The sequence below is a fragment of the Syngnathus acus genome, chromosome 13, assembly GCF_901709675.1.
Source record: "Syngnathus acus chromosome 13, fSynAcu1.2, whole genome shotgun sequence".
Classification (NCBI taxonomy): Eukaryota; Metazoa; Chordata; class Actinopteri; order Syngnathiformes; family Syngnathidae; genus Syngnathus; species Syngnathus acus.
Genome location: NC_051098.1, coordinates 10,708,614 through 10,819,261, shown reverse-complemented (window position 1 = coordinate 10,819,261; position 110,648 = coordinate 10,708,614). Strand labels below are relative to the sequence as shown.

Sequence of the window (110,648 nt, the reverse complement as noted above, 5' to 3'; positions counted from 1 at the left end):
ATCAGACGTATGTCAAGAAGCCCCCAAATGCATTTATGTTGTTCATGAAGGAACATCGACAAGCAGTTAGGCACCATTCTCACCTAAGAAACAGTGCAGATATAAACAAGATCCTCGGAAGAATGGTAAGTGCAACAGCTCACATGAAGTTCATCATTGGCGATAAAGTGCAGTGGATACAAAAACACATATAAATATTATTTTTGGCCATAATTCCAAAAAGATGTGTTTGACGTCAATATAAAACTACGTATCACCAAAAGAAACTGCGGAAATTCATTTGGGATAATCAGAGGCATTTTAAATCATGTAGTTAGAAACTCATGCGCTATAAAATGTACATTTCTACGCTAATATTTTATTGTCTATACATAGTGGCATTTGCTACCTCAGGAAGAGAAAGCCAAATATTACGAGCTGGCTGACAAAGTGAAGCGACTTCACTCCCAGCAGCATCCAGACTGGTCCTGGAGGCACAACTATGTAAGTGGGACTTTTTGCTATTTCCTATAAATTAAATTGATTAATATTTCTTGTTTTTTGTTTTTTTTAGGGCAAAAAGGAGGAGGGTGATCATATGGAGGCAGATGCCAACAGTGTGCAGGGTAAGAAATGTGTGTTGAATTAATTATATATGAAAACAAAAGCGAATAAGCCATATTTTGGTATCTATAGCAGCCCTGGTGCCAGAAGTCGAGGAAGGAAGTGGACAAGCCGAGACAGATTTTGAGGACGACCCCGACTCCTTGTCGCTGAGTTCAACAACAGTTGAACTCTCCTTGGAAGAGCACATTTCCCAAATATATCTTAAACAACCATCCGGCTTGAATCAGATGATTAGCCACCCTCCGTCTCGATCGCCCAAGCATTCTTCGTCAAGGTTCCTTCCGGACTGTTGATATTTTTGGATGGACTTTAATTGTGCACATTGTTCCTTTAGCAAGCATAGGGAGGATTCCGATGCAATGGAAGACAACAGACTGACTGACTTGCAGCACGTAGAAAATCTGGCCTCTGAACTTTCTCCGATAATTTTTTAAAATATATATATGCACAGTTGAAAGTCTTCAATTGTTATACATGATTAAGAATCTTGCAGATGGAATGTGTTGTTTATTTTCGATCCTCTTTTAAACGCTGGGAGGGAAGACAGACTGTTCTGACATGTTGGCATTACATTAATGCACTTAAGTTCAGAAGTGTTTGGGCAATGACGGTGCTTCTAGACTTGAGCCTTTCAATGCCTAAACAATGTGATTTAAAAAAAGTAATCTTTCAGTTTTGAATTAGGAAGAAATATGGCATTTACCCCTGCAGATTGAATTGATTGTGTAAATTTGAAATAGGTTTGAATTTTTCAGGCAGTTTATGTTCAAACTCTTGGAGGCTTTTCTCATGTACTGCTAACAAATACAAGTAGAGAATCCACAAAAATGGAAGAATTGGCAACCTGCTATCTAACTTGAGCTGATTTTTGTAAATATGACTTCCTAATGGTGCAAGTTCAAATAATTAGTATTTTAAATTCTTCACGACCTACAAAATGTCTTAAAATTTGTGCGGAATAATATGGAGCAGTGTATTTTTAAGTTTTTTAATTCCTGAAAATAAATAAATCACTTTATATACTAATGGTTGATGGCTTGATAAATTTTGCTCAGTTTCATTTGCATGCACTATTTAGGAAAAAAAAAAGTTGCCTATTATTTCCGATTTCTGACCGCCTCCAGAAAAATGCCGATACCGTCTCAGCCCCGGACATGCAGAGGCAAAACACGGCTGAAGAACAACCCAACAAAGCGCCTGTCTGGCTCAACTGTGATTACTCTTCTTTGCATCTGAGGCCTGGATAAAGCAATGAAAAGCAATCCTCAACTGTTGACTTGGACAATCATTTATTAATTATACTCTGTGAGATGAATAGAATCTTCGGTTTCTGAGCAACCGGGAAAGCTGAACTACTAAGAACTCTCACCTAATGTTCAATGAACCCTTTCATATGATCAAAACACTGTACGATAAGTTTTTCTGTCTTAATTGCAAGTCTTCTTGGGATTGACCAGGTAAGAGGTCCTTGATGGTTCCTTCACTTCTCCTGCATCTGCAAAAATAAGCAAAACTCTCCGTATCCTGATTCTGGCCCCACAATTACAATAGATGTGACTGTAGTGACTCCTAGTGGTAAAATGGTTGAAGAACCAAATCTAAAGTACACAGAAACCATTTTGAAGAGTCACATGGCAGAGAAGAAGGGTTTGGTATCATCCACATCCACTCACCTTGATTTAAGTTAATTAGCATGTATTGGTGGTCCTTGGGATACAAATATTGACTGACTTTAAATGTGCTAGTGTTGGCTATTTTGATATGGCGTGTTAAAACTTACGTGCAAATTAAGTTTAAGTCATCAGCATAGAAATGAAACTCCTCTGCAGACCAAGGATCCTTTTTTTTAACAATCCAATCTTTTAGAAAGACTGAGTAATAAAGCAACAAGCTGTCAAGCCTTATTGCTGGAGGAGGCCCTCACTGTTTCAGGGAACTCCCAAAACTGAAGCACCATGTTCTGCATCGTGTAAATCATCATGCAAAGTTGATCATTCACATAATCATGTAAAGTGATGCGTCAAATTCATCATGGTGCAAGGTGATGCCCTAAAGCATCCCAAAAGTCACATAAAAGACCAAATCTGTTTTGATGTCTCTGACATCACAGCTGTGTCAGCGTGTGTAGAATGTACAGCGTGCTCTACAATGTGTGATACAGAGAGCATCCAAACGTTAAACAAGTCATATGAACAATACAAGTCCAGAAAAGTAAACGTCCATCACCATTGTGTCAATATATATAAGCAAGGTACGTATGTTACATTGGGAATGACCTGAGTAAGTACCTCAAGAAATTTTGCCAGCATTTTCTTATGTGGCCTGTCTCGGCGCTACGGATGAAAACTAGCTTTGTTGCTATAATCTGGCATGAATTTGTATTTATACTGATGTTCAACATTCCTATTCAAATAAATAAATGAATAAATCAAAATTGTTCTCAATAGAACAAATTGTTCAATTTGTCAGTTAGCTTACCCAATTCGCCGAGTATGTAATATTAACATTTGCTGACATAATAATAAATTGAATCATCTCAAACGAACTTCAGTCAACTATAATATAAATGATGATATTATTGTTTGTTATTGCCAACAGAAAATCATCTCCCTCTCAATATGTGTCACAAGAGCCAAATAATCCCTGGCATTGTCTTCAGGTGTTGGAATAAATTTTATAACTGCTGAAATATCACACAAGCACTGACCATGAATGATCTAAAGCTTTTAATTGTATATAACAAATTGGGTTGTCTTTTTTTTTTCTTTTTTACAGCGACAAGGACATGTCAGGTTTTACCACCAACCGTTTACCTCCAAACAACGCTCTACCATCTCGAACTACGACCCAAGTTTACAACACAAACCCTCGGCCAGTAGGCCCGAGCAGAGGTTTTAATAGCTTTATTCCTATCCAAAATAGTTATGTACCTCTACAGAACAGTTTTCTGCAGCCAAATCCATTAATGGCTCCGCCAAGCATGCATTTTGTGCCAATGAGCCCTCAGAATATTCAACCTCTTCCACAGAACATTGAGACTCGTCCACACATTCCTGGACAGGTACAATTACGCAGTTTTAAGAGACTTGGATGGAGGAAGGAAAATTATCCCACTTGCAGTTTTGTTATTGTTCCATTAAAACAGTTGCATTTCTCTCTGTATGTTTCTAGACGAATTTTGTACCAGAGGTTATGTTGCCTAATGGCATGAAAATGTGTCCTGTTGGATTACTGTAAGTAATGCAGATTTACATTCCCACGACTGAAATATTATAACTAAACATGTCTATTTTGTGAATTTGCGAAGGAATGGAGAGTTGTTGTACAAAGTCACAACTGCGAACTTTACTGCTCCTCCGCCACCCACCGTCACCAAGCCAAAGTAAGATCTTGCTATTACATTTGCTGTTTTACTGCTTGGTGCAAATATCTTTTCCCAAAAAGAATATTTTGTTTTAAATATTACAGTATTATCACGTTACCGAACCAACTTTGATATATGGCTCTTTAACCTACTGGGAGGGAAGAAATGTGGCCCCTTAGGATTTGTATTTTGAATACCCCTGCTCTAAAGTATAAAGCCCTTTTTTTTTTAACCCAGAACACCAGCTGTGTGTGTTACTTTATATTCCAGAATGAGAGGAAAACAATGGCCAGCTTTGTGTGTTACTTTACATTACAGAATGAATACATCTAAAAAAAACTATTAAAAGGTGTTTAGGTTATATATTTTTGGATCATTAACCATTATTTAGGTTTGTCCGTGAATAAAAACATGGAGCTTCTCTTGACGGGTGGCAGAATATTTCTTTGTTTTTTTTTTAGCTTTTTGTATTTGTGGAAGTAGAACATCCTGACTTTTTCTCATAATGACATCACAAACTGAAATTGGTATGTTCTATTTTAGGAAGAAACCAAAAAAAGTAGACGACCAGTATACAGAGCAAACATACGTCAAAAAGCCACTAAATGCCTTCATGTTGTTCTCAAAAGAACATCGGCAAGGAGTGAAGGACAGGTCTGCCTCAACCAATATTGCTGTTATAAATGAAACCTTAGGAAAGATGGTAAGTGTTACACAAATATGCTATGTTTTTGAAATAGTAATAAGATTTAGCATTTAAATCAGGGGTGGCCACACTTTTTGTTTGCCTTCGAAGCTACTTTTTAAATGACCACCTACGCAATTTGTTTATATATAAAATCGTTTCCTCACCCACTTTTAAGGTCAGGTGGTCTACCAGAATTTTCAGGCTCTGTTTTCTAAATATCAGTCACTTGCTTGTCTTTCCATGACTGTCCATCTTGCTCCTTCTTCTTTTTGGGCTTCTCTTGCCTGAGGCAATCACTAAGCAGATCATCCCTGGTGGCCATCATGTTGTGTCCTCCTGGATAGTGCCCGACTCTCACTAGTCTGCAGCCTGCCTCTTTCCGCTCCTCAGGATGCTGGACTTTGGGTGGAACCCTCCATGCATCGCAAGGAGCTTTCTTGTCTCTATATCAGTGGCCAGGGTACCATGCCGGCGGCATATCTGATTACTGGCAGGGTGCATATAGGAGGTGTTAATGGCCTGGATCTTATTCTTGCCGTTCAGCTAACCATTGCCTCACCCTCTTTAGTTATTTGGCTGTGGCTGCCTGGTCATGGTTGCTATTTTCTTGTTTAACTCCAAGGTACTGGTAGCTGCACATCTGTTATGCTGCCCGCAGATAGTTCAGTCCCTTCGCTTGGGAATATTAGGCACCCCTGATTTAAATGGACTTAAAATGTACTCATTTGTGTGTATGACCGTCGAGTTAATAAATGTCATTCTCAGATGTATGGGTTATGCTGGAATTGTGTGTTAATTGTAAAATGTGTTCAACACCAGTGGCATTTGCTACCAGAGGAGGAAAAAGCCAAGTTCTATGAGCTGGCTGAAAAAGAGAAGCAACTGCACTCTCAACAGCATCCAGACTGGTCCTGTCGTCACAACTACGTGGGTTTGACTCATTTGCATACATCAACATTGTTTATAGATTTACATGTGTTTTTCTCCCCAACGATAGGGCAAGAAAAGGTACAATAAAAGAATTCGAGACTTAACCACTGGCAGTGTGCAGGGTAAGGCAATATTTATTATGTAATTAAATGTGACTGAATCTGCCAAGAGAATATACAAAAGGAATTTATGCTAAAGGTTGACATTAAATTGATGGGATAAGAAATGTGTCAAAATGTCAATGTGCATTTATTGAAGGTGTAACCAAAACATTTGATGTACTTTTACTGTCATAGTGAACCTTTTCTGTTTTCTATTTAATGTTTCCCCTGAATATTTAATACCTGCAGCAACATCGACGTCTGAGCTTCAGGAAGAACCAGGAGCGGTAGACAGTGAGGATGAAGACAGCCCTGCTTCCTTGTCAGTGGATTCAACAACTTCTTCGGAACAAAAAACTCCACCGTAAATGCAAGATTGTTGCAGCAAGTACCTCACTCACATTTTTTTTTTTATTCTTGTAAAGTATTTCTGCTGTTTAATCATAGATCGTTGATGTATAGTGATAACTTGTCAGCCATAAATTGTAGAAACCAAAGTTTTATTTTTGTATGAAAAAAGGCTTGCTACAATAGTATTCATTTATATATTGACAAATCACATTAAATGATTTATTCACAAAGTTTCCAGACTAATTCACATTCATGACACTCAACAATTTTGCATATCATTCACTGGATTAACTATATTTACAAACGGATATGAGTATTAAACTAGGAAGAAATTAGATTTTGTGCATTGATCCATTGCGCAACCTCATCCATATCAAAAGGAATCCACACACACAAAAAAAAAGCTAAAACACAAAACCACAAATCTGTTTGGTGGGCACAGGAACAAAGAACAGATGAGTCCCTGAGCCACCGAGTACTTCAAAACGATTTATCTATTTGTAAAATCATGCACGACGAAAGAAGCTGAGTGTGTGCCCTACTTTTTCAAACATCGTGTCGCAGACACGAGTTCCGATTTTTCACTGCATTTGCACAAAGTGCAAAGCAAAGTCATTGGTTGTGTTTTGAGTTGCAAAGGCCTTTTTCATCTTCAGAGTTAGTGACACTGACAAAACAGAGTATGGCGACAATTGCAACAACATCAGCTAATATTTTCCCAAGACACCCTTCATTCACATGGTGACATTACAAAAAGCGACAACTGACACACAACACCATGATGTGGGGCAACTGTTGCATACCAATGACGATATTATCCGTCCGATTTTCTTTTTTTTTGCGATTGGTCAAAACAAAAATCTGGGTAGGCTTGCAGACACAAATTGCTGCATCGACCAATCAGCTGGAAGTTTTTGTACCTGTATGTCGCACCGTTCCCGCGCAGATCACAGTAGAGCAGTACGAGAACTCTTTGAGTGAGTCACTATCAATCCAGAGCACAAAGAAAAAGAACAGAGGGAAATGAAAGCTCACTGAACCACCTAAAGGACAAAAGACAAAAGCACAAGTGAGAAACAGAACAGCAACAACAAACAAATCAGACAGAACATGATGTACTACAATGTGTGGACTCCTCAAAATTACATTTTGGACTGCAACCATTATTTCTGAGCTTAATGTACCACATGCTCAGGTGATCACGCTATGCTGTCTTCACAAGTAAAAATGTCTGCTACTCTTCCTGCTCATCTTGCATTTCAGTCTCTTGGTTGCTTGCATAGTCAAAACTGATCGTCCAGACAACCTGTTGAGACAGAACCAAATCAATCAAGTCTGACTCATTTCACCTAAGGTGAAAGATAAGCAGGCTTTAATGCTTTAGCTTTTGTACATTCCCACCAAAGACTCTCCGAGATATTTTAATTGAGTCACAGAATTATTTTCAATCGTGGGAAAAACAACAATCTGTCTCTCTTAGCATCGAAATGACAGCAATGCCTGAGATTTAATACCAAATGGATCCAACCATCCCCATTTTACCAGTTGCAGGAACCTTTTGACCCCAGCCAACAACAAAAAATATTTGAAAGTGGCACATCATACTTATGTAAAGAATTGTAGCATCATGTGCATGATGTCTCAAAGTACACACGAAAGGCCATCACTGCTTTGAAGTCTTTGACGGCATTTTGAGTTTGACAGTGTTGGATATCAGTGGCTATTCCAGGGACAGTCTCTGCAATACAACAGCAGATGGATTTGGAGGCAAAAAAGGCAAGCTCATCTGACAGTTGAAAGAACGTACCAAACGTTTACTGGGAACTACTTGAGTAAGTACTGTTAACATTCATAAGCCATTATACATTGAATTGAAAATTCCCATCCATGTATTAAATGGATGACATGAATACTTTAACTCATTATCAGTCATTATACTTTGAAATGTGTCAAATGTGACAGATGTTTATCAATGCAGTTTCAATGTCTCATTTAAAAGTCTTGAGTTTCGTCATCTCCAAATAGTTCCCTCATTACTGAATTCCTGTAATAGTCTTAATGTTGGCAATTATCTGAAACAATAAAGCGACACTAAAACAAACCACCAAATGTTATAAATGTCTGTGATTACCCAACGGTTTCAAATAACAAGAAGAATCCTTTTGAATGGAACATTTGGGGGAGAGGTCGTGTGTGAAGGCAAAGTGGTTAAGATTAGCTTTGCTTTCACCCAAAAATTGTCTGATCATCAAAAGCATATCTCTATATCAAAGTAAAATAAAATGTTGCTTTTAATGCTATATTTATACATCAGCCAGTTTCATTTTTACAGTCTCATCTGAGGTGTAGGTTTTAAGTTAGTGTTTGTATTTCAGAGCTCATACACAAACTATAATTTGATATTTTTGCTGTGAAAGTTGATCTGACATAATAATTATGATCAAAGGATATAAAATATATGCCCTTATCGCAAATTTGGGAACATTTCAATAGAAGAAATCATTTTAAAAAGCAGAAAACACTACAGAGTTGCAATGTTTGCATTACGACTTACCTGCCTTAGATGTCGACTATTTCCAGTTTACAATGTAGCTCAACTGTGATGGCTTTTTTTAATTTTAGCTTGTTTATTCATTGCAGTGTCACAGTATTGGAACAATTGAATCTAAATGATTTGATTCTATTTGAAAATACTTTGACGTTAGAGATCTGTTCGTTTTACGGCAAGTGATACAAACAGTGGGCAATATGGATTATTTTTGGGAGGACAGTAGTATAGTAGGGCCAAACTGTCTACAATAAAGACCTTATGATAGATGTGAAAGAATGAGATGTGCCAGCAATGTCTGTGATGGTGCTAAAGAAGCCTTTTTGAATGACATCCAAGCCGCTCTTAGTGACACAACAAATGGTACATGTTGCGATTTGATTGCACCGAGACGTCCGTGTAAATTATTGTCAGTCAACAAATTATACATAAACATCAGTTTCATTCATCCATGCATGACATGTCAGAAGTGAAAATTGTAGAGGATTGTCACGATCCAATCGCAACTTCACGTGAATGTCAAAGGAGCTTTTAACAAAAGAGTGCATATTTTGATTTCACAGGGATATGGAAATGCCTGGTTTCACGTCAAAATGTCTTCCTCAAAATGCTGCTCAACCGTCACGACCTGATGGGCCAAGGTACAACACCAACCCTCAGGCAGTAAGCAGCCAGCGCAGGGACTATAATGGCTTTGTTCCTATACAAAACAGTTATATGCAGCCAACTCCGGTGATGGCTGCTCCCAGCATGCACTTTGTACCAATGACTCACCAGAATCTCCAGCCGCTTCCCCAGACTATTGAGACACTTTCCCATATACATGGCCAGGTAAGCGAACAAGACGTTGATTGGTGGAGAACACAATGAATCAATCAATGAATCAGTCAATCAATCAATCTTTTTAGGATATGCGCTTAATGCACAAGGCAGACTCAACGTGCATCAAATGGCCAAAAGCAATTCAAATCTATGACATAATTGTAAAGACCTTTTCAAATACAAAACAGAAAGAAGGCAATCACATACTCATCTCCGTACATGTCCAGGACATACGTGAGCATAAATCACACGTACATATGATTGACTCAAAACCAGGAAAGTTTTTAAGTTTGTGAAAGTGGTCACGGATGTTGTCAGGCTGTTTGAAAGAAATGCCATGGGTATTGGCGGAGAACGCTACCTCCATTGCCTAATGTTTCTAAGAAAGAAGAATAGCCTCAATAAATGATTAGACAGCAATTGTCACTTGATTGAAATGTTCTTTGTGGAGCATTGAAATGTTCTTGCATAATTGATGAGAATGTCGGATTTAGCATGTGAAGCTTTATAAAGCCAAGAGGAGATTAGGAAATCAATTCCTGTTTTGACAGGTAACCAGTGCAGTGATTAGAGAACGTGTGGTGCGTTTGCAATTTCTTTACGACAGTGAGAATACCTGTAGTTGCATTTTGCATATCCGAGCGGACTTCGGGCAGTAGGCGGGGGACACCCAACTGGTTGCCAGCCAATCGCAGGGCACAACCATTCTGCTCTCACATTCACAGCTACGAGCAATTGGCCCACCATGCATGTTTTTGGAATGTGAGAAGAAACCAGAGTACCCGGAGTAAAACCATGCAGGCACGGGGAGAACGTGCAAACTCCACACAGGAAGGCCAGTGAGCAAAATTGTTAGAATATCTGAAATCAAAATGTCCATCCATCCATTATCTGCGCAGGCACGGGGAGAACATGCAAACTGGTAGGCCTACCAGTAGTTGGTGTTGACAAAGCAGGCTTCATCAAAAGTTGTTGCAAAATGAGCAACTTCTGTCCTTTGGGAATGTCGCTGTTACAAATGCTGAGCTGGGCTGCTATGATATCACGGCGATTTCTGCTTTCTGGGTTTAATTGACTCTATTTACAGTTCAGATTTCTTCTCGGTGCCTCCTTATCCTTCTCGTGTACGTCACTACGGGGTGCCGCCGCAGTTGAATTAAACGCTGATTCAGAACAAGTTGCTGATTAAATTGTATTCCTAAACGTTACATGAAGCACTGTTGTCTTCAATTTAATTCTTTACACTCTTCACACTGTTTGCCTTGAGCCTTTCTCTGGGGTTCAATTTATGTATTGTTTAGATTTCATTTTTTGGTGTTCCATACAACATTTTTATTTCATGAATAAATCATAAAATAAACATATAAAATACTGTAGTTATGTTGTTATTATTAATAATGTATCACACTTGTTGACATAAAGACACGGATCATGTTAATGATTCGTCTCACGACCAGCGGTGACTTAAAAAAGGAAGGAAAACCTTCCTAGCTATGCGACACTTGTGGGAATCTCTGTAAGTTTAAAATTCCAAATGATAACTTAATTATATAATGTTCCTAGGAAATTATAATATACTTTAACTATTGAGCTATTATTAGAAAAGGGCTGAGAGCTAATCATACAGTCCTGATTGCTGCTTTACAATGCAGCTTGTTTGGTTGTAGTCATGAACATTTTGTTCAAATGAACAAATCTTTTTAAGTAAATGCACGTCATTAACTTATTCATTCCTTTGTGTGGTCAGTTGAGCTCAGCCTCAGCATGCTGTCCAGGTGCTGAACTTTTTGCTTTTTGTGTCCTACTGGTGAATCTCCATAGACTGACTCAGAGAGTTGACACCGAAGTGAATATGACTCGTGATTCATTCACCTTGAGTCATTCCGACGTTGACTACTCGTGGGGGATACTCTTCAACAACAGACACATATACGCTCCATCCTCATCGTCTTAACAAACTACACATAATGAGAAGAAAAGAGACAATTGTTAACTTGTGTGGGCAACACACAACCAAGGGAGTCTGTCAAGGCATGTGAGTGATTCATGACACGTTCAATGAATGAACTGCAGATTAGGGTTCAGTTCCCGTCAACGGCAGAACTGTTGCTTAGGACGTGATTCATGTTCACTGAAAATAGCGCCGTGTCACTGGCTCGTGCACGCAGGGCAGACGACTTGTTTGAGGTTCAATAACTGTACAGCTAAAAGTAATGTTGTCTTGCTAACATCCAAGAAGCAAGTAGGACTAGTGTTCTGCGTGAAGGAATTTGAGTTCCACTTATAAGCAGTGTTACTTTAATTAGTGCAGAAGGGGGACATGCTGAATTTACATTCGACATTGTGACAATTATACACTATAATAAGTTTGGGGTCACCCAGATAATTAAGTGTATTCCATGAAAAGTAACATAATTGCATAAAGGGTTTTCTAATCATGCATTAGCCTTCTAACACAATTAACAAAAACATTGGACTATTAGAACACTGGAGGGATGGTTGATGGAAATTGACCTTTTTACACTTATGTAGACGTTTGCAGCTTGAAGAGTCATTTACCACATTAACAATACATAGTGTATTCCTGATTAATATTAACCCCATTGAACATATAGCGATTTTATTTTAAAGATAGACATTTCTAAGTGACCCCAAAATTACGAACGGTAGTTTACATTTTGACAATACATATTTGGAAAACATATTTTATAAGGACTTAATTGACTTTTTTTACATTCATGTCTTATCTGTTGCACCTTCAGACCAATTTTGTACCAGAGGTGCTGCTCCCTAATGGGATGAATATGCGTCCTGTCGGATTACTGTAAGTACCGAGCAGTATTGAAATGGCCCGCTAGACAAACGTTTAATTAATCTCTGTGGCTATGTCTTTGTTTAGGAATGGTGAGCTTTTATACAAAGTTACAGCTCCTCCTAACATTGCTGCTCCCCTTCCTGCCAACATTCCCAAGATAAAGTAAGAGCATTTTACAAACAATAGTAGGAAATAAAAAAGCTATTTTTATAAATGAATCTCAATGCATTTTTTGTACCATGAGTTAGTTTAACAAATCAACATTTACAAGCCCGTAGAGTGAAACCTGCATCTTTCTATTGTTGCAAAATCACCACTTATTTTATAGACGTAAACAATTAAGCTTTTTTTTTTTTTTTTTTAAATAGCAACATGACGCATTTTTTAAAATGCAATTCTAAATAAGTTTGACATACCGGCTGAACAAATTTTTTACGCTTACTTAATATTCTACGTTCCATGTGGAAACTTGGTAAGCCTCAGTGCACATCTGAAAAATCGAAAAATACATGACCCACCCAAAAGAGGTCCACTTATTGAGAATTTTGTGTTTGTCTAAAATCATAAGTATTCTTCATGTCAGATGACTGACACTCCAATTCTATATTTCAGGAAGAAAACTAAAAAAGCGGAGGACCAAGTTACAGAGCAAACATATGTTAAGAAGCCTCTAAATGCCTTCATGTTGTTCTCGAAGGAACATAGACAAGCAGTCAAGGCCAAGTCGGCCTCAACGAATATAGCTGTTATAAACGAGACTTTAGGAAAGATGGTAAGTGCGAACAAATGCTTACATTTGTTCTGATTGTTGATCTCAGCATGCGTGGAAAGTATCCCTGTTTGACATTTCTTTCTGTGCTTCACTCTAAATGTATCATTTATTTAACTGCAGTGGCATTTGCTTCCCGATAAAGAGAAGGCCAAGTACTATGGGCAAGCTGAGGAAGAGAGAAGACTTCACGCTCAACAGCATCCGGACTGGTCCTGTCGCCACAACTATGTAAGTGTGACTCTAGGGTGGAATGAAACATTGACCCCGCTTATGATATGATATATAATCATTTGCTTTTTTGCAGGGAAAAAAGAGATACAATAAAAGAATCAGGGACTAAGATGCTGGCTCCTGAAGTGGAGAAAAACAAAAAACGTGGACCGTGTTGAACTGGCCTCGTTACGGACGTCATCAAGCACACGCGCGTCTGTCACAGCCAATCCGGAAAATGTACAAATATTGATCATTTGCAACCATACATAGACCATTATTGTATCCATCAGAATAGGTGACAAATGTTTTGTGTTGTAATGCAATGAGTAAAACGCAATGAATAGCTTCATAAAGAAGATGACTTTAGGGCCATGTTTGTATTTATTAACCATGATTACGTGAGACTGAGCTACTTGTGCAGGAAGTAGCTCATCAATTTATAGGAACTATTTATTAACTGGCGAATAACCGGGAATTTAGGTAGGATTTTTGCTTTCCTCTGTTACTGGAAACGAAGGTAAATAAAGCTGGAAACGAAGGTAAATAAAGCTGATCGACTGTCCTATTGATTTCTTGTCTCGGACGTCTCGGAGATCACAGAGCTGATGCAACAGGAGCATCAGCTAGATTGATGGGGATGAGTTTAATACGTGTGTGTGCTTGCTTGCGCGTGTGCTGATACATTTCACTTACACATGTTAGATAAGCAATGCTACATTTTTAATATATGCTTCCTTTATTGCAGTGATTCACTACTGGTTTGTCTGAAGCAAATTTTGGGTAAGGCGTTGATTTTGGGTGGGTTGCAGACAGGTAATGAAAAAAAATAATTGGGTAGGTGGTTGATAGGAATATCCTCGAGCTCTTTTTTCCCCATTCAATTAAAAAAACATCAATACTCCCAAATGTATTTTCAATACAGCATATAATATTTCATGCCTTTTACTAGTTTTGTAATTGTTTTGAATTTCATGTTCTTTAAACGTGCATCGCGCCTATAAGACAATCGAAAAATGTTGGTAGCAGTGGAAAACCTCAAACGTATATTGAATTTTTGCAACGCGCAACTTGGATCCTACATTACCAGACCGCGCTTTTTATCTTCAGGTTCCACCAACATTACACAAAACGACCACTAGAGGGTAGTATAGTCTAAAGCATGTCGACAACTTTGTCTTTGCGGTTTGACATTCTTCAATAAGTGCACATTTAAAAACTTTGCGCTGCTTCTGCAAGGCCAAGGGCCCCCTCTGTTGTTTAATATGGTTATTACAAAGTGTCCACTGCATAATTGTACCAATATGTAAATAAGGATACTGAAGCGGCATTGACTCAAAAGTTTTTCGTGTGTCAGCAAGCAATGGCCTTAACGTATTTGTCAGTATTTTTAAAATGAATAATACATACAAATAATGTAATTGTGCAGCATACACTGTTAGAATTATAGTGGCGCACAAATATTTCCTCGAAAATTGATTTTGGGAGAAGTTACAGTCCAACTCTCAAACTAAACTTGAGTTCATTTCTCCCTTGATGCACTCGACTCTATAATTAACACATTTGAAAAGGAGTGGGGATTTTCGCTTCTATACATACAATAATAAAATTCTCTCAAAATACGATGAGAACAAATGTGTTTATTCGCCGAGACAAATATCTTGTTGTTGTTTAAAGCGCTCTCAAACACTGTCAATAACCCATTAAAATGTTTATTTAAATGTCCATTTTATTTTTTTATTCGCCTATTGGCGCTTATTCCAGTTACAATCCGGTCGCGTTTATTTCAGGTGCAATAAAAGAAACATTTGTTTTAGTTGGGACTGTCGTCAAAATCAGGGCATTCATGTTTTATTAACGCTAAAGCGAGCTTTTAAGGCTTTGGGGATGTTTTTGTTTTGTCAGCATTTATTGTTTGTTATGCTTGTCGGTTCCAAGTTGATGCAGTTCACAATTATGTGAGTATTTTAAAGGTTGTTCAGAGCTAATTAATTGTCACTTACCTTTGCTGTTGCAGACATGGAGGAACACGCTCCTGAATTGTTTTAATAACAAATATAAATATGTATTTTTTTTCTAACTCAGGTGAAACCATCTTTCATAATTACCCACAGATAAGTGATTCAAGATTTTCAACCGAAGCGTCTCGAAGTGGAATTTATGATTGTCACAATTTCCAGCACAAAAACTCTCCCGCTCTGTGTTATTGCACAATTAAATGTTTGTAATCTTTAATAACTAAACCATAATGGAGAGTGATTAATGTGACTTTTGAAAGGGTCAGCCCACTCGAGAGAGCGGTTGGCTGCAGCCGTGCATGAAAAAAAAAAAAGGACATTGTCTTAATTTATAATGCCTATTTGCACAAAAGAACGCAATTCATTACGCTGAAGAAAATATAGTAGAGATGCCCACTGTCTGGTTCATGAAACCTTAAAGCAGGAGCAACAACGGGACATTTTTTACAGCGTGCAAAATCTCCGTGGCTGTGTGAGGGAGAAAAAAAGTGACACAGCCCATCCACGATACGTCAGGTCATCTCTAAAGTGATCAATCGGACAAAAAGTTTGTCTGGCACGTGCAGCCGGCAGACCTCGGAGGCTTGTGCGCATGTGCGAAGGTGTCCGGATTGACAATGCTGGAGAGATAGCGTGTCTGGGATCGAGAAAAAAAAAGCGCACAGTAGAGAGGGGAAAACGGGAAAAAAGAAGAAAAGGGGATCGGAGAAAAAAATTCAAACAAACCCACACCGAGAGACTGGCACCATGAGATCCAAAGGCAGGGCACGGAAACTGGCCACAAGTAGGTGTAACATCCCTTTTTCTCTACTTTTAAAACATCTGATCTCCGCTGTTATCAATATCTGCACTTGAAATTTAATTTATTCCCGAGAGACGTTCGGACATCTATTAAATCATAAACTGGGTTATCGCGGGATTAAAAATCCACGAGTCAAAAATTGGAACGCTGTCACGCACGAAGTCTGTTGTAAAAAGTTGAGCGAGAAGCGATGGAGGAACTTTGCAAGTCCTGGCTGCATGTAGTGGGCGCTCTCGTGTAACCCAGTGGAGGTGAAAAATCCCCCGTGCGTGGGCAGAGCCATTGACGCACACTGGTGCACAGTGCTGCGTTCGGCTGCGTTCGGCTGCAGGTCACTTCGCAACATTTGGGAGCTGCGTGGAGACTGGTTGCATGGCAAAAATAAATAAGAAGGTTTTTATTTTCGTTGTTTTTTTTGAGTCCCTTATACATGGTAAATGATCTTGTAGCAACTTCGGATCTTGCATGTGAACGGTTTCGGGGTCTTATCCGTGAATAATGTTAAATTGTATAACCGAGTTAAAATGGCAAACTTAATGTCTTTATAGTTGCGCGGCTGTGTTGTTTACTTTTGGCCTGTCTGACTGGATTTGTTTAAAACGCACGTTTTGAAGACATTATGAAATGACAATAATTCGATACATGATTTGAAACCTCCTGACATTAAAGCTATTAATTACTACCACAAAATAGCGGGGAAATAGTGTATGCAGTGCGTTTTATGATTGATAGTGATATTTTTGCATTGCACTACTTAAATAAATCCTCATTGATTTCCCCCTCCCCCAAGTTTTGAATTTGATCAAAAAATAATAATTTTCAATGTAACATTTTATTTTACATTTTAATATACATTATCAAGGCCTTAACATTTATGGTAGCTATCGTGATTTTTTTAATTTTTTTTATTGTTGCCTGTGTAAAGTCACTGGGTTCAAATAACACAAATACACATGTATATTTTTTCTCCTGAAAAAACAACTACATTTTCAAAATATAACAAGATGGCTCTCAAACGAATGGGCACACCCAAGGGCATTAAAGCTAAATTATAGTTTCTTATACAACAAAACAAAATATATTTAACTTTTGTAAATAAATAAAAAATACCACACATTTTCAACAAATGACAGAAATTTCCTTTTGCAGCATCTCACATATTTATTATCAGACATTTTCACAATACGTACTATACAAAATATTAAACACAGTCACAAAGTGGCGTCAGAAATAAATTGCTCATGTAATATAGTTTCAGCCACGAACTCTTTTGGGAAACGTCTGCTTAGATTTAAAGGCGACTAATTTACGAGATTTACATTCTCAGCAATCACAAAGGGAGAATGTTGTGCATCCCCAGAGGAGCGGGCCCGCAGTGGCCCCTATAGCCAGGTCTGCGCAGTGTCAACAGTGAATATTTAAATTCCCAGACCTCTCATAAGGGCTCTGCTGGTAAATGCGTTCAGTGTGTGTGTGTGTGTGTGTTAAAACGGCCATGTATGGTTGTGTGTTTAACGAAGGAGGTGGTAAACGTAAGAGAGATTGATGGAGGCTGACTGATGAGTGCGCGCGTCCAGATGGAATGTGGTGCGCCACAAAAACGCGCCTTAGGTTTCCAATTAAATATAGCCAAAATCTGCAGGCCGCACCCCGCAGTGACTTGTGGACTTGGGTAGAAGGAGAAAGTAGCTTGGTAGGAGACCGTGTTAAAGGTCCACTTCCCAGATTTGAATGCCAACATGCACATCCCGGTAAATACACTGCATATTAATTAACGGGTGGTTTGGGTACTGAATGACTCTCATGACGTATGTTTTGACCGCAGTGAATGGCAACAAGTTGCAACTCCAATTAAATTTATTTGCATTACATCCGTTTCAACACACGCATATCTTCAGGAATGTGGGCGTTTGATCAGATGCTCACAGCGGTGGTCAATTTTTGGAGCGTTTGGAAGAAAGAGAAAGGTCTGTCTTTCAGTTTGGCTCACAAGTGCGTCGTCCTGCTCGCGTTGTGCAATGGGCCGTGCATCTCCCTCATTAAAATGGTTAATAGATGGGCCCATTTAAAAGGTGAGGGGGGGGGGGGGGGGGGGGGGGGAGCAGGCCTGCGCCACGGAAGTGAAATAGAGTGCTCATTTAACAGGCTGCGTTCGTGTCCCATCGTGCGCGCTTGCGTGCGTGCGTCTGTGTTCTGCCTGGTGCCAAATTCTAAATGCTCATTGTTCTCTAACTGCTCAAGTAATGACGGGTCAACAATCACTGCGTCCTGTACATTATGGTAGTTACTTTAAAACTTGATATATGCAAGTAATTTGTCATGCAGCAAAGAATTGTTCTTCTTTCCTTGCTACTTAGCACGTCGCAGGAAATAATTATACAAACACAATAGCGAGAATGGCAAAATCAAATAAACCGGGATTAGAAAGTCACACATGTGTGTTTGTGTGTTGATGTGTGCCTTAAAGGGGCGTGGCCTGATGATCTGGAGTCAGCCAGGTTAGCTGTTTACAACTCAGCATCTTTTCCTTGCAAGTGTTTTCATTTTGTCTGGCACTTTGCTCCGTCAATTAAACAGCTGAAGGTGCAGCGGCAACTGTTACTCTTATTTTTGTTTTAGTATGTAAGTCCAAGAAATATTAAGAACATTGAAAAACAACCCCTTCCCTGACAGGCCCGTATTGTATAAATGTCTGAATGTGTCATCCATCATCACCCCGCCTGTCTGACATGTCCTTTGGGTTTCATTCTCACTTCTTGCAGAAATCTGATGTTAATGAGTCATTTCAGTGTATCAACAGGGAAGTAAAAAGGTTAGGGGGTTGTTTACGCAACCGTGTCCCGTTTGAATGGAGCTCCTTGTCCAAGTCAAGTCTCAAGGGCAACTTTTGGCCCTTTTAGTCTTTCTCTCGGGTTAGAAGGAAAGGGCCCACAGCAACTGTAGATTGCATTTATCAGAAGTGTAATATGTTAAATTGGTATGTTTTTGTTGTTGTTTGGGGGAGGGGGGGGGGGGTCATTTTCAACAACCCAGACAAGGCAGTGTGGGAACACCAAGGGAAGGATGATGGGAGGGGTGTAATGTAGCGACATGTCAAGCCTGGGAACCAATGTGTGTTTATCATTTGGGAAATCGTACCAACGTAGAACAATGAGTGAGCGTTACTCCTTCGAAATAAAAAAAAGGCGATTATGCTTTCGTGTCCCTCCTAAAGGTCGCCGAGTTAAAGATAGGGAGTTCATACAAAAAAAGCTTGCAGTCTGTCTGCACTCCCAGTTTAACCTAATACGGTGCCAAGGCTGAAATCGTTATCAGCACTAAAGATAAGTCATCAAATACTTGACGCGCAACCATTTTCCTCATCACAAATTGCTATGAGACAAATATATGGCATTTTTGCTGATTTGAAATGCTTCCCTCACATCCATTTGAGGAGTTTTAATATCAAAAGAGTGCTGATGTTGCAGTCTGCTGAGTTCATTAATGAGTAGTGTGAAGTTAGCCCTCCCTTAACTTGTTGGAACATTTTATACATAAATCAATTAGAGAAGGTGGTAAAAGCACAAATCTCCATTCATGAATTAATTCACTCTCATGTATTAAACTCTTAGACTGAACTGTGACCCTAACAAGTGTAAAAGAAAAAAAAATACCAGAGCTCAGATGCTGTCACCGAGTTAGAGAAACATTCCTATTGTTTTGTTTGTTTAATTAAGTAGCACGCGTTTGCCTGCGGATCTTGCCAACTATTTCATTCCGTTCATTGAGAGTTGACAGAAAGAATGGGCCCTTTCCTCATGATTCACTGGAAAGGGAACATTCCCATAAACAGGAATTATCCAACAATCGCTTTACTAACGTGGTGATAACAGCATGTTCCAGTCCTGCTTTGGGATCTCCCCAGTTTCGATCTTCCTGGCCTGAAGCCTAAAATACGCGAGAGTAGGAGTGGGAGATAGTCGGCTTTGATTAAGAGGGACCAAACGATGTGCTGTCACATTAGTAGCTGACTGCAGTGAATGCATCCATGTGTTTGTGTGATTACTGTACACCTTTCAGTAGTGACATGGCCAATCTACTCGCAAAACTCATTAAGAAGTGACCTCTCACCCTTTCAAGACAGGAGCGATGAAGGGGAGGAGATTTGATCAAAGCTCGGGCCTTCCTGTTGACATCTGGACTGGGCTGCAGCATATGCATGCACCTGATGGGATGTGATAGCGACTGCCTGGTAGACATTGAAATACTAATACAGTCATAGTTGCAGTGGGAACTTTCTTGGGATGTTTATTTACTCAGTTGCAGATGGGAGAAGAAGTCCAGCGTGGGAAAGCAAACACATTTTCGGAGTAATATTAAATGATAATACCTGTAGATGACAGTTTTTGTAAAATAAAATGAAAGTTAGTGGCTCATGCACAACTCATCATCACAAATCGTGGTTTTTTTTTAAAAGAAGACCCCGATTCTTGCCTTTAAGGAGTCTCTTTTGATGATGCCGGTTTGCGCTCATGTAAACGTGTTATTGGTCAACCAAGGTCAGAGCAGAGGAAAGAATGCGGCCGAAGAAAGGAATGCAAGGCTGATTAGCGCTTCTTACCTGTAAGTGAACTGGACGTGTCGGCATGTGATGAGACCGAGGAAACAAGGGAACAATAGGACAGTAGAGATTCCTTTCCACACCGCATTCCAGCGATCCTGAAGCCAGGGCCCCCCACTCAGAGCTTTGATGAACCCTTCTCGCAGCTTCCTGGGATTGTCGCTCGTCCACAAACAAAAAAACATAAAGCGGCTGGTGAGCAGGGCCCTCCTCAGGATGTCCTGTTTTGATTAGTCTTAGCATCCTAAAAGCACCATCGAAATATTATTCTAACAAGGAGCGAAGCGTAGCCGTGACACATCCACTTCTTTCCACTCTGTGACCCGACGGGGTCACGTGCACTTCATGAGCCAGAAATCAAAGAGGTCCTCCTTACTCAGTGATCTTACCGAGGAAATCGTGAGGAAAACACGGCGATAAAAAGATAGCGAAAGGTTTCAGGTCCTGTCAACAGGTGGGGAAGTTTGTCGGGCCAACACTTTCTAAAGAAGCCTGACAAATGTTGTCACAGTTGAATCTGATATATCAAATAGTTCCCCCCATTAATCTTAAAAATAATATCCAGCTGTGTATAAGTTGAGGCAAAATTTGATATTTGCACGGAAATATAATGATTTGGTGAAAAGGGGATTGTCCATCTGTCGGTTGGCCGGTCAGGCTCTCTGTCTTATTTATTTCCGTCTTTATTGTTTTGTATCAGAATCAGCATTTGTCTCTTCCGCAGTGGCGCAGCTAGAGGGGGTGGGGGGCACTGCCCCAAAATATGCTTGGAACACTTCGTGCCAGGCCAGATAATTGCCTTTTGGGTGTTTTCTGATTTTTGCGTATATTGTTATAAGTATTTTCTAAATCATTCGGGGATTATGAGATATCCTTGGTCACCTCAGGCCAAAAAATTGCAAAAAAAAAAATGTAAGTGAAATTTAAATACCTTTATTAATGTGTATAAAATTTCTGTCTTTACAAATAGAATACTGCTGAGTTTTTTATGGTCAGGATAAATCATTTCTCAATATTATGCTGGTTGTTTACTGCTCTGCATCCCAATGGCGGGTGTTTCTATATTTGGTTTACCTTATTCAGCTATACGGGGGGACGGAGGGGGTCGGGCAAAACATAAGAAACATGAATGAAGTATATGGTGGGTCTGTATCCTCTTTCATCAGTCAACTACATCTTTGCTGTCTCCTGTGGAATCAGGGAGCAGTGAAGCATTGCAGCACAGTTTGTTGTTTTGCTGGAGCCTGAGGGCTTTCGTTTGACAGGAGGGCACCACTTTGTTCACCTCAGTATCCAGAAGAGACCCCTTGGGGTTGAGGCCCGGGATGTCTTTGTCAGGTCTGTGGCAGGACCGGGGCAATGGGGGGGCTCTCACCGCTCACTGGGTCAGTGGACAAGCTAATCGATTTTATCTCCGTTTCACACACGCCGCCAAACCCCGACTGCGCTGATATTCACGTTCAGAGGATTATGCTGCCTCTATCTCCTTTTCTCCGTTTGTTGCTCTTTCTCGCCCACCACATTTCTTGTATTTCTCATCTGTCGTTCCCGCGTACTGTTTTGTCTGCATCTCTTTCACCGACCCCCAACTCGGGGAACGTTTTTAAATTTAGTCTCAACGTTGGTCTCTAAATTGGCACTCCCCATGAGGGAGGCTACACGAGCAAGTGGAGGGCCTCTTGTTTTCTTGACCATTGCTCAAGATGAGACGCTGGAACAAGGGAATGAAAGCTTTGGGAAAGGTCTGGAAACTTCACATTCGTCAGTGTAAGGAGATACCGCGCTGACAGTTAGCAGACAGACCAGCCAAGTACAACACAAGATGGCCATGTCGGTCGACCGCACTCGGTCCAACAGACAGACACAGTGAGACCAGACCAAACAGACCTCTCATCTCATTTTAGAACATGTTGGCTTTTTAGGCCCGCTGGCTGTCTTGCAAGCAGAGAGTTAGTGAAGGATTAGGAGTTACTGTAAGAACTAATTCAGCCGTCAATGTTGAGTAAGTACTGAATGAAGCTTGAATTACACGCAGTGGAGCTCAGATCTCCACCAAGGCCATCCATTCCTAAAGTCAAGTCAAGTAAACATGTCTTATCTTTTGTTTTGTTTAATCTTGTAGGTAGATGCTGATAATGCACGTTACAAAATCTGAAGAAATAATATTACCCTTTACTAAAATGATGGAATGTCAAAAGTTAATAGAAATAAAGGCCCAGCTTTGTAAAAGTGGTGAGCCCTTTAAATTCCACAACTTTAAATTTCTCCCCGTGCTCATTAATATTTCACATTTTAATTGTCGACTTTTCCTCTGCTCAACTTTTACTCTTTTGCTCAATGCACCCGAGACTCTGACCACAGCCTATCCATCAGCGACTGTGGCCAAAATGAATGCGAACCTTCAGAGGTTCTAATACATGTACTATAAGAAAAGATTTATCTGCACCCATAAAAGCATGGCCTACACATGCAATATGTATCCATCTTCTCATGGAATTTGGGATTTCACATATGCAGTATAAAATACATCTTGGGAATATACACATTCAAGATACAAATAGTTACGTGGTGCTGCTATAATTAGTTCCAAGGTGTGGCGTTTGGTTGCGATGGGGTATTGCAGGTATGACTTTCTTTCTACCCAACCATTAATCGCTGACATCTGACAGTTCAATCTAAAAGAGGTCGAGTGGTGCAGCCGACTGGTTAGCATGGCAGATCATTCTCCGGCCTCGGAAGCAGCCAGTCGCATCAACAATCAGTGACAAAAGATGCATAGGCGGGACGGGAAAGTATAAAGAAGAATCCAAGGGTTGGGAAAGATAGATGTTGGAGAAGCAGTGGAGCTCAGGGTGAAAAGTGAAGTAGGAAAAAAGTATGGTAGCATTGGCAGGGAGGCCATTCAGCAACGGGAGGGGGGGTAGTTATTAGCCTGTGGTGTGAGTGACTTAGAACTTTTTTGGTGGTTATTTTCATATACTTTGATTAATAATGGTAAAGACACTTGTACAAAAAATGTTTTTTAATATTTGTTATTTTTACTTTATTTTATTTTTTATTTAATATTTTTTTACACTGTTGTCTTTTGTTTTTTAATATTTTTACTTTTTAAAAAAATATTTTAACATTTTTTTACTTTATCCAATTGTGACTTAAAGGCCTTTTTTCCATCATTAATAAATCATATAAGAATGACCCATATTTAATGAACCAGTGCTAAAAAAATTATGTTCATATAATACAGAACTTGTCCTAAAGAGGAAACTAATGGAGACACAATAGGACCATTGAACGCTTTGACACTTTTTTTGAATTTCACGTTATAGAGTTGGTAGTAGTTGTGATAAAGGCCAAGAAAACATAAAAAACAGTGCTGTGGTACTACTTCGTACGAGTTGTCCATTTTATATTTACCCAACCCCAAGAAAGGAAAACAATCTTTCTTGAGCAGCCATGATTCCATACGTTTTCAAACATGAATCATATTTTTTTCCCCTGCAAATGTTATTTTCACCTTCCCACTGACGTTGTTCCTCTGAGCCTTTTTGCAAATGTTGATGAAAGAACAAATTGACACGGTGGGTGACAGTCTTTGGCCTGAGCGCTGGTAAAACAACCGAGAGGTCTCTCTTTTCTCCCGAGAGGCCAAAAATAGCAGACATACTCGTTTATCCTGTGCTATCTCTCACAGATTCAGATGAACACAAATACATTGCATATTTTTGAGGCTATCCCATCATGAAGGCCACTGAGTGATGATGAGTCATTGTAGGAAGGATGCCCTTTGACCCCATCTTGTCTATATGAATCAGAGTAATAGTCCCTAAAGTCGAATCTCTGCCTTTCGGCGTGTCTGTCAGGGAGTCAGGTTGTTGGTTTGTCTTTTTCTCAGCCCTCATCACATTCACACACCGCTTCATCACAGTCATCCCACTCTGTTTGTTTTAAAAACAAGAAACAAGGGAATATCTCCTTTTCTCATTGCCAAATATTTTAAAAAAAAAATCTGAAGTATGTATTCCCTGGTGACAAACTTCATTGGAACATTAACTTACTGTAGAGTTAATTTTAAGTTAGGTTTATTCAAGAATATGACAATAGGAATGAAGGAGAGGATGTTTGAAGGGATGAATGGATACATTTAACGGTTGCATTTTTTTTTCACAGTATCATTGTTCTGTTTTTGAGATAAAAAGTAAAAGGAAGACAAACAACACCATCTACTGGATTTGGTAGGCCTTTGTCCTCCTGTCTCAAATTTAGCTAGCAATGGCTGTACTGTATGTAATCGTTCATTCCAAACAAATTCTTTCATATTGGATTTGGCATGCGGCACAATTTAGTTTCAAAAGACTGTATAAAAAAAAATGAATCTTGCAATCCTCAGCTCTCCCCTTTTATATTTATTCGTAAATGTGCAGAGTTTTTGATCATCCCCAAATGCACTGTGGATCACAAAACGTTAGTTGAAGAGTCACTTTAAATTTCCCAACACGGTTTTTCCTCCTCGTCGGTGCTACTCCGGTAAAACACAAGCAGCGCTATGCTGAATGACGCTAATAAAATTGTTGTGCGCGCTCTACCGTTTGATCGTCTTCTTAACAAATGGAATTTGTTTGGCCTGATTTGATTATTGAGTCCAGCATAGTTTTGTGGAGGCAGGGGCATATACAATGAAGTAAAATGTTTTGCCAGAACCAGAGGAAACTCTATTAGAGGTGTCTAGGATGGCGGGCCCCGCCGCCTCTGATGAAATGCTTCTCGGGTGTTAATGCAATTCGGATTTTGCTTTGCCTGGAGACTTGTTACCGTTGGGGTTTTAAAGCTGGCTCAGCAAAGCAGAAAAACAAAGTCTGGATTTAAACCATGTAATTAGAATAGTGGAAACTTTGTAGGGAACTTCTTGAAAGATGCTTAGTAATTTTATTTTTTTGTGTTATAAAGATTGTTTATTCAAATTTTAGAGTGCTGATAAACTTTCCTAATTTTAGTCACCATTTCATTTGAGATTGTTGAGGGATAATACAAAAAAATAAGCAAACGCCACAATTGTCCTCAGATTTATACCACAGTGAAAGCAAATCTGTCCCAGCCAACGAAGTGACCCATTACAGCCCCGAGGGGTTTCTGGGACTCAGGGTCACTCTAGCTGTCACATCGCCAGCCAGCCCAGAGCCCCGGCAGATCAAATACAGGTATGATTTATGTCCGCTGTCTCAGCCTTCTCACAGTAGGTCCTCCTACATTCAAACTGTTGGCAAAACCAATGGCAGTGGTAATTTGTCTACTTACGTGTGTAGGAGGTAAAGGTCAAGGGTCACCGCAATGAAAATGACCAGACCTGACTTAATTGTTGTATCTATTGGAAGTTTGAGACAGAATGTCTGTCTGAAGGTCTATCTGTCTATTTGTCCATCTGTCTGACTTCTGTCCTGGCGCCGCGGTGTGTGTCATTGGGTCGAGACCCTCTGGCTGCACACGGCTATTATGGGCACTGATCTGATCCAGCAGGAGCGCAGGGTTCACTGGGGGGGATCTCTCAAGGCCAGATCGTATCATTATCACAACATACAGCCTGGGGGAACCTCATTGACGACCCTTCTGCATTTGCTAAACATGCAGACTTCGAATTTCTGGGTTAAAAAACGGTCTGACGCAATTTGTTGTGATGTTTTGTGCAAAATTTTCAATTGATCCAAAAATGGCAATGACATCATTTTGTGAGCCATTTCCTTCATATGACAAGGTTAAGCCAGTAAATGTTTAGAAAGGCTTCCTGGGTGTGATTACATTTATCATGTATAATTAGGAAGTTCTGTTCTGTCTACACATGATGACCTTTGACCTTGACTGTGACACTTTTAAGCTGGTATTGCCAGACACTCACATATGATGTCCAGGTCATGGTACCCTAAAAAAAACTGGCTTCTGCTCCATCATTGGAACTTTTTATGTTAGGTCAGACTGACAAAGTAAATTATTTTATTCATATGAGTGTTAAGAAAGGGAGTATTCCAAAAATACAAGCCCGACTGTTGTAATTCCAAATTTCCCTTTCTGCCCCTAATCATCATCTCCTTCTGCACATTATTCTGTCATTTTTTTTCTTGTTCTTTCTTTTCACTCATACCCTTTTTTTATGTTATAATTCCCACCTATTATTTCTGTCCCGAGCCCTCATTAGTCATGTCGCTGTCAGCCGCCAGCTGCAGACACACAAGCTCATATACACAACCACACATCTTCCTGCACATGCACAGGTATGGAAGTCATCAAGACAAGGTCAGAGGTCTGTCTCATTACCCAACTCCAGCCAAAACTTTTGCTGTGTTTTATGCAGTGCTATCAGACATAGGGGGAGGGAAATAAGAAAAGGAGGCTAAAAGGGAGTCTGAACAAAAGAATTGTTTCATCAGAAAGAGTGAGTAGAATGTTCTGACAAGTAGATCAAAATCTATAAATTAGCCAAACAGAAGCTCAATGATTCATTCTTGTCCTTCACACTCAATTGACACGTTTCTGTCTTAAACATTCTTTCCGTCTTAAATGCAGACAGACATAAGAGTCTGCAAACTTGCTAAAATGCTGACATGAGATGAAATGCAAAACAGGAGTACATGAACATGTTCAAGTTCTGCTTGGGGGGTCATGTGTGTGCGCAAGGAGTCAGCTGGGAGCAGTCAAGGGGACACTGATGATGTAGACTGACGGGGGACGTAAACACTCGGTAGAATAGTGAAGGGCGCCATTGTCTCCGTCGCTGCCGCGTCACTCATTCTCTGTAATGAAATGATCCGTTTTTGTATGTTCGTTTAATTGCCCAATCAGTCTCCGGGTCTCCTAACCTGTCATATGTCTGTCTTATTACTTCTTAAATATACGCATTTATATTTTTAATGTTTTGGGGCACTTAGCTGATGCTCTTATCCGAAATTTGTACCAGGTGATTTTTATGGGTTTTTCTTTCCCCGCCCAGTCATTTTTTATTTAATTGTTTTCTGTGTGCGTGTTCATGTGTGATGAAAAAAGTCAAGATTTTGCTAATTTAGCATTACAGATATCTGTGTTACCTGCAATGTAACCAAATAGGGCTTATTATATGTTCACACATTGTTTTCAGAGAGTCATTAGTTCACCATTATGTTTTTGTATGGGTGCACGGTGAAAAATTAACGAGCCCACTTTAATATAGTGAGCTGCAGAAGGACGTAAAGGTGTGCGGAGGATATGAGGGTGGAGGTGTCGGGGACAATGATGAGGTGTGTGAGATGAAATGGAGGGAAGTTGGAGAAGGAGGGAAGCAGGGAAAGGGCGAGGTGCCGAGGACATGCTAGATGTGCTTTTGGGAGGTTGTGTCCATGTTTTGCTTACGTTTAGGCTCAAATTCCTGCCCATTTATTTTTACACCTGAAATTTGTACTTCTCTGGTTTTGGATATGCTCTTTTATTATTTTTTTCAAAGATATCAGATGAGATTTCAAATAAAGTATCATTTCCATTAAGGAAACATTTTATGCAAAAGAGAGAGTTGTGGTTACTAACACTTGTCTACTAATAGTGACAAATTACATAATCATATTGTTCTTATATGATTGACAGGTCAATAAAACATTTAAGGAGCATAATTCCAAAACTTGGCCTCCAGTTCACACGTGCACACACACACGCGTGTGTAGCTGAGGTTTGGATGTTTATATAATGGTGAGCCAAACAAACCAGTCTTAAGTGTGAAACGATTCCAAAATAATCTAAACATCCACAGTCCTTTTGGCAAATTGAAATACTTGGCCCTGCTTGTATAATTTGTTAGGGCTGATAATGAAAATATACTTGGCGTACTTTCATTCATAAAAAAATATCTGCAATCTGATGCCACTGCACATGTGAGAGTAACATGCAGTGATATTAATTAATAATTATCTTAATTTAAATTGTATCCATCCGCCAGACCTACAGCAATAAAGGCAAATATTTTCCAGTCAATCATATATAAATCATGATGTCAACAAAACATCCTCAACCTCACAGTGGCTACACTTTATCGTCAAATCAAAACAAATCATATTGTTTAGATATCAGCGTCTAACTTTTTCCTCCCGGTTGGCTGTGCTTTAGCGTTTGTATAAAAACATCATAGAAAGCCACACAATAGTCGAGGAGGGATAGATGTCAGTGGTCAGCGTAGATAAGAATGACAAAGCTCTGCACTAAGCCACATCACCAGCAGGCTTCTCACCTGCTTGTCCATCACACGGGTGCACTCAACCATCACTGAGCGATTGTGTCTGCCCATGCATGTGTGTGCGTGCGCTTGCGTGTGATTGATGCTTTTCGCCTTACGCCAACTCTACGCCCACATCGCCCCCTCTTGTCGCACCACAGTCGGGACTGTCACGGAAACATGAGGCCTTTGGAGATAGCGGCCGCCGTCCTGGCCAGCCTTGGGCTTGCACTGTCTCTTTTTCCTCCCGCTTGAGCCAGTCACTTACGGCTGTGGGAAAAGCAGAGGAGATGAGGCCTTAAAAACAGATCATTGTCCGCCTCCTAGATTAAAGCCAGAGAATGTGAGCATTGTCCACTGAATGGCTAAACCTTCCTGCTGTCACTCAAATGCTGCTCTGAGCGCTACTTCATGTCTAAGAGGCTTATCTGCAGTGAAAGGCCCCTAGCTGCTCTGGGGAGAGAGGACGTAATGAAGCGTGTTTTTTTTCTCTCTCTCTCTGTAGGGAGAAACCTGCTGCTGAGTTTGGTAGCAAGACCGGGGGGGGGGTCTCAAGGGGGTGGATGCGGCCAGTGGGACAGCTGCTGCAGCCACCAAACTCCCTTTTAGCCCAACTGCTCCATCTAACCGACCTTCTCGAAGGAATTGTCATTCATCTCCTCTCTTGCGTACGGGCCCGAAACACGGTGCCATTCTGATGGGGGTGGTCGGACGGGCGCTGGGGGGGCATTGAGTCGGCGTGTATCCAGGGACATGATCAGCGGGCCGCCGATGTGCTCCTTGCTTTGTGCGGCGCTGATTGAGAAGGGGAAAGTTTAAGTGGCGCTCTCATTGAGAGCCCAGCGCGGGCCATGCTGGGAGTGTTTGCAAAGCTCCGAGGCCTCACAGTCGTTTGCTGCTTATTGTAGACATGTATGTAATTACCGACACCGAGTGCAGAAGCAAGAGCTGTTGTTTTGATTGATGTTTGATAGTTAGCGGGATTATGCAAAGCTACTTTTGTATTTATGCGTGGAGATAAAAAAAAATAAAGCCTGTTCATTCATGGTGATTTACTTCCTTGTTTTTGACTTTGCGCTCAAGCTGCTTTCCGCTCATTTTGGAGAAAATGAATACAGATACAGCACTCAATATTTTTTAATAGTGAATATCTGTTTGAGCACAATTAAAATTCTATATCGCTGGCGTCGGGCTGAAACCTCATAAGTCACAATTTCTTGCATTCAATAAGTTATTCCACATTGACATGTGACGATTATTATATTTTTGCATATTATTGAGCAATCTTGAGAGTTGAAAGTTGCTATCTCTCTTTGAGGATGGAAGTGTTAATGGTTGAACAGACAAGCCATTGTTTGTGTATCTTGAAAGTGACAATATTTTGTGACTTGGTTTTGGTTCATCAGCAATATTTGTAATCAGAACATCCTTCCCAAAGAATTTTCTTTACACTAACAGTTGCTTGATTTCTTTGCATGATTTATAGTCTTTTAATTTCACTACATTAAGAACATCAATACTTCTTTACAAGTTGTGATAAAAGGTCATTTACTTTTTTCCAGTCTGTTCAACAATGTTTTGAATTAATTTGTGGGTGTCTAAGTGTACAATCCCAAATCAGAATTGTTTGGCCTTGCTGCTAATTTTCACGTCATTGTATCCTATTGCACTGATAATTGATTGATTCTAATAAGAGTCAGAGTGCAAGCTTTCAGTCGCTTAATATGACCTTTGACCCAGGCATATTGTGCGCTTAGGTCCATTCTGTGATGTGTGGAGAGGTTGAGTGGGCCAGAGAGGCTCAGACTCGACCTGACGAATTGTCTGCTGGAGGGTGATGGAGATGCTAAGTGATGCAGCCCAGCTGTGACGGGTGTCTCCATGGTCCATTTACAGTTCCGAGCTCGTGCTGGGAGATGGTACATTCCGACAAGATGAAGGGATCCTACCCTAATGCCAACATGTTCTTGATTTTGTCAAAATATGAAGGTCAAATTGTAGCAACATTTTTTTGTATATCCCAATGTTGACTTGGAGTATCCCGTGGCGCGCTGTCGTTATTGATGGTCTCGTAGTCCAGAAGGAAAAGCCAGAGATGAGTTCTTTTGGAAGAATAAAAACTGTATTAAGCCTTTGGTTGCATTTCTTTGTGTCATGTTATTCAGATAATATACTTTATCTCAGTTTTAGTCCAGCTTGATGGGACCATAGAAAAAGATGGCAACTATTGCTTCAACTCGGTAGTTCACATCAAACAATGTGTCCAGCAACCAAGAATGATAGGTGTCACAATTGTATAAGAGTGGAGTGGAAGGTTCTTTTTCAGTAAACATTTAAAAGAGTGGAGAAGTGAACAAAAGCATTAAGAAGGACCTGTTTTGTTGGCCCTTTTTTAACCTAAATAGGCGCGGTCTGACCGACCAAGGCCTTGGCTTCAAAGTATTATCCCACGCATGCAATTACCATTTCTATCGACTGGGCAAGAAAGATTATGCTTTTGGGTGTTCTTCTGCATTTCTTCCAGTGGCTTCACTTGGTGAATGTGACACGTTTTGTGTCTCCCACCCCCTATTGAATTTAAAAGTTCTCTATTCTCCGAGCGAGCTGAGGAAAGTCCAACACGAGGCTTGAATAGACACTAAATCTTTCAAGGTTAGGACTTAACCTTCTCCCGCTCTAATTCGTCTTCAAACTTTAGTGTGAAACCAATCAATATCAGATGATTGGTAAACAATGTGTGGTGTCTGATAGGCAGGTATCAAGGGTCCTCAATGGGATTGCAAATGCTTTATGTATCCCCCCCCTTCTGCTCGCTTTTGCTTGAAAGCGCTGTCACAAAAAGTGAAATTACCATTCAGTTGGAATGATTCCATTCATCTTTGTCAGAGCGCCAAGCGCAAGCACGCAAGTCGCTCCCCTCAAATTAATTCCTTGTTTTGCATCAGCTGAATTTGCCCAAATCCAGGAGGATGGCTCTGGCTGCAACCCGCCTTCATTCTTTAATGTTGCAATTCCAGCTGATTTCACAATGCGAGAGGCCCCGGGGCTTCATTTGCCTAATTTACAAAGGAAATAGATATCAAAATAAGTTGTGGAAATAAGATAAATGTCGCTCTGAGAACTCGGTCACTCGGTATGTTTAAAAAAAAAAAACAATTCGCATGAGAAATGTTGTTGATTTGTTGTTTCATGTTGCAAAAAGCTGCAATGCAAACAATCCCAAAGGTGTTCTGCTTTTTAGAAACAAACAGAAATGTAGAACAAAATGTCTGACGCTTGTTGAGGAAATATACACAAAGCCAAGTCACGAAAATTAAGATTTTAAACTCAATACTGTCACCAACTTTTAATCAACCTTATTGGACGTGCAAGCTCTGCACAACAAAGTCGCAATAAAGTAATTTACCAATTCAGGAATGGAATTCTCATCTTACTGTGGGTGAACTGAAACCATCGTGGCAACATAACCATTTGTTCTATCTTTGCCTTTCTTCCACTAAAACCACCTACCCTCTGAGAATGCACAAGTGGGCCAATCAGATTCTTACTAGTGCTCTCTTGGTTGTTTTCTCTTTCTCTCCCTCATGTCGATGTTGCTTCTTAGCACACAGACAGCAGTGATGAGATTTTAAAGAGCGGGTGGCCTCCTCCTTTGCTGTCCTCCCACTGTCAAACTAATGCTAAAAATGGTTGCAAGGCTTTATGGTTAAGCTGCCCGACCACTGATTTGTGATGTTTTTGTTTATGGAGCATGGCTCGTTTTCTTCATCTTATCTGTCAGGAGATGGACAGTGTGTTTGACAGAGTTTATTTAGCTGTTTGCTTTTTCCGTCACAGAGATGGAGGAGGAACGTAGAGAGGCCCAGAGATCCTTTATAATTCTTTCTGCATCTCTGCCAATGTGTAGTTGTGGCCTCTCTGCCCAAAAAGTGTTAGTCGGACTTCTGTGTCATTTATGTCAACGTTACAGCTTTTCAGAGGAGATAGGGGAACCATGGGAGGGAGCTTCTGGAGATAAGTGGGTCAGGCCTGAGAGACACTTCTTCACCCCGGACACCTGCACCTCTCCACAGATGCCCCCTCAAGGATCACTTTGTCCCAGGGTTGCGCCATTGTCAAGTGAAGGGCCCTCCAGATTTTGCTCTGAATACCACTCTGTGCCGGACCAAGAGGACTGGCCCGGAGAGAGACAAAAACAGCAGATTCCAAACCATTCCAAAGCATCCCCCTTCCCTTTGGGAGATAAAGAGGGGAAACTTGGGACTGATTCACTCCTCCACTTTTCATCCTTCTCTCGAGTTCCACAAAATAAGGAGATGAGGAGGAGATGCTGAGGGGTTGAGAGGAATGGTCTTAAAGAATAGTGATTAGCAGGGAGAAGAGAGGTACTCCGTCTACTTTAAGGTCTTCTTCGACTGTGGTCTTTCAGATATGACTTCCAGAAGTTTTACGGGAAAATGTGAGTTGATTAAAGCTATAATACTTGTCTTTTTTGACCACTCTTTTAACTTTTTTGGTGGAGTAAGGATGGAATTTAGTTACACCTTTCATAATTTGAGTGATGAATTCAATAGCACAGGTTTTTTTTTACTATTTTAACTTAAAGATGCTGCATGCTTGTATGTTGTCACAAAATGGGGAATGGCGGACACAATATTTATTTTTTTGTGTTGTTTACTTGTATGTATGTTGTGTACTATGTCTTGTCACCGTGGGATAGTGGGAACGTAATTTCGATTTCTTTGTGTGTCTTGGCATGTGAAGAAATTGACAATAAAGCAGACTTTGACTTTGACTTTGACAAATGCAGGAAAGCAAGGATGCAGAGCTGTGGTTCAGTCAAGAAATATTTCATTTAAATTAAAGGGGGGAAAAAAGCAAACAAGGAAAGATGAAAAAAAAACAGAAGATCAAAAACTCATACTAAAGTAACAAAAACCACTAATAACTCAAACTTGGACATGACTTGGGGAGCATACAAAAACAAAGCACATAGCGCAGATGACAATGACTGCAAAGAAAGGAGAGAACTAAATACAAACTAACTGACATGACAACCTGGAACACCTGGACAAGAATCAGGTGACTGCAGAAGCTGAGTGGGCGGAGATAAGGAGCACAGGTAGGAAGAACAATCATCTACCAAGACATACAAAGAACACCAGGAAAACATGACAAAAGGAAAAACAAACCAAAGGCTGAATCAAAACCAGAGATCATGACATGTAAGTCAAATATGCATTAAAAATACTATTGTAATTTTTTTTTTTACTCACATTTATAAAAATCATTTTTACACCTGTATGAAAAAAATGTTTATCCCATTGTTAATGTGAAATGTATTTTTTCAAAATCTACAACATGCATCTTTCGGCAGATTGTATCTGACCTGAGAGGTCATAGTTTACCCAGAATTGCAAATGTTCACCAAGTCTCTCATTCCTAATCCTGATGTGGCCATCTTGAAATCGTGCCGTTGTGGAGGAGTTGGAAGCGATTAGGGAGAAATATCCGCCGCGTCTCTCTGTAATGTCAGTAATAGGCAGCAGCACATCAAAGTCCTGGCCTGCCAAAATGATCCGGATCAAACTAGCACCCATCTGGAAGCTATAACTGACTTTTCACTCATTTAAACACTCTTAAAACACACTGAACAGACATGGAGCTCCTGTCTCTGCTCACCACTCACAACGAGACATATCAGCACCCTGCATTGTGTCTATGTGTGGAAGACTCTCTGCTGAATCAAAATAGAGGACATGTAAATATTTAAAGAAAATAGTCAGTCTTCACAGGACTGAAATAGTGAGATATTTGGGGTAGTATTTTCCCTCGTGTCAGACGCAAACACAAGTCGGATATGTCTTTAGGGCGTTTTAATTGACTTTGAGCCACTTCCTAAAGTAAACATTTTGTGGTTCAGTGTGCTTTATGACTATTTGGTGAAAGTTGATTACCTTTGTCCATTCTGTGACATTATATGGCCATTTGGTGTGTGTCTGTGTGTGTGTGCAACACGAATGTGAGCATGTGTGGTCTGCATAAGTCACGAAGCAGAGTGAATATTTGTGTTAGGAAGGTGCAAGGTCTTACATTTCACACTCGTGACTGTTAAAAGTTTGCCGGGCAGATAGTATCTCGTGTTAAAGTGCCAGTGATTTAATAGTAAGAATTAAAGCAGGCATGTCAGCAGGCAGTCCAGGCCCCTGCTGCGCCCCAATAGGGAGCAGCCCCTCTCGTCATATCTCCTCCAGACGGCGAGACGTAGGGGCCTCCAGCTCCAGCCCAACAGCCGTTAATATGCTGATGCTGCAAATTTCTGACATGACATAATGTTAAACGGTTCATTAAAATGTCATTTATTTTGCATGAACTATCAGTGTCTTATTGTTTCAAAACTAAATCACTCTCGGAATCCAAGCGCAACATTGTGAATAGACAATTTTGTTTTTTTGTATTGGTCTTTGATTGATTACTTTTACACAATCATTTGCTAACTGCAATAACTTGAATGTTGGCTGCAGACTTGTAAAACAGGTATTTAACTAAGTACTGTTAAAGATTTTATGATTAAAAAGTTGCTGTTTTGGAGCCTCAAAAAATTGTTTAACCCTTTCACCCTTTCCTCTATAAGAGCAAATTATCTTTACCCAAATATTTCCACTCTGAGTTGGTCCACCAACATCAGGGCAACACACAGGATCCTTCATTTCAAGCTGCATAACTAGTTATAAAGAAGAAAATGTGTTTTTAAGCAATGGCGAAGCCGCCTCCCCATCCCCTCCCAGTTGCGGTAGTGAGCGAGCGACCAGTCGGTTGTGTTGTTTCCCATGACTGCAGCTCGTGGTGTCATGATGATGGATGGGAAAGGTTGGTTGGGCCTGCCTCTTGCTCTCCTCCTCCGGGATGTCCCGGGATCTGACAGCCACATTGATGATGCTCTGCCCGCTGGCAACCCCAGAAAAGGCCCTCTTTGCTCTCTCCACTGAGGTGCCGCAACCACAAAGTAGTCATGTTACGTAAGCGTACTCGGGTCACACACGGTCTTTTTTCCTCTCCTATGGCTTTCTGACTCAAATAATCAAAATTCACTTCTGGAATAAAAGTTTAAATAAAAAATATTTAAAAAATATATATATATATTTATAAAATATATATAAAAATAATATCTACAGTATCTGTCTATATATATATATATATATATATATATATATATATATATATATATATATATATATATATATATATATATATATATATATATATATATATATATATATATATATATTCATGTCCTATAATATTTTGTTGAAGGAGAAGTGACCTAGAACCTGTGTTCCACATCTGTCTATTTTATCATTTGGTTATGTTAAATGTTTTTTGTGGCCAGAGGTTATTTGCATCTAAGTGTGGGTAGGGGTCAGACAGTCGTTCACATAGTGAGTGACCATGACCTGAGAGAAACTGTCCAACCCGTTTGTAAACAGGATGTCTTTAACATTGGGAAAATGTTAACAATGACTTTTGTCAGTGCATGGAAGGGGGGGGAGGGAGCAAGATTGAGAGAAGTAGGTTTGGAGGTGATAAAAATTTCAAATAAAACACTTAGCCCCGCTGATAAATCAGCAGCCTCACAGTTTTCTCAGAACTGCCCTTGTACTTTTGTGCCTAAATAACATCCAGGTTAACTTTGTCACATCAGATAAGCGCTGGCTAATGTGATGAAATTTATGGCTTGGCATGGCAACAGTACGAATCCAGCCGTGGATTGTGTGAAGCTTTTTTTTAAGTGCATTCAACTGTCAGCTCTTATTGTGGTGTCAGTTGGGCCTTCTAATTAGTGTCCTCAGCAGGCAGGAAGTGGGCCTGGGCTGGACTAATCTGTCAGTGAGGCCAGTCCATCCTTGCCCCAGCGACTGTTTCCTTAGATAAACCCAGAGCGCTTTATCTAAGAGAGTCGCCACGCACGGGGGGTCTGGGAAGCCCCTGGCGATTTTGTTATTACTTGCTGGATCTACATTTTACACACCCAACGAAGCTGTTTTGAAAATGTGTCCGAGATGCATGAAGGAGCGTTAGGCTGTCGGTATCAGATCGCCGTGGTGACAGGTGTTGATTGAGCATAGGAGGGAGGAAGCATTGCGAAGGACACTTCCTGGCAGACAGTTTTATCAGCAAGGGAGCGGAGGGGTCAAAGAGAGGGTGGATGAGGTTATCACACCCTGGTAGTCAAGTACTGTATGGTACCCTGAGACATGACAACATTGACTTGCTGACCAAGGTAAATGTCTCTTTCATATAAACACTGTTTGAGTTATTGAGATGTGGCTAGACTACCAAAATACAGAAGGACCCCCCCCCCCCCCCCCCACATACTTAAATTTGACTGTTTATTAAGAGTTCACTGACTCTTGAAATATATTGTACAGATAAGATTATCAGGACTCTTTGCCATTACACTTTTAGGAACTGAAAATTCAAAGTTACTTTCCCCATCACAGTGATGTAATCATCACAGCAAAGTAGATCAAGTCTTTTTGTGTTGATTTTTTGTTGTTGTTTTTTTTGTTTTCCCAAACCCATACTATGCCCTTCCCCTTATTGGCACATAATTCGGGACTTGGTTTTCCCTCTTCTTAAGAGTTGTTCCATTTTCACTGCCTGGTGAACCTGTCTGGCTTCCTGTTCTGATTCCCTTCCAATAAATTAAATTAACTATTGCTTATTTTATCGATGACTCAGCTAATCACCCTGCCTCTCGTTTTGTTTCCTACAATATAACAGAAATGCAGCTACAATGTATCAAATTTGCTCATCATCACTTGACGCAGAAAGGGGAAAAAGGAAGAAAATGATGTTTCAACTTCACACACTTTGTCCTTCCCTGGTTCCCCTCCTTTCTTCACCCCCAGCAGAGTCCAATTCCTCCACTTGAGCGCTCAGGGCTAACAGCGGGCTGATTAGTCGCACACCCCCAGCCGCGCTTCGCCGAGGACTCTGCGGCGGGACGACTTCAAATGCACCTCGCTCCGTCCGGCCTAAATAAAACCTGACTGGTCCTAATGGACACGTTTTAATCTCCCTGGGTTATTTGAAGATTTATCCAGTCTTCCTCTGGTCCTGCAGAAACAAATTCCTCTGGCTTTGTTGATTAAACCATTCCCTCTCCACCGTTGCTTATCATCCAACAACGAGCCTCTCTTTTTAATTAAAAGTGAGACACCACAAGTGTGCAATTAACAGCCGGTAATTATAGAGTTGTTTAGAAGTGTAACACTCCACCTTCATTTCAATTATATAATGGACAAGTGGTGCTCTGATCTCCAAATGAGTGAACTCTTGTTGTATTTGTTTAGTGGCAGATTCGGAGGGTTAATTGTAGCCGATGATTGATGTAAGAGCAGAACGAGGGATATGAAAAAGTGCAGCACTCCATCAGCAAATGCAAATGACACCTTCATGTTAATGAGCAGGCGATGGACTGACCTGGCTAGTTTGAGTGTTTCATGTAAGGGGGAAAAAAAAACAAGCATCCGCTCTGCTGCAAACTGATTAGTGCGTTTGAATATGAAAGTTTAATTAAGTGCGTCTAATACAGTTTGTTTTGGGAAATGACACAAAACAGCTAATTGTTTGATACTTCATTTGGATGGCTTTTGATCGCCAAGCAAACGGGAGCGAATTTATCACGCAAGTCTAGAGGCATTGAGCGCTATCCCAAAGGAGGCAGAAGCCGTGGACTTCGTTTAAATCCTTTAACTGATAACTGATGAAAATGGATTTAATGAGCAGTGCAGCCTTTGAGTGAATAAAGCGGAACACTTGTTCAGTTTTAATTACAATTGATTTGCATCTAAGTACATGGCAGTTGCTTTAAAAGTTGTAAGTTTCTTTTACTCAACACAGTTCATCAATATGTGGGAAAAGAGGAGCTCCATTGATTATTTTTTTTTGCTAGCATGAGTGCAAAATGGCAATTATTAATTGCCTGACTTGCTTTAATGTCAGCGGGGGTTTGGTCTATTGTTCCTTGTATTTTACTGATGGATAGTCAATGTTTCAAATGGCTCAGAAGTATTTTAGGGTGATCTAATTATGTGCTTTAATACGCAGTAAATGCTTCAGAAAGAAAGTCGCAAGTTTTTTGTTAAGCTTTGAAGAAAAAAAAAACCCTAAGAAATAAAATAGCTATGAATAAGACAGGACAACATTGTCGAGTTAACATATCAAAGAAACAAAAATAAATTGATTTGATTTAATAAAATTTGATTTAATAAAATAAAAGCAATAAAAAAATAACGGGATGTACGTAGATACTAATTGAAATGACATCTTTGAAAACATTTGTCAAGTCTTGCGTGGCAGCTTTTGCTAAAATTAACACAAAATAGGCAGACCTTAGTAGTAAAGTCAGTTAGTAAAAAAAGTAGTTAAAAAAACAGGGATCGTTTTTTATACTTGGACAACATGTCAATCAGAGAACAAGAAATAATATAGAATCCTCCGACAATACATTATTCACATTGGAAAAGGGAAAAAATAGATTTAGATTCCTTTTTTCTTCTTCCTGAAACACAGAACTCTCACTCCAAGATTTTCAGGGGCTTCAGATCTCACATGTGCTCTCCATCTAATCCGACTCGCTGTTACTGTCATGTTCCTCTTCTTCCATCATTGTCCTTTTGCATCCCTGCCCCAATCTCACTGCCATTTGGCAGCTGTCACTCTCAATTTAGCTCACTCACACACACTAACACACACTCTGACCAGCCTTTCACTCTCCAGCTGAAGCGTTTACTTAAAAACAGAACATGCTTTTTCTTCCACAATAAACAGAAAGTACACTAAAATACTGTTTGGTTGATCCAACTCCTAAATAGAAGGAAATTAACTTTCATAATAAATAACATAAACAGCTTCAGTGCTGTGGGGTGGTTGCGTTGCTCTCTGGCTACGAATGTTAACCTTCAAAAATCATTAAACTATTACATCCTGCTTTGCGAGACAGTTGCTCAGGTCCACATGTTGCCCTGTGGTTTGGAAAGTATCTGCCGCTTTGGACGTTATTGTATGTAACAAGTTCTGTAATAAAGTTAAAGTGGAATTGGTCTGATGCAGCAGTCACCTTAGACAAGAAGCAAGCAGACCCCGGGAGTGGAAAAGTAACTCTCGGACAAAGTCTATTCACATCCACAAATGTTAAATCAATGATGTCAGGTTGGTACTCAGCGGTCAGCTTGTGGCGCTAAAAATAGCCCGTTTATCCTCAGCATACGCAGATCTCATTTTTAATTGAATTAAACTTTTTTTCTTTTTTCAAAACAGAACATCAGACCTGCTGTGTTGAATCTGTATCACACATTTCATCTATGTCTGCTTCAACTCAAACTTCATGATGCAAAGTTGGAGGTTTGTGGTTACTTTTGGTTTATTGCTCATGTTGAGCAATACTGCCAATGCTAACTGCTGGCCTTCCATTGCACTCAGAAATAGGCCCATCGTCTTTTCCGTCCTTCATTGTATAATCTAAAATAATCCATCCCTTATAGTTCCCAACCAAAGGTGGAGTGCAACATAATATTGTGTAACAACAAAATACATACAAAACAAACATATATTTTTCTCATTTACCAGATCATCTGTACACATTTATTTTTATCTTAAGGAGGAAAGCTAATTTGGATGAAATTGGCTAAAATAATGCAAAATAACGCTCAATGAACACAATAAATACGGCCATATTTGGTAACAAAATGGCTCCGTTGTTTTTAAGTATAGCTTTCCGTGTGTTCGTCTATGTGTGTGCGTTGAAGTGATGAGTCTGAGTTTGTCAGATGCCTCAGTTTGGACTTTAAGGCCATTTGTCATTGGTGGGATTCATTACATGTGTCCTTAACCCCCCGCTGCTGGGCAGTGTGATCAGCACTGACCTCCCGTGACAGCCACAGCACCTTCATTATGTCTCAGCAGCCACCCTGTCACTACAGAGACTCTCTAACTGTCTGGGTGACACCCTTGGGTGGGACTCCAATCCCTCATCGGGAAGCCTGCCTGTCTCCGGGCCCGTCACTGTATGCGTTTGTGTGGGCGTTTTATGTTTGCGTGTTTCCATACTCTTTTCATTTTTTTTTTTAATCTTTAAACCATTTGCCATGACATCAAAACTTCAATTGCAAGCCTTTTTCCGCAATATGGTACACAAGGATTTTTTGTTTTAACTGTGGCACCATTGGGTACAATTTCCATTTACAGGCAAAGAATTTCACCATGAATTGATGTAATTATTTTTTAATCAGGACATATTTTAGTATTCTTTCATATTTCTTCTAATGGTTTGATTTCCCAATGGTATCATTTGAGATTACACTCAGTTATGTTATTACTACCCCTCCCCTTATTTTGTAATCAGCAATTATTCAATTATGTCCCATTAGTTGGGGGGGTGTTGCCAGTGTTGCCCGCCCTGGGCATTAGCCCCTGCTCTCTGTCAGGGGTGGACCCCGAGGGCCCCGTGTGATTAGTGTTGCTTCTGCAGAGAGGTGACAGAACCCCTCTTCAAATATTTTGTCTTCATTTTACAGCTTTGAGATGCAATTATGGAGCAGCAGTTCATTACGGCAGCACGCAGGGCTTCATGTTTTATGCATGCCGCCTCATTTAGGCCTTTATTAACGAGCACGCTCTGGCCAGCCTGCCTGCAACCACACCGCGGGCTGCATCGCCGCCGCCGCCACGGCTACTCGTGTGTTTGGAGGTGTGCCGCGCTTGTGAGACGAATGAATAAGAACCAGTGGAAAGTAGAAAAATGAGGTGGAGGTTAAATGGAAAATAAAATCCAAACAAAAGATGGGATTTTAAGAGTGAGGCAAGGCGTGGGTGGTCAGTGAAGTGGTCACTTCACCCACTCTGCCCTCTTCATCTAAGCGGCCCAGCCCGTGACGTGGCTCTATTGCAGAGCGGTCTGGCTTGATGTTAAAGGAGTAGATTGTTAGGGTAGGGCCAGGCGGGGTGACTAACTGCACCTCCCTTAGCAGAAGAAACTCCATCTGCATCCAACATTGAGACAGATGAGGCCAATTTGGCTCCTTAAATTTCTGGGTTGTGATGGATGTGGAGTGGCTGCATACGGAAAAAGCTTTGTGGAAGGGTGCGTGGGGACAGAGGGAGACAGGTGAGAAGGATGTGGGCATTCTGGACAAATAAGAAGAATAAGAGAAGGGAAAAAAGGCTGAATATTTACAATCGCTATTTGTTTTTCTTGAAAATAAAATTCTGGAATGACATGATTTCTGATGGTAGTAAAAATCAAGTGATTTTATGCAACATGTTTTTTATTCGCCTTTGCAGATTTCCACTGAGTCAAAATCAAATATGGAAAAAAAAGTTCTGAAGGGCACACTGCCAAGGTTATAATTTCCTTTTCTGAATGCCTACTTTAGCGATCAATGTGAGGACAACAACACTTGTGCACTTATAGTAAATAATATGATCTGCTTCCGTTGTCCATGTCAAAGGCCCAAATGTAAACAGCTCGGTTGCATCATTCACAAATAGCCGCTGGCATACCCGAGAGAGTCACAATTTATTTGCGTTTGTAACAGTAATTCAATCTCAATATGAATCACTCCTGATAGAGTTAGTTCCTCATATATTCAATGTCATTCATTTGGATTGACCATACTGGAAGTCAATTGCTTTCAACATTTCAAGGGTGAACATGACAAACATTTGCAGGATGCCCCTTGGCATACATTGTAGTTAAAGTTAAGTTCAATTTTACATTAGCAGACATTTATACCAGCTTGTGCCGACCTGCAGAACAGCCTTGCCATCTGTAACAGAGAGCCGCCCCCTCCCTTTTGATAAGATCTCTCATCCTCAGGCCTACATAAATATTTGATCAGGTATAATGGAAATTGTCAAATCAGTCTAATTGTGTAATGTATTATGAAGGCATCAAAGGTAAACAAAGCACATATGCTATCATTTCTTTTAACGACTGGGCCCGGCCGGGGAGGGCTGAGGCTGGTGGTTTGGTACCCAGGGGGGCCTTCCGAAGGGCTAAAGGGGGGGCTGTCAGTAACCACTCTGAATATATGTCCCTTCCTACTCTGCCTGGACCTGCCTCACTCACATTTCATCGAAGGAATCAATTTCTCAAATGTGCACAACTGTGAGCCATAATTATATTAGGGCTTCATGGCACCCGGCCATGGCATGGAAGTGATAAAGGGTGGGAGTCAAGCAAGGGGGAGGAAAAAAAAAGAGATCAATGCTGTTCTGTATTTGTAAAATAACAGTATGATGGAGCAAAGTCGTGAAAGAACAAACTCTCCTTTTTATTTGTGATGTTTCTTTTTCTGGAGAGAACTTTAGGCCTACTGCAGGTGTCTTTTGTTTTATAAATGAAGGATCACACACAGAGGTGACCACATTAGAAACTAAAACTAAGAAAAAATAACATATGTGTTCATTGAATTAATATCATCCATACGATTAATGTAGAAAAATAATCATTTGTTTAAACACCTCAAACCCTTGAAGGAAGTAAATGAAGAACTAAGACAGAGATGGAGATTCCATCCATGGCTTCTTGTCTTTACGTTGCGGCTATCGATTGTGGCTAAAGGGCGCAAACCGTGTTTTGCATTTCCATCTCCGTTTTTATCAACATCCCATTTGTTTGCATCCCATTAAAAATTAATGCATTTTGTTACTCTTTCATATTGATTATGTCAGCGGCTTAGTCACTCTGTAGTACTGAAATTAAATTCACATCATTCTTAAGCGCAAACACACATTTTGTCCCTCTCTCTCTCTTCCGATGCATCTTCTCCTCCGCCGCTTGTCCAAACATACGTCTTTATCAAGTGACTGTTGTCAGACATTAGATAATTAATTGGCCATTTGTCAGGCCGGTGAGGAACATGTTAAAATCCCCCCCCCAACAGCTCCCCAGATAAATCCCAACGTGGACACAGGCGCCTTTGTTGTGTCAGCTTGCCATCGGAGCTGCAGATTTACTATTAAAGGACCCTCATTATTAATCACAACTAATGCTAATTAATTAGGTGTCAATGTGTGCACAGAGGGACCCGCTCTGAGTTTCGGTTTGTTGTGAGACGTTAATTGGTTACTGGGCCCTTAATGAAGTGTTTTCCATTTGGAGTAGTACTTGACTCATTCCAGGCTGAAAAAACAAACAGACTATGTTCATCAATTAAGACTGTGAGATGTTATTCTGGTGTGTGTGTTCGTGTGTGTTTTTCAAAATGTTGGCTTTTGAGAAGGTGCTTACACTGTTTCTTTGTTTTTAAGAAACATGATCAAATTTCATCTTTTTTATTATAAGTAATAATATGAAATAAAAAAATCATAAAATATATGATCATAAAATATCAAAAATAGATCATTTGCAAATAAATGCATGGAGCAAATGCGTATCAAAGTAATGACTGCTCCCTTCAATCTGGTCATGTGATTTCCTCCGAGTCACCCCGATGGACCTGCAAACCTAAAGACTGTCCAACACGGCCCCCATTAAGCACAAAGAGAGTGTTAATTAGGAAGCTTATTGCCTCTCCCGAGGGCAAGCGGGCTCAAAACATTCTCCCCTCCACCCTGCTGAGGGAATGGAGGCACAAAATGATCCACTGTAATTAACAGCGTTTCGTAAATGAACAGCAGCTCCTTTCTGATAGAGCCTCGTTGGAATTGTTTTTATGTTGTTTTGGATTTGGACACAGCGAGTTATTTTTCTGAGCGGTGTAGCCTTTTCCTGAGGGTGTCCGTATTTTTCATAACCGCACATTTAACGGATAATATTTTGAATTTTCTTTTTGAGTTGTTTATTTGATAGGGACAGATTCAAAAACAAACTGTAGCACATTGGATGTTTTTCCAAGCATAGAGATAAAGTCAAGGAAATGATGAAGAGAGCAGGTTCAAAATTGTGATCCTGACTAATGGAGGGAAAAATGTGTGATTATGTTCTGCTAGTTATTTGTACTCACAGGTAACAAATGACATCTACAAATGAACATGAAGGTCCATCCTCATATAGGTCAAGGAGTTCACGTCCATATTTCGAGATCTTAGACCTCATCAGTCAATAGTTGGGCCTGCTTACGTTGATGTCAGATGGGAATTAGCTCCTTACTAAATGTGGATGAAAATATTATTTAAAAAAAAAAAATACATTGTGTTAGTGTATACAGGCATACTGTGAAATAATAAAAAAATAATGCACTATTAAAAAAATCCATAAATGATAGCACCTTAAGTGGCTATGTATGAGAGAAAGGAAATTCAAAAAGGACAGTCCTGAAGGCCCATGTCCACAGGTAGGTTATTTCGCTCTGTAAACATATGTATCCATTTGTCCCGTGGGTGCGTCCCGTCGGCGGTGGCTGGGTCACACCTCCATTAGGGGCTTTGTCAGAGTGATTAATAGCTCTTTCTATCATATTTAATTCACTCCCTGATGATGGCGGCCCTGCTCGTGGCTCGGGGTAATCGTGTGATCTATGAGTGTGCCCAACACCTTGTGGCAGAGGTGAAAATCATTGCGCACATGCAGATAGCAGGGCTCCAAATAACCGTTTTACTTGTTAATAAAAATGTAGGGATTTGACATCAAATGCAAATATTTGACTGTATTAGATAAAAGATATTATACAAATGTGGTTAATTTTTAATCCTTTATAGGGCATATATTGAAGTACTAGCAGGTGCTCCTATAATTTTTTTTAGTGTCAGAAGAAAGAGAAATCATTTATTTATTTTTTTTTGTTTATTATCCAATCTTAAATACATCTGGATCCAGATATATTTTTAGGTAGATGTATAGTCTACTAGTATGGTACCAAGTAGATGTATACATAAGAGTAAATTAAACACACCATGCTTTTCAGTGTGTTTAAAATTTCAATTTTGATAAACAATGTCATCTTGCATTCATAAAACTGAGAACAAGACACACACACACATACAAATGTGCTCATCTACGCTAGAATTTACTAAGCTCTTTGCCTAATCAATCACATGAACCCCCAACTTTCAAAACCCTCAAGTATTTGCCTGCAGCTAATGTTTACCTCGCATACACAAAGATGTTTATGAGTCAAACGTTCTTGTCGAGTCCAGCGAACCAAGGAAATTTCTGGTCTAAATCAAATCTCAATTTGGAGCCTACGATTGGAGGGGGAAATGTCAAGGGAGGAACAGCAATGGGGGGATACAGTTACCTATAAAAGCTCTTGTCCCTCTACCATATGGTAAGCTTCACATCCAGGACCATAACCTTGTTACACACAGTGCGTTGAAAATCATTAGGCTGACTTCTCGAGGTCCGTCGGGTTTCAGACTGGAGAACAATCTTCACCGGTCTTTCTTTTTCAAACAAGCTTAGCCCACATAAAATGTGTTGATAGTTTCACAGATACTTTAGTCTTGCTTCACTTAACCATTGCCTAAACATAGTGAGAGATTTTGTTCAGGTATCCAGTTGGGCTTTTGCAAGTCAAAATCACTTGTGGCGGATCACAGTGATCTTTGCAGTCATTCAGAAGAACAGTTGCTTCATGCTCGCTGAACAAGTAAATGCATTTGTATCTGTGTGCGGATTAAAGGTTCTATGGCTTACCGCACAGTGAGGCGGTGTCACATCAGCAGTCATTCTGGAATGTTCCTGAGCCCAGAGATGGGTTGCTGAGCCTCATTAGCGGAGCCCCTTCACTCTGCAGCTTGTCAACTCACGTTAGGCACAGCTCACCACAGATGCACGCCAGGGAGTGACAGCTTCCTGTGGATCATTTCCGTATTCCAGTGTCTCCTTCTTCCACTACCTTGTTCATTAGAAATCATCAAATCTCTAAGCTGGTCACTTTATATTCGGCTATTTCTTTATCATTTCTTCCCTGAAACTTCAAATTAAACTGGATATCCAATTCTATGTTTGACAGTTGTGCTGTGAAGTGAAATTGACAAAATATAGGTTTTTAAGATGTCAATAATTGAATATGACTTCATAGAACCCAATCAATTTATTTAATAAGACAATATTATACCATACGTTTGTAAAATTAGGCAGTGTGTTTTTCTGATTCCGGCAAGATTGCCTTTGAGGGAACAAAGCGATTTCCAGAAAGGTGTGCCTGGACAAATTAGGCGTGGCAGAATTTCAAAACCAGACCCCAGCCACACAAAAATTCAGAGATAATCCACAACAGATATGTCCGTCGCCAAATTTGTAAACTAAACAACCTGGGCGAACTCTGGCTGGCAACAAGTTACCAGTCAACATATGTATGAGGCGACTAGGCCGAATTATCCAAGCAATGATTCATATTATTTCTTCTCCCTGAGTTTTTTGTGAATTTTTAATTTTCTCTGTATATTATTGAGACAGAAAAACATATTTTTCATCGCTCTATTATGAATACCACCATACTGGAGAAGCCCCGTGTGAGTTCAGAGGTCATTGTCTACGTCCTGTTTCACTATATTCACAATTAACCCCTGCACGCTTCCTTCTGTTTTCACTGTATGACAGAGCTCAAGTTCAGGAAAAGGAAATATAAAACAGTCAGAGCAGTACAATGCCATGTAACTTCTGCTCTCTCGCCCTGGTATCACCCCCATCTCAATGCCATAAACACTTGATCCTGTTTCTCGCATTCCATGCGTACTATTTTTTTAAAAATTGCAAACATACACATTTCACAGCAATATTTTATATATATTTTAAAAAAGTCTTTGTTTTATCTTTGAAACATATACACAGTGATGCAGCAAGGTGAATTAGAAAAACCCAAAGAACAAACAGACATTGGAAATAAACCCACTTTAAATTAAAAAACAATACAACAGCTTTGTTTCAATGTCTGATCTCCTGCTTTAATGTGAAACTTTGTTGTATTGCATAAATTTTCATCTTTGACTGCTCACTATCCTCAAAGCAATTATTTTTGTGTTTCACTTGAGCAGATGATGAAGATGACAAGTATGCTTGCCATCCTGTTGACATCTTAGAAGATACTTGTGGCTCAGATGGAGATCCTGCACAGTCCTCAGGCCCAGCAGAGGATCCAACGTCCCCGTCGCTGTCTGAAGATGAAGTGTCACCTCATAGACCTGCGTCCCTCCATCACCACCAACAACAACCAAACACATTTTTAAGCCAAGACAACCTGACCATTCCGCTGGACTTTGAATTGCAACAGTCAGCTGTTGGAAATGGTGCTGTGGGCATCTGGAGTCGCAGGAGCCTTTATATCGGCGAACGCTTTGGACCGTACCTCGGCGAGCAAACGCCCTCTCTCAAAGACCCCACTCAAGGCTGGCAGGTAAGAAAATAATTCATTCTATATATGTTAGCTGAAATGCATCAGTGTGGATTTGATGGCTTTGGTTACTTCTTTGTTTGATGCAGTTTTTGGTCAAGTGGGATAGATCCCTGCCAAGTGAACGGACATCAGTTGTCCCCCCATTTTACCATGTTCAAATCTAACCCGCGTGCACCGCCATGTGCTTATTTCACTTTTACACACAGTGATGTAGTGTTTGATTGGAATCATTGAAAGTATAGGAGATGAGGTTGTGCTCTTAACTCAATTACAATGAAACACCATAAATTCTTGTTAGAGACCCACTGCGGCTATTGGCAAATCAGACGACAGAGAAAATCGAAGCTAGGGGCACAAGACAAGGTCAAAGGTTAGGTGTGGTGTGTCAGTGTCAGACCGGTTTGGTTTTATTGAGGTGGAGGAAGGGTCTTGGCTTCACCTAGTCTTATGGGATAGATTCTTACCCATTTACAAATGAGGCACGCACACGTAAACACGTAGGCACTCACAAACATTGTGTAGGGCAGCACGGTGGCCAACTGGCTGGCGACCAGCTCAGGGTGTATCCTGCCTGTTGAACAAAGACAGCCATGAGCAGGTCTCGTGAGTGTGTGTGTGTGTGGGGGGGGACGCACCAAAGTTAATCGGGCGCAGGGTGCAGTAGGTGGGCTTGACGCTACAAGAGTTAATTGTCGATGGGGGTGTGAATAAGAGGAAGAGGGGTGTAGAATAGAAAAGTCGAACGGGACATCCACTACAGCAGGTGGCAGTGGTGTTCTCATTGTTAGAGGATGTGCAGCACCCAAGTGTAAGTGTTTTTATTTTTATTTATTTATTTAACACAAAACAGGAGATATGTTGAGTAGTGAACAAACCATTAAGCTATAAAATGGCAAAATATTGTGCAGGGATTAAAAGAAAAGCGGAAAGAGGCAAAGAAAATGTTAATGAGGTTATTTTTTGTTGTAAATACATCTATATTCCTTGTTTTATTTTTAGAATGCATAGGTGTTAATATCACAACTTTATAGACAAATGAGACAATTTATAGTCACGGCAGAGTGTGGACGGGGCGAAAAACAATTTTCTTCTTAAGGCCTATTTCTACTCATGCGTAGACGTGGGCAACAATGGCCACATTGCATCACGAGACATATGATCAAATTAGCTCCAACAAAAATAATCTTTGTCTTCATTAGGGACTTCTAAATATAATTTTTTATTTGCAGTTTGAGACCTCATCTTTTAGTATCTTTCGGGAAACCCTTCAGTTTGCCAATCCAAGCATGACTATAACAATGAAAAAAATATATCATTCCTACTGTGCCCAAATATCATTCCAACAATACTTCTTCTAAATGATCAATTTGATGAATTCTAATCCAGCAATAATTTATGAGGTACTCCAATAATAATAAGCATTTAAAAAGCAGAGAAGCTCGGCCCATAGGTGTGTATGTGAACGCGGGAGATGGCGTTGCGGGGGTGTTGGAGGGAAAGATGGGGCCTTGGTGAGGCAGCACTGTATCACAATGTTTAATTACCATCTTGACAGGGAGCCATAAGTCTTTCCATTAAGTAAATAAGTTGTAAAGAATTTATGATGAAATGCACATTATTCAGAATGGATATTCAGTGATGACATCCCTGCATTAAATATGGTAAATGCTATTAAGGGCTCCAGAACGTCCCACCGCCCCCTCCCTTCTCATGCCCATCGCCTGCCCATTGCCCGCACCCTCCTGCCTGCAGACCGTCAATATGCCAATAAGCCCCTTTGGAAGGTCTGTGAAAACAAAATTGATTTGGCAAATGTGAGTTAAGACAGAGATGTTTGCTTTCATCATCAAATCCAGCATGGTGAGGTGATGTCACCGACCGGGGAACGATAAAGTGGCGCTCCCATCTGGAGCGCTTGATGAAGAGCCTCGAGCGGCTGTAGCTGGTCTTGACAGATCGGGGGAAGTTTGTCACCTGAGAGGCCACAGCTCCTCAACACCATCACCATAAATTTATGGGATTTATTCATAAAGGGGAAGTGTGAGTTATGGGGTCCATGATGCTTTATGAATACAGGAATAGTGACTTATGGCAAAGATAGCCTCAGTAAATAAAAGGCAGCACTGAGGGATCCATTGGACCTCCACTGTGGTAAACACGGCTGGACTGCACACCAATATGTGTGTGTATGATTGTGCGAGGGTCTTCAGTTTTGGGCCATGTAACCCAAATTTGTAGTCACATTACTAAAATAATCAGAGGTGTCAAGTAATTAAGCAAAAATACTTTGTTGTTGTTTTTCAGTAGAAAATGTGTGTATCTGTATCTAAGTAGAGTATTAATTTTTGGGCCTCCTATGTACTTCTACACACACACACACACACACGGCTTTTGATACACATTTGGATGACCATGAGTCCATATTATGCCGTCTCTGTCATCTGACACATTCAAATTCAAACTCACTTTAGGTCAGTTAGCACCAACAATAAGAAAGGGAGCTCGAGCTGAGAGTTATAGAGCACTCAATGAGTCTTTGGCTTCAACCGAAAACCTGTTGGCCCCGTGGGATTTCTGGGCTTTAAAAAAAAAAAATGGGCGCCTCCTGCAGTTGGAGTGATGGGCGGAGCACGTTAGGGGTGCAGGAAGGGATGGGAAGGTAAGGCATGGGCGGGACCGGGCTTCTTAGGCCTTTTGTGCTTCTCTTGAGTTCGAGGCGGAGGCGATAGTTTTGGTGGTGAGGAGGTGGTGAAGGAGATTAGCAGTGATGGTGAATGGGAATAGAGGATTAGGTGGCTGGGCCAGGCCTTTCTTGGCTCTGGCTGGTCTCCTGAACCTTCTGGATGGAGGGAGAAGAGGCAGATGCCTGCTTACACATCCTTCAAACTGCTGTCAACTCAAGTACACGAGTTGATGAATGATCACTCCTGTACTTAGTTGTGCATACCAGTCCATTTTCTCACAGACAACAGCAAGTTAGGAGCCGCACCATTGACCAGGTGGCAGAACTAGACAAACAATATTTGTTTGGTCTGTACTTGATCTGCACAGGTGTAATCACGCTTATGGTTTTGTTTTGTAACCTTTTTTGTTCTTAAACATGCAGTGTTTTATAATCTGTCAAAGTCAGCGGTGCTCTCAGTGATTTGCATGTGTCCTCACAGGATCATACGTGTCTTAGACAGAGTGTGGGAGTAAGGACTTGGGGTGTTTCAAGAGGGCATTTTTTTTGTGCATGGATAAGCCGCTGTCCTGAATGAATGCAGATGTCTGTGGCCGTCTGGATGTCTGTCCCCCTGTGCACTGACGGCCTGTCACCTCTCTCTGTCACGAGGAGAAAGAGCCACTCTCATGCCTCACTAAAAGCCCCTTAATCCCCGAGGCCCAAGCCACATCCCGTCCACTGTCAGAGAAGAAGGTCCTACCCACAGCAGCGCTATTGGGATGAACCTCTCTGTCACTCATGCACCTCTCGGTGAAACCACAGCTTCACGTTTTCTCATGAACACGCACTTTTTATTTTTTTATGCAACTCGAAAGAAAGAAAAAAAACAGGAATGGAGGGATGCTAACATAGCACAGCATGTATATTTATTTTCTTTCTTTTTCTTTCTTTCTTTCTTTCTTTCTTTCTTTCTTTCTTTCTTTCTTTCTTTCTTTCTTTCTTTCTTTCTTTCTTTCTCAATTAAAAACACTATAGGCGTAATCCTGTTTGGGCTAAACTACCGGGCTATCTGAGGCGTCTAACTTGTTGATAGTGAGCGTTCGACCTCTCTTCAACCATGTGGGTCTTCTTTTGTCTAATTGGGTGTCTATGGGGTGTCTGTGAGAGATGAACTGGCCCTTCACTGCAGCCAGATCTTGATTGTCTTGGAGTGATGTCCATTGAAAACCCTAAAGACAAAACAAGATGAGGGTTCATCGTCCTGCCTCTCAGTTAGTTTGGTAATCCCTTTCCTTGGGTTAATCTGTTGTTTGTTGGTGCTGGCGGAGGCCAGTGTGTATCGAGCAGTGGGGGTTATTGACGTTCTAATCTCATGTGGAAAAGGCGAGGACATTTTTTTTTTTCAGACAAAGCACAGTCCTGACTCCAAGCTTCCATTGCGCATGTCTCCCAATATGTCTAAAGTTGTCCTTTTGCAGTTTTAGAAACAAACAACACTATGGTCATTTTTTAATTTCCTGATTTGTCCTAAAAACTACCCTCGTCCTTTATCATCTCCCCCTCATGTCCTCCTCCTTCCTCTCTTTCTCTGTTTGAGTTCCCAGCAGGGAGGGGAAGCTAGGTTAACTAACTGAACAAAGTCAGAGTGAATTGCTAAAGGACAAAGGCGGGCGTGAGTGGGAGCCCGGGAATTCGGAAGGTGTAGCCACCCGCTCAAAGCCAGGTGAAGGAGGCCCTCATCAGGCGTCCGTCGGAGCAGGGCAAAGGTCATAGGACATAGTCGATTTTAAGTGAATGGAAGAGCATATTTGACTGAAGAGGGGAGTTTGGGAGAGAAAAAAAGAGATGAAGTAGGAGCAGCGATTGAATAAATCAGAGGGGGGCATTGTTAATCCCAGTTAATCTGACCTGCCTTGATGAAGACAAAGGTCCTGCTGATGCTTTAGTGGGATCGTCACAACACATGCATACCACATTGTGAACTCAATGGGGGTGCTGATCAGGTTGAAGAGACATCCAAGAAAGGTTCAAAAACATAAGTGTCTAGACAGAAACAAATACACAGGCCAACATTGTGCTAATAAATACCATTGGTGTGAATTATAAATCTGAAATTTAAATCCGCTATCTAAGCAACTTTTTTTTTTACAAACGGTGTCAAATACAGTAATAAAGACACATTACATACACTTGTTACATTCTTGATGACAATATGAGCAAATAGTCAGCTACACTTAATGTTGTCAAATGTAGAAGCGAAATTGAGGGGACCCATAAAAAACGTACAGGAAACCAAGGTGATGAATTCCGTGTGCTGGGTCCATAGATACCTTATCTACGGGGAGCATGATAGGGTAAGGGCCTTCTCTTAAAACACACGACTGATTGTTTCCAAATGTCCACCCAACAGGGAAAGGTTAGAAAGTGCGACAGACTGCTACTCCGGGGCAGAGCTTGCAAGCTTTTTATTAGTCTAATTCAAGGTGAATGGAGAGTGAAAAGCAAGTCAGTCTCAGTTTTGCTGCTCCAGTTGCTTAACTATCACTCAGATCACATTACCAAGCAGTAAATCTAAGTACCAGTTAAGGCAAATGTGTGCTAATACAAATCACTTAAGTCTGTGGTCAGTATTATACAAACAGGTACAGCATACTTTTAGCCTTTGCTCTACTTTGGTAGTGACTTGCAATTTCTATATTTTTGTTTCTTAAGTGCACCTGTGTGTGCGTGTTTTTAGTATGTGGCAGTATCGCCACATTTTGAGAACCACTTTTTTGTTCTGTACCTCTAGTTCAAAGGGCAATAAAACACAAGGATCTGGTTTGAACATTTACAACACTTAAAAAAACACAGACGCAACCACATTTATCACATAAATCCTGTGCCCCATTGCAATTATTCCATATTGCTGCTCCAATTAGAGAAGGTCCAAAACCAGGGGCTTGAAGCTGCCCTGTTCAGGAAGATAGAAAGCAGAGGCCACAGGTGGTAGTAACTTTAGTGAAACTCTACTATGTCATAATACTTTAATTCCGCAAATGTGAAAGGTTGCTGCTCACACTTGTGCTTATGTGGAAAGTAAATATTTGTGAGTGGTCCTTGTCTATTCTTTAGAGATATGACATGGTAATTAGTGTAAATGGTTAAACAGTAAATGACTGATAATAGAAAATTTAAGAAAACAATCACGTCATCACTGGATCAATATAGCTTTGGAGACAAATATAATCAAATTAAAGATGAATGGAACAAGAATTGCTGCCAGTTCATTTAAAGTTATAATATCACAAAAAACGTTATCCATTATATCCCATAAACACCAATCTAAATTCATTCTGAATAATTTATTCTGGGGATTTTCACTTGCGAACAAAATAGCCCAAGTTAATTTTCAAGCCACACTTTTAATGATCTGTATTTTTGTTGTTCAGATGATATTGAATTTTGTTATGTATTGTTTTCTTGTTGTTCATATCTTATCAAGATCGTTAGATTTTGTTTCGACCTGTGCTTCTGAACCTGTCCCCTTGTGTCTTCCAATCAACTCCAGCAGTCACTTGTGTCTTGTCCAAGTGTTCCTCAATGTCTCATCAATTTTCTTGTATTTATTTCCCTGGATTATTTTTGTCTTTTTAAGTGGTCTCCATTTACAAAGCGCTATTGATTTGTAGAAATGCTTGTACACTGTTATCCAAACATAGTCTTCTTCAGAAATAGGAAGTAAGCCATTGTCTTTAATGATTAAGCGAATGATTTACTCTACTTTGTATAAAAGCGGTGTAATTCATAAAGTTGTGAGAGACGCCAGACTTTTTGAGTAATATATTATGTCGAACTAGAAAGCCTCATAAATCATCTGCAAGAGCTCCCTCCAACATGAACAGTACGATACATATGCTACAAGTCAGATTTCATTTGCGTTCTGCCGAGGAGCATTTTTTTGTTTACACTCGCGTTGACTTCGGGAACGTTTGTTCTAAGTATATTACAGACATTTTTGCAACAAATCCTTTTCATACCCATCACTGTTCATTGTTCAAAAATTTAAATCTGAGCAACAATAAAGTGTTACAAATATTGGATTAGACATAGAGCATGCATATGTTTTGAATTATTTTTTTTCCGTGGTAGAGAACATGCATAGTGACTTTGGGTAGCCTGTGATGAGATAGGATTGGTTCGAGTCAGACAACTAAACCAGAGTGATAGATGATGTAGAAGAGAAACAAAGATGGATTGATAGAAGAGAGAAAAACAAAGTGAGTGTGGTGGAATCACCCAAGAAAGTGAGAAAAATATCCAATGTCTTGTCTTGTGTGTGCCAAGGGAGACTCATTTCCCTCTGGAGTATTCCACCCGAATTCGGTAATAGGATTTTCCAGACAGCAAGGTAGACTGTGAACCATCTTGGTTAATGGTTGCTCACAGATCAGGGTTAATGCAGCCCAAAAGCTCCTCCGCTGCATGGGGTGCTATGGGACTCTGTCACTCCCTCCTCGTTGGCCTGCAATGTCAACATTGATCCTTCACAAGGGATTTCTCCCTGCAGAACTCAAAGGGCATTTCTGACATCTTCAACAAACTAATTGTTATCTCCATTCCTGCTAAGCCCTCCAAGTATGTTATGACATTCATTGTAACACAGCGTTTGATCGGTTCTGCTCTCCTCCCAGTTCTCCTCTCTAACCCTGAGTGATACTGGGACCAGGTCCACCCCCCAACTAGGACATACAGCCATAAATCATCTTGCTGGCACAAGACTCTATTTTCAAAGCAGAATTAGGGGCATTTTAGGGACACAAAGGTCTTTGAGACCCTTTGAAAAAAGGGATAACATCTTTTTAATTATTCTGATTAACTGATTTGACAAAGATTACGGTTAAGAGAGCCCATTCTATATTCTTTAGTAAAACAATTAAGACTACATTCCATACATCTAAATTAAATCAAAGTATAGCTGACAGGGCCAACTCCTGGTCGACTCAAAATTGCAGTGAAGTTTTCATCTCACCCAAACATGGAAGGATAAGTTCCAGCTTTTCCACACCCCTGAATACAGAAAATGGATGGCTGATTGCTGGAGAGAGATTTTAGGACCTTGCTCAAGGGCACCATGCTAGTTGTGCTCAGGTGGAAAATTGACCTTGCTTCCACATCTAAGTAGTTGCTCTTGAATCTTGATTCTATATTCCAAAGGCAAGTTCTTACTGATTTAAAATAACTGCCACCCCAAAAGGACTATATTTGGGAACATTAAATGGTTTTGTAGTACCTTGAAAATACTCAAAGTGCTTTCACAATATATCATCCACATACCTGCAAGAAAAGTAAACAGCTCATTGGCAAGTCGGGGAAGAGTATCTTGCAGGATATTATGACGGAACATGAGAGGTAAAAGGGCTTTTCATTTGTGGGCCAATCAAGAGTACCATTTTTCCAAAATATATCTTGTTGCCAAGATGGCCAGGACATGGTTTTACAGTGCAACTTGGTGGTTTCACCCCCGTTGACACGAAGAAGACCCTCGCCAAAGGTGGCCTCCCCTCACCGCTTTACATTCCACATTTCCACCAGTCTCCATCGTCCCAGTGTGTTTGGATGGCCCAGCCATTCTGTCAGTGTGTGAGGGACTGCTGTTTTTCTTACAGGCCAGATCAAGACAAGAGATGGGCCTCAGGGGGCGTGAGGATGTGAAGCTTTTGACATGTCTCGTAAATCTGGGGTGTCCCATCTCCAATGCCCGATCAGTGCACGGCAATGAGAACAGCAATGAGGCGTGAGGATGAACATTCCTCAGCCTGTTCTCACAGACAATCCTCAGGGTTTTGCTTGGAGAATTTTTGTGACTTTTTTTTTCTGACAAGTGATCTGTTTACCTTTCTACTTAAATCAACTCTGATCAATAGACTTCCAAATCCCATTTGGCCTTTGAGATTTGTTTCTGAAAGGTGTCAAAACATCAGTTCATCATTGTATTCAGGGTCCATGAGATGTCTAGGGATATAAGAGTAAGGGATCAACGGATAAACTAGCACCCAGAACAGAGAATGGTTTGAAGCAGTAATAATCTCTGTGGTGATCATTCTCACGTCTGTCAGCTCTCTGATGCAAACTGCTCAAATTTGTCCCAATTGTGTGGTTGTGTTATTCAAGATGCAACCAGCCATTTTGTGTACTGTTTATTCTATTCAGAGTCACAGGAAATCTAGAGCATGTGCTAACTGACTTAAGAGGCAAGATGTGCATTAAACTGATCATCAGGGCATTTTACATCAAATTGGTTTTGTGAAATTGTTTTAAAAAGTCCTTTACCGGTACTCGTTCGTTTATGTTGTTTCCAAAAAATTAGCAACTAATCGTCAATTTATTTTGCAAGCCAGACCATATATTCAAGTTGACCACGGTTGGAAAGAGAAAGGCAACAACTTAAAAGTATCTAAAAATAAAATCCCTAGTGACAGAGCCACCCACAACAAAACAAACCGGTCCTCACTCATCCCATTGTGTCCTTCCTTTTATCCAGCGAGCCACCGAAGCAACGTTAGCTAGATTTTTCACCCAAATGGAAATGCAACCTGTCACTTTACGCAGCCTCCAACCGCTATGTCTGTCCAATCCGTCATCACGCACAGGCAGCCCTGCAAATAGGACTGCCACTCTCACTGTCATGTGAGTAACGGATGTCCCGTTACCACTGGGTGGGGCCAGGCTACACTCAGGTCCACTTTCACCCCTCTTGCCCTTCACCATTTTTTCTCAGTTGTCTTCTCAAGACTCCTCCCCCCCCCCTCCTCTCTCTGATGATACTTTTTATTTATAGCTTATTGTTTGCAATGTATGCTACATCCTCTGAACACACACACATGAACACACGCCATGCATCAATCCCTAATCAAGACTCAAGAGCAGTTTTACAATAGGAGCAGTCCTGGGGTGAAATAAATTGTGTCCTGGATTGGTAACCTAACAGCCATCATAAATAATGTAGACCTATTTGAAGGGGAAGATGGGGCATTAGAAGCTATTTACACTGCAGAAGCTGAGCTATCGATCAGGGGATGTCCCAGAGATAAGAATGGGATGATGTCATGGTTATTTATAGGGCGTCTTGATGGTATGGCCAAAGAGGAGGTTGTAGGATGACAGAAGCCTTTTTGAATTTTTGGCACCAATGAAAATTAGCAGTAGACAAGATGTACAGCTAAAAACTTACACAGCATGAAACACAAATTAATGATGCATACCTAAGGATGCACAATGCCTGTGGTGTGACTGGAGCCTATAAAATGTTGTTAGACAGAATCGCTAAGAGGCAAAACAGTACATCTCTGTCTCTATAAAACATTGGTGCTCCACTGATGCGCTATCAAGTGAGCCAAAGGCCATATTCAATAGGAGACTCGGACAGAATTACCATTCAGGGATCACTTGCCAGGCCAACATAAATACAAATGAGCTGCCGGTCTGTCGGAAGAGTAGCGAGAACTTATACGAGGTTCAGAGTCTAGTTTCCAACTTAAAAACTGAGGATTGTGGAGGAGTGGTTTGCACATATTTTAATTGCTTTTCTAACATAACTGATAAAAGGCACAAATAATACTCAAAAGAACAATGATTTACTTTAAAAATGACTCAAGGGAGTCCATGTTTCATCTACACAAGGTGCAGTAAGGTGTAGAAGGAAACAGGAGTCGGTTTTGGCTGCACTCCACTGTGTTGTTTTGTCACTTGGCCCTGAGCAATAAACATTATTGTGAATATTAGTCCAGAATTTTTGGCAGCTATCCAGATAGCAGTGCAGGCGGGGAAGCTGGTTGGACACAAACACAGCAGCACTGCTGCCATTAGCTCCCCCCACACATCACCACAATACACTTAAAGACTAAAAAGGCACCAAAACAACAAGATGTGTGGAGCCTAAAGTCCTGCCCGGCCCTGATAACAAGTCTCAGCATTTAGAAAATAAGCGTGCACATATGGCTGTTTGATGTTCTCCTCCGCTTATCTCTGCTAACTTCAAATTCTCAGAGAGTTTCTCCTGTGAGATCAAGTTCAGTTGCTAATCTGCTTGCTTTTTTTTTTTTTTTATGAATTCTTATTATTGAAGGGGAGGAAAAAAAAAAACTCACAGCTGTGTTCCTGCACCAGTGGAGTTTCTGGCGGCCTTCTTTTATGCTGCTAATGAGAAAGTAGTGGAGAGGCCATGAAAAGTCATCCGAACTCTGCAGGACTTGTTCAGCTTTGAAACTCTCATTGTTAGCTTATTGCCAACAATTAGTTAGCGGGCTTATACAATTAGTAGATATTTCAATTATATTTTGTAGCAGATCTGGATAAAAGTGTGAATCATGTATTTCCATATGTTGCTCTTAGAGTTCATTTTTGCTGGAAGTCGGACGGCAGAGTAAAAACTGATTGGTGAAGATCAGGGAGTGGCAATTTCTTGTCACAATGTGTAAAACCAAATCACGCATACTCATTTTCTGTCTGTAACAACATTTTCCAAAGCAATATATCATCATTATGACCAGTAGGTTGATACTCTCAAAGGTACTTCTGTATGCATGATACTGATTCTAAAATCTTGGGAACATGCCTTTCCTTGTTTGTTCTTGGACAAGGTACAGACAGTTAGCTAGGAGTCCAGTATTGAAATATATTAGGCTTGTGTTATGACGACTGCTTCTGGATGATGCTACTCACCTGTGCTTCTGTGGCTTGGCACAAGGTCAAGATAACAGAGAAATACAGGGAGTGCAGATAACATTGATAGGGCACCTCTCTTCCTGGGGGGGGGGGGGGGGGGCCTATTCAAGAGGAACGAGGAAACGCATTGCAAACGGGTCACTGCTGGGTCAGTAAAGTCCATGAACTCTCAGCTTTGAGATACAAGTGTGGAGAGGCAGGCAACTCCATCATAGCTTAAATTTGTTTGTTTCGCAGTGATTGTACACTTTTTGGTCTGGTCAGGACAAAGTTGAGGTAAAACGAAGGAGACAAATATCGAGCAGGGTTTTTCCCAAATGTCCAATTAGATTTCTTTGGATCTGTGCTTGACATCTGGAGACATCTAGACATCTGCTATGATGCAATATTAAGAGACACTAATTAGTTTATTTGGTTCCTTAGCATATATTTGAAATGTTGCAGGACCTGGGTTTAAAAATGATTTGATCCCAATATTTCTTATATGATGACTGGTTTTGGAATCAAAAGTGAAATGGTTGTAATCAACAATGCGTTATGACACGTTTTCTTACATGGACCTCAAGCAAAAGCATAAATGTCATGCAGATAGATTTTCACAATATATCAGTTTGTATTGCATTCACACAACCACTAAAATGTGTGCGTCCATTCATGTGTGTACCTAAGGAGGGCCTTTTTTGAGTGAAGATGTTTAAAGTTTTGTTAAGATCTCTTTGACAAAGCCATCACAAAGGTCATGTATCTATAAGTATGTCTTTGACCTTTCACTTATGACCCCTTGGCCAGCCGACAGAACAAAGGGCCGGGTGAAGGGTTACTATGGTAACAGGCCGAGTGGGTCAGTGAAGGGACAGATGGCATATAGATAGTGCAGCGATTGCGTGGCACATTTAAACATGATCTAGTGTGAACGCCCACGTCTCACGCCTACATCCACCTGCTCTTCACTCAGATTAACTTTGCAAGATAGCATTTACTTCGCAATGAGGACATTTGATAAATTACTGTGGAAATCATACCACTCGAAATAAAATCAACAGTGTGCTGGAAAACACTTCATGAGGAAATGAAGATATTGTTGACATTGAAAAAGAATATTTAAATATAGGTCAGCTTTTATAAGGTGAATAAACACTAAAGGTGCTTTTGTTTGCACTTGGCCAAGTCTTTACAGGCAATAGTTTAGTTTTATTTAACCAGTTAACATGCTATCAACATAAAATATATATTTTGACCTTTTGATTTGGTGAGGTTTAATTAGAATTATTTATATGCTCCAGTTGCAAGACCTCAATCACAAAATTATTTATTATTTATTATCATTTGAATCATGTGACTTAATTTGAATTCCAATGCAAATATGTGTGTTGCTCAAAAGAAAAGTCGTCAACTGAGTTCATCAACAATTCTGTAAAACCAAAACTGCCCAATGAGGATGAGTTGCTGCGCTCCCAGGTCTCTGTCTCAGCTTGCCTTCCAGGAGGAGGAGGGAATCTTGGGTTTTGCCCCCCCCCCACCCCACTTCCCCCCTCTTTGTTAGAATACCTCCTATAATAAATCTGGATCTACTAAATAGCCCATGAATAAAGGGATATTTTATCCTTGGTGGCACATGGAAGATTTAGAGGGAAGAAGCAGCGTCGCCTCTTTTTCTGAACAACTACAAAGTGGTCACTCAGCGAGCCTTAAGAGGCATAAAAAGCCTGCGGTAGTTCATTAAATATCCAGAATGAAGATGGGGCTGCTGGGGTGGTGATTTAGAGTAGTCAGGTGCATATATCGCGGCCCCACCTCTTATCCTCCGTTCGTCCCGGGCAAGAAAATAACTGCGCAAGCTGTGCTGTTTATCGTCTGTGTCGTTGAGGACACTGGGAGGAAAGAGAGAAGGAAAAAGTATTTGCAACTTTGTTGCACTTAAAGGAATAAAAGTGCTTCAAAGGTCACTTTAGAGGTGCTTCATTCAGAGCAAATGTTGATTCAGAAAGTATTTGGATGTTTTTCTGTGAACACATGAACTCTTGTGAGGGAATTCTACCTCCCACGCATTCCTGAAAATCAAAAGTTGGCATGTCTGACGGCAGTTTGTTTTGCAACTTAAAGGCATATTTTACATGAAAATATTGGTTGGATGTGACATCTGACCACACATGTTACGCTTTATATTTTATGTGTCCTTAGTGAATGGCACTGTCATCAGATGAATTCCCAAATGAATTGCAACTTGAACCGTCCCGCTATAAATTATCACCATTTTAATGTTATACGTGTTCACACGTGCACGCAAATGGTTTCCTCAACTGCAGACTTGACTTTGATCTTGCAGCACATTATTTTTTACAAGTCTGAGTTTCTCACCTGTGTGACATTTACGGCTAAGCCACTTAAGATGTAGAACATTCAATATTTGATTTCACATTCTGAAGTGTTTTTATGTCTGTGATAGGGCCATGGTTTGCTCAATGCTTTGTGTCCTGTTCAAACATTCACACAGTGCAAGGGAGGGACACCAAAATAGTATTGAGGAACTGTGTGATCAAAAGACAAAAGAGTTTGATAATGCTGTTGGAAAAATGACTAATACTATCTCGTGTCTCGTTGGAAGGGAGAATGATTGCAGAATTGGTCTTGACATTTTTGGATATGACACACACACATATATTTTTATATCTATATAATAATAACTGATAATTGAAGTACCATTTCCAAAACTTGTCACCTGAAATACAAATACCGTATTTTCCGCACTATAAGGCGCACCGGATTATAAGGCGCACCTTCAATGAATGGTCCATTTTAAAACTTTGTCCATATATAAGGCGCATAGAATCAATAACTCAACGTTGCTCAAACGTTAATGCAATCACAATATAGTAACACTCGAAATAGTGAAAACAATAACAATATATCAATAACTCAACGTTGCTCAAACGTTAATATCACACAACACACAAAACAAACACGTAAAGCTTACTTTAATAAGTTAGTCCTTATCCACGAATCCATATTGGTCCATATATAAGGCGCACCGGATTATAAAGCGCACTGTCGGCTTTTGAGAATATTGGAGGTTTTTAGGTGCGCCTTATAGTGCGGAAAATACGGTAGTAAACACACAAAAAAGATTTAGGCTACTGAATAGCGTCAGTGAAGTACAGTTAAATCAATTGATCAATAGACCCTAAACCTCTGCTATAGGTAAACCAATTTGTTTCCTCAAAGCGCCAGTAATCACAAATGAGTTTTTGAATAACCCTGCAAATGAATAACTAATAATTCTGCATCTCATGCCACACCACTCAACAATATTCACATTGGAAATAGTTGGGATGTTCCTGTCGGCATCAACTAATCTTCACAGTGAAGGGCAGAATAAGGTCACGTAAATCCCACTTGAAACTAAAATAACATTGTTGGACTCCCCAAATAAATTCATTTAGCGTCGTATTCATGAATGTCAAGTTTCTTTCTGCTTCTGCAGCAACTCTCACATTTGGTCATTGGTTTTGCCTTCCTCGCTATACCCTTCAGCCACCTCTCGGGTGTCAGTATAACGATATAGGGCCTGATCAGTAGAAGCTGATGTCCTAATAGAGAAGTAATGAGAATAGATCTGCTGGCTGCCGGGCCGTCCTCGCGTCCCACCGTGCCGCTGTGTTCAACCACTTATGAAAGACATGAGGGGGAGAGCGTACGGCGCGCTCCATCCAGCTCTTAGCGCAAAGATAATATTCACTCTTTTATCCACCTCTCCTTGACAAATGGCTGCCATTAATCAGAAGCCTTGTGCGTATGTGTGCACAGACAGAGGTGAATGCTGAGCATGAGCCGCATTCAATATGTGGAGAAGGGAAGACGGCGCACAATCCACTTACAATTTGAATAGAATAGAATCATCTTGAGGATTTGGCTGTAGAAGTGCTAGAAAAAAAATGATGGTGAAGAATAACAGAGACATGTGGGCAGTTGCTTGTGCTCTCAGTAGATATCTTGGCAGTTAGCGAGAAGGCCGGAGAAGGGCTTTTGTGCGAATGAATGTGTCTTAGCCTCGTCCAACTTTATCATGAGGGTAAGTCATTAATCATTGCATTGACAGCATACACACAGAGCGAAAAACAGATACTTGGCTACATGCACACGGGCTTACACCTCCATTGAATTTGTTGTTTTAGCAATGCCATAACGACTGCACACTAAAATGTGAAAAAAAGGCCAAGCACAAAAAAAAGAAAAACATCGTGGGGTGTCTTTTTTGTGTTGTTACTCAGCAGGATGATTATGATTGTGGTTACACTGATGCTGCAATGACTTTGTTTAGTTGCCTTTTTATCCAGGACATTAGCAAATGTAATTTTTTTCCTAGCTCATAAACCATACAGATTTTTTTTTAATGAAATTTTATCTGGTTTGAGATAGACTTACAAGAACCATGTAGGCCTTTACGTCTATCTATCTTTATTTATTTTATTTTTTATTTTTATTTAAATAAATTTGTTTTTTGTTAAAAGGCTTACAATCCTACACAGGCTCGCCCCTATTTGACTTTGGCCAAGTTCTTCCCATTGGCTTCAGCTAGACGTCTGGTCCGAGCCTACTTTTCCACTGTCCTGCCAAATCGCCACCACATCGCCACATTTAAGAGCATCATGTCTAAGCTGTGCCTCGCCAAGCACACATGCCAATGGGTTAACCCAATTCAGATCTAATCTGACAGACATGTTGCCTTGACAGTAAGCAGAGAAACCTCACTGGCTATTTCTGGATGAGTTGCTCATGTTTGGCTTCTTTGTTATCGCAGTTCATTCACAAGCATCTACAGCAGCACACTTCAGCCGAGGTCATTTGGCACAGGCTTCATCTTTTGCGCTGTAGCCAAAAACTGTTGTCATAGTGAATTCTCTTACAATGAGCGCACACGTAACTCACATAATCTCTTGTTTTAAATTTGCCAAATAATTGTATTTCTCTTTTTCTTTTCAAACACAATCTAAATAAAGCAAACACTTTAAAAGGGATGTAGTAATTGTAGCTTCTTCCAATCACGTCAAATGGGAGCTTCAGCTCGCAAAAAAATTTACGACAGTTCTGCAGCAAATGAATAGAAACAACACGCACAAACAATTTTGTCTTTGAATAAAATTCACATACAGGCTGGCACATCTTTTCTTTGTGATGTGTCACGTTGTAGAGTAAGAGCCAGGTTTAGCCATGCAGTCCTGGAAGTGGCCGCTCTCATCTGGCCGTGTGTACATTGCTGCACACATCTTGTTTATAATTTAAGATTTAGCACTCTTCAATAGTCGTCAATATGGCCACTTGTAAAAGCTGTCTGGGACGAGCTGGAGGCTAGCTGGCTTGTTAGGCGCTTGGAATATGTGAGGCAGGTGGTAAAGGGCCAATGTCCATCTGGATCTGATCACCCAACAGTAGTTTCGGCATGCTGGTTCATGCTTGCACATGGTGTCTCGCTTGCGAATGTGTGTCAAACCTTGGGCTTGCGGGCCAGATGTGGCCTCTGTGTACTGTTTTCTTACGTCATCTTAAATTCAATTACTTTTACTCTCTGCCGTCCTCTTGTGGAATCACGTCCCATAAAAAAAAAAATAAAAAATACAGAGCTTTGTGGGCTGTTACTCGTGCTATCTTAGACTGTTTGCTTTAACCTTTTAATTAAGTACCTGTTTGGACCTAACCCTAACCTTTATTTTAGAATCTTCTTTTGCGTCATTGTCTGTATCATCAAATAGTTGGCAGCAGATGATAGAGAAGGCAGGTGGAGAATACCGCAGGCCTGCTCCACCCAGTCAGGTTGCTTAATTGGGAACTCAATGTGACAATGAACACTTAGTATACTATCTTCGTACGTCAAGACGACACACACATGCAGTCTTCCTCTCAGAAGCATCCCCACAACTATGTGGTAAGTGTCATTTGTTTTATTTTTCCACTTTAAGTCTTGTCAATTGATTCTGTCAAAGTCATGTGTTACCCGCCGCATACTACATATTCAGAACCCTTCAAAAATATTGGAATGACAAGGATGGGTGTACTACCGGCCTTTAAAAGCATTTCAAACGAAAAATGTAGTCAGCGGGTCAAAATCTCAAATGTCATTCACTGTTAATTTAAGTCCGTTCCAACATTTTGATTCTCTGTCTTGAGTTGTTGAACACATTTTCTGTCAATTTAAAAATCAAGAAAAACTAAACGGACTTCTGACCCTTTTATCTCAAATGGCTTTTGAGTTCTATTGGAGGGCACTGTAGACTTGTCAATCGAGCTGTGTACGTGTTCATATTTAGACGTTTTAATGAGTGTGATGTCATTTGTCCTCACCTCTAAAAACAATTTAGCAAGGTGGATACAGACAGTCTCTTCGTCTCAGCTCTCGGGACTAGCATGGAATGCAGTTTGAAAAGCATTGTGCTTAATTAATTATAGTTCTTGGTTACCGTCCAAGTTATTATTTTCCTTTCTTGCACTGGCAGAAGTGTACACCGCAGATTTTAAATGGACTCTGTCATCACCTCATTGCTGTAGCAACTATTTCTACACGGCTTAACAAACACCTATACATCGTGTACGCATTGCTCACTTTAAATCACCAGCCTGGAAGTTGAATGGTTTGAGTTGAGTCAGGTGCAGGACGCTATCGAGTAGACTAATATGACAAGCCTCAACGCTACACTACAAAGTGACCAGTCAAGCGACCGGCACTGCGTCTGCACCCTTGTTCGTTTTTGTCAAGTGCATGTTAATGTATTAATGAAATGCAGACAAGAGGGTGGGGGCATCTACATAAATGGCTAATTAAAATAATGAGGAAGGAAAAAGCACGTAGCTTGGTGTCACTATTGATTAATTCATTCATAAAAAACGAGCAGGCGCAGCAGGGGGGGAAGGCCCCTGACGGTCGCCCCCATTTCACAATGTTCTTCTCAGAATTATTCAAAAGAAAAAAGGAGGCTGGCGGGAAACACAGGAGGACAGACAAGTACATGGGAGAGAATAAACTGTCAGTAAAATGCTTTATTAACCTCTCCGGAGAGGTCAAGAAAACAGTGTAAAGTATTCAGAAGCATTGGAATACAGGTAGTGCGGATTCCGTGTCATAGTTGTAAAGTAAATTTGGTTTCATTTTTTTCCTTTTATTGTGACTACAAGCGCTCCAAAAGTGTGACATGCTGAGTCAACATTTTATTGATTTTAAAATTGAACAAAGATGTGTTTTGTGATTGTTTGCTTCATACACAAATGCTGTGTGACATGAAGTTATTTAACATTCTAGCTGTTTCATCACTGCCCTCTCCTGAGGTGACTTTCAGCATTGTTGTCTCCGTGTTCTTGTCAGGTCATTTGTATTTGTCGTCGCTCTTCGAGACAGATTAGATTCCGATTGCTCTCTGAACCTTCTGCCCTTTGCGTCATGTTGGAAACTGACTTCCTTGTCCGCGGCTCCAACATACGAATGGTGAAGCTGCTTTTTTTGCCAATGTACTTTTCTCCAACCTCTAATATTACAGTTTGTCTTGGGTCATGATATCTACCTTCTCGTTTATGAAGCTGTCCTAGAAAATGCAAACAAATCTTTAGTTACAAACCTCTAACTCAAATGGACACCGGTATGCTTTTTAGACATTTCCTGTGCAAATGGTTCACATTCACTCCTCTGCATGTCCCATAGAATCCTTTTCGATGTGTCAGTCTGTATGCAGGCATAGAGACATTCTCTGCTCCCTGCAGAATCAAAGCCCATCAATCATGTTAACATGTTAATTACTGGGATTTATTTTATTCAGCAGAAATAACAATAAGGATCCCATTACAGAGACTGGCCTGAGGGCGTGAGAGTGTGTGTGTGTGTGCATGTGTGTGTGTGTGTGTTCACAAATAAGCTGGGTAAGGTGTTTCGATTTGTACAGCAACCAAGCGCGTTTAATGAAGAAGTGTAAGAAATAATATTCAACTACTATATATCGTAATCACTCTATAAATGTCACTCAAGAGAAGTAATCATTGCACACATCCACATAAAAAAAAATGTGTATTTCAGCATAGCCCCAATCATATATTTAGTCAAGTTGGTGTATTGGCAAAAAAAAACATTGAGGTCGAAGCCTGTCCACAAACAAGATTTCCACTCCACTGCTCACTTTCAGAGTGCAAAAAACTATGATCAAATAATAGATGGTGTTCAGGTTACTTCAACTGACATCTAATGATAGGTTTCACATTGCATGACTAGCGTAGGCGTGGGCCATGTTACACCGCATTTGAAGATTTAGACGTGTACTTCCAGATACTTGTGTGTTGAGAAGGGATGGTGAAGTTAGCGGATATTAAGATGGATTTCGTGGTACTAGCTGATTGTATTCGTCTCTGTGGTCATGTTAGTGTATGAATGTATCACAAGATACTAACTAGATAAACATAAATTAACAGCGTTAAAATTAAAAAAAAAAGGGGAAAAAAAGCTTTTTATGTATGTTTTGCAATGCGACCTTTTCACTTTAAGTTCTCAGCTCATAAAAATGAATAATGACCAAAAGATCTTTCTTCAGTGTTTGGTAATTTTAAATGACACTTTAATGATTTGCCTGTTCACTTTTATTGTCACTTTGTATTTCATATTTATTTTCCACAAGATCAAAGTAAATTGCTCTCATTACACCATCATTGAATGACTTGGAATAATCATTCAGGAGACAATGTTGAGTAAGCGGTGTTAATCCGATCATTTTATTTTATGTAAGAAATTGTGTCAAATTAAATTATAATTTTTTTCTGGATCACCCATAAAAAAAAAGTAGAATATTCCAAAGAAAGGAAAAAAACAATTCTATGCTTTTTTTTGGTTAAAACAACTAAGCAGGCCATTTGAAAGTTCTTTCATTTGTTTTCTTCAATCCCTATAAAGGCATGAAAGTACCGGATGTCAGCGATTCCTTTCGTAACCACTTTTGCTTTCCTGCTTATGTCGTTTGAAAGTACTATCGTCGACAAAGAGATATGTGCGAGGCCGTTTTGATTGTTTCGCCACCTGTGCCCGCCATGTCCACAGATTAGTGCCTCCCACTCCCGACACTCAAATCAAACGCGGCTCGGGTTCCTCAGCTGTCTTTTGTGTCGAGCGTGTTAAGCGATTTTTAAAGTGGCCCTATCCACTTTCTCCTACTGGATGACCGGGCAAATTTCAATTGCCCTCAAACTTTCAAATTGCCATTGATCATCGGAAGCCATCTCATTTTATAGCAGTTTATATCTCAGATAAATGCATATAATATCGCACTCCCCACTTTGCATTTAAGTGGCATCCTATTTGCATAGCGGAGCTCAGTCCTGGGCAAGGTTGGTGTCCCAGAGAGTGCATAAATGGATACTTGCCAAGCAAACTCCCTCCTTGCGCCCATCTTTTACTCGCTCCGAATGTTGATGAGTGTACCCACTCTAAAAGCTCACAAATTCTACTCCTGGTGACAATGGTTAGGTCAGCCTAGATAAAGCATGTCCATTAGAGGCAATCGAGCTGGGAACAGTGACAGACAGGAGGGCAGTACGAAGGGGGGGAGTGGGAAGACTTTGACAAATAAAGGTGGCCATAACTCTGCCTGCCTCCCCTTTGCATGTATTTTCCTTTTGAGTCTGATAAGTGTCTTGGAATCAAATCAGTTTTAATTAGCAGGTCCTAAGTGGTGATTGTCATTAAGGAACTAATTAGCATATCACACATTGGACATATGGTTTAAGGTGGTGCAGCTCTCTTGGGCTAACTTGATGCATTTATTAAAAAGACACCACTTGTTTATGGTTGTGACCTCATTATTGCACACCTTAGTAACAGTCGTCTTTCACCCCCTTTTTTGCCTCTTTGGATTCCCTCACCTTCCTTCCCTGTTCATGGTTAGCATGTGGTTATGTGGTGTTGGAAGCTGATGACTGGCGGTTGGTGGCTGTTCTGCAGGGATTTTGGAGGAATTCATCTGTGACCATGTGGTTGTAATTTGGTCTGATGGCGAAGGCTAGCCTGTTGCGGTGGCATTGCAGAATAATAGTCCTTTTAAAAGAGGACAAGTGGATTATCACAAACGTTGGCCCAGATAATTGATTGTGTAAATATATTAATGGGGAATTTACTTATCAATCACGGGACTGACAAATAGATGAGGGACAACCATTTACTATTTAAATGTTGTTTTTGGACCGTGGGAGGAATTGAAAATACCCGGAGAGAATAACAGAAAGGCATCCACTTAGACATTACACATTGCTGCATTAACACATCTTAATTCAATAATTAATCAATGTGACGTTGGACAAGGCTTGTTCTAAATCTTTTATCTAAAGTGTTTGATCTTGCAGTAGTAGCACTATGGGTAAGATGCCTATTCATCTAACTTCGGGCAAAAGACATAAAAGAGCACACCATAGACTGGTACCCAATTACAAAAAAATACAATTAATAATAATAATAAGCCTTTTACTTAGTCTTGAAGATTTATTTATTTATTCATTCATTCATTCATTTATTTATTTTTAGTATTATTATTAGTATATCTTTTTCAGTCATTCATTCATTCATAGTGTTAACAAAAAAAAAGACTGCAAATGTTTGAATTTTTAGAAACCTAGGCCTGGCTCCTTGTTTCACGGGGTGTTGGTGTGTGTTGATGTGAATTTCCTGTTTTCCTCCTGTGGTTGTATTTTCATTGAATGAGCTGTGAGGTCAGCGACCTCGCCTTGGCAAAAGCTTTGACCTCATCCTCCGACTACAGACCGATGATATTGACACATGTATCAAGATGTGTCACTACTTAAAACAAAAACGGTACAGTTTAGACATGAAACGTACATGCAGGCTTTTTTTTTTAACACACTATATTTACACAAATCCATCTTACGCCACTGCACACGTGCTATAAAAAGTACTGCTGCGAGACAAATATATTTACTGGGATTTAAATTGCGCATGTGAGTGCTGTGAGAGATCAATAGTGGTATATGGGACGGCGGGACATGTCAATGCCTCAAGGATTGATTGTGAGTAATGACTTGAATGCCAAAGAAAGAGGAGTAAGAGTAGGTTGTCCATCGTGTTTCTTGCACCCAGCTTTGCCCCGCCCCCCCACCATCACATTTAACCATTTCGAAATCTCCTTCCACCATAAACACAATTTGCTATTTTCAGTCTACACTTTTCCTCTTTGTCTCATCTTCTTTCCCTTTCTCTCCCACTCACCATCATCACTCCCGTCTTTGTGTGCTCATGTTTAATATTCCAAAGTTGGCTCAGTCCATGGCACGCTGCAGCCAATACAGGCTGATGAGCTATAAATCTGGCCGTTGACCAGTTACCTCATCGAGGTCAGCAAAAGAGACAGAGGAGGAAAACATGTCTTTGTATTGTGTGTCTGTGAGGACTTAACACATAAGCGAGAGTTGTCCGACCTCTGATAATGTAGACAACCCTGATAAGCGCTGAGTTTAAAAATTAAGCCATAACTAAAAACAAGGGCGGTGACCTCAGCTTTTCTATGGATCAACGATTCAAGCCTGTTTGAATAGGAAACACTTGATGAAACGCTTTTAGTGTTTTGACTAAGCTCACAGTGTGTAATTGTGTGATGAATTCTTTTCGAGCATTCTTTAATGATATATTTATTTATGGGTTTTTTTTTCAGTTTGTTGGTTTATTGTTTGTTTGTTTGTTGTACGGACTTATATATGGCATTTTAAAGTGTTATTTGTTTTTTTTTTTTTTATCTCTTTTTTTGTTTTGGACGTGTCAATCAATGAAAATAGAAATAAAACGCAATCATTTTTATAAATATCTGAGAATTCACTCCAAACATATTTTTTTTGCATTCCTTACATTTCTCCAGAAAAAGTCCTAAAGCTGTTTCAACTCCATGGCAGTCAAACAATATGACCCAATGTTGTGATAAACACATATGAAATAGATTTTTATGTTCTTACTCGTATGGCAGCATTTGAAACTCCAAAACTTAGCAGTGAAGCGTCAGTTTCTCGAGCACTACAAGGTTGCAACAGGTTGGAAGCATGTCAGCACTGTGAGAGCATGCTGTTCCACTCAGCACAGCTAAGTCCCACTTCACCCGCTCTGTCTCCACGTCTGTTTCTTTTTCAAATTGCATTAATATTAACACATGATAATGAAGGCACGGACACAGACAGAGAGACCTTTTTCTCCCACTCACACTCGCAACCGGGGCCTTCCCCGCCGAACGTCTCTGTAACGCTCTTCCTGTGACAATCGAAACCAGATGCCACGGGTCACGGAGTTAAGGAAGAGGGCGCTGGTGGTGGTAGTGATGTGTGTGTGTGTGTGTGTGTGTGCGTGCGTGAGTGGACTTCGGTGTCCAGATATGTGTGGCTGTGCTTATGTGATTTGGAAGGGATCAAAAGTCAAGACAGGAGGGGGAGGAGCGGCGGGGAAGTGCCAAGCTAGAAGTCAATCGTCGGAGGCAGGGGGGGGGATTGCAGGGGGCATGGGTCATTAATTTGCTGTCCTTTGTTTTGTCAGTTTGTTTTCATGATGGTCGGCCTGAAAGTAAAAGCAGTCAGCCTGAAAATTGTCTGCCTGCTCGCCAGCGTGTTCTCCCCTCCGGGCTGACCGAGCCACCCCTGGGATGAGGGGTGATGCTGAGACCGGAGAGAAGCCGAGCCAGGCTGGGCCCGGTTGGGTTGGGGTGAAGAAGGCTTGGTGAGAATTGGGGGCAGTCAGGGGTTGACCCCGCTTTCCTTGCATACTTCGGCCAGGATTATTCACAGATTAGAGATAGCGGAGTGCTGCATCCCTCGCTTTTCTGCTTCACTTCACTCTTAGGAGAGATAAGACCTCACCTAGTCAATTAATATCAGGAAATGAGTGCAAGTTGTAAAACTCTAATCAATGCACACTCATGAACAGGTCAAGGAAGGTGTTTACCCTTTCAGACAAGAACTGCTCAACATCTGGGTCTCAAATTTTTAAAATGAAACATCTTGTTATGCACAATTCTACCCGTATTTAGCAAAATACCAAAACAAAGGAAACTGGAGACTCAGTATCAGTGCTCTGTTCTGGTGAGATGTCTAAAAAAAAAAACTCCATGTTTTCTTACTCACTCTCCCAAAAATACCAAGTGACATCAACCTCTCATCATTTTCCTTCCTCCCCACATTTTCCTCCCCTACACCATTACCCTTCCTTCTCTTTTAGAATGTGTGTAAGTAATGGTGTTGTAATTTCTTTTTGTCTGTGCTCCGAGAGGCCCAGTCCAGCCAAATGACTGAGTCGATTTAAGTTTCACAACATGTAATTAGGGACTAAGTAGCAAGGTCAGTGTTGGCCGCCCTTGTGGCCAACACACCCGCCGGCCCTTCGGTCCAGTCCCACCGCAATTATCTATCTCCTTTCATTTGAATTCACTTTTTAATGACATTTCTTTTTTTCTGTCTTTTTTTCTTCCTTGAACTGAGGCACCCCGCTCCATTGACAACAATCCAGCCATCCTCAAAAAAAGAATGATGTGAAAGCGTCTTTATGGAGACATTTAGCTTAATTGTAGTTTTTCTCTTATAAATGGTTAATTGAAATGCCAGAGGGTAGCCTGCTTCAAAAGTCAATAAAAAAAAGTCCTCAGAATAGAAGTTTATACGGGTTGTCTTGTGCATAATTAAACCCTTCAGGCACTTTAGAAAAGAAAATCTGTAAAATGAATGATTATGCAAGGGCTGCCTGCTGAGGGGAAAGATTTACAGATCGAGTGGATGTGAGCGAGAGTTTTGCTCACCAATCACTGGTTCGACCAGTGACGCATAGATGCTTTCACTTTGGCTGACAACAGCAGAGCTTGACACTCTTCCAGCAAGAAGGAAGGAAAAAAGATAATTGACGTCTGAAATGTTCCTGTTCTCTTTTTCAAAGTTCATTTTAAAGTGGAGGTTTAGTGATCAATATTAGAAGCCATCTTTGACCTTTTAAAAGACTCGTATATTAAAAATATGATCTTAGCCCAAGATGTCTGAAATCCTCATCATGTGCTTGCGATGAGATTTGGCATGGAAGCTCAACCCAAAGTCTTCCCGCACAAAGAACCATAAATTGTGAAATTGTGTCAGTTTTTGAGCTTGTTACACAATGTCATTTCTCCCAATCACCACGGAAAAATAATGACACTGAAAACATTACTGATAAAGTATAATAAATAAATAAATTAATTCATTAAATAGATATAATAAATAAAATAATTAATAAAAATAACGCCAATAATGATTATACATACAATTCGGTTATGAGAATTTAACAGCTAAAGTGGACTGTTGCTATACCAGTCGGATTTTTGTGTGAGTGCCCTATTAAGGGCTACTTTGTTGAAATTGTGCGCACTTACATAAGCCGTGGAGTGAGAATGGTTTCAAATGACCCCAACGCACACATGCACACACTCTTAATTTATATTTGTGTGGTGAGAGCCAATTTTAGGAAACAAGAGAACATGTTAAGGCACTGCTGGGCTTGCGCAGGGGAGGTCCTGATGATCATGCAGTGTGTGTGTGTGTGTGTGTGTGTGTCATTTCATTCCACATGGATCTTATGATTTTGTTTAATGCCTATTTTAATACCTCTGTTTCTTTGTGCTCCTGGTGTGCAAACCTCCACAGGTAAATTGAAATATGAATGCTAGCACATCTGCATGTGTGTTCTCTTTACACATCTGTTGGAGTGTGTAAAGTTATAGGTTCTGACTGCGCTGGCCCTACTTTTCTCCTGACTGATGATAAATGACAACGCCAGGAGCAGATAACCCTCCAGGAGTTTTTGCTCTGGAGAACAGCGGTAGAGAACATTCTGAAACTCCCCAGTGGCTTGACACACACTGCAGCCTCTGTCCTGTTTGTTTTCTCTGCTCCGATCTCGCTCCTGCTCTCGTCCTCGCTTTATAACATCACTGCAATTGCTACCCCCCCCCCCCCTCTCTCTCTCTCCTCTTGCTCTTTTTGCTCAGGCCAGTGATAGGGGAAGGGCCCAGAGCAACCTCCTCGCTGTGGGCAGCACACCATTCTTGGCGCCAGGCAGTCGCGCGAGCCCCCCCTTTGCAAGACTTTTTAAGGGGTGTGATTTTACTGCTTTTGCCAATATCTTATACACAGAGGGGAAGAAAAGAAACAAAATTTGAGTTCACTTTGGAGATTTGGAGATGAATGTAGGATAGGAGTGGGCAAGGCAAGTCACCAGGCTGCAGCGGTAAACCAACAACAAGCCCATGAAGTGATTTTTATGTCATATGTTTAAATGGTGTGTGTGTGTGTGGGGGGGGGGGGGGGGGGGGTCAGGTAATAAAGAAGCTGCAATGTGGAGATGATGGAGGGAGAAGGTGGGGTGGGGTGCTTTTACAGTCGAGTAGCAGCAGGCTCTGTTTAATATGAAGTAAAGAACAGATCCAACTGCGTCATTAACTCTCAATTACAGCCATGAGGCTAGCAGGACAGACTGGGTTGTGCGCAATCTGTGTGTGTACGTGTGTGTGTGTGTGTTGCACACAGTATTTACCGTATTAGAAGGTGTGTAAGGGGAGTAGTCTTACCACATTAATGTACTTTTGTTTTTTTCCACCCACGCCTGAAAGTGTGTCATAAGATGCTTTTTGTGTTGTCATTTTGGCATCATAGTATTTCCTTTTGAATATGTTTGGTAACTGCTAATCTGTAGTTGGAGACTCTTTTGCAATCTGACAAAATGGTTGTCAAGTTTTTTTTCACATTTAGTTTATGTAAGAAGTTGCTTCATAGGTTTGGCATCAGTGGGAAGCTCTAAGATATTTTCCAGTGACATGAGATTGTGTTTCAGGGGGTACCATTTTAAAATCATTTTGTCAAAACTGTCTGAATGACAAGAAAATGCATCATGCCGAGGGGGAAAGATGGAATACTATTATTGTGGGGGATGAGGACCAAGCTCATAAAAATAATAAATATTACGTGAAATAATATCATGAATTGAAAAAAAAAATGTCGACCTGGTCACCACTAGCAAAACACAATTAAACAGTCTGGATTTGTCTTAAATCCTAATCTCTCATTAAAACTTAAAGCCAATTGTAAAAGGTGTTTATATTTAATATAAACAAGAACACATTCACAAAAATAAAAAGATTTATGTCAAATATAAATGTAACGTATATTGTTCGTAAGGACCCAAGTTGTCCCTGACACTTGTTCAACTCGCGGGCCGCACTGTTAAAAAAAAAAGTAGGCAATTACATTCATAGTTTAGAAGGCATATTAATTCAGCAAGTGTTGAATAATTTAATTTGCTCTCTGTCCCATACTCATAATACAATTTACTTTTATATCAAAACAAATTTACCCCAATTAACTGACTCAATTCATTCTTTATGTTGCCGTTAGTGCAATCTTACTGTCTGCTATAGTCCGATTGGTCTATATTTTTTGTTTGTCTGCTTGTACCATTCAAAAATGGCTAAAATCGCTTCATTAAATGGATCCCTCATTTTTCTATTTACTTGTGGGATAAGTACGCTTGTAAGTCAAATTTTGTCTCGCAAAACAAAACAAAACAAAATTCAAGTGACAGTAAAAGTAGTGTGCAAAACTTGAAGTCAACGTACCACTGTAATTCCAAATGGTTCATATACTTTTTCTTGCAACTGTATATGTCTTCTTTTTTTTTTTTTTTTCTCGATGAGCGGGATGCCACAATGACCGTCTTGTTGGTTTCCTTTGAGGACGCTGACATTTAGATTGGCTCACTGTCAGTATTTGGGGTTAGTTACTCGGAATTCTTCCTGGCATCGGAAACAGAGGTCGGGCTTGAGCACACTGTGGCATGTCGGGCGGGATCCTTTCGGCTTTGCAGACGGCTGCTTGGCTTAGCGCCGCTCACGCGCTGGCAAAAAAGACATGAGCCGTGCTCATCAGGGGCAACACTGGTACTGTTCTTGAAAGAAAAAAAAAAAGCATATTGTTGTTACTCGTAGCGATCCATGACCTTAATGTAAGCATTTACAGAAGATAAACTGAGTGCCACTCAAACCCACCAAGCTTGTGTAGAGCAGCTGCGGTGACCATTATCAGTTTGTGACAATAGACGCTGTCTCTGTACAATAGCCAAAGTATTGAATGTCTCATGTTTTCTTATTTTCACACTGTCCTTTAAAGCTTCCCTCTATTCTAGCGCTTGCTTGTCTCTCCCTCTCATCCTCCCACTGTTTTTTGTCTGAAGAAGCTTGTCCCCTGCTGGGATAGAGTGCATGGATGCCAGCCTGAAAGACCCCAGGGGACAACGCTTTTTGAACCCCTCTTGTCCCCATGGTTTGATGCAGTGCATCTCTCTGTTGCGGGTTGTCTTTGTCCGGCACAGTGGGAGGTCCATTACTTCACACCAATCCAGCTACAATCTTTGGCTCGGCCACTTTTGCTCTCCTTAAAACTCACTGCAAAAATTTTTTGTTACAATTGAACAAGGACACTGAGAGTATGTCATAGATAGATAGATAGATAGATAGATAGATAGATAGATAGATAGATAGATAGATAGATAGATAGATAGATAGATAGATAGATAGATAGATAGATAGATAGATAGATAGATAGATAGATAGATAGATAGATAGATAGATAGATAGAAAGAAAGAAAGCCTGATTGTTTGGATCTTTGTTCGGGTCAAAGGGCCCAATTATAGACGGACAAGGGTCAAACAGGGATTGCCTTTCTGGAGGGTCTTTTTACTTCACTACTCCATCTCAATTTCACAAACTGATGTCTCTATTGAGGTCAAGGGTCAAGGATGAGTTGTAGCCAATCCCAGCCGACGACGGTGTACGTATTGGGCAGCCAATCACAGGGCCACGTGAAGGCCACGTACCTGGCCTAACCTGAATGTCGGCCTTTTATCTTGTTACCTATCCCTGCCGCAAGTGGTGACAATTACAGTAATTATAATTATGTGATGATGATGATTTTTATGGGAACACAGACAGCCCGTCTAGTTTGATTCTATGTGATGTTCTGTCTCTTTATTTCATACCAATTCATAGCATTTGTGGGTTTCCCCATGTGACCACTGACAAACTTTTACGGTAAAGAGGTTGAGAAGCTGAAAGGATGTGTATGTGTGAAAGAGACAGAGAGAACACCCAGATCTTCGTGCCCTCCTCGTCTGAATACATTAATTCATTTACCACTTCGTGGCTGCCAAACTCAAATATTTACTTCTGTAGATATTTAATATTTATGATGTTAAAAGCAAATATTGGCTTGAGGATTGAGTGACACGGAGAGGTCAAACTCTGGGCTTGGCCAAAGGGGGCAAAAGGGAATGTTCGCGAGCGTGCGCGTCAGTGTCTGCGTACACTTCCTGAGAGAGGCAATCCACATCACAGAGGTGGCGCACACTTCTCTGTTTGCTCAGAAACACACAAATGTGACACAGTTTAGCAAATAATTTAAATGAATTTGTCTATTATACATTCATGAGTTTAAATCTCGACTCGAAAAGACAGCTGTTTTGATGAAAGGGTGTTCAAATGTGGATGGATTCGCCTTTTGCCTTTATGTGTATGATGCAGGATTGTATGCACGCACTCAACGACATCTTTACAAGTATGTACGTGCTTTGGAATATACATTCCAGGAAGTTGATCCATTGGCGGGAACGGTTTTACGGGTTGGATCAGCTCAGATAAGATCCTGTTTCCTTCGGACAGATCTCCCTCACCCGCGATTCCGGCTCAAGAGCTCCATGACTAAATGGGGCATACCTAATCTCTTTTGAACTGACACCCAATAGAAGCACCCCTAAATGGTAATATCAAGTTTGCTTGACAAGATCTACTTTCAGATAAGGTTGCATGCAGCTTTTGTGAGAAAATAGCAGTTTGCATTGATGAGATTTAGAGAGTTGGACAAGATGACCTGAGTTAACCTGTGAGTTTTATAGAAAACAGTTCACATATACATCGATTAACATGATAAATTGGCATCCGCAGGTCGAGCAAACTTTTAGAGATCCGCAGATTCCATTCAAGCAACTACTTTGTCAACTTAGTCATTCCCAACACAAAGCAATCAGCTATTTCTTATCTCCACCCAGTTCTCCCTTTTATCATTTCTACCTTATGATATATAGTTCTTGTTGCCTTTCCTTCCTTCCTTGTTATTGTGCAGGTGTGTGCAATGCATACAAACCGATGAATGTCACTGATCCATTTGTTCTCTTTTGGATATGAACGGAAGAAAAAAAAACTTTTTGTGAGAAAGTGATAACTAGACTTTCAATGAATAAAATGCAAAAGATGAAAGAATAAATAGACAAATAAATACATAAATATGCTATAGATTGAGCACAATTTAATATAATGTGGTTAATTAAAAATATAAAACGAAGTGGAAACTTTAAAGGACCTTAGATTGATCCCTGTGGAACACCCACAGAGCTTACATAAATTATGTTTTTCAAATCCTTTATTCAAATAATATTACAGCAATATCAACGAGCAAACATATCAAAAAGGCACTGACTTTTTTCTCCCCAAAATTTGGGTGACTACAATTTACATAACCCATGTTTCCATGTATTACAGAAATGTGTCTACTGGTCATTTTTGAATGAGAACAAAGAGCAATAAATGTACTAGACTCCAAATAGACTCATAACACGTATTATCAGAATTTGTGAATGACCTTTTGTAACCGCAAATGTGAACTCATTTTGTGATAATTAGTAAACAAAAATGTATGTTGTCAAGGCAAAAAGGCCAAGGCCATGTTCATTGTAGTGGGGTGAAATTAAATGCCTGTGTGGGAATGAGTGGCCTGGGACAGCTGGCAACACTCCCTCTCTTCTTTTGTTGACTAAAACCATTTGATGCCATTGAAACAAAGCAAGACTGAATGAATGCGAGAGCAGAGGTGATTGCTAGTGTGAAGGTGCAGAGCAGCGTGATGCAATGTGAGATAGCAGCTGGCTCTGTGTGAGTGTCTACTTGTGCATGCTTGTGTGTACAAATGACTAAATTCCCTTTAATCGCATCAGATAGCCAGCCTATTATACATCTCTCTTTCAAAAGCGCTCACTCATCCCACACCCGGTTGTCCATCTACATCCGTCCGTCCTTTCATTTTGACAGAAAGTCTAGTAGGAGGAGGTGGTGGTATGAGGTAGAAGATGTTTTGAAGCGGTTGACAATTCCACACCTGTGAGTGCAAAGCAGTTTGAAACCTTATCTTTTCTGCTTTTGTGCGTGGCCCTTTTCTTCGCTACTGGATATGAACAAATTGAGCATTATGTTTCGGCAGAGGCCATGGGGACCGTGGGGAAGGAAGTCGGCAATCCCTAACTCTGCACAGCGGTAGCCTGAGACAGCAAATGAGGAGTGATTCCATGTGTAAGAGTGCTTCCGTCTCACGGACAGTGCTAATGAAGTGTGTGTACTTTTTTGTTTGACAGGCCCCTCGTACAAGGTTAAGTGCTCTTAGAGACACAACAGCATGCCCATGCACCTCTTTTCAGAATATATGTAAGGTTAAGATCCCAAGCTAAATTAGAAATGGACAAATTAGCATGGACTAGGTCTCTTCAGGGAAGTGGACACAGATTCCTTCTTGTACCGTATTTTCCGGACTATAAGCCGCTACTTTTTACGCAAGCTTTTGAACGCTGCGGCTTATAGTCCAGTGCGTCTTATCTATGGATTTTTCATGATTTTTATGATATGATATATGATTTGTGCACATTCTTTTATATATGGAAATTAAACATTAACACCTGCGGTTTATAGTCCAGTGCGGCTTATATATGAACCGCTCTGTCGTCTCAGCTGAAGTGAGATACAGATGTGTGTGTGTCTTGTAGGAAGCGCGTGGGGGAAATGGATTAGCCTGTGTGGGAATATCAGAAGAGACAGATAGCCTTGTTTCCATGCATCCTATTAGGAAGACTCCTGTTTCCAATTATAACTGGCTGTAATGATAACACAATGTGACCAGCAAGACAATCGGTATGACTCGTTTAGTGCCTGAGTGGTGGTTAGGCGGCGCGATGAGGCTAAAAAAAATGAACTCCAGCAGCAAAGTAGTAAATGATGAGAGAACGGGAGGGACTTTGTGGCTGTGGATACTTTTTCCAAGGACTTTCACACACTGTCATGGATAAAGACAAACATGGACAAGCCAAGATAACAAATGCATGACTCCAAATTAAGGTTTATACACAAATAACAGCAATAAATCAAGTTACCTCGCTGTTTTCTTATCGCAAATATGCATTACTTTTATTAGCGCGACTGCCAAAGTTCTCATTGTGTTTCTTCACGGGGTAGGAGAAGCTACTGAGAAACGTCCAAATTTGCAAACCTATTTTACTTGCACTCCACACTCCATCCATCTTGCTCACCTCAGCGTGACCTAACCACGCGGACAGTGAATTCACTGTGTTTTCTGGACATGCATCGAATGTATGGAGGCTCCAAACCAAACTTCAGCCATGCCAGGCCTGAAGAGGAAGGAGGAGCCTCCTTGTTGAGGAAATCATCACAAAATTCAAATAACAGGGCCGTCCCGCCTGGGGCTCACTGTCAACCCAGTGATCGATGATGGACGTCTCAGATGCCTGCACCGATTGGCCACCGGTGAACAAAGAGGGGCAAATATAGAGACACAAGAGGGGGTCATCCATATCACAAAAGCAGACGGCTAGACCAAGCGATGGAAGAAGAAGATGGAGAAGAAACCCTCAGGTTGTTGATTGTTCATCTCTGATTTGAAAAGCAGACATGTCTTGCTGTTTTATTCCGTCCAAAAATTGCCTGTATTTAGACAGTACGACGTTTTAGTGATTGCAGCTCCCACAGCTGTGGCCACAGGAATTCAGCCCTGCCTCTTTCCACTCGTCTCCATCGCTCAGGCTATCTCTCATTCAGGTCTTCTCTCCCTGGTAGCCCCCCTACTCTCCCCTCAAGGCAATGGTTTGATTCATCTGGGAAACAGAGTGGCCTCGTGTTTAACAAGACAATCACTCACCCCCTTCCTTGTACAAGCATCAAGGTGCTTCTCCTGTTTCATAATGATGCTTCGTTCGGAGTTTGTGTGTCAAGTTTGAAGAAACTTGAAATTTGGCCTGACTTTTGAGTGAAATGATTCCATTGTCAGACATCTGAAATTTTTGACTTCCATTTTATTCTGGAATCAAAAATGATCCATTGGACATACCATCAATTTAAATGCATCTTTGTGTCTGACTTTATTTTCTCTCAAGTGCCGCTTTAGGAACTTGAGCTTTAATTGTTCTCTCGAGGGTTGACATCTGCTTTACTCAGCATGTTCAATTCAAAAGTTTCAATCAGCTGTCCTCGTGCCAGGAACCACCCAGAGACCGTTTCCCTCCCAGGTCGTCAAATAAGTGATGTTCTCTTGCGGCTAATCTGTCCTCTCTCTTGCATCTTTAAGAGACGCAGAGGGATTTCTGTATAAACTTTGACGACAATATGAAATACTCCGAGCATGACTTCGAAATGATTGGAAACAGGAATGAAAAAGTGGAGGTAGCTGGAATTTACTTTGCACAGATGTCTTAGTCTATGTGGAGTTTATGTTTTACTGTCAAGTCATTTTTCCTCAGAAGTCCAGACAGAGCCAATTAATAGGCAGGAAATGAGTCAGGTCCCCGCTGCATGTGAGGTGGATGTCTAGAGGAAATGACCAACTGAGGAAGAGGAATGACTGATCTGGGAGTGTGTGTATGCATACATGATCCTCTCCCAGTATGATCTATTTCCCTCTGAAATGTGATATACATTTATTTAATCATGAATAATGAAGCATTTTATGACTCCGACTCAGTTTAGGTGAGTCAGAAAAATCTAGTTTGCCTGCAAGACTCATCAGGTCTGGATAGAATAATTTGTCCTCTTCAGACAGTTTTCTTTCGAGTTTTTTTTTTTTGGGTGGAATAAAAAAACGAACAATTCCCTTGTGAGATAGATTGAAGTTTTTCCTTGGGATGTACTTCTCGTTTTATAGGACTGATTCTGGAAATATGACCTGATTTTTATTTTTGCAGTTTTTAGATTCTATTCCTATTGTTTTGGAAATTTGTGTTCTCTCATTGACATTTCACATTGTGTCTGTCAATAGCAAGTCAGGAACTCAAAGTTTGTCAATGTTTTTGTTTAGCTGTGTTTTATTCCTAATGATGGTCTCGTCATTCGGTCTACTGCTAAAAAACAAAAAGACCTCACTCCAATGGCTACATCACTGAGGGGGGGGGAGAACAACCTTGCTTGTTGGACTCTCTTACCATCACTCCTAGAGTACTTTATAGGCGGGTCGAAGTAGTTAACGAGTGGCAGGCGTTCGAACGGGTTGCGCTGCAACTTCAAACAAGACAACATTATGGCTGTGCACGCTCACAGGATATTGCACTGTAAGGCCACTGGATGGGATTGCATTACAGAGAGGAGGCTTTGTATCAAGCCCATTAGAGCCCTAAACCAATCCTAATGAAGCTGTTTCCTTTACAAACTGAATGGCTCAAGGGAAACTGGCTCTAGATTTTAATAAGCCCTCCACCAATCCCCGCTAATACGCTGGCTTTAAAAAAAAATAATAGAAGTCGTGAGCAGGCGACTCGTGGTCCCGCGCAGTACCTCCCTTGGAAAAGTTAATTACGCATGATTAATGGAGCGTTTTCCTTGCAATGATATCTGTGACAGCACAAAGCTGTCGTAAGGCTTGTCAGGCCCAATTCGAGCTGAATAAGTATTTATGTGATCGCATGTGATGGGGCTCCTCTCAGCAGCACCAGCCCTCATCAATCAAGCCCTGCTGCACGCAGTAGTGGGAAATTGGTCTATCAGCGTGGCTGCCTCGCCCCCCTCACCCCACCCCAAAACCACCACCACCACCTCAGCCACCTCCCTCCCTCCCCATTCAATCAGGCCCGGGGCTACAATGCTTCTTTAGCTCTTACTTCTGACCAACGCAGAGGTCACGGGGGGAAAGTGGGAGCCAGAGCCGAACCCATCCATTACAGCTCTTGTTTCTCTCTGTGGCAGCCGGACGGCGGGATTCTATTAAGAGCTTCGTCTATTCAGCACTGAGATTACACCAGGGCCCTCGGTCAGGACACACCTCACCACCAGCCCCCGAGCCGTCGCCAAACCCTATACCTAGTCCGGGGGCCATAAGAACTCACCCCCATCCTACTTTTTTTTCTCCCCCCCCCAACAGCAGTCGTTGTTTTTTTCTATAGCCGTAATGAGAAAGACCTACAGAGAGCAAAAGACAGGACAAGGAGCCTGGAGAGGAATGAAAGCGGACAGTTCAACCTGAACCTGATCTCGTTGGGGATGTGAACACCCTCTCGGTCTGCTCCCCTGCACATTGAGCCTATGTCACACTGACACACTGCCAAGTGGAATTAACACTCACATGCACTAAAGAAAATCTTCCTCTCAAAGTGAAGATGAAATGCTTCAGCAATGGTGCAAAGTGATGCAGACCATCTCTACTTTTATAAACACAATTCCACGGGTAACATCTCAGTCACGACTTCGCTGCAATTATGCAATAAACATGTCCGGGCGCCACATCAAACTGTCACTCCGTTGAGGTTTAAGAAGCTCGTTTGTCTTTAGCATGCCAGGAAGGACTCTTCATATGCACAATCACGCAAGAGTGAGAATAGAGGGGAGTGCTGCCAGGGTCATGGCCCCGCTTGGACAGATGGGGGTAGGGGGGTGGGTCTTCCCGTCAAGGAGGAGGAGAGAGACAGGGCTTCTGTCAAACAAACAGAAATTTAAGACACTTCCTTCTATCAGGATGTCCACTTTGTGTACATACTCTCTTGAGCTTGGTTATGAACAACCCTTCGGACGTATAAACAAACTGCAAGAAAGGCATTTATCAGGCATAGGGTGTGAAGAAGGTGGAATGTTGTCGACTTCATGTAGACCTTGTTGTCACATGATTGTATGAGGAAAAAAATGTAATGAGAATTGAAGCATCTAAATAGAAAGTTGCTGGGCATTGAATGAAGTGGTACAGTCTCTGTTTAGAATATAGTTGTCAAACTGAAGACCTGGGGCCAGATATGGCCCGCCACATCATTTTATGTGGCCCGCAAAGACAAATTTTGCATCGACTTTGTGTCATTACTAAAATTGTCTTCACTTTAAAAAAAATAGAGATATTGCTTGCAATTTATATTACCATTCATCTTTTTAAAATATTTGAACGGTTTTTACTAGTCTCTGATTTCAAAACTAGTTATTCATCAGTTTGTTTTGTTATTTTGAAGACGTTGACAATCATAATGGCGAGTTTGACACTCCAAAACAATATGTTTTAGGTCAGAGGTCATAATCTGTGTTCCAGTTTATTCCATAAGTGCTAGATGAGGTTGAAGTCAGGGTTCTCTGGCGCTTCCATACGACATTTTTATATTGACATTGCTTTGTGGACTGGAGTACAGTCATGTTGGAATAGAAGAGGACCTGCCCCAAATTATTGCCATTGAGTTTGAATCGAATTAAAAATATCGGAAGATGCTAAGTATGTCAAACTTGGAGAGTCTAGCCCAATCGTTGAAATTAATTGAGTATGAAACATTCCTTTTTAAGCCCTGAAGGTCAAAAGTCAAAGGTTTCAGGTACCAATGACAACTCTTCAGATTAGATGTTAGGGGTGGGTCAGCAAATGAGGGTCACCCTTGCGGTGTTTTTGTTGTCCACTTTGGAATTTTCAGCTTTAACGCCATTTAACGGGATCGGAATGCTTCTTCGGGGGCAGCGTAATCAGCGCCAACTTCCTCCGATTCAGAAACCATAAGCTTCGCTCTCCGCCTCTTTTGTTTCAGCCGAGCAGTGCTGACAGCAAAGAGGAAGCAGCCATCTGATGGTCAGAGATGATGAACAAGGATAAACACTATATCCAGACACAGAGAGAAACAAGTTGAACAAACTCAGATAGGACTAATGTGTCCGTTTGTTGACGTGCGCTCGTGCCATCCGTGCTCCCATATCTCTGGTCAAACACTCCTCAGTGAGAGTTTGTAGTTGCCGCTCTGTCGGGTCTGTCATCTCCAGCAGCAGGCGTGAGACTTTTTGTCTTTGTTAAATGTTGTGTGACAATGAGATTTTCCAAAGTGCCATCTAGATAAAGAAGTGCACAGAGAGGGAGAGGGGGGGGTCGTTCGGATAAGAGCTGAGATGGTCTGGTCATAGTCCAGCGGCTGTTCATCGGTGCCTCAGCAGCAGTTCCAGATATATCTCCAAAGAACACACACACACACTCCTCCATCATTTTTGTCTTCACACACACATGCAATGGCACCAACTCATCATACTATACACACACTGGTCCATTCCATCACCACGACTCCGGATCCTCCATCGATCCTCTCGGCTCACCGGCCCCGCAGCAGACACCTGCAGGTGATTGATCCCCAAATCAGTCTCACACAATGCCAGAGCAGTAAAAACCATAACAACCCATCATAAAAGCTGATTTATCTCCAGCGAGGCCTCAGCCGCACGGTTAGAATATTAACCCAAAAGTGTATAACACCTGAATGATTGGTCTGGAATTGAATAAACCCGACAAGCACTGATGCTCATATCTGATGGGTCTATTACTGAAATGTGGCAGGTGAGATTCCATTACGGAGCCTGTAGAATATCGCTGGCATCGGGCGGAATCCTCGTAACCTGCAAAACCAGCACTTTTAGAAGACACCCAAAACGACACGCTTGTTGAATCATTAACGTTGTATGTAAAAGAGACAGTCTCATAAATCTGCAGAATTAGGTCATTGACATCAAGATTTTTCAACAGAATTGGGTTTTAGCATTAAAAGGATACTCTGGACATTTTTCCCAACCAAAATAAGATACAATTACGCTTTTATTTAATTATTTCACTGGTGATGCCTTATCAGATTAATTTTGAGGGGTGTGGAATTTTTTTCCTCAAACATGATATAGGTTGGCCCATTTCACCTTACAATTTAAATCTTCATCTCTAGAGTAAATTAATTTGCAGAAATCTAAAAAAAAAGAAATCAAGTGGTGCATGCCAAAGGAATGCTGATTACCTCTATTTAAAATGCCATCATCCTCATCTAGGTGACATTCTTATGATCTTAACATGCAATGTAACATGTCACATGTCAAACTCATGATTTATATATTTGGTTGAAGTCATTATAAAAGTTTAGGTCACTTACAAATTGTGGTATAAAAGAAAAAAATATTTTAGTGTGATGTAGATTGCTTTCATTCTTTAAAAAAAAAGGTTGCGACATCACGTGTTCTTGTAAGACAGACGTTGTTCCGAGTGTTTGAGTGTTAGTCACACGTTCAAGGTGCTCAGCATTGCTTGGGGTTGAATTTAATTCCAGCCTAACTCGGGGCTGCTTTGATGCTACTGAAAAGCAGCGAAGCCTTTAATGGGTGTCACTCCGTGTCGCTATGTTACTGTTGCTGATTTGTTGTTTTCTCAGGTAATTCTGACTTTAATCATCTCACTTACACACCCGAACTGCTGACCTGAGCTGCCAAGCACGACTGTTGCACTTTGGTCTCACATTCTCTCCTTTTTTTCCACTCACATTTTTTTAACACTTTCTCAGGTTACAGCTTTGACCACTTATAAATTTTGAATATACTCATCAATCCTTAATCTTTAGTCTTTCTGCTTCCTTGCTTGAAAAGTTTAGATCACCAAATAAAACTAAAGTTCCGCTAAAAATCTTAATTCGTTCAGCTTTAGGAAATAAATGAAAATTCATGATTAATGCCACATAATTTTTACAATAAAAAAATATATAATTCCTTCCCATTGGCTTACTTTTTCAAAGATTTATCTTCTTCAAATTCCTGCTACACTTAACTGACAAGGAAGTGTTGTCTTTCCGCCGTCACAGTGAGCAAGTCCAACATTTTAACCTGATATCCGCCAACATTAAATATTAGCCTTCCAATTGGACACGCCGCAGGAAAAGCAAATTGTCAGAGTATTCCGTCTGACTTTAAACGTTAAACTGGCGATAAAGGTAATGAATGTGTGACACTTGCTCTCGCTTGATCTGAAGTGGCGTGTTCAATTCCATCACGCTTTACCTCCACAGCATATAAAAGCTCTTTTAAAGATGATATCTATGAGCGTTTTAGAGCCAATTTGTTCACCCTGCGGCGAACGGCAACATGCTCTAATTACCTCACCCCCCCCCCCTCCAGCCTGAGCCCCCCAACCGGGCTGAGCAGGGCTGTTTAAGTTTCCAGTCCATTGTGTACATGTCCATCCATCCACCAGAAATTTGGGCCTATGTAAAAAAAGATTTGTCCATGCTGCAAAATTATAAATGTTTTTTTCTAGAGCTCCTGTCAGTCATCATTTTTCACACCTCTTGTCTTTTTATCTGACTGAATTGTCCGTCTATAAAGAAACAAGAGCCATATGGTTTATTTCACCTAATGGCTCCGTCGAATGTGAATGTTGCCTTTATTTAATTGACAAAAACAAATATGTCTGACCCCCTTGCCCGAGTACTAAACTGATGTTTAAATGTAATGATAAGGAAATGGACACGTTAGTCCATAGACGCTCGCACGGAGCTGTCAAAGGCAAAACAAACAATGTGAACACAAAATATCCAGGTGCTAATTCAGCAAACATGTCAGTCCTTTTTCTGGCAGGCCAGAGAATTTGTCAGAAAATCATCCCTACTCGCTGTTTCTGCCGGAATGCCTGACTGACCCCCGGCAAATGAAAATAATCCACAGTAATTAGAAGTGGGCTGGTCTGGTCCTGAGAGCCCCCGGGAGGCCGGGTAAACATGGCGGAGGGGCCAGTGGAAGGGGAAGGGGGTGAGCTGACCTTGTCCACATAAAGCAGTGATTTATGAAGTGCAGGGCACAGCAGCAGGGCTTCTGTCTTCTTCTGCAGAACCAAATTACTGAGGTGGAGATTAACACACTGCTCACGACAGGCCTACTTCCAGGCCTTGCAATTTTTGCTATTTACATTTTCCCCTTTCATTTCCTCCACGCTGTTTTAATGGTAATTGGTATGGAGCGTATGGACATGGGATTATTCCAATATAATCTTAGGTGATCTGGGGATTTTTAGGTAAAATTGATGTGTCTGTCTTGAGCTTTTCATCACATCTCCGGGAGGTCTTCCCAATGAATGGCAAACTATTTAATAGAGATTTGTCGACTTTCTGTCTTTTTCCCGGTGCCCTCCTATGATGGAATGTGCCACACGGGCCTTCACAATATCTCCATGTGGCCCCTCACCTGCAGCGTGGAGCTGTCTGCATGGCTGGAGTCAGTTTGCAACCCACACGGGAACCCCCTCTCCCCCTCCTCCTTCTGTCCCATTATGAATTACAAGGGGCCAGAACCCAGCAGCAAACTCCAAATCTCCTGCATCCAAAAAAAACATAAAGCTGTACCTCAGCTCGATTAAAAAAAAAAAAAAAAAAAAAAAAAGACATTTTATCGTAAAGCTTGTCTGCATGTAGGAATTTTTTTTTTTTTACCCATGACTGAACGTAAAACAAACAAGAAAGCCGCAAGAAAATTCCACGGTGTTTTAAAGCCTCAGCACTAAACATGATTTGAACACTTAAGAGATCAAAATAGGTATGAAAATACCGTGTTGAATAATCAGAAGGAATTTAGCCTGAAGCTTGCATGTGTTGCGTTTGTAATATGTTGATAAACAGCTCACCACAAAGGCGAAAATCTTTACAGCAAAGGCGTCAAATCATTCAGATAAAGCCGATCTAATTTATCTAAGCACTTGACAATCGTTTTTATAGCACAAATAAATGCAAATTCCACCAATGCGTCGCAAATCTTCCCCGGGTTTGTTAACACTGTTTAAACAAACTCCCATCTTTTCACAACACATTTGAAAGCTTTATAGCTTGCACATCCAGGTGATTATAAATTCAGGTCCATGCAGCTGAATTTCATGGGCAAGTTCCATGAAATAGATTATAATCATTTCATGCAATAATTCAAGACTGTATGAGAAATGTTGAGTTTTATGGTTATTTCACTGCTTTATTTTGGTTTTAAATGCCATTCCGCTGTCCAATGTTCCATTGTGAGCAATTGGAAGTTCGTTTCAGTGGAGCACGCCATCTCCTGGCGGGGGAGAGTAAAGCAGCTTGTACCAATGTTGCAGGCATTCGGGGGTCCTGCTACACTGTTACCCCTGTATACACACACACACACACACACACACACACACACACACACACACACACACACACAAATCTGGAGTGTGCGTCTTTCCTTTTTTCGTACAAAATCAGAATGCTGGATCAGACGCGAAAAGGCCATGAAGCCTTCTCAGATTACTTGTATTTAATAAACAATGCATCATAAAACAAATCTCTCATCTTGACAGGAAGAAAATAGAACAGCTCATTCGGCTTGAGCTTTCCCAATTTATGGCTAAATTAAAAAGGCTTTCAACAATAGACAAGTCGAGGAGAGGCAGGAAATCAATGACCGGGCGGACCGGGGTCTCTGCTGGGTTCTCAGGGAGCACAAAACGATGGGAATCGGTGGCGAGGTCCTGCCTTATTTACACATGATTTTTCCTGTCCTTCCTGCACGTTTGCGCCGCGATTTGCCAAAACAATGGCTATTATCTGGGATGGAAGGTCAATGTCACAGAGTTGAGGCATTATCCATCATCATCTGCTCTCATCAGCCAATGCTGAAGCCCTCCTCAGCTTTATGAACTGCCTAATAAACTCGGCTCTCTGACAACACTGTCCTATTTTTTCTTTCAGTATTCTTGCACATCCGAAATTTAGATAAAGCTAACGACAGAAAACAAAATAATCGTTAGGTCACCATTGTCATAAAACACCTCATGAGTGTTGTGAACAAGTTTGGTGAAGATGTGAACAATGGCTTTCTTTGAAGCTTCTGTTGATTCATTAAAGTGTGCCGGGGCAGTTCATCCCTTTAGAAGCCCAATCTCGACCTCTCGCTGACCCCGCTCAACCTTTCCGACCCAGGGCCCCCGTCACTTTACAATTTACTGCGGAGAGGAGTCGCTTCCGCCGGGGGGACAGTCGCCCAGAATGGGGCCGTGAGGATGGATGTCGCTTTATGGGATCGTGCATAAAAAAAAAATATAAAAAAAAGAGAGAGACCCGCACAGCAAGAGAAGAACTCTTAAACCCGCCTTTATCATATAATTGATACATCACAATAAGAGGAGGGGGTGTCTGCAGGGTGGGGGACACCTGGGCGCGTCAGGACAGGAGGGGTGACAAGAGAGGAGCGGACGAGTCGCGCACACTGAAAAGTTGGAAGCAAGTTGATGTACCGGAGGGAATTGCAGTCGGGACGGCTGGGGACAGAACAGAAAGGAGATGTACCAGTCAGACGAGTCGGTGAAGGCGACGCGGTGATGAGACTGGAGTTGAGAAAACACGCGGTGTGTGGCGGACAGTGAAGTGCGTGTGCATGCGCGCACTGGAGAGGAGTCTGTCATCCACTCACCCCGCGGCTTGGAGAACCTGAGAAAAAGTTTTTTGTAGGTCTATTTATTTTATTTTTTGTATTTTACGATTAAAATGGACGCCGCATCGAGACCGAGTTAAGGGGGGAAAAAATCCCGAAATAGAGCGATCTTTTGAAGCGGACTTTCATCACTTTTGCTCACTCCTTATCCCGAGTGTTTTGTACCGCACGCCGACGCAAACTAACGGTAAGAAAAAAAACAATTTTTGAATGGAAAAAGTATATTTATCGGATATTTTACGACTAGCCGTTGGAGAGTTCATTGTCGCTGTCGGGGCAAATTCAGTCTGACTTTTAAATTCGCTCAAGACGGGAAAACAATACTGGAGAGGGGGACAAAAGGGTTCATTCAACCTTGATAATTTATTCTTGTTTTATGTTAAGTTATTCTTGCATTGGCCAGTGTTTTTAGTATCCTTTTCGATCTAGATATTTGTTAATGTTTCAAATGATTTGTGTTCAAATAAAGCGAGTAACTAAAATACATATTATTTTTAAAACGACGTCACTATGCATGTTAAACCCCTTAACACAATGTCTACGATATTTTGTCATGTTGTTTATAATTTTTTATCGTTATTTTTTGTAATGCATTTCATTTTCGTGTCAAGAAATTCATGAGCAGAGCGTCACAGGCCTGTCCTAACAGTTTCTTGAGTTTAAATTGTTTCAATTAACGAATTTGTTCTGCCTTAAAGATGTAAAAAAATATTTTTTTAATCTCTTGTGTGTGTCTAAACCAATAAATAAAAAGGTATTATTTTTCATAGCCCACATTATTATTATTATTATTGTTTTGTTGTTCTTATCATTGTTGTTGTTTTTATTGTTGATGTTGTCTGAACACTCCTCGTTAATTGGTTCCGGAAGTAGTACAAAAAGGAAAAATATAAACAAAATATTAAATTAAATACTATATAATCATGCATCTATATTTATACCTCTGCCTGGATTTACTCAGGATTAGTGTAAACACAGCAATAGTGTTACATTTTGTTAGCCAACTGTGACTCATGCGCTTGTTCTTTTCCTCCTCTAATTTAGATGTTGAAAATCTTTTTTAAAATATGCCTCAGTCGCAAATGTCAATTTAGAGACGTATTTCTCAGTGGGAGGTATGGTTGCTACTCCGTAACCTGGACTGATATTGATCTCTCCTTGTCTCTGTCTCCCCAGATCTTGGACGGGTCAGGCCATGTGAAATATTGTGTTGATGCCAGTAAACCAGATATCGGGAGCTGGCTGAAGTACATCCAGTTTGCACCCACTGCCAAGCAGCACAACCTGAGAGCCTGCCAGATAGATGATCAGGTATGTAGAATGACAAGATGAGAATAAGAGGCAAAAGGGATTTGGAATTCCCAAATGATGATTCGCCCAGATATGTTGCGTGTGAGGGTAATCTAAAAGTACTCACACTTCATTTTGATCATCATTTTCCACTATTGGAAGTCTGGATTTTTTAACTCCCTACCCTGCTTGCTGTTGTTGTCTTAAAAGGTGTTATTGTGATTCAAGTCAGATAGTCCCGTGTGCCACTAGCCCACCCTGCTCTCACTTCTCCCACACACGCACACACACAATGCAGACACTCTACATTATCAGCGTGTGTTTTCATTCTGTAATTGTATGCTGGCTTCTGCCGTGCGAGGACCACAGGGCAGGATCAGAGGCGGCCTGTCGAGATGATGTTTCCCCACACTTCCATGTCACGCTGGCGATATAAACTCTTAGATATGTCAGGAATGTCACCGTCTTTTGCTGCTCACCTGGCTGTGGCCAGAGGTGCGTGCTGCCCACATGGGGGTCTGTCTGTTCACCTCACTAATCCCACTCAGTCATTCCTTCATGGTGGACAAGAGACTAAACTTTACCTGACACGCGTGTAGAGCATTCCATGGCGTGACCCGTGTGAAAAGAAAAGGAATTTAAGCTCCATGCTTGTCGTTACCTCTCAGTGAGGAGTCGCGAAATATAGACAAAGAAAAAGATGAACCGTAAGTAGATCAGAGTGAGTCACAGTGTGTTGAAAATGTCGTCTTTTCACAGCAGTGGGTTTTATTTTCGTTTTGTATAACGGTAAAATAGGAAAATAGTAGTACAGACTCAGGGAGCAGGATTACCCTAAATCAATTTTTACAAAACTGTAAGGGCCCTATTGGGATTTAGTTGGTAAAGGTGTGTATTCTGAAACTATGCAGCGTTCAGAATTCCAATTCTAACAAATGCATCCATATGTTTCCTCTTCTGTATGACTTTTTTAGATGTCTGCGTTGGTCATTTATGGACATTCGTGCTACAACGCAATACTGTAACTTCATTCAAAGGGAAATTATGCGTCGGGTGTTCCTGGTATAACCGAGCCTTTAGGTGAACACCTGACAAAGATTTTCCTGGACAAATCAGCAGCTCCTATGTCACCCATCTTCTCACTTTTCCTAAAAGCATCACTCAAGGTCTATTCCCAAATCTTCTTGAAAGATGCAAGATGTCTGGAATCACTTGGCCTCTATGTTTTCAAAGTGACAGGCAGACAAACAAGCAGAGAGAACCGTGTGCGGGGTGTGACTTGCTGTCAACACGGCGGTTCTGCTCTGGTGCCCGTGTAAGGCTCCGACAGGTCTCGGACATGGCTGTGATGAGGTGATTGTTAACTATTACACACTGTCACAGCGCAGTACAATGTGCCGTCTTTAAGCCTTCCGGCCAACATTGATGTTTTTGAAAACACACTGTAGCCGCTCACAATGCCTGTCTGTATGCTCAAATTGAATAGACTAAATGTAGGGTGGTCTTGCAAAAGCCCCTGTCACTTTTTGCGACTGACTGCACTTATGAGGGCTTTTGGATTGTGCTTTTTTTCGGTCCCAGCTCACGGATTGGTTTGAGTGTATAATGTGTGGAGTGTTGCATATGTGTCAATGTGTGTGTGCTAGATCATTTGAGCATCCATGTAAAACTGGAAATAGTTATTCTAGGCTGCAAATGGGAACTTGCACATTACCTGAGTCCAACAGGTTTTTACAACATCAGAAAAGTGCTGAGTCTGAACTCGGCTTGAAACCACACCGCAAACACACACACACACACAATGGCACCAGATTTGAAGAGAAGAGACAGAGCGGGCTCCCTCGAGGAACACTGCTGTTAAATCTCTTCGGAGAAGTGGATTTAAACCAATCCAGTGCAATCCCTCTAACGGAGATGATTTGCCGCCTGATTTATATGACGACAATGTCATACAACCTCAGCAATTTCCAGGTGTGTTGGTCATTATGGCTCAATCGCAAGCTCCAATTCAAACCTTCTAGTGTGAAAGTAAAACTGGCCTCCATCCTCTTATTTCTGACCCAGTTCTGTTTACCATAAAACTTTATGAGCAAATCTCAGGAGGGTGAGTGTGTGAGTGAGGAAGGAATGAGTAAGGGGAGAAGGGGAAAGAGCCTGTTTTGTCTCGTTGGCGAAACTGGGATTTTTTTTCCCCCTCTCACACTCTTTACGTCATTCTATCGTGAACTGGTTTTATACGATCGTCTTTGGAGAACTTTGAAAAACGCATTACAGATACATGTCAATATCATGTTTTAAGTCAGTGGAGACTATTTGATTAAAATTCCATAATTTCAAGTCTGAAAAAAAAAATGGTCTGACTAAATCAATAGCACCTGTTGGTTTAAATCGAGTATTGCACTAAATTTTGCATGTGTGAACTGCATCAAGATGGGAAATAAAGACAGAAAACCCAGAATTATTAATGAAAGATAGAACAATTATTATTTTGCCCATCCATTGTCCAAAAGAGTAATCCTAGCAATTGTTAACACAATTTTACTTTACAATTTATTTGAAGCCACAGAATGGAATATAGCAGAGAGAGTTAATTCTGGAGTTAATTAATCATCATAATAAAAGACCACTGAAGAAAAACTGGAACCGGCAATTAACCATAACAGTAAAAACAACAATGAATCAGTATGTTAAGTAACCTTTATCAATAACCTTTAACACACGGACATTAAGTGACAGCATTTGACGTTCAATCCCATAATGCTGTCACTCGCGTCATGTTGCCATTGGTTTACTGATAATAGAAACTTTTCCCCAAGCTGTTAGTTTGGCATTACGATAATTCGGGCAATTAGCGCTTAGTTGCTCTCCTGTTTGAACTGAATGTCAAATGGATTATAAGTGTAATTATCATCAGCCATTTTGTTAAAGAACATTTCACATGATGCGACAAAGGCAAGTAAATGTCAGGGTGTGCCCCAAATGCATCGCACACCTAAAGTCTGGCGTCAAGATCATGACACTCTGAAATGCCTGGAAAAGGTGGGCCTATTTTCCAACATGCATGCAATGTGTCATTTAATTACTGTCATTGATGATTATTTATGACAGCAAAAGTATGACTTGAATGTTTGTCTGATGACATAAACAGCGTGCTGCCTTGTTCTAAAATATTTGCACTTTATTTATAAATGACAAGACAGTGCTTGCATCAGAAAGTTTCGTTTTCCAACAACAGACTGCAACAGCATTTCCAAACCTCAAACCTGTTGATCTACTCTGATTGGCCGAGCTGATGAAATATCATTGGAGGTGTGAGCATCATGATACAAATAAAAGTGCTTGAAATTCTTGTAGATCAAAATAGATCGGAGCTAGTGTTTTTTTTTTTTTTTTTTTGCACCCATTCATTGCATAATAATAATACTAATACTAATCATAATAAGAAGAAGAATCACAGTTTGTCGGTTAAGCATTTAAGTTTAGTATATATATATATATAGTATTTATCTATTCTGAGCATCAAGACCAGCTTTCATTTGGACTGTGACCTTTTATAACAACAAATAGCATACCGATCAATTGAGTGTGTCTAAAACCTGGGTGTGACCTGAGAAAACGTGAATGCAAATAAAGTGACTAATAATCAATGGTTTCATGAGAACCTGTTGGATTAACACCTTTTGTGTCCTTTAATGTGGAAAGAAGAGCCACAGAAAGTTCAGATGGTTTGTCATTGTCTTAATGGATTTTATTCAAAGCTTCTGGAATTTAAAGAAAAAATATTATTCATACATTAGAATGGGAGCGTGTGGTGTAAATGGCCTTAATGCTTCGGGTAGTCTTAGTCACTGTGACTTCTATCACCCTTGTTATCTGATCCCTACAATAACGTGCTAATTTAAACCACTGGTTGACAACTACGGTCTGTGCACGTGTGTTTGCGTAACTTGTGACATATTAGTGATGATCACACAGTATGTCTTCTGTTCTGCAAGGAGCATTTGCCTGTTTCTTTGTGTGTGTGTGAGTGCTTTGCCTACGGGAAAGAGGCGTGACTGCAAGGGGAATTCCTGAAGTGTGCCATTGCGTGAGCCTGTGGTGGTTCTATTACTGCCACACCACCTCAAAAGTGGAAAGGCATTTTTAAGTTTGAGAATGAGGAAATTTGAAATAATATAAACAACATGACAGGCAAATTTGCCGTACTGTACAAACTGTGATTATAGATTATGGCAAAGGATTCAATTATTCTGTGGTGTTTTTAAAATTAGATACTGTTCTAAAAAATATATATATCAATGATGTCATTAGTAACCAGTTGCCATTCACTGAACTTTTATCACACAACTTTACCACCTAAGGAGGAAACACATTGTTAAACTGTATATTTATATATATATTTGTTTCTGTGTTTCAGATCTTCTACAAAGTCACCCGAGATATTTTCCCCGGTGAGGAGCTTCTACTTTTCATGAAGGCAGAAGACTTTTCATGCGATACTTCCATGGCTCCTGATATTCATGGTCTGCATCCCGCATACATGATATCATTCCCTGAAAAAACTTGCTAAAGATCTTTTTTTTTCATGCTCTCTCCTCCCACTTTGCAGAGGAGAGGCAGTACCGCTGTGAAGACTGTGACCAGCACTTTGAGTCCCGCAGCCAACTGCTGGACCACCAGATGCAGCAGTGCGGGATGCCCCCGTCCTCCTTCCTTGATGCAGGTTTGGATTGCTTCTTCTCCGTACTTCCTTTTAATCTGTACTATCATAACTATTGACTATGATGTAACTTATTTAAGGTGTCACACATCTTGTATGTCCAGGAGAGGACAGTGACATCAACGCCCAGGAACCTCAAGACCTGCGACCCCTTCACAGGTCTCATGACTTTCATGAGTGTAAAGAGTGTGAACAGGTCTTCCCAGATCTCCAAAGGTGACTTCTTCATTCACTGTGCTTGTTGTTCTGTAAAATTGACTCACAGTGACAATATTAAACGGTGATTTTGGTTTTAAGAGAATCCTCTCTCTCTTTCTCATTCTTCTGTTCTTCCCTCAGCCTGGAGGCTCACACACTGTCCCACTCTGAGGAGAGAGAATATAAGTGCGACCAATGTCCCAAGGCCTTCAACTGGAAATCAAACCTGATCCGACATCAGATGTCACATGACGGTGGCAAGCACCATGAATGTGAAAACTGCTCAAAGGTAAAGTGATGACTTTTGACGGGAAATGTCTTCTCGTTGTACTTTTTTTTTTGTGTCGATAGTAATACCCCCAATTGTTTGTGTCGGTGCGGTTGCTTCCCCCAGCAGGTGTTCACAGATCCTAGTAACCTGCAGAGGCACATCCGCTCGCAGCACGTCGGGGCACGGGCCCACGCCTGCTCCGACTGCGGCAAGACGTTTGCAACGTCTTCGGGTTTGAAGCAGCATAAGCACATCCACAGCAGTGTCAAGCCCTTCATGTGTAAGTCACTAAGACCCTACCTATGTAAGTCTACTCAGTACATTATAATAATATTAACAAAAATAACATGCTTGTGTGACTAGAAAACCTGTATTTGGGAATTCTGATCATTTTTCAGCTTTAAACATGTATGTTCCAAAGTAAATACTAAAAAAAAAAGTGACATCATTTTTCAGAAGTGGACAATTAGTCTGGAACGCAAATATGCTGATGATCTAGTTGAAGCCACTTTCACTTGGTCTAACCCAAATGACCTAGTCTGACAGACACACTTTTCCCCTCACACACCCCAGCAAGACACATTTTGACCTTTCACACTCTTCTTTCCCTAAAGCATAATGACCTTCACCTTTTCCCTCTTGTATTTCGTCGACCCGCCACATGCCAGCATGTGAAAAGCACACCACTAGCTTAGAATTTCCTTTTTAATCAAGCATATCAACATACTGTAGACACATGACTCGCTTTTTACTGTCAACCCTTCACTTCTCCCTCCACATTTACCACGTACACTATTTTTCACAAATAGCAACCACATGCACTGCTGTCTTCCTTTTCAGCCCATTTGCTGTAATCAAGGAAAATATGTAGATCTAAATACAACTAATGGTTGTGTGAAATTGTACTGGGAAAAGCCATGTGTGTCAAATGTTTCTTGTGTTTGCATGTACAGTGAACCCTTGTTATTTGCAGGGCTAGCGATTAAGATTGCTTGGAGATAGGAAAATGCCACCAATAATGGACCCCCCCTCATTATCCTTAAAAGTAAATGATGTACAGATTATTTTGATTTCGAAATCCTGAAGTGCATCAATGGTGCTGTGCATGTTGCTCTTTGCAACCTGATAAAATACTAATTTTGTTACTTTATTATGTTTTTGACTCCGTAAAACATAGGTACGTTTTTTTAAATAGGTGAATAATTATTTGACAAAAAATTACAATAGAGTTTGGACTCAGCAAAAAGTGAATACAGATTTATTTTAATATAAAATAATACAATCTGCCTCTAAAGCATAATTGTATTCTGACACCCACTTTACCATATTTTCAATTCGCAAAATAAATTATTTTCTTGCAAAACAGCTTCCATTCATGTTTTCCAGTCAAATTTGCAACAGGAAAGAATATTATTTCTTTACAATGCTTAGGTGAATTGTTAACAGTTGTGTAGGTAGTAAATTTTGTTGGGGAAAAAAAAAAAACATCACTCAACTGTCCATCTCCCATGGTAAGCCAGTGTCACAAAAGTACTGACTGTGGGAAGGTTACCCAACACAGGATGACAGGGACCCAGCTTGGGGACAAGGTGAGGGAGCTGAAGGAGTGATGGGAGAGACTCAGGGTGGGCAAGAGGGGTGGGGGGTAGTATAGGACGTGGGACCTGTCCTGGGAACCAGACTGCAGGATAGGATTCATTCAACTCTGCTTCCTTCACAAACTTAAAATAGCGCCATTGTACTTCATATGCCGAAGAATGTGTGTGTTTGTGCACGCTTGCATTCCTTTGTGTGTCCTTCTCTGTGACTTAGTCTGCATGTGTGTGTGTTTGTATATGTAATTGTTTATGGAATCTTTGGGACACAATGAGGCGAGAGATGCCTGGGAACTTGGTTTTGATGTGCAGGTGATGAGTGGGAACAAGCGACTCACACTGTCATCTGATTACAATAGCAGGATCTGGACACACCTCACCTCGTCATTTTGATGGAAACCTTTTGTCATAAATATTGATGGGAACATGAGCATTTCACACTGCATTTCCTCTGTGTCACATGTTAAGTAGATGTGATTGTATGATGTCATTGTCAGTGTTACATTCTAAAACCCTGTTTGTTTACTTCTGTGTGCCCCCGGCAGGCGAGGTATGCCACAAGTCCTACACCCAGTTCTCCAACCTGTGCCGCCACAAACGCATGCATGCCGACTGCAGAACGCAGATAAAGTGCAAGGACTGTGGGCAGATGTTCAGCACCACCTCGTCCCTGAACAAGCACCGACGTTTCTGCGAGGGAAAGAACCATTTCACGACAGGAGGAATGTTTGCTCAAAGTATGCCACTCCCCGGTGCTCCTGGTTTGGACAAATCAGCTTTGGCCATGGGCCACAGCAGCGCTGGACTGGCTGATTACTTCGGAGCTAGCCGCCATCATGGCGGGCTTACTTTCCCTGCTGCACCTGCTTTCCCATTCAGCTTCCCTGGCCTTTTCCCTTCTGGAATCTACCATCGTCCACCACTCATCCCAGCCACTTCTTCCCCGGTTAGGCAACCAGCTCACGTTGCTGTTGGTGGGCATGGTGCAGAGCTAAGTAGGAATCCACTGCTACCTCCAAGCCCCGGAGCTCAAGAGTCCAGAGAACTCCTTAAGGCGCTTCGGAAAGACAACGGCGGTCCTGATAATACTTCAAACCTACACAACCAGAGCTCGTTGTCCTCCACGAAGCAACGCCACAAGCAAAGCGACCAATCGGAAAGCAGTGATCTGGATGATGTCAGCACACCCAGTGGAAGCGATCTTGAGAGTATGTCAAGCTCTGAGCTTGAAAGTGATATGGACAGCGAGATGCGGCAAAATGGCAAAAGCCTCAAAAGGAAGGCTAACGATGGAAGTCCACAAAGTCTGAGCCTGACAGGTGCTGATAAAAACTTTGCCGGACCTTCTCTTATCCCTTCCTCAATGGACGAGCACACAGCCGTTACAGGGGCTGTCAATGACTCTATTAAGGCCATTGCCTCCATAGCTGAGAAGTATTTTGGCTCTACAGGCCTAGCTGGCCTGCAGGACAAAAAAGTCGGGTCACTGCCCTATCCCTCCATGTTCCCTTTACCTTTCTTCACAACTTTCTCTCCACCAGTGTATCCTGTTCAAGACAGGGGTGTCAGATCTCAAACGCTGAGGGGTGAGCCGCAGTTGCAGGCAGATGATTGCAAAAAGGCTCAGAGCAAATCAGAGTCACCATTTGACCTCACCACCAAACGAAAGGAGGAGAAATCTACCCCGTTTGAGCCTTCCAAAGTAGAAGCCTCACACTTGACCAGTCAGGATCAGCCTTTGGACCTCAGTTTAGGGAGCAGGGGGCGTGGATGCAGTGCAAGAGAAGAAGAGAAAAAAATGAACGAGGGGCTTCAAGATGACAAAGCTGTCATGGAAACACCAAAACCTGACACTTCATTGCAACATGCAAGGCCAACTCCTTTCTTCATGGATCCCATCTACAGGTATTGTTATTCCCAGTGGTTTTGTCAAAACAAATGATTTAGCTTGGCACAATACAACCTAGAAGAAACATTTGTATGGATTTTTGAAGGTGCACACGTCATTGTGTAAAATAGTGGAAACTAAAAGACACTTTCAATCAATGAATGTGTTTTGATAAAAAATACTCACACGACTGACAAGTAAACAGTGACCGTATTTCATTTGTTTCTTTTTGTTTCGCAAGTATTTGTGTGTTAAGAGCTGATAGAAATCTACTATTAGCAGGGTTGAGAAGGGGAGAATGAGTGATCCATTTGAGACGCTGAAAGACAAATACATGCGGCCGGCTCCTGGCTTCCTCTTCCATCCTCAGGTACGTATGTTCTGATAGAGAGGAACTTGCAACCAAAAGTTTATCTCGTGTAAATAAGTGTACAATGTGCTTGATTTCTGGTCCAGTTTTCAATGGAAGACTTTGCGTTTTGAACTCCATTCATTTAATCAGCCGTGGGTGAGAACAGCCCCGGAAAGTGAAAACAGCACTTTCTCAGGCATATGATTCCGTTCCCTCTTTTCTGGTTATTTCAGGTCTGGTTTTTACAGGCTGTTTCATTTGCTTGATTTATGTCCTCTGTCCAGACTGTTGCAAAGGCCCAGCCTGCAACGACCACATGGTCGTCCCACATGCCTTAATGAGGTGTCCTATCAGTAGAAACACTAACAGAGTGCTTAGGCCATCTTTATGACTTTATGATGTCTGGACACACAAATCATTCCCAGAAAGCTCAGACTAGTCAGACCAGGCAAGGGGGCCCTTTCTGTATACTTTTGCGTTCAGTCACCTGACTCACGACTCGGCCATATATCAAAGCAAACTAAGAAAAACTGAAAGACTATAACTTTTTTTTTAACCTTTTTATGATTCAGCTTTTTAATTCCTGGCAGGATGTTTTATTGCAGAGCAATATGGGCTCATCTTACATACTGGCGGCTATTATAATGTCTTTATAGAGCATGGGGAAGTGTTAGGAACTCTGAGAGCCACCTATAATTCCGCCACCATAACTTTGTAGTTAGGCAGCTCATTGCTACTTTAAAGTTTAATGCTTCAATCGCTTTTCTTTAAGCTATGTATCGCTAATGATATGATTGCTGCTACTATCTGACATTTTTTTCATTTTTTTTTTTTCTCTCCCCGCAGTTCCGTTTGCCAGATCAGAGCTCTTGGGTAAGTTTTGTTTATTTTAATCACAGTGATGCATGGACTGTATAAGAATATATTTTTCATTGTATTGTTATGCACCATCTTGTTGCAATCTAGCTAGAGATGCATATTGGACAAACTAACTTCATGGTTAATTTGAATAAGAGATCAAGGGGCAGACGACAAGGGTCAGTCCGGTGTCGGGTGCTTAGGTCACAAAAAGGTGGCCATTTTAAAGGAGTTGGTTTTAAGACACATGCAGAAGTCTTAGGAGGTGCATGTTCAACCTCATTGAGCCGTTTGTGTGATTTGCCAGGCATATTTTTCAAATTTCAAATTAGGTGAATTTTGCTGTTTCGAATTTAAATGGTACTACTTTGTGTTTTAGCCAATGGATAGCCCCTCCTGTAATTGGTTTTCAAATTTACAGACTCCACCTTACAGTTACATGACTGATGCAGCAGTTTTTTGGTTTTCCCCCGTTTTAATTATTTTAATTTGTTTACATTTTTTGGATCTTGATTAAGTCCTGGTCTGATTCAGGCTGAAGTGGGAATTTCCAGTAGAGCTACACCCTAACCAACCGCTTTGGAACATGTATGTTTGCTTGTACATATAATGAAGCGCATCTATTGCAAATAAGCCTGGACGGTGTGGTGAAGGTAGTTGTTTAGTCGGGACTACTTTACATGTGTCCAAGGGTAACAGTCTCTTTGGGACCCTCCCGTGGAGCGGTGGGGGGTTGAGGGTTGAGCTAGTTCCTCTCGCCAAACATCTGGTTGCTGATAAAGATCAACAATTGAGAATGCATCTCGCTAATTAGCCCCTCGCAGCATCACTGACTTCTGAAGATAGCCAATCAACCGCCGGTCCCACTGCGACACTACAGCAACAAGCAAGTTCACAAATGCTTACACACTGCCTTGGGGAGAATGAAAAGGGGTTTTCATGAGGTGTGCGGTCTGAGTGTGTGTATGTGCGTGCGTGTGCGTGTGTGTTTTTAAGGCGGCCTATTTTACAAAAAACTAGAGTGTATGACCTTGGGAAAATTACCTCAGAGCACAGTCTGGTCTCTTCTTGACATTAAGTAGCTTAAACATTTCACACACAAGACATTGTGACATAGTCAAATAGACTTAATCAACCTAATCCATAAAACGTACACATCAATCATTGAGGTTCAATCTGTGGTTAATCATTTTTCATTTTTCGTACATCCTTAGAGATCAAGGCTCAGATACTACAAGTCTAGTTTCATCCAATTACATGTAAACAAATAAAGACTGTATACTGTACATAGGCCAATATAAAAGTTATACAACAGTATAACAGTATATTTATTATTGACAAACGTAATAATTATTGCTGTAATTATTTGCAAAAATGTAAGACTGCATCATTTCACATTGTCAAACATATATTTGTGTAGATGACCAAAATACAAAAAAAACTATTCCATCATGATGAATAGCAGTTGCAACACTCTTGCAATTACAATAATGGTCGTAATCAAAATCTACCAAACTTGACAATCCACATCCTCCCACAGCGAGAATGTTGACTGTGTCAGGAACTTTAGACGCAGCCGTCACTCTTAATCACTTGCTTCCCACACATGGCTCCACGCGCTGTCATCCATTACTTTTTCTCAAGCTCTAGATCTTTCTCTCTATTGTTGTTTCACTTTTATCACTTTTTATCACCTTGCAGAACCTCTTCACCTCTCTGCTTGTCATTTACTACATCTTGGCCGTGTAGCCTGTGCGTGACAAGGGCTGAAAACAGGAGATGAAATGTCAGCGTCAAAACAATACTCCCATAGAAGACCCGAACCATCACTGATTTTTTGCCTTGATGAAATAAGAACAAGCTGAAAATTCAATACGTGCAAAATAATGCAAATTTTTTTTAGGCCCCCTTGTAAAAGAAGTAAAAAAAAAAAGTGTGCATGTGTGTGCGCGTGGGATGGCCTGTCAGGCCCGGTGCTCTACTGGGACCACCGCCCCTCAGTCTCCCCCCCCTTCACTCCCCCTTGCATCCCTGCTCCTCCCCCACCCCGCCCCTTTCAGCACAGCGATATCATTATTACCCATGTCTGGCCCTTGATCAGCAATGTCAACATCTTTCATATTGACAAATGTGCTGTCTGCCCGCATTGTGCACAGAATGGTTTACTGCCCAGCAGTGGACATGAATCACTCTACACACAAACACACACAGACATGGATCTGACAACACACAAATACACACTTGGCTCATACAATCGTGTACAACACACACTATGCTCGCTCACATGCATTACAAATACATTCTTCTCCCTCACATACATACATCTATTTCACACACATAGGTGGCAATTAATCAACTATGACCACCTCGCGGCAAATAGTTTCTCATCCATATATCCACATAGAGTGCAGACAAGAAAGCGTAATTCTTGCCAGGATATCTGATGAAAGCAACTGTTGGACTTCATTAGCAGATTGGCTGCAGTCGTTAATTCTTTCCTTGTGTCTCTATCTGTCTTTTTAGGTGTTGTCTGTCTGAGAGAAAGAAAGAGTTGTGTCAAACGACTAAAAACTTTTCAAGTCAGAAATGTAATTAGGGCTAATTGTCTTATGGCTCGAAACTTACGCATGTTTGGTTTTGGCCTATTTTTCATCTCAATGTTTTGATCCACCTTTTTGTGGACACTGAAACAAAGAGACTCTTGTGTCTGAAATTCTAGCAGAATGGCATTTCCTAGTATTTGTAGTTTTACAATCATCCGGTCTCATCTTCCTGTTGCCTCCCTTCAGATGTCAGCTATTGAGAACATGGCTGAGAAGCTGGAAACTTTAGGCTCCTTGAAGCCAGAGTCAGGTGATCTGCTACGTTCTGTCCCCTCCATGTTTGACTTCAGAGCTCCGCCCTCAACGCTTCCAGAGACACTTCTACGCAAGGGAAAGGAGCGATATACTTGCAGGTAACTACAGCATGCACTGCAGCATTTATTATCAACATCAACAGGTGAATGATTTATTATTTGGTATTATGCCCAATAGATATTGCGGGAAAATCTTCCCACGTTCTGCCAACTTGACGCGCCACCTTAGGACTCACACAGGGGAGCAACCGTATAGGTTTGTGACTTCATTTACATCATTTCAACAACTCAGTATCTGGCTGTCCATCCCCAGAAGAGAGATTTGTCGTTACTTCGATGGAGGAATGTTGAACCTAAGCTTGTAGGAGGGTCTTTGACCACAGGGGATTGAGAAAGACCAGCCCAGGTCTCCGCTGGGCCAGTCTGATAGCCTCCACTACACGTACTGGCTTGTCATTAAAGATCACCGCTGTTTATTGTAATTTGTTACGGCGATAACTCGGGGAGGGTCCTGAGGGACAACCAATCGAGCGAGCTAATTCCAGCAGAAGAAAAAGATGTAATCTTCTCGGATAATTTTGCATGAAGAAACTTGGCAAGAGCGAGTAATTTCGCTGGGATGGAGCACAATCTGTTGCGTGCTTATTGAGTGAGAGAAGAATGCAATTTTATTGAGCTGGCTAGAGATGAGAGGCGATTCTGGTTCACCTTAAACAAGCTGCTCCATCATGTCTGGGTCTGTGGGATTGCTCAGACTTTGTGTAGATGCAGTTATGATTCCCACAGAATCATCCAGAACCTCCAAAGTTGCTGTTTTTGTTTTCTGCAGGTGTAAATACTGCGACCGCTCCTTCAGCATCTCCTCCAACCTGCAACGCCACATTCGCAACATCCACAACAAGGAGAAGCCCTTTAAGTGTCACTTGTGCGATCGATGCTTTGGTCAGCAAACCAACTTGGATCGTCACCTCAAGAAGCACGAGAATGGTAACCTGTCAGGTAAGGAGCCTAAAGCTTGGATTAGTGTAGTTTTACGTGAGCCACAAAGCTTCAATGCAGCCCAGAGACGGCCAGACTTTATCTCCAGCTGCCTTCACATAAAAATAATGAAAAGAAATGTTTCTCCCTTGTCTCTTTTTTGCACAGGCACTGCAATGTCTTCCCCGCAGTCTGAACTTGATGGTAGCAACGCCCTATTGGACGACAAAGAAGACTCTTACTTCAATGAAATCAGAAATTTCATCGGCAACACAGGCCAAAGCCAAACGTCACCGGACCCCTCTGAAGAAGGGTAGGTAGACATTTTTTAAACTTTCTGCTCTCTTAGATTTGATCATCTCTCCAGCCCATTTTAGTAATTTCGTATTGTTGAGAGGGCAATCATGCAAAGAGATGACAGCTTTTTCATGCATTAAATCAAGTGATGTCTCCGTGCATGCAAGTTCATCTGTGCATTATGCAAATACATTCTTGGAGCCGCGATCAGGTCAGATAGCAGTTGTGCAATCTGCTCGGCTCTCAGAGTTTGTTTTCACGCGCCTCACGTCGGTGCGATCACAAGCCCGATTGTACGACCAGATAGAGATCTTGTAGACTGCTCCGTGATTGAGCCTCCATGAGCAGGAGCAGGCGCAGGAGCCTCGGGAGTACGGGAAGAGAAACCCAAAGAAAGGGGGAGCGAAGCAGTTAGCCCGCCACATCTGGAACCAACATGCCTGCCTTCAGGAAGAGGGTAGAGGGGGTGGGGTCACAAGGTCGGCCTGTGGTTCCTTTCAAAACGGTGCGCTTCTGACTGCTTCTGATAGATACTTTATCCCCAGCAAATTACCACGTTTGAAAGCATAATTAGCGAATCTGTTTTCTTAATCACAGAGCTCTCGCTGGCTCTTCAGGAGTCACTTTTCGGAGCTGTGTGAGCTCGACGTGGCACACATACATACAAGCTAAAAGACAATACGGTTTCAACAACAGCTGATAAGGGACAAAAATGATAAATATATTTTACGTCTGCACATACTTAACTGTATTCACATCACATCAGATATCGTGTTGACAAATTATGTGATGATGTGTGTTGCTTTCTTATCTGCACAATCGCCAGAGTTCATTGTGCAGGATTTTTAAGTCTCTGGCGAAAGACATCTCTGAGCGTAATTAGTGAATCAGTCTGAATGCGTTTCCAGATGATTTAGCAAACGGTGGTTTCCTGTGGCACTGAGACAGAAGGAGAAATTAAGACTCTAGCAGTTTGGATAGCTGGTTCTCTTTCCCTCCACAAGGAGAGCAAAATGGATCGCTTGGCAGTGCACTCATAATTCAACTTCCAAATGGAGCTGTCAGCTAAATATTTTGCCTATTAGATGATTACTAGATAGTAGTGAAGATAAACAAGGAGAGAGGCTGAGCACTCCAGTTAAGTGCTGCAATGATGAAGTTGGTGCTGCTGTGCCCAGAGGGGCCCTGCAGCCTCGATGACAAACGAGATTCCGATTTTGGTCCGTCCCAGCTGCCATGTTCTGCTTTGCCGCTTTGTCCAAGAGGCCGCAAGCTATTGTTTTCGCACATGCAGAAAGAGAGGAATGTTAAAAGAACATGCCATGAAAACATTTCATAATCATGTGGTATATTCTTGGTCTGCAGTGTCAATGGCAACCCATTTGAAGAAGATAAGACTCTACTGATGGCCAGGCACGGGTCACATGACTTAGAAGATGAGGACGCAGAGGAGCTTGCTGCTGATGAAGATGGGGAAGACCCAAGCAACACCCTGAATAAACCCCAAGAGGAGATGCCTACTAGCAACATTAGCGACGACATCATACAAGATGGAATGGACTTCAGTCGAACAAATGACTTGAGCCAGAGCTGTAAAATATCTCCGAGGAGGTACAGCTGATATCTGAACGTAATGGTGTCCGTTTTTCATTTCGATTGCTGACATCAAGATATTTTTTTCCTGGGTTTTTAGTTATAAGGACGAGGAAGAGCCGAGCGGCTACTCCGCTTTGGATCAGATCCGTCACTTTTCAGACATCCATAAGCTTGAGGAGAGCGAGTTGAGCGATGGGGAAGGTGATGAAGACGAGCAATCGTTTGCGCCTGCCTCGCTGAATGATGCAGTCAAACAGCCGCTCTTCAGGAAATCAAAGTCACAGGTAACATTTTACAGTCATACTGTAAACTAGTGATGGGAATATGAAGCTTCAAATTTGCTTCATGAACCAGTTGTTGTATTTTTTGACTCTGCGGTTTAAAAAGGGCTTAGGAAATATCAGTGTGCTTTCAGTCTAATTTTAAGCCATCGAGAGGAGTGATTAAATACAAGTGCTTCATGAAGCAAATTTGAAGCTTCATTTTCTCATCATTCATCTGGTGACTGACCTGATAAAAAATAAAGGTGGTAATTGTTCAATGTGTTTATTAGGTGGGGTCATTTCATGGAAAGACAATAATAAACATTTGAAAATCAAAATTGATCCTTAAGTGTCTTTCAAAGTTGTGTGTGCAACTAAATACATATTTTCTTTCTGTCATTTCCCATTCAGGCCTACGCCATGATGCTGTCTCTAGCTGAAAAGGACTCTCTCCACCCCGCCACCCACACGCCGGCCTCTATGTGGCACAGTCTGGCTCGAGCTGCTGCTGAATCCACTGCCCTCCAGTCCCTCAGCCATGTATGATGACACCTGCTTTTCACATTTGACGTCTCCTACACACTGACTCAAGGAACTCTCAATGTCTTTGGAGTGACTGCTAAGCAGAATCATGGCCCTTCTGACTGCTGAGTGGAGCACCTTGTACACAATACAAGGTCTTTCCAGACCCCAGCCCAGAAAACCTCAAAATATCCCTCTGAGACCTTAAAATGGATTTCCTAGTTTGGCACCTACCATGGTGGAAATAATAAATCTAAAGTAATAATAGTCATATTTATTCTCTTCATTTGCACACCAAAGGCAGCTGGTGGACATGGAAGATGTGCTGATGTATCTTTGATAGACTGCATTCACTGCCCGGTTCACACAAAGCAGGGTGAACATTTTGGAAGTTGCTTGTGTCTCAAAGGCAAGTATCTTAAACTGTCTTTAATGACATCATGTATATTCAAACTCTATTGCAATTCAAACCCCTGGGGTCCACATGTATTGCGTGTAAAAATAAATGCACTTGATGTAATGAAGGGTGGTAACAACTTTGGTTTCAAATGACTCGGTGTCATAAAAGTTCTAAAATAAGTCAATCATTGGGCTGTACAAAATTGTCTACCAACCATTCTGTACTATGTTCCAGCCTGCCCGTCTGCGCTATCTGTGAAAGGTTATAAATAGTCATTTTCGTGGATGAAAAGAAAACACGTTATTGTTTTTTTTACCGAGATAAGTAGCCAGTGCTGAAGTTAAATGTTCTATAAATGGCATTTGTCTTTTTCCACAACATTGATTCCATTCTAGTCAGCCAACAATACCACTAAATAGCTTGAATGCTAGTTGTTAACTACTCCATTCTTGTCTTTCAGTCATTTTAGACAATCATGATTTTGTTGGAATTCTTTTTTTGATGTTGTCTGTGTTGTTGGTGTTGTTGTTTGTTGTCGTATGTTGATAATTGTATTTATTTCTTGGCAAACTGTAGTTTGTTTACTGAATAGCACTGCTCTAAGCCCGGGTGATGGCAGATTCCTTTCCCGGCCTATCGCAGACTTCGATGGAGTTTGTAGATTCTGTTGGAGAGCCAGATAGTATTAAACATACAACTCTTATTCTTTTAATGGAACTGGTTGAAGAATAGATTAGATTTTTTTAATGACAATTTCATGATTAAATTGTAAAAAAAAAAAATAGGATAAAATAAAACGAGAAAAAAAGTGTACAGAATGAAATCATTAAAAGACAAAACAACCCAGGTATCATTTGTTCATAAGCGCATGGTTGGTCTGCTAAGATTTGTGTTGACATTTTCTACAGTTGTCTGCAAGCTTGTGTGACGTTCAGTTCATGTTAAACCCTCGTGCCAAACTTAAAAAAAGTAAAACAGACTGCTCTTATGTATTCTCCCCTTTTGAGGGACCACATTTTTGTTTTTGTCGTTGTTTATAATCAATTTTAAAAAGTAATCAGCAAGTTGAGGTACTTTTATTTTAATGCTTTTTACAATGTAACTGTTATGCATTTCAATTCAAATAATGTGGGAGGAGCAACTAAATAAAGGACTACAATGTGGATTATTGACTTGTCTTCCTTACTTCCTTTATTCTTCCACAGACATTTTACTCACTCGTTCATTCGTAACCTCCCTCATAGGACCCCATATAAGCCATAATTATGGCACCAACATGGTTTTCCACACATAGGTCAGAGAACCACCTGGCGCTTTCTTCTGGCACTCCCATGGCCTAAAAAACCATGTGAGAGCCTGAACTCTGCTCCTTTTTTTTTTTTTTTTTTTTAATTCCTGGCCATTGGCTTCCATAGAGGGGATA

General features: G+C 40.9%; 2 protein-coding genes across 14 annotated transcripts; both read left to right on the top strand.

Annotated features, from left to right (window-relative positions):
- Positions 1 to 7,678: 7,678 nt before the first annotated feature.
- On the top strand, positions 7,679 to 13,676 carry LOC119132538 (transcription factor 7-like). The gene is made up of 7 exons (XM_037267901.1): positions 7,679 to 7,872; positions 9,152 to 9,419; positions 12,173 to 12,234; positions 12,310 to 12,387; positions 12,838 to 12,997; positions 13,118 to 13,225; positions 13,302 to 13,676. Exons 2-7 carry the CDS (start codon positions 9,156 to 9,158, stop codon positions 13,335 to 13,337), a joined length of 708 nt encoding a protein of 235 aa, XP_037123796.1. The 5' UTR covers positions 7,679 to 7,872; positions 9,152 to 9,155; the 3' UTR covers positions 13,338 to 13,676.
- A 2,136-nt stretch (positions 13,677 to 15,812) lies between these two features.
- On the top strand, positions 15,813 to 110,390 carry mecom (MDS1 and EVI1 complex locus). 13 transcript variants are annotated; one of them, XM_037267054.1, is made up of 18 exons: positions 15,813 to 16,009; positions 47,836 to 48,194; positions 92,317 to 92,451; positions 96,848 to 96,953; positions 97,040 to 97,153; positions 97,231 to 97,366; positions 97,490 to 97,637; positions 97,746 to 97,923; positions 99,760 to 101,119; positions 101,382 to 101,472; positions 102,301 to 102,327; positions 105,102 to 105,268; positions 105,348 to 105,425; positions 105,999 to 106,168; positions 106,316 to 106,460; positions 107,810 to 108,055; positions 108,138 to 108,324; positions 108,715 to 110,390. In XM_037267054.1, exons 1-18 carry the CDS (start codon positions 15,973 to 15,975, stop codon positions 108,847 to 108,849), a joined length of 3,819 nt encoding a protein of 1,272 aa, XP_037122949.1. In that variant the 5' UTR covers positions 15,813 to 15,972; the 3' UTR covers positions 108,850 to 110,390. The 13 variants fall into 13 exon arrangements, with proteins under 13 accessions (XP_037122949.1, XP_037122946.1, XP_037122953.1 ...); XM_037267051.1 differs by having other exon boundaries at positions 97,743 to 97,923; XM_037267058.1 differs by having other exon boundaries at positions 15,814 to 16,009; positions 97,255 to 97,366.
- Positions 110,391 to 110,648: the final 258 nt, after the last annotated feature.

Excerpts from the sequence above, each read along its gene's own strand:
- LOC119132538 (XM_037267901.1), top strand. The coding sequence starts at position 9,156 with ATGGAAATGCCTGGTTTCACGTCAAAATGTCTTCCTCAAAATGCTGCT. Across the intron at positions 12,388-12,837 it reads GCCAACATTCCCAAGATAAA|GAAGAAAACTAAAAAAGCGG; the intron begins GTAAGAGCATTT and ends TCTATATTTCAG. Across the intron at positions 12,998-13,117 it reads ACGAGACTTTAGGAAAGATG|TGGCATTTGCTTCCCGATAA; the intron begins GTAAGTGCGAAC and ends ATTTAACTGCAG.
- mecom (XM_037267051.1), top strand. The coding sequence starts at position 15,973 with ATGAGATCCAAAGGCAGGGCACGGAAACTGGCCACAA. Across the intron at positions 92,452-96,847 it reads CCTGCCAGATAGATGATCAG|ATCTTCTACAAAGTCACCCG; the intron begins GTATGTAGAATG and ends TCTGTGTTTCAG. Across the intron at positions 108,325-108,714 it reads TCAGGAAATCAAAGTCACAG|GCCTACGCCATGATGCTGTC; the intron begins GTAACATTTTAC and ends TTTCCCATTCAG.